General features: G+C 35.4%; 10 protein-coding genes, 1 long non-coding RNA gene and 1 other non-coding gene across 13 annotated transcripts; 7 read left to right on the forward strand and 5 right to left on the reverse strand.

Moving 5' to 3' along the window:
- Positions 1–6777: 6777 nt before the first annotated feature.
- On the reverse strand, positions 6778–9126 carry LOC145041307 (C5orf35). The gene is made up of 4 exons (XM_078989317.1): positions 8992–9126; positions 8325–8419; positions 7943–8223; positions 6778–7841 (listed from the first exon to the last, which is right to left on the reverse strand). Exons 1-4 carry the CDS (start codon positions 9019–9021, stop codon positions 7024–7026), a joined length of 1224 nt encoding a protein of 407 aa, XP_078845443.1. The 5' UTR covers positions 9022–9126; the 3' UTR covers positions 6778–7023.
- Positions 9127–33784: 24658 nt separating this feature from the next.
- LOC145038323 (uncharacterized) lies at positions 33785–35948 on the forward strand. Its single transcript, XM_078986720.1, has 8 exons — positions 33785–33993; positions 34098–34320; positions 34739–34859; positions 34954–35024; positions 35102–35181; positions 35262–35365; positions 35481–35539; positions 35639–35948. Exons 1-8 carry the CDS (start codon positions 33911–33913, stop codon positions 35750–35752), a joined length of 855 nt encoding a protein of 284 aa, XP_078842846.1. The 5' UTR covers positions 33785–33910; the 3' UTR covers positions 35753–35948.
- A 15089-nt stretch (positions 35949–51037) lies between these two features.
- Positions 51038–53404, forward strand: LOC145038324 (uncharacterized). The gene is made up of 10 exons (XM_078986721.1): positions 51038–51138; positions 51242–51335; positions 51408–51535; positions 51675–51759; positions 51851–51986; positions 52142–52350; positions 52432–52552; positions 52684–52866; positions 52955–53023; positions 53096–53404. The coding sequence occupies exons 2-10, from the start codon at positions 51274–51276 to the stop codon at positions 53318–53320; spliced, it is 1218 nt and encodes a 405-aa protein (XP_078842847.1). The 5' UTR covers positions 51038–51138; positions 51242–51273; the 3' UTR covers positions 53321–53404.
- A 3260-nt stretch (positions 53405–56664) lies between these two features.
- Positions 56665–63551, forward strand: LOC145039319 (uncharacterized). The gene is made up of 12 exons (XM_078987389.1): positions 56665–56689; positions 56922–57083; positions 57173–57418; positions 57567–57716; positions 57893–58024; positions 58101–58358; positions 58462–58897; positions 58990–59918; positions 60035–60064; positions 60167–61252; positions 61414–62924; positions 63426–63551. The coding sequence occupies exons 1-12, from the start codon at positions 56665–56667 to the stop codon at positions 63549–63551; spliced, it is 5091 nt and encodes a 1696-aa protein (XP_078843515.1).
- A 3300-nt stretch (positions 63552–66851) lies between these two features.
- LOC145038325 (uncharacterized) lies at positions 66852–67475 on the reverse strand. Its single transcript, XR_013679318.1, has 2 exons — positions 67208–67475; positions 66852–67144 (listed from the first exon to the last, which is right to left on the reverse strand). It is a non-coding gene; the product is annotated as an uncharacterized LOC145038325 (long non-coding RNA).
- A 1385-nt stretch (positions 67476–68860) lies between these two features.
- On the forward strand, positions 68861–70681 carry LOC145041313 (uncharacterized). The gene has a single exon (XM_078989326.1). The coding sequence runs from the start codon at positions 68897–68899 to the stop codon at positions 70532–70534; it is 1638 nt and encodes a 545-aa protein (XP_078845452.1). The 5' UTR covers positions 68861–68896; the 3' UTR covers positions 70535–70681.
- Positions 70682–74255: 3574 nt separating this feature from the next.
- Positions 74256–76793, reverse strand: LOC145041315 (beta-glucuronosyltransferase GlcAT14A-like). Its single transcript, XM_078989328.1, has 4 exons — positions 75900–76793; positions 75350–75425; positions 75141–75256; positions 74256–75063 (listed from the first exon to the last, which is right to left on the reverse strand). The coding sequence occupies exons 1-4, from the start codon at positions 76393–76395 to the stop codon at positions 74549–74551; spliced, it is 1203 nt and encodes a 400-aa protein (XP_078845454.1). The 5' UTR covers positions 76396–76793; the 3' UTR covers positions 74256–74548.
- A 1347-nt stretch (positions 76794–78140) lies between these two features.
- On the forward strand, positions 78141–81885 carry ABCG7 (ABC-2 type transporter family protein). 2 transcript variants are annotated; one of them, XM_078989323.1, is made up of 11 exons: positions 78141–78517; positions 79001–79191; positions 79302–79585; positions 79692–79893; positions 79983–80259; positions 80354–80485; positions 80563–80783; positions 80856–81068; positions 81152–81236; positions 81304–81586; positions 81694–81885. In XM_078989323.1, exons 1-11 carry the CDS (start codon positions 78275–78277, stop codon positions 81705–81707), a joined length of 2145 nt encoding a protein of 714 aa, XP_078845449.1. In that variant the 5' UTR covers positions 78141–78274; the 3' UTR covers positions 81708–81885. The 2 variants fall into 2 exon arrangements, with proteins under 2 accessions (XP_078845449.1, XP_078845448.1); XM_078989322.1 differs by having other exon boundaries at positions 81304–81885.
- A 388-nt stretch (positions 81886–82273) lies between these two features.
- Positions 82274–82359, forward strand: TRNAY-GUA (transfer RNA tyrosine (anticodon GUA)). Its single transcript is given in 2 exon segments — positions 82274–82310; positions 82324–82359. It is a non-coding gene; the product is annotated as a tRNA-Tyr (tRNA).
- Positions 82360–109946: 27587 nt separating this feature from the next.
- On the forward strand, positions 109947–112986 carry LOC145041312 (uncharacterized). Its single transcript, XM_078989325.1, has 9 exons — positions 109947–110423; positions 110653–110840; positions 110917–111095; positions 111183–111467; positions 111567–111625; positions 111708–111744; positions 111823–111894; positions 111978–112302; positions 112387–112986. The coding sequence occupies exons 1-9, from the start codon at positions 110309–110311 to the stop codon at positions 112792–112794; spliced, it is 1668 nt and encodes a 555-aa protein (XP_078845451.1). The 5' UTR covers positions 109947–110308; the 3' UTR covers positions 112795–112986.
- Positions 112987–126158: 13172 nt separating this feature from the next.
- Positions 126159–127069, reverse strand: LOC145041319 (uncharacterized). The gene has a single exon (XM_078989334.1). It carries the CDS (start codon positions 126905–126907, stop codon positions 126401–126403), a length of 507 nt encoding a protein of 168 aa, XP_078845460.1. The 5' UTR covers positions 126908–127069; the 3' UTR covers positions 126159–126400.
- A 6900-nt stretch (positions 127070–133969) lies between these two features.
- LOC145041308 (vacuolar-sorting protein BRO1-like) lies at positions 133970–137642 on the reverse strand. The gene is made up of 7 exons (XM_078989318.1): positions 136790–137642; positions 135651–136604; positions 135461–135550; positions 135307–135375; positions 135031–135220; positions 134849–134952; positions 133970–134771 (listed from the first exon to the last, which is right to left on the reverse strand). The coding sequence occupies exons 1-7, from the start codon at positions 137465–137467 to the stop codon at positions 134205–134207; spliced, it is 2652 nt and encodes an 883-aa protein (XP_078845444.1). The 5' UTR covers positions 137468–137642; the 3' UTR covers positions 133970–134204.
- Between the last annotated feature and the right edge of the window lie 6537 nt (positions 137643–144179).

A 144179-nucleotide genomic window follows, 5' to 3' on the forward strand; every position in this document is an offset into this window, starting at 1 on the left:
CAATTCCCTTTAGCTTTACCTAAATGTTTCTTAATTCCATTCATGATGGTTCGATTAGATACTTCTCTCTGTCCGTTTGCCTGTGGGTGTGCTACTAAAGTGAACCGCTGGCTTATTCCTTTACTGGCGCACCATTCTCTAAAGGGGTTCTTAGCAAACTGTAAGCCGTTATCGCTGATGAGCACTTTAGGTGTTCCAAATCTCGTCATAATGTTTTTCCATACAAACTTTATCATGTGCCTCCCGGATATGCAGGCTAGAGGTTCCGCCTCGATCCACTTCGTGAAGTAATCCACTACTACTACCATGTATTTTAGCCTTCTGGGTGCTTCTAGGAATGGTCCCACGATGTCTATACCCCATTGGTAGAATGGACATGGGTTGGATATGTTGTGTAGTGTCACTGGCGGGTTCGCTTGTAGTGGGCGTACAACTGGCACTCCTCGCATTTCCTGGTCAACCCCAATGCATCCTAATGCATCGTGGGCCAGTATATTCCCATTCGGAGCACTTTGCATGTTAAAGCTCGTGCTCCTTCATGTGCACCTGCCCGGCCTGCGTGCGCCTCCTGTAGCATTTCCATTCCTTTGGCCTGGTCTACGCACTTCAGCCATGGCGCCGTGAACCCTCTTCGGTATACTTCCCCATTTACCAGTACGTATGAGAGCTCCTTTATACGTATTTTCCTGGCTTTGCCGTGATCATCTGGCAGCATCCCTCTTTGCAAATACTCCATAAAAGGTGTCATCCATGTGGGCCCAGTGGATGTTAGGGCATTTACCTACCGCTCGTCTATACTCCTTTCCTTAAGCACCTCTATTAAAACCTTCTTCGATAAATTATCAAAACATGTAGATGCTAGCTTACTTAGGGCGTCTGCCCTTCTATTCTCGCTTCGGGGTATTTGCTTGATCGTGAACTGTATAAAATATTGGATTACCCGTCTCACTATTTTTACATACTTCTCCATTCTTTGATCTCTTGTCTTGAAACTTCCATTGATTTGGTTCGCAGCTAGCCTTGAATCTGTTAAGGCCGTTACAACCTTCGCACCCATTTGTTTCGCTAAGCACAGTCCTGCTAGCAAGGCCTCATACTCGGCCTCGTTGTTTGAAGTATGGTAATCAAAACGAAGGGCATAAATCACTTATTCCCCCTCTGGGCTGTTCAGGATTAGACCCGCCCCTGAGCCTTCTCTACTGGACGCCCCGTCAGTATACAACGTCCAAACATTGGTACGTGACTCCCGTGATTTGCTTGTCGAAAACTAAGTCGACCAAACATTGGTACGTGGCTCCCGTGTTTTTTAAACCGAAAGACATCTTGGTGTAACAAAAGGTGCCATGATCTGTATAGAAAGTCATCTTCTCTTCGTCTTCCTTACTCATCAAAATCTGATGATACCCCTTATATGCGTCCAAGAAACACTTTAGCTTGAACCCTTGCAGCGACTCCACTTTCTGATCGATCTCCGGGAGAGGATAGCAATCCTTGGGGCATGCTTTGTTTAGGTCGGAAAAGTCAATACACATATGCCAAGACTCGTCTTGCTTGCGTACCATAATTGGATTAACAATCTAGGTTGGTAAAATTGCTTCCCTTACTATCCCGACCTCCGTCAATTTAACTACCTCTGCATTAATCGTCGTGTTACGGTCCCCTCCCTGGACCCTCTTTTTCTGCTTGACTTCTTTTACCCCTGGTTTGATCATGAGTTTATGATTGATGACCTTCCTATCTACCCCACCATATCCATAGGGGTCCATGCAAACACATGTTTGTATCGCTTAAGGAGGTCCACCATTGCTTTTCTTACGTGGCCTGGAAGATTATGGCCGATACTGACTAGCTAACCGGGATATCTTTCATTAATTACTTCTTTGCCTTTTGCAGGGTCATGTCACAGCTTCTTCGTCTCCTTGGTTATCTCTGTTGGTTTCATGACTGTAAGGCATTGTAATTCTTTGTGTGGAGTGGAAAGTATTGTACACGGACCAACCGAGGTGTCGAACGTCATGATTTCATGCATGGTCGATGGGACCGCTCCCAACTGTAGGATGGTTGTTCTCCCCAAGATGATGTTGTGCTCCGCAGGGTGTCGGATGACAATGAAGTCGATCACGATCGTTTTCTTTTGTAGCTTGTCATGGCTAGTTATCATCAAGGGGAAATGAATTGTTCATAACGGCCATAGGCTGTGACCGATGAATCCGACCAGCCTCCCCGCCGTAGGTCTTAAACTGTGTTTCCAGCAATCCGGGAGGAGTCGGAAAAAATGCTCATTAATTATTTCTGTCGAACTCCCTGTGTCGATATAGAATCTTTGTATGATCACATCCTTAATGGAGACCTGGATTACTAGCGGATTATTGCCTCTCCATCCCTCCGGTCTAGGGTCTTGCGCAGAGAACGTGAGTGTTCTTGTTGGGCATGGGAATCCATTGGTTAGCCACTTGCTCATCCCCACTCCGTTTGTTGCGTACCATGAATATCTCCTTTGGTTGGACCCCATCTCGCGACGTGTTCTTTGTGTATTCGACCTCGAATTTGGCGTGTAGGTTTCGTGCTATTTCCACCAGGCCTCCCTTGAGCAGTTTTTCTTCCATTTCCTTCTTGAGCACCGAACAACTAGCAGTATCGTGTGTCTTGCTTTTGTGATACTCACAATATCGACTCTTGGGTGACTTGGCTGGTTGTTGTTTCTTCGAAACCGTGTATACATCCGGTCGACGACCCCATATGTCGTCTCCAATGAATGGTCGAAACCGCGCCTAAGGCCTCCTTCCTAGGCCGAAATGTCTACTTCCCCCATGGAAGTCTATGTGGCCTGGGTTGTGGCGCTTGGTTGTCATAACATTTAGGTATGCCTGCTTTGTTGCCTCGCCTTCCTCCTGCCGCAAGTATCGTTCTACCCTCTCTTTTAGCTATACTCTCATTTGGGGTTTCTTACCCATAAGTTTTTGCGATAAGGGGCATGGTAAGAGTCCCCATGTGAAGGCGTCAACTATGAGTCCTTCGTCGTATCACGGCACATCTAGTGTGGCGTTGATGAACCTTGTGAAACATTCTCGTACAGTCTCACTCTCCTTCTGCTTGCAGCCTATTAGTGAGTGGGAGTCTCCCTTGTACTTACGCAACTGCATAAAGTTGTTCAAAAACAAGTATTTGAGCTGTGCAAAGTTGGAGATGCTACCTGGGCATAACGTCTTGAACCACGTGCCCGCATTGCCAAGGTTCGTCGGAAATTAGGTGCACCAAAACCTCTCGTCAAGCTTCAGGGATGTCATTGTCCACTCATATGTGTCAATATGGCTATCTGGGTCAGTGGTTCCATTGTAGGTCTTGAGTGTTGGCAGCTTAGCTGTGTTGGGTATTTCGTAATCCAGCAATTCCTTGATGAATGTGGATATGAGGCTGCGAGAGAGACAATCTTGATTTGGGATTGCTGTCGCCCCTTGCAGTTGGTATTGATGGTTTGGACCATACGACGACGACGCATGATACCCAAGACTTGGGCCATAAAAGGAGTGTTGTTGGAATGGCAGTTGGAGAGGATAGCCAGAAGAGAAAGGGTGTATTAGTGCTAACGGCGTAAGCATTGAGTTCTGTTGTATGTTGTGGCTTGGAGCAATGGTAGGTCTGGTCCATCTGCCCGTCATGGAATATATGGGCGGTGTGTGGGCTACCATCATTTGTGCAAGTGGTGGTAGCGTAAGCATTGGACCCGGTCCGCCGGACATTTGGTGTAACGGTGACACCGGTAATGGTGGTTGGACACTGAGGACCTAGCATGATGGTAGCGGTGTTGAATGAACCGATGGCGGTTGTTGCGTTGGTGGTACAAAGAATGGCAGCGATTGAAGAGAAGTGGTCAACAATGGCCCCACATAGGTTGCTGTCGGCCGGTGGGTTGTGGGTTACGAGACGACATTGGTGGTTATTGTGGAGCTTCCCTCACCCGAGGTTGCTCTGTTGGTTGTCGGAGGCAGCGGTGTTTCGTCCAACGTTAGCATGGAACGTATCGGGCTAGTCTGACGTCCACCGTGTCCCTCGCCGTCGTCGGATGCCATTGATTCTTCAGAGTTGCTTTTGGTTTGTGTTCTTCATCTCACAAACGGATGGCTCCAAACGATGCGTATGGCGAACTTGACCTATCCAAGGCTGTTGAATTAGATTCCTCGTCGCATCTGCAAAATATCAAGAGAAGAAAGCCGTCAGCAGTTCCATGGAGGGTGCTCCCGGAAGAACGCTCCGACGGTCAAGTTATAATGCTACTAGGGTTTTTTCTGTGTGTATCTTATCAATGAAATAGTGCTTACCTTTTATACCTAACGCTCTTGCCTAGTCCGTACTAAACAAGATCGCCTTTTTGGGGAGACAAGATCAGGGGCGCTAATTGGAGGATCATGCGCCTTTAACCGTTAGAGCACTCTCATTGGCCCTGATGGTAATGGCCTGATTATGTTGTTCGTCTCCTGGCCGTATCTTTTGTCTTGGAGTTGGGAGTGTCCAGTAACTGGCGCGAACCTTTTGCTGGGACGCCAGGAGTATTCCTAGCGGGTGCTGGCCTTTTGTCGAGGTGCCCTGCTCGCAGCGACGCTAGCTGGCGTTGAGCTTACTAAGCTTGGCCTGGCCGGCGCTAAGGCCTTGGCCAGGGCGTGGTTTTGCCGTGCTGGCTTAGGCACGTCATCATATAGTATTTGAATAAATGAATAAATTTATAAATAAGTTCTAAATCATCTTTGTCGCTTTGTTTACATTTAGTCAACTTTTTTATTTTTGTACATATTTGACCATTTAACTTGTTATATGTGTTCACATATTACCATTATTACCGGCTATAGCGGATGACAATGATAATATGTGAACATATTAACAAGTTAAATGGTTAAATATATATAAAAAATAAAGTTGTTTAAATGTGAACAATAAGAAAGTTTAATTACCATGATAAGTCATTTTCTTCAGATTTTGTTTTTCATATTTGTTTGTATTCTTTTTTTCAAACGTTATTTTTAAAAGATCTATAATTTCCTAAATATTAATTAATTATTAATCAATTCTAAACTTTATATTTTAATTAATAAATATGCTTTTGTTTTGTGAAATATTTTATATAGCCTCTTATATATATATATATATATATATATATATATATATATATATATGTATATATATATATATATATATTTGTTTTTAAACATATACAATATTTTTAAAGTAAATAGCATCTAACAATAAAATTAAATAAATTAAATATGTAACAATAAGTATGGAGAGTCTTTTAAAAAAATAAAAAGAAAATATTACTTAGCAAATAAAAAACAAAAAAAATCATATAATGTAAATGTTTTTAAATTATTACAACTTTTTAATACTCTTTAATTAGAAGTTTATAAACTTTTAGTTTTTTATAATACAACGTTTTAAACTGGTATTTAATGAAAGTATTTTAAAATGTTATAAAAAATATTAAATTGTAATACAAAATATGTGAAATACTTTAAAAATATTGTAAAAGAAAATTTAGAAATAACTATACGAAAGTTATAAAAAATTGCATGAATTGTAAAAAAAAAAAAAAAACAGTTAAAAACCTGTAAGAAAATTTTTAAACATTTATAAAATATTTGGTTTCAAAGTACTTATATTAAAACTATATTAAAATATAAAAATAGTTAAAAAAAAGTTATAAACAAAGTTTAAAGCATTATATTAGAAAAGTCTGTAGGAAAAAATATAATAAAAGTATTGTAAGAAATTATAAAAAATCTTAAGAAAATTGTGAAAATATTATTCAAACTTAGATAATTTTTTTTACATATTTAAACATTTAACTTGTTAAATATGTTAAAATATTACCATTACCAACTATAGGTGACAATGGTAATATTTAAACACATTTAACAAGTTAAACGATCAAATTTATATAAAAATATAAAGTTATCTAAACGTGAACAATACCAAAAAGTAATTACCTTAGCAAGTCATTTTTCTGACACAACAATTTTTTGACGAGATTATTGACTTTCGAGAATGGGGTAGCCTTTTACCATTGACAAACATGATAATATTTAATTTGGAACGTTGTAAGTGTTTGTAAAAAGATATATAGTTAAAAATGAACTAAGCCGGAAGTAAATCATATCTATTTGTCTTGGAGTATAGCTGTTGTTTTCATAATTTTGGTGATAAACAATTCTTTCTTTTTCTGTAATCTTGGTCTTTATTCAAGTTTTTTTTGTAGCGCTTTTTCACTTTTCATCCATGTTCCAAATAAAATAGCTATTTTTGGTTTCTCTGTTTTGCAACTAAAAATAAGTTATTTTATTTTTCGAAAACGGACAAAAACATTATAAAAACCTTAAATAATAACAAAATTGGCAAGGAAAATCTTTTTAGTACCAAAGTTATACTATTTGTAAGATAAAATCCCTAAGTATTTATCGAGTAACCTGTGATACCACTGAGAATTTTTTTCATAAATAAAAATATACCAGAGTTGATCTATGTTAGCTATGTACCTCTATAAATAGTAACACAACCAACTATTATGATATAAAGGTGCAAAAGTCAAACTAACCATTTTCAGATTATATTGTGAAACAATGTGAATAAATTGATATTCAACACAAAATAACAATATGAGATTTAAACAAGAGATTTCCAACTATCTCAGTAACATTTATTAGGATTAAACACAACAAAAAAACTTTTTTTTTTGTTTCATTATACCTACCACAACATTTTCAACATTGTAAAACAAGTTTCAACCACTTCAGTAAATATTTTGATAATTTAAAAAGAAAAAAAAAAAGGAAACGAATGTTTGTATTTCAAAATAAAAAACACTTTCCTTCACGTATTTCTAAACCTGACACCTTACTTATGGATTCTCACCTCCTTACTGCTGATAACCGTTGATAAGAACAGAGTGCAAGTATTTGCTTTTGGATTCTAAATAAAAGTCTCAAAATTATTAAAAAGAATTGTAAATAGGGAGTCAACTAAGGTAAGGTAAGCTTAGCTCCATCTTCTTCGGTCCTCTTCTTCATCCACAGGGGCATACCACGAAGGCCGCCTCTTGGAATTACTCAATCTATAATTCAAATAAACCTCTTCATTACAAAGTGGCCGCATGGCAACAAGTGCAAGACTTTTCATAATCGGCCCTTCCACTTCACCATTATTGTCAGAAACCCCCCCGGACTTAAACCAAAAACTCCCAAACCTTTTCATCTTCACTACCTTTCCCTCTTCACCCCCAAACACTACATTCGGTATATAAACTCTCATACCCTTTTCACTCAAAGGAAAATCATAAGGACAAACCATCACATTAGGCTCCACACCCTTTGGAGGATGGTTTGCAAAATGACCTAAAGCTAATGGATTCCTTCTCTCCAACACCTCATCACCATTAAACCCTAACTTTGACCCTTCTAAAGGTTTACTCAACATCTTCCACATCCGATCTGACCCTGATTCTGAACTAGGGTTTGACTGATAAACCCTAGATTGACCCCATGGTTCTCGGGTTTCACCACCTTGACCCCATGGTTGACCATTGATGATTGTCCCATCGTATCTAGTGATGAGATAAGGGTTTTGTGCATTGATTCTTGGGTATCCAGGGATATAACGGTAAAAAGCCGGAGAGTAGATAACACCTGGGTAGAGTGCTATTACAGAGCCAACATCTGCTTCACCATTTATGAATAAACCTCTTCCAGCTTCTTCATGAGGGATTTGAGATGGTTTTAGGTCAAGTGTGTATCCTGTAACATCTTTTAACTTTTGGGATACTTCTGTGAATGTTAACTGTTTTGTTTCGGGTACATCTGTGCTGAAAATTTCATCATTAATAAGATTCGACTAAAGAAAGGGATTATAATTATAGTATGTGGTTTTAAAGTTCAAGACTTGAATAATAAAAACTAACCAAGAAGATTGATGTTTGTTGGAGTATTTCTTCCAATTGCAAGACTGAGGCCACTAGGGCGAGGGGTAGTGGGGTTTTGTTGGGATGATGATTTAAGTGATGGATCATGAGGGTTGAAGTCAGGAAGGAGGATTTTGTCCATTGATGTACAGAAGTTTGTGATTTGAGAATGGATGTTTTCTTGGACTTGTCTTTCTTGATCTGCTAGTTCAGCTTTACTTGCCATGTTGATTATCTCCTCTATATCTGCATCTTCAGCATCTTTCCCCACACGATTGTAGCTGTAATGGTAAGTCAGTAATCATGGATCATATACAGTATCTGAACAAAAACTAAGTAGAAGTATAAGTAAAGCCATGGTTGAAGGTTAGTGTTGGTTTACCTGGTACAGAGGAAGAGGCGATTTATGTCTGCTTCAAATTGAAGGCGTCTTGGATCTTTTGCAAATGTTGGACTTTTTGCCAGTGTTGCAACGAACTAGAAATAGAAGAGAGCATAAACACAAGTCTGTAAGGCATGTAGCATATGCTATTTTGATTCTTACTATTAGTTATTACTTCCTTCAAATGTAAAATTCCTAGTCAATCAACTATGTTTGCACCATATTGATATGAGTTCATTTACCTTTTCTCTACAGGTTCAGAATTCATACAATAGTTTGAGGTCCAAAGTAACCATCATCATCAAGGTTTAGGTATTTTCTCAGTATTGATGGCGTAGTTAATATAGCACATTTTCAATATTTTGCAAACAAACTACTCCGATCGCAATCCAACCAGAACCCCAATTTACCAAAATAGAGCGGAAGGTGTAGCAAATGTAAGCGGAATTTCATGAATACAGTATAGTGTAACTGTGTAAGCTTACAAGTACCACATAGCAACAGTTTTTAGGGAAGAAATCCGAAAATATAGCGTCAAATTGACGATTCTAACTGCAAAAACCTAAATGCCCAGAACGGAAGGTTACAGCAACGTGGTTGAGGGATTGATAATCGAATGTGAAATTGTTCGTTAGCGTATGCATAATGAAATCTAGATATTGAGTACCTGTTGAAATTTCTGAAAGAGAGACGCCATGAAGTAGGAGAGTAGAGGTGGTGGTCCTCAAGTCGAAACTCTTGGTCTCTCTCAGTTTCGGCTTCCAAATTGACGTAGTTGCCTTTGAGAAGACAAAAGGAAAGGAAAGATGAGGGGTCTAGAAGTACAACTAGAAAATTGTGTACGATCAAAATAATGTAATCTAAATCTAATAGTACATTTTTTAAATAAAATAAAAAATCTTGTTGTACAGATTTTTTCTAAGGTTTAGTTCATTATCATTTTCAACTAGTTTCATTATAAAATTGATCCCTGTAAAAATTAAAAAGACCAATATACCCTTTTAATTTCCTTTTCAACAGTTTCATTATAAGATTGTAGTTAGACTCACTTCTACTTGAAGGTAACTCACCTCAATGTCGTGTTGCGTCTAAAGTGTCCTCGATGTCGGGGTCAATTCCTCTCAACTCCTACACATAAGAACCTTCCTTAATTACCACTTCATGCTTTTAAGCCTTTTTAAGGGTCGACTCAGGTCACAATCAAAGTTAAAGTCAACCCTTTGGTCAAAGTCAACACTGGGTCAAAGTCAACATCTGGTTGACTTAACTCGTCGAGTTGACCAATCAACTCGTCGAGTTCCATAATCCTTAGAACGCTAAAACTTCAACCCTACTCGTTGAGTCTTTCAAGAGCTTGCCGAGTTCTTCTTTAAACGAAGTCGGGACCTTCTACAATTGACTTGTCGAGTTCATCCTTAAACTCATTGATTCCTTCATCATGCAAGATGGCTCATCTAGTCCTCGACTCGTCGATTTCTCCTTCATGCAGTTGGGGCTTAGTCTTGAACTCGCCGAGTTCCATGATCTTCAGGTCCACAATGAACCCAACTGGCTGAGTGTTCTTCTAACTCAACATATTGTCCATTAACATAAGAGGTTTGGGGAAAACTACGACCCGACTCGCCGAGTCGTATGAACGACTCGTCGAGTCCTTCTATCTCTAAAACTATCCAGTCAAGTACAGTTGGTCTTAATGCATCCAAAACATAGATCTGACCTCCTAGGGTCCATATTACACATAAAGTTACAAACTTGACATTCATGCATGGGGTATTTGGCACAAATGGTCCTAAAAAGAGGTTTATATGATGCATGAGACTCTTATAGCAAAAAAGTTGGCACCTTTATGCCATAAGAACCCTCCAAGGTTCAAGATCTGAAGTCAACACTCTACATTACGCTCAATACCCGAAGGTGACTTAGAAATGCCCCAAAAATGACAAGATTCAAGCCCTAAAGAAGATCTAACATATGGGAAGTCGAGGTTGAAGCTTTTTACCTTAAACAAGCTGGAAATGCAACCAATACTTTGGATCTACTGCCTTTTTCTTGAACCTCCAAGCCTTTCCTTCCTTCTCCAAGCTTTAAATCACAAAAATGGCACCAAAATAGCTCAAGAACACTCACAGTTGATTAGGGTTTCGAGAATGGGTTCTGAGGGTAATGGAGGCTACTTAATGTGTTTTGTAACGACCCAATTTTCAAAAGAATTTTTTTTTTCAATTTTTTTATTAATCAAACACATTTCCATAAACCATGAAATCCCAAAACAATTGTTTTAAAATCCACATTCATTACAACTTTATTTAAAAACATCAAAGCGTCCCACAAAATGCATGTATGAGAGTGCACGACATGCCATCACGCTTTGTCCTTGTCCTTAGGATCTGATGTACCTGGAACAAATCCACAACCTGTAAGCTAATGCTCAGTGAGTTCCCCAGAGCATACCCCGCACACAATCCACATAACACATGTCATATTAGCTATAAAGCTACACATACCACATAAGCCATGCATACATAAACCTGTAAGGATGTCGTGGGCTCCCTCCAGGGTCTTACACCTTGGTGTCATTGGCTACCCCACATGGTCTTTACCAGGGTATGCCACAGGTCTACCCCACATGGTCTTACATCCAACTGCCATGGGCTCCCTTTGGGGTCTTTCATGCAATAACATTCATAATCAACCTAGCATATCATATCACAGAACTATCTAACATACTACATACACATGCATAAACCTATAAGGATGTCGTGGGCTCCCCCCAGGGTTTTACACCATCGTGCCATGGGCTACCCCACATGGTCTTTACATGGGAATGTCATGGGACACCCCATATGGTCTTATATCCAATTGCCACCCCCCGGGGTCTTTCATGCAATAACATACAATCACTAGCATACCACATATCTCTACAAACGCTAGTGTACCACATAACATAAAATGGGTCGGCCTTGGTGCCTTAGACCCATTGATATGGTGAGAAGACTCACCTTTGTACGTAGAATCCGAAGGCTGCTCTCCTAACAATCCATATACACTCGTGCTGAACAATAATAATAGTACCCAATGTTAGGATCAAACACCATCTAAGTGGGGAACCCAAATCCCCAAGTCCTTTCACAAAGGCCTAAAAGGTCTTTCTTAGCTAATGGGCCTAAAGTCCATATCCAAAGTCATTAATGGGCCTCATGGCCCAAGAAAGCCCAATCATAACATCCATGGTCCAAAACAAATAAACTGGCCCCCTAACCCTAAAATAAGATCAAGCCCAATGACTAATTGAGGCCCAAAAGCTCAAAGGACCAAAACAAATCCAAGTCCATCTGTTGTGCGTATGTTTACCGTACCACCCTGGTACGTGCAATGTATTGAGCACCTGGGCCTTACGTGTTGTGTATGCTAGATTACGCCCAACGTACTAGTTGGTTAAGCACTTTCTCCATTAAGTGTTTAATACTCGATTTTCTCACGTCCAATAGTCAAATCTAAGCTTATTAAGATGACCTAGGGCATAAATTTGACAACTTTATGCCTTTGCATGTCTCATATGTTCCCAACAACCCCCATTAAGACCTTTTTAAGGTTCCTAATCCATGCATGAGGTCACAACACCCATCAAGACTTCATTTTTATGTTATAAATGGACCAAAGGACCTCATATCTAACCTTTCCAACCTCTGGAGCTTCTCAACTCACAAGAGGAGGTCCAAAACCAACAAAATGGGACCAAACTAGAAAACCCTAACTAGATCTAATGAATAAGATGGAAATATCAAAACTTTATACCTACAGAAGCTCCTCAATGTGAACTAGGTGCAGATTCTTGAAGCCCAATGTTACTCCAAGCTTGATTGACAACTTCTCCTTCTTGAATGGACACAAAAATACCCCCAAATGCACTCTCTAAGCTCAAAAATGATATCACAAACTCTCTCTGGAGTACAAGGGTGAAATAAGGTTGTGGAGGCTGCCTAGGGTTAGGTCCAAGAGGCTTAAGGACATTTAAATAGGCCTCAAGTACAAAAATTAGGGTTTTATATGTCCGTCACGTACGCCCAGCGTACGTGCTGACCCTCCGCGATCCTTCTTGCAAAGTATGCTAAGCGTACCCATAAGTACGCCTAGCATACTTTAGTGACTTATTATGCTATATTTAAAATTCTTCAAGGGCTTCGAGGTAATACATGATTTGGAGTGTTACAACTCTCCCCCACTGGAACTAGACTTCATCCTCGAAGTCTGTAGTTGTGAATAGATTGAGATAATGCTCCCGCATCTCGTACTCCGGCTCAAATGTCTATTCGGAGCCCCTATGGTGCTGTCGTTGCACCTTTCCAAGCTTCACTTCCTTGTTCCGAAGACCCTTTGCCTCTCGATGTAGTTCAAGCTCCTGTCTACCTGAATATCATCCAGTGAAATGACTGCATACTCGTTAGTGACACACTTCCGAAGATGACACACGTAGAACATGTTGTAAATCTGGCTAAGCTCCTCCCGCATATCCAAGCGATATGCCACCTTGCCCATCGGGGCCATGATCCTGAACGGGCTTATGTACTGAGGCCCCAGCTTGCCCCTCTTCCGAAACCTGATGATCCCCTTCCAGGGCGACACCTTTAGTAACACAAAATCCCCCACCTGGAACTCAATATCTAATCGCCACCAGTCGGCATAACGTTTCTGAAAACTCTGTGCGACCTGCAGTCGATCGCGCACCTGCTGAATTAGCCCAGTAGTCTTGAGCACTACCTCAGAGCTCTCCATGACCCGGTGCCCAACCTCGTCCCAACAAATCGGGGTCCTGCACCTCCGACTATATAACATCTCGAATAAATCTCGGTCGATACTAGCATGATAACTGTTATTGTACGAAAACTCTACCAATGGGAGGTATATGTCCCAACTCCCTCCAAAATCCAACACGCATGACCGAAGCATGTCCTCCAGTGTCTGAATCGTCCTCTCGCTCTGGCCATCAGTCTGGGGGTGGTACGTCGTGCTAAAATGTAGCTGAGTGTCCAGTTCCTCATGGAACTTCTTCTATAACCTGGATGTAAACTGAACATCTCTGTCAGAGACTACCGACACTGGTACCCCGTGACTAGCCACTACCTCTCGTACATAAATGTCTGCCAACTTCTCCACAGATATATTGTAACACCCGGTTCCTGGTATATATTTTAATTAAAGTAAACTCATGTTTTGCTTTGGGACTCGACGAGTTGGAGGCCTAACTCATTGAGTAGATTCGACTTTGGATCAGTGGGATAACTGACGTACTCGACGAGTCGGGAGATCGACTCAATGAGTAGGACTGTCTGGATGAAACCCTAATATTTGGGGTTTGCACACTATTTAAACAACTTATAACACCCCAACCCAACCTCCATTGTTCCTCCCAACCCAGAGAATGCCCTAACTCGAACCCTAATCCTCTTTTGAGTGTTCTTGAGCTTTTTGGTGACATTTGTGTGCATTTGAAGTTGGAAGAGAACAAGCAAGCTTGGGAGTTCAAGTGGGAGCTAGTAGATCCATAGGTTTTGCTTCATTATCAGTTCATTCAAGGTAAAAAAATCTTGAACCTTGACCATCTATCTCTTAGATCTTGTTTTAGGGCTATTTGTAACGCCTGTGTTTCTGGGCTTGCCATTTTTAGCAATGTAATAGTCTAGGTTAACCTTTGTAACCCGTTTTGAAATAATATAAGTGTATTATTTGAGTATTATGTGTTTTGTGCTTAATTGCTTAATTATGTGGTTTGATTAATTAAGAATAAAAATAAGCGTCAAAATTTAAGTGTAAAATAAACTCAATATATTTAGATAATGTTGTAGTAGTTGAAACAAGGTTTCCGAAGATATAAAAATGCCGAAATCCGAGTTATAACGAGGAAGTTATGACCTGTCGAAGTTTCGCGACAGAACCGGTAACGCTGAATGACGTAAAAAGTGAAATTTACGTTAGAGCGATAGTTAGCCTTAGTGATCTAAACGAGAATCGAAGATCTCGTTGTTAGTATCAAAGCGATAAAAAGTTAGGCGAGAACGGACGTCAAACGAAGAAGTTATGAATTTGTAACGAAATTTTCTGTCCCGGCCTATTAAAAATAAATAATAAAAATAAAGTCAAAATTAGCAGACGGAGTCTAAACGAAAGTTGTAGAGCGTAGTCTCACCTTCGCGTGGATATAAAGAACGTAGAAAACGGAGTTCGTATGAGGAAGATATGAATTTTCGAAGTTTCTTAAATAATTAATAATTAAATTTAATTATTAAACCTCGGTATTATCCGGAGGCGAGTCACCGGACTCATCCGGAGTACGCCCCGTGTACAGCGAAGAGTGTCGACACTCACACTCAAGGACTTCGGATGACGCATGCAGTGACGTTTCGGAGGCAGTACTCCCCGCGTACTGCGAGGCATCAGCCTCTTATAAATAGGATGCGAGGGCAACCGGCTTCTTTGCTATTTTTCTCCATTCTCTCTCCCGTTTTGCCTCGATTTGCGTGCCATAAGTACCCCGAAGCCCCGGTATCATTCCCGAGCCCCGAAGCAAGTCCCAAGATCCCGAAGATCCCGAGAAATGCGGTTTCCGAGCCGAAGCTCTGCCCGTGAGAAGTTCGACTTTTGTAGAGATCTTCCAGATCTGCTGAAGATTTCTACTTCTACAAGCCGTAGTGTTGTCCGATCATCTTCTAATCAAGTGAGTGTGTAGTTACTTTCTTCTAAACGCATAATTATGAAGTATTTTATATGAAATACGTGTTATGTGTATAATTTTGTTGTTATGTGCGTGAATGTATATTCACTCTCTCCTATCTCATAGATCTAATTTACTTTCTATGAAATATGTGTTATGTGGGTGTGCCTCATCTGTTATGTGGAATATGTATTGAATGAAAATGATATACAGGTTTTAAACTATGTATATAAATATATATTTTATCTACTAATATGTCGGGTAGAACATGGGTAGATAGTTGGTGTGTAATAAACAGATGAGAGGCCTCGATGTTGTTGTTGTTGACCTAGTTATTCAACGGAGTATGGATAACGACCACAGACTCCTTCTAGACAGTCTCGTGGAACGCTAGTAGGTTCATAACCTGTAGGTGTTGTGAACGATGTGTTCATCGGTGTACTCTATCCCCCTCATGGTTGCCTTTAGGATGTCTATTGTTGAGGAAACCCCTTAACAGTAATGTCCGTCCCGATGAAAATCCTAGATTAGGTCCCTTGAGATAGATGTTGTTTTAGGGACGTAAAGTAAGGATAACGGGAATGGGTAATCGGGATAGTGATTGGTTGGTGAAATTAAATATAATTTATTTAATGTGGGTTGAAAACCCTATATGCTCACCAGGCTCCCAAGCCTGACCCACTCAGTTTTATTTGTATTACAGGAAGTGGCGTAAGGGCGTAAGATGGATGAATCATCGAGTTGTTTTGTTTACAAGTATGTATATGTATATATTTGTTTAATGACTTGTAATGTTATCGTTTATGCTTTATTGGTCTGTATCGGAACATGACACCCCGAGTTTTGATTATATAATGAAAATACATTTCTTTTATGAAATGCTTTGGTAAACATTATTTTATCATGTTTTGTTTTGGGAACAAATTCCGCAACACTTTTAAATCAAAAGGATTTACTCTGAAATTATTTTAAAAAGCATAAATGAAATCGGTCTTTTCTGGCCGTGATTTTGGGGATGTCACAGTTGGTATCAGAACATTAGTTTAAGCGAACCAGGAATTTGTAGGATTTCTAAACTTAAACTTAGAATGCTAAGTGGAGATTGCGAGGTGTGTGTCTGTTAAATTTTAGACACAAGCACTAGTTTATTCTAGGAAAGTTGCCTAAAATGCTTTTATGTGCTAAATGTTATATGTTGCCATATATGATATTATTTGTTCGGATCTACGGTTTGTTGCCAACCAGATCTGAAGGTTTATGTGTTTGGGATTTTAAGCGTATGTCTACGATATTAGAACTAGCATGTAATTGTTTCGGAGTGATAAGGATGATTTGAAATCTATCATGAACGAAGATCTAAATTTCACCTTATTCGGTGTGTAGATCAAAAATGGTGAGAACAAGGAGTGGCGTTGGAAACGTGGATGAAAATAGGAATCAACCGCCAGTGATTGAGCAAATACCTGTTGTAGCAGCAGCACCAGAACCAATAACAATGGCTGGGGTGCAAGCCATGATTCGGGATATGTTAGCCGAACAAAGGTAGGAGATGCGACAGATGTTGCATAATAATAGGGACGAACCTATCATACCTATTGAGGAACCTGAATTGATTACCGAACAATCGGAAGAAGGGAACAATAGTTGCATTATGAGTCAAGTTGGGACTCAAGGAGAACGAAGAAACGATCCGAAAAGGAGAAACAACAAGGATGGACGAATGTACAAGAACTTCTTGGGTGCCAAGCCGTCAAGTCTTTCTGGGAGCCCAAAGCCTGTTGAGATAATGGATTGGATCTCCGAAATGGAGATGGTATTTGAAAGTTGCGACTGTAGCAACAAATAGAAGACCGTCTTTGCAGTCAGACAACTGAAGACTGGAGTATTAAGTTGGTGGAAGTTGTTGGCAGATACTATGCCACGAGGAGAAGCTTTGAAAATGTCATGGGAGGAGTTCTTGGAACAGTTAAGGGTGCAATATTGTTCAGAAATAGATCTAATTGATCTGAACAATGAGTTCCAAAACTTGAAGAAGGGGAGGATGAGCATAGATGACTATGCTACTGCATTTACTGAGAAAATGAGGTTATTTCCGTACCTAGTGCCAACGGAACTCTCCAAGATTGAGAGGTTTGCTAATGGACTGCCTGCCGACTTTGGTCCGACAGTCAAGATGGCAACTACTCTGAAAACGGTTGTTCAGTGCAGCTAAGAATATAGAGGCCCAGCAGAAGGAAAAGGGTCTGGAAAGGATAGAAGTTGGTGAAAAGAGGAAGTTTGATGGAACTTCAGGGTCCAATAAGAAAAACAAGTTCTCGAAGTCTGGTTCAAAGGGAAGTGGAGGCGAAGCGAAATGGTGCGACAAATGTAAGAAGAAGCATCAGGGAAAATGTGAGGTAGTGGCCACATGCTACAAGTGTGGAAAGCCAGGTCACTATGCAAATGAATTTACCCTCACTAAGAAAGTTTGTTATGGTTGTGGTGAGGAGGGACACATGTCGAGGGACTGCCCGAAGAAGAAGGAGGCAGCTAGACCCAACATTCCGCCAAACCCAAAGGCGAGGGCATTCCAGATGACACTGGAAGCTGCTAAAGATGAAGTTGATGTCGCTTCAGGTACCTTTCTCGTTAACAATTTGTCTGCCCAAAATTTATTTGATTCTGGAGCCAACTACTCCTTTATATCGCATGAATTTGGTAGAAAACTAGCATTGCCTGTTGATAGACTAGATAATACTTTATTAGTCGAAGTTGCTAGTGGCAAGTTTGTACCTGTTAGCCATCGTATGAAAAACATCTTAATCGACCTTAATGGGAATAAGTTTCACGAAGAATTATTGCCTATCGAACTTAACGGTTTCGACATTGTTTTGGGAATGGATTGGCTTAGTGCCAATGATACCGAGATATTGTGCAAGAAGAAGATAGTTAAAGTGAACCCGCCTGGGAAGGAATCGTTTATGGTGTATGGGGACAAACGCCGAGTGAATTTGGGACTCATTTCCCTACTGAAATCCAGAAAGTGTTTGACCAAGGGATGTACATCATATTTAGCATTCGTGATTAATGCTAAGAAGGAAAAGAAGGTGATGCAGAGTATTCCAGTGGTGTGTGATTATCCAGAAGTATTTCCCGAAGATCTTCCTGGGTTACCACCTGATAGACAAGTGGAGTTCAGAATTGACTTGTTACCAGGAACAACGCCAATAGCAAAGGCACCTTATCGATTAGCACCGACGGAGATGAAGGAGCTGATGATGCAACTTCAGGAGTTATTGGACAAAGGTTTCATTAGACATAGTTCATCACCCTGGGGAGCTCCGGTGTTATTCGTGAAGAAGAAATATGGAAGTATGAGAATGTGCGTTGATTACCGAGAGTTGAATAAGGCAACAATAAAGAATAGATATCCGTTGCCAAGGATTGATGACCTATTCGATCAACTACAAGGTTCGAGCTATTTCTCGAAGATCGACCTAAGGTCAGGATATCATCAGCTGAAAGCAAGAGAGCGAGATATAGGGAAGACTGCGTTCAGAACTAGATATGGACACTACGAGTTCTTGGTTATGTCGTTTGGACTAACCAATGCTCCGGCAACATTCATGGATTTAATGAATAGGGTTTTTAATCCGTTCCTTGATAAATATGTGATAGTGTTCATAGATGACATTCTGATTTACTCGAAAAGCCAGGAGGAGCATGGCAGACACTTGCGAGAAGTGTTAGAAGTCTTGAAGAAGGAGAAGTTGTATGCTAAGTTCTCCAAATGTGATTTTTGGATTCGTTAACTCCAATTCTTGGGTCACGTGGTCAACCAAGAAGGTATAATGGTTGATCCAGCGAAGATCGAAGTTGTGATGAAATGGGAACAACCGAAAAGTCCCACGGAGATCCGAAGCTTTTTAGGATTAGTCGGATATTACCGAAGGTTTATCCAAGGCTTTTCTTCGATTGCTACTCCATTGACAACTTTGACCCACAAAGGAGCTACTTATGCTTGGAGTGATAAGCGTAAGGAAGTATTCGAGAAGCTAAAGAAGAAGCTATGCGAGGCACCGATACTTTCTCTACCCGATGGAGCCGAAGACTTTGCTGTTTATAGCGATGTATCTGGAGTTGGATTGGGTTGTGTTTTGACCCAAAGAAAAAAGGTGATAGCATATGCATCTCGACAACTAAAAAAGCATGAAAAGAACTACCCGACTCATGATTTGGAGTTGGCAGCGGTAGTTTTCGCTCTAAAAATATGGAGGCATTACCTCTATGGCACAAAGTGCAAACTTTTCATTGATCATAAGAGTCTCCAATATCTCTTCAATCAGAAAGAGTTAAATATGAGGCAACGACACTGGCTAGAGTTACTCAAGGACTACGACTGTGAGATACTTTACCATCCCGGTAAAGCTAATGTTGTTGTTGATGCTCTCAATCGGAAAGTCAATCTTGAAAGGAAAAGGCCAAGAGCATTGAGAATTGAAGTTGTCTCGACTATTTTAGAAAGTATAAAGAAAGCTCAAAGCGAAGCTTCTGAGAAGAATGACCGGAAGGAGGAACTTTTGGGCAAAACGTTGGTGTTTGGTACAAACGGTCATGGACTGAAGGTATTCCAAGATCGTATTTGGGTACATAAGTCAGGGGGAATTAGGGATCTTCTGATGGAAGAAGCTCACAAAACCATGTACTCGATTCATCCCGGTAGGACTAAAACGTATAGGGACCTAAAACCCTACTACTGGTGGCCGACGATGAAGCTTGATGTTGCAAAGTATGTGGCTGAGTGTGTGACTTGTGCAAGAGTCAAGACACAACATCAGAAACTGTACGGGAGTTTAGAACCATTGCCTGTGCCTATGGGTAAGTGGGAAGACATTGCTATTGATTTTGTCACTAAACTGCCCAGAACAAAGAATGGTCACGACATGATTTGGGTGGTCGTTGATCGATTCACTAAGAGTGCGCATTTCATAGCAGCCAGGGAGAAATGGTCTATGGAAAAGCTTGCGAATTGTTATGTGAAGGAAATTGTGAGACTTCACGTTGTTCCACTAACAATTGTGTCAGATCGTGATAGTCGTTTCACCTCAAGGTTTTGGGAAAGTCTACAAGAGGAAATGGGTATCAAGTTATGTTTAAGTACAGCTTACCATCCGCAGACTGATGGTCAGAGTGAAAGAACGATACAAACACTTGAAGATATTCTAAGAGCATGTACCTTGGAATTCCTAGGTAATTGGGATGAACATTTACCATTGGTAGAATTTTCCTATAACAATAGTTTTCACTCGAGCATTAAGATGGCACCTTACCAAGCTTTGTATGGACAAAAGTGTCGTACGCCATCTTGTTGGCTTGAGGCTGGGGAAAAGCAGTTTATGGGACCGGAGATGGTTCATCAAACTGCTGAAAAGTTGAAAATAATTAGGGAAAAAATGTTAGCAGCTCAGGATCGTCAAAAGAGATATGCTGAAAAAAAGCGAAGACTGATGACTTTTGAAGTTGGGGATTCGGTTTTGCTTAAAGTCTCACCGTGGAAGGATCTTATAAGATTTGGAAAGAGGGGAAAATTAAGTCCAAGGTTTATTGGACCGTTTAAAGTTCTTCAGAGGATTGGGAACCAAGCTTACAAGCTCGAACTACCAGAAGAACTGAATGAAATTCATAACACCTTTCATGTGTGTTATTTACGGAAGTTCACGGGGGAAGTTCCCGACATGATTCCACTTTCGGAGTTGAGAATCGATGAGAACAAAAGGTTGATTGAAGAACCAGAGGCAATTGTTGACCGAAAGACTAAGAAGTTGCGACGCATGATGGTCGAGTTAGTGATTGTCCGATGGAAACACACGAATGGGCCGAATCTCACCTGGGAGACGGAGAGTGACATGATGGGTCGCTATCCGCATTTATTTGTTGATGTGTGATTCCGGGGACGAAATCATTCTAAGGAGGAGAGAATTGTAATGCCTGTGTTTTTGGGCTTGCCATTTTTAGCAATGTAATAGTCTAGGTTAACCTTTGTAACCCATTTTGAAATAATATAAGTGTATTATTTGAGTATTATGTGTTTTGTGCTTAATTGCTTAATTATGTGGTTTGATTAATTAAGAATAAAAATAAGCGTCAAAATTTAAGTGCAAAATAAACTCGGTATCTTTAGATAACGTTGTAGTAGTTGAAACAAGGTTTCCGAAGATATAAAGAATGCCGAAATCCGAGTTATAACGAGGAAGTTATGACATGTCGAAGTTTCGCGACAGAACCGACAACGCTGAATGACGTAAAAAGTGAAATTTACGTTAGAGCGATAGTTAGCCTTAGTGATCTAAACAAGAATCGAAGATATCGTTGTTAGTATCAAAGCGATAAAAAGTTAGGCGAGAACGGACGCCAAACGAAAAAGTTATGAATTTATAACGAAATTTTCTGTCCCGGCCTATTAAAAATAAATAATAAAAATAAAGTCAAAATAAGCCGACGGAGTCTAAACGAAAGTTGTAGAGCGTAGTCTCACCTTCGCGTGGATATAAAGAACGTCGAAAACGGAGTTCGTATGAAGAAGATATTAATTTTCGAAGTTTCTTAAATAATTAATAATTAAATTTAATTATTAAACCTCGGTATTATCCGGAGGCGAGTCACCGGACTCATTCGGAGTACGCCCCGCGTACAACGGAGAGTGTCGAGACTTGCACTCGAGGACTTCGGATGACGCATGCAGTGACGTTTCGGAGGCAGTACGCCCCGCGTACTGCTGTACGCTCCACGTACTGCGAGGCATCAGCCTCCTATAAATAGGATGCTCACCAGGCTCCCAAGCCTGACCCACTCAGTTTTATTTGTATTACAGGAAGTGGCGTAAGGGCGTAAGATGGATGAATCATCGAGTTGTTTTGTTTACAAGTATGTATATGTATATATTTGTTTAATGACTTGTAATGTTATCGTTTATGCTTTATTGGTCTGTATCGGAACATGACACCCCGAGTTTTGATTATATAATGAAAATACATTTCTTTTATGAAATGCTTTGGTAAACATTATTTTATCATGTTTTGTTTTGGGAACAAATTCCGCAACACTTTTAAATCAAAAGGATTTACTCTGAAATTATTTTAAAAAAGCATAAATGAAATCGGTCTTTTCTGGCCGTGATTTTGGGGATGTCACACTATTTTCTTCCCTTTTCATGAGTTGGTGAAGTTATAATCGGATTTTGTGAGTGTGTTTGGAGCTACACTTCAGATCTAGAACCACTGAGGGTTCCCATGCCATAGAGGTGCCAACTTTATGTCCATGGGAGACCCATGCTTCTTATATACCTCTTTTTATGGTTTATTGAGACGTCAATATTGGAACTTTACGTATAAAATGGACCTTAGGAGGTAAAATCTATGGTTTTGATGCATTAAGACCCATTATAATCGATTGTATAGTTTGGGACAAAGTGGGACTCGGTGAGTTGTTCATGGGACTCGGCGAGTCGGGACATATTTTCCATAAAATCCTTCTGTTGATGGACCATATGCTAAGACCGAAGGTCCCTCAGTTGTTTAGGCTCATTAAGGACCTGTAAATCATAGAACCCGATGAGTGTATGAGCTAACTCAGCGAGTTCAAGGCAATGTCCCAACCACTTGAAGACGGACTCAACGAGTTCAGGGGGAACTTGGCAAACCATAGACTGAACTCATTCATATGGATAAAGATGAACTCGACGAGTCGGTTGAAGAAGGTCCAATGTGTTGTTGAAGGCGAACTCGTCGAGCTCTTGCTAGAATCGACGACTAGGGACACGGTGGTAGCTTTTGTAGACGTGGGGACTCGACAAGTTGGCGAATCAACTCGACGAGTCTAGTCAACCAGATGTTGACTTTGACCATAATTTTGACTTTGACTTGGACTTGAGTTGACCCTTGTAAGGGTTATGAGCATGAGATGGTAATTTAAAAAGGACGTTGTGTAGGGATTGAGGAGTCGATAAGAGCTCATTTCCATACCGAGGACAGTACAGACACGACACGACATTGAGGTGAGTTACCTTCCAGTAGAAGTGAGTCTAAGGCACCAAGGTCGACCCACTAGTAGTTGATTATAGTTGAGATGATTGTCTCTATGACAATCTTCTGGTTTGCTACTATCTGATGTGTTTTATGTACCAATATGATATGCTATATGTGATAGTGGTGGTAGGAGGGGAATAGTCCCATGATTCGGTCGTTAGGACCAAAAGGTAGGTCAGACACCCATATATGTCTGACAACATGATTATGATATGTTATTATGTGATAGTGGTAGGGGTGAAATAGTCTCTGTGATCGGGTAAAATAGACCGGAGGGTAGGCAGGCACCCCAGAACGGCCTGACACAGGTAGGTCAGTGTAACATCCCGTTTGCTAAATAAATAAATAGATAAAATTGTATTAATAAGTAGTGGCCCTATATGCAGAATAATTTAGCAAGGCGTTGTTTTTGGGGTGTTAAAATGTAATTCTCGGATTAATTTGTGAAGAATATTGATGGTTGAGGGTTGTTTAGTAAATTGCGCATTTAATTTGAGAAGGATTTTAGAAGTGGGGGTGTGCTTTGTAATCATTAGGATTTATTATGATAGGGATTTCGGAAGGCAGAGTGTATATGGTAAATTATGGAATATGATTGAAGAGATTCTTGGGGGTGGGGGGCTAAAGGTTAAATTCTGGAGTTGAGTTTGAAAATATTTCAAAAAAGGGGGGCTGGTAGTGATAAATTTGAATGGGGGTTTGGATGGGCATGGGACTTGAACCCGGTGAACTCACTCTCCCGTTATTTGGGAGTCATGGAACCCTAAGCCAAATACGATGCAACAGTCGACACCACCATGCAAACCTTCTTCATCCGCCGTCATCCAACCGAGAATCGACCGCCATGGTTGCTACCGGTGACGCCCACTGCCGACGAAACCGCAAACCCGAAACCCAACTTCGTATGTTGTCGGAAAATCGCCAAAATTGATAGAGGAAGCTGAGAATGATGAAGTTCAGGTGGAAACGACCAGATGAACCTCGGTAAGGTAAAGTCGTGATTTATCTCTCTTGCCTTTTTGTCCTTTTCGATGCTTTGACGTCGGATAAGCCAACTGTGGTTGCTACCGCCCGATCGACTGTCGTTCTGCCGTAACCCGCTGCCACCAACCACTATCAGAGGTGGTTGTGGGTGTGCTTATGGGTGTGTGTTAGAGTGTAAATACTGCTTTCGGTTTTTATGATGTTGTTTGTGAGTTGTGTGGCCGGAAAACCCGCCACCACCATAAGGTGGTGGCTGCCACTGTGCTCTGCCGCCCAGTTCCACCACCAGCCACTGTAGGAGGTGGTTGTGTGTGTGCATTATGTGTGAATGGTTATATGCTATTATTGTGTCAAGATTTCAAGCCATCACCATTGATAATGGTGGTCGCCGCTGTGAGCCGCCATCGGTCACCACTGCCCGAGGTGGTAGTGGGTGGTGCCCGGCCTGGTAGGACCCTAATAGACCTAAAAAGCTCAATGTTGGACTTGGTTGGCTCGTGTTTGGGTTAGAAACTTTAATTTAGGTTAAAAAAACCCTAATTATGAATTTATTGGATTGGGCTTATTTATACCCACTTTTGGGCCGTTGGGATTGGATTGTGTTTTAAGCCCAAATCACCCCATATCATTTACTTAGTGGAATAATGGACTTAATGGGTTATGTGAGAACACTTAACCCTAATCATGATTTCATGTGAAAACCCTAATTTGTTGGGTTTGGAGTTGGGCCTTGATATTTTGGGCTATTGATGGACCATCTAGGAGCAAGTATAAGGACTAGAGTATTGGAATGGGCTACAGGATAAAGCCCATTGGATATGTTTGGGCCCAATTTGGAAAATTAGGCCATTAATGGGCCATAGCTGGGCCTTGAAGATTATGAGGTATTGGACTATTGGATGGCCAAGTGTTTGGACCAAATAAATGGTTGGTCCTTTTATGTAAGACCTTGTGAAGGATTTGGGCCCAATTCAGAAGATTGGGCCATAGTTGGGCTTTACTTGATTATCAGACTATTGGGCCTTGGGCTTGAATCAAGATAAGTTAGGGGTAATGTAGTTTTTTACCCAAGCAAGGACTTTTGGATATGTATTTGGGATCCAATTATTAATTGGGTTTATTTGGATGTTAATAGCTTGATGATCGATCAACCAGCAGCCCAGATTTATTCGCGGGACTTCAGCAATGCGATGTGAGTCCTCTTCCAGTAGGAATGGGTCTAAGAACACAATGCCGATCCGTTTAGATGTTAATAATACCGGGCGGGGCCCGGTGCAATGGTTTAGCTTACATATTATATGTTATGTGTTTCGAACTTCGGTACGATGCAGGGCGGGGCCCGATGCAATGGTTTAACTTACACGTTATATGTTATGTGTTCCGGACTTCGGTCTGATGTCGGGCGGGGACCGATGTAGTGGATTAGCTTACATGTTATATGTTATTTTTTTCTGGACTTCGGTCCGATGTCGGGGCAATCCCGAGAAGTAGTTATGTATGCTTGATGTCTCTATGATTCATGCATGTTTATGTTATGTGTTATATATTTTGGGCTTTGGTCTGATGTGGGGCAAGCCCGATGCAGTATATGTGATTATGTTATATGCTTATGTTTATGTTATGTTCAGTCTATACCGGACTTCGGTTCGATGTCGGGCGGGGCCCGATGTAGTGGGCGGGGCCTAAGTTATACCGTACTTTGGTCCGATGCTGGGCGGGGCCTAAGTATATCGGACTTCGGTCTGATGTTGGGCGGGGCCCGATGCAGTGGGCTAGGCCCAATACGTGATTATGTGTATGGTATGTGGTAGCTTGGGGAGACTCACTAAGCTTCGTGCTTGCAGTTTTTAGTTTTGGTTTCAAGTACTAAGTTTTCAAAAGAGGAGCTCGGGAAGATTGCAGTGCACACACCATTTGTTTAGCTTGGGATGTTTATACTCTGATATGTTTAATCGATGTTATGATACTTTTAAGATACATTGTTTATGATGTTTATATGATTGTTTGATGACTATGGTTTTTGTATTGAATTAAAAAGAAATTTTTAGACTGTATTTTTGGGATGTTTCAGGTCAGCACCCGAAAATGGCTTGACATAGGTAGGTCAACACCCCAAAATGGCTTGACATGGGTAGGACGGGCACCCCAGAATTGCCCGATAGTAAGTATGATTGTATGGTATGTGGTATGATGTGGGAACTCACTAAGCTTTGTGATTTTGGTTTTCTGTTTTTGGTTTCAAGTACCTCTTCATCTAAGGGGAAGGAGCCGGCAGGGTAGCAGCGCATCGTACACACATGCTTTCGTATTTGAGAACCATGGGCTTGTACTATGACATTATACTATTTGACATTATGGTTTTTGAGATATGTAAGTATGGTTTTGTGGTTTGATGTGACATCAGTATTGTTTTCCTCAATCAATTTTACAAGTAACGCAATTAAAAACAAAAAATTTTGGTCTCGATTTTTGGGATGTTACAAGTTGGTATTAGAGCATTGGTTTGAGGGATTTGGCCACACCTTCGGGGGTGCCTGGACTCAAATCGAGGGCTTGAAAGATTTTTACAAGAAAACAGTTTTCTAAAATATAAAATAAAGAGTTTTGGGAAGAACAAGGTGTGTGATGCCTGCGAGCGGCCGAGCTCAAGTAAGTTTTCCCCAAGATACCCATAAATGATATATTATGTTATATGATATGATTATGAGAATTGCATGCTAGACTAGGGATAAGGATCTAGGGATGATGCATTGTATGCATGTTATGTGATTATGAGAACTGCATGCTAAATTAAGGCTAAGGATCTAGGAAGGATGCCTTATATGTTGTTGTATGAGTTTATTGAGCTATATGCTAGGGCTGGTTAGCCAGCAGTATGATAGACTGATTAGGTTATGTTTGGTAATGGTTAGTCAATGCACGAATGCTGCTTGCTTTGTGCTTATAGGGGTTCCAGATAGCTTTAACAAACTAGTAACTGAATATGTAATAGTATTCGCGAGTTGGTTAGGGGAAGATGGTAGGGACTCCTTGTGCAGCTGGTGGCGGAGAGTGCCCTAGGATAATCCTAGGATGAAATTAGTTTAGAAAGCAGTAATAGTAGAAGGGACTTGGTGAAGTCGAGACAATCTTTGAGGAAAGTACGAATAGATGTGGAAGGTAGTATGAACCTATACTACTGGAACCAGAGGATTCGTACTCGAATCAAGGAGGGGTAAGATAGAACCAAGAAACATGGATAGTGTGTGAGACCTCTTGAGAGTATGTATGACCCTGACGTTTATGTGTTTATTTCAGTATGACGATTACGCGGCATGGAGCGGGAGGTTCATGGTCTGGATCAGGATCAGGCTCGGGTGCGGGATCCGAGCAGGTTGATGATGGGCTACGCGAGTTCATCACGTCTGAGATCATGAGAGGTACCCTTAAGGTGACCCGATCATTTTTGGGTTAATCAAGGAGGGGATTGTTGAGTTGATGGAGGATCACCTCCGGACATTCAGGAGTGACTTGGCATCCAGCCAGTCGGGTACGTGCACACTGTCCTTCAAGGACTTCAGGGGGAGTAGTGCACCAGACTTACGGGGCGAATGAGCACATTGCCCCATAGCAAAAATTGGGGCAGCAGCAGTAGGAGCAGACAAAACATATTTTCCTTTTAGATTACTCTCAACAGTCCTTAGCATGCCTTGAAGCTTGCTTAGAGTGACCTCCTCCTTGTTCGTGTGGTAGGTCATACGAAACTGGTTGTAACAAGGAGGCAAGGAGTGTAGAATGATATCTATGGTGAACTCCTCATCAAAGTTGACATTCAACTTTAGCAAACAGTCTACATACCTTTGCATTTTCTGCAAGTGGGACGTGATGGACTCTCCATCCTTCATTTTGGTAGTGATCATCGCAACAATGATATCGTACCTTTCCTGCCTGGCGCGTTGAGGGTAATTATCCATCAAATCTTTGTGCATCTCGTACGGATAGTATTCCCCGTAGGAATTTTGGAGTTCAACAGTAATTATTACGAGCATGATGCAATGAACCTTCATAACATCTTGCTCATGAGCCTCGTAGGCAACAATCTCTTCGGGAGTAGCAATGTTGGTGTTAATCTCCTTTAGCTCCTTGTCGAGAACATATTCTTTGTCCTCGTAACGGGTGACCATGCGAATGTTGTAGATCCAATTATTAAAGTTGGTCACGTCAAAGATCACCTTCCCACACAAGTTCATGAGTGAGAATGACCCAGAAGGGGTTGGGCCAGAAGCGTTGTTGTTTGGAGTAGACATCCGAAAAAGAAAAAAAACAAAGTCTAGATTAGATAAGAATCCCCAATTAAACACCCAAATGAAAATTTAGGTCTAGGACCCAACACAATTATTTACAATTCAGAAGAGGGATGTTGTAATCTAGTTGCAAATAATTTGAAGGTAGGTAAATGATGATTTACCAATTTCCACCATGAAAAACGAAAAAGACAATTAAGTTTTAAATGAATTGAAATTCCTGGATTCTTTTGAGATTCATTGAAATTTTCAATGGCATGTATCAATCTTAATATGCTCTTCAAGTTTGTGACTGGGATACCGAGGATCACAAACAAGATGTGAATAATCATGCAAATGTACTCGGTACTCTCAATGTCATTTGCCACATAATCAATGTGTCAGTTATCCACACATGCTCCATTGATCTATGATAAACATCGAGTTACCCCTTTTGCCACCTTTTTTAGTCCCAAATTAGTGTGCCGGTAAACCACACACGCTCCATTAACGACTTGGCAGGGTGCACAGTGTAATTTCATGAAATAACATCATTTCACATTTTTCCTAAAGTAACTAAGATTGGGAATTTGTAAAAATATTTAGTTACTTTATAGATCATTATACTTATTAATGAGGAATTGGTTGCCATATCCTACCCGTTCGGCTAACGACCCTCCACTAATCAAAAGTGCGGTGGGTACGAACTGGATACCCAATGGTGGTCATTTTATAAGTTGCTTCCTTAAACAACCCTTATAAACTAGCTTCATGAATGAGACCTACTAACGGTGAGACTAAATTTATCTTATACATATATATAATAATTAATCTTATAATATTATAATAGTATAATGGTCGCATTTTAAACTTGTAAAATTCTAGGATTTGGAATTTAAATATTTCAAAATTAAAACTCTTAATTAAAATTTTAAATCCCAAAACCCGAGGGCAAGTTTTGAAACTTTTCAAAACATCTTTTAGATCAAATTTGAAAAATAGTTAAATAATCATATTATTAATCTTTATCACATAAATTGACCGAATCTATTTTCTTTACAAGATAATTCAAATCAAAATACAAATAATTAATCTTTATCATATAAAACAAGTAGTTATCTTATTTATGACAATTATCTTTCAATTGTATTAGGTAACCAATACCATATTGGAAAAATCAAATTTTATCAGTCAAATTTTATTAGCCATCTGACGACCCGACTCGCCGAGTCACTGACTGGAATCGTTGAGTTGCCTTGAATCGTCAAGTTCATTAGGTGACTCAACGAGTTCATCATGCAGATGGACAAATTTTTGACTTTTTAGCTTTGAAAAAATTAGCAATGCATCAAATACAATAAAAAAATGATCTAGGCACTGATACCACTGTTGGATTATGAGCAAATCATCAATCATATGGTGCACATGCAAACCCTAAAGTTTTGGATCTAGGTTTTTCTATGTGTACATGCAATAATCATCCAAATCTTGTAAACCCTAATTCTAGCATACCAAAATCAAAAATACATCTAATAAACAAGCCAGAGTATCACCTTTGATTGTAGCTTGATGATCTTAAGCTTTTGAGAACCTAGCACGTCAAATGCGATGCCTCTAATGAATCACAAACACCAAGACAATTGGATAATCTTAGAGAGAGAGGGAGGAGGCTAAAAATTTGGCTAGCAATCCTTCTAGGGTTCAAGTGGCCGAAAATTAGATGCCCAAGGGGTCTTTATATAGGTGAGGAATTAGGGTTTTAGTCAAAGACCTAATCTGGTTGCTTAGGCTCTAAGCAACCTATAAGAATCTTCCAGAACCTTAGCCCTTGGACGAAATCCTTATGGACTCCTATATGATTTTTCCAACCCTTTCCAAAGGGTTCCTCAGCCCATTATGCAATTATCTTATAATCACAACTTCAGTTCCCTTGATTTAATTAATCTTTTTTTGACCAAAAATATAATTCTAAATTAATTATTGACCAATATTAATTAAAAACATGATTTCTTATTATTAATAAACTATAGTAACCTCTTTCTCCATTGTTCATCCAGTCAAGTTGCTTTGGTGAAGGCAACCCAAAAGGACCATGCTACCATCGAGTCAAGTACATACCAAATATAGTTATGTGCTTAGACACCTAATCCGACATTATTTGCTTAGATCTTGTTAGTCTACAGTTTGTGTGTATTTTTGGTCCTATAGTTTTGGTCTAATGGAGTATGAGCTACTCCAAGTCCTTGAAATGTAGTTTCATGTAGTTTTGAGCTCTTAGATTCATAAAAATGAGAGCTTGTACACTCTCAATAATCCTTGCAAAAGTTTTGGGACTTTGGGTGACTTTTGGACCAATGGTTTTAGTTTTTACCCTCTTGTATGCATGCAAATGGATAAAGTCAGAGACTTTATCCATTAAGATGTCCCTTTTTATCTGGATCTGAAGTTTGGTGCTTTTGCTTAATGAAATAAGAACTTACTGAAAAACTAGGGATTTAGCTTGGGTATATTGGTCATACATGGAGGTACGCTATGTATACCAGTGATCGAACTCATGATCTAGAAAAGCACCCTCTACACTGGATGTAGAGGGGAGTACACAAGGCGTACTCAGCCTAAAAGGAATCGTTGATTTTTTTACTTGACTTTGACCAAGTTTGACTTAGGGATATTTTAGGTATTTTGAGCAGTAGTTTGAGACTAGTTTGTTGTTTGTTGAATAAGTGACCTGTAGCGTTAACAGTTAGAGTTGTGATCTGTTCAGATATCTTTTTCAGACTGTGATGTGAGTTTTCCTCACTGTACTTGTGGGTCGAAGACATCAATGCCGACCTACTGGATTATGTATCATGATATATTGGATTGATGTTATGCTGGTTGTATGATAGATTGGTACATATGTATGATTACATGTGTTCACTGAGTATGTGTTAGACTGGTAGATCTGTATGATTACCTGTATTTGATGGTTATTATTTGTTATTGTATATGTCGACATGTTATGGTTGTGTTGGGTTGAGGCGATACTGCTTTGTGATGAAGGCCAATATACACTGGTCGGTTCAGATAGGCTAAAGGCCCAAGAGGCAGTCCAGTCAACTGAAGGCCTGGAGAGCAGTCCATATAGGTTGTAGGCCCTATGAGACAGTCCAGTCAGGCCGTAGGCTCGCATTTGCATGTTGTTATCTGTTTAGTTGTGTGTGGTATTTTGGGAGAACTCAATAAGCTTTGGCTTACAGTTTAAGTTTTATGTTCCAGGTACTTCAGATGATCGAGGCAAGACGAAAGCTTGATCATACACATCATTAGTTTTTATGAGATTGATTTTAGGATACTCTGATTTGTGATTTTGACTTTTGGAAACTAAGTTTTGGAAACATTTATGGTTTGTGGTTTGGTTTTGAAAAATAAAAATTTTATCTTGATTTTGGGATGTTACACAATCTAAACCTTACCAACATACCCCCAACCATAATGTACCCACACATCCCTAATAATATTTAAAATAACTTTAAAAAAAATCAATATTTTCTTTCCCAAAAACAACTATAACCCTATTTAAAATAACAAAAATTGGAAGAGAAATTGTTGGAAATGTCCCAATATTTTCGGAAAAGTTTCAATTTAGTCTTATTCTTTTTTGAACATAAAAGTTCAGATTATTTGATTTTACACGATAATACGTCATTTCCTATTAAAAGAATAAAATATATATATTTTTTAATTTGAGCCAAAATGAAATAATCGAGACTTTTATGTTTAAACTTTTTTTATTTTGAAACCAAAGTGAAATTCTTCCAAAAACATTGAAACTTTTCTTACAATTTCCCAAATTAAAAAATAAAAAGTCACACAAAATACACAACCAAAGATATTTTCTATTTTTTTAAATCATAAAATACAAACTCAAAAGTTCTACCCAAATCCGTTTTTTTTTTTTTTTTTTTTTAAATTCTACATTATTTTTCGAATTCTTTTTCCAAATGCAACTTAAGTTTTTTTTTTCGTGGTATAAAGTGTGAAGTCTAAAAGATGTTGGGTTAGAAGTGAATCACGAAAGAGTTTGAGGGTTGGAGCTGTCAAGTTAAACATTATTTTGACGAAACATGCGTTATGAGATAAGGACAATACACTATTAACCCAAAAGATATTCGAGCTCAGTTAACATAACTCGATACGTAGCTCTCATATTATAGGATTTTCTAGTGATTTCCTCTTTCTTTGTTATTGAATTAAGATCAATCTCCTAATTGTGTAATATCTGAGTTCTTGTAGCCTTGATAAGAGTGTGAAAAAGCTCATGGTTAATGTTTCTTGTCAAGTTGTTATTGTAAGAGCTTCAGTTTGATTGCATGTTTAGTACTTAATCAGTCGAGTTTTTGGTTGATTTATTATTATTATTATTATTATTATTATTATTATTATTATTATTATTTTGAAAATATTTGGTTTAGAAATAGGGAATTTGTTTCTCACATCTTAAATATTGTTTAGAGCTGTTGTATGATTTTTGGATGCTCGGGTGCAAACCGACATCAACACAATTGGATATAAATTATATTGGTTCTTTACACGGTGTCAACTCTAGTGTTGTGTTACTTAATATCACTAAGTATCAACAACTTGTTGGGAAATTATTTTATTTTGACTATAACTCATCAAAACATTTATTTTTCCTTTTTAAGCTAATTTATGCATAGTCAAAGAGTTTCTTATGTATGATTAGCTTTGAGTAAATGCTCTCCTGGAAAGGGAGTCAACATTAACATGTATGCGTCTTGAAGTCATCAAGCCTATGTTGAGGCTGATAGGGTAAATGTGTTAATGCTATAACATCTATAGCTTGGTAGTTGGTACTCCTTGTTTATAGAAAGTTCGATGATTAATTGGGAAAGTAAGAAGCAAAACAATATATCTAGATCCTTCAATGAATATGAATATAGGTCTATGACTTCTCTTGTGATATTTCATGGGTTCTAAAGCTTTTAAAAGATTTAACATTTGAAAAAGTTGCTTCCTGTTATTATTATGGGTGATTAGGAAATCCAATTAGTTTTGAATCCTATTCTCCATGAACAAACACACCACATGAAAATAGACATGTATTTGGGTTGTGAAAAGGTTGCTTCATGGAATTGTTAAAATTGTAAAAGTTGATTCGTTGTAAAATTGGTTTGTTAAAGGAAAAGGCGAACATTTTCATGAAATCATTGAGTTTAAGTCAACACAATGTTTTGTGTGAAGGGTTGTTTACGTTAATCCTTTCTCAATTTGCTTTTGAAAAACAAGTTTTTGTTTTTTTTTTTAATGTATAAAGTGGTAAGTCTAAAAGACGAGGGATTAGAAGTGAATCAGGAAAGAGTTTAAGGACTGAAGCTGTCAAGTGGAGCAGTATTTAGAAGAAATACGTGCTACTGTACGGGGAAAAGGACAATACGCTATTGAACTGGAGGATATTCGCGCTCATTTCACATAACTGCTCTCACATTTTAGGGTTTTCTCGCTGATTTCCCCTTTTCGTTGTTCTTGCATTCTGGTAGTGTAATCGGAGTTCTTGTCGGTGTATCCATGGCAATCCGAGCTCCAAGTAGGAGGTACCGAGCTCTTTGCACCTATCCGTTTAGCCTCGGACGTAGCTTTTGGTTAAAGGCGTAAGTTTCTTGTCAAAGTTACTGTTCTTGTAGGAGTTTGAGTTTGATTGTTTGTTAAGTTCTTAACCAGTCGAGTTTTTGGTTGATTTTGTCGAATGCAACAGTAAACTGGGAGGAATGCAACATCGAGTGAAGAGACAGAGACCCACAATCTCGAAGTCGAAGGAAGCGGATGGATCTCAAAACCCTAACCCTACACATGGTCAGACTGATGAACAATCCAAGGTTTTGAATGGTGCTGCAGAAGGAACTACTTCGCGTTCCATATATGTACACGTTGTTGGTGCAGAAATCGTTGACGAAACAGAGGGTGATACAAATCTTTCAGTAAGATCTCAACCCTTTTTTTTTTGCTTTCGTTTCCCTAGGTTTTTGTTTCCATGTTGTATAGTAGTACTGAATACTTTCAGATCTGAAGCTTTAAAGCTAAGATTAATGGAAACCAGCATATACAACGTTTTAAGGAAATATGTTGCTAAGAATTGATCAGTTGGAATGTAGATAATCATTACATGAAACCAAGAATAATATCATTTGTACATTAACTGGTCCAATCATAAGCTTGAAATTTTTGGTTCATGGCTGCTTAATTGTTTGAAAGTGAAACTATAACAGTACAAATTAGGTTAAATACTCAATGGAGTCTTGTAGTTGAATTTATTTTAACAAGTGAAATAGAAATAGGGATGGATGATGGTAATTGCTATTTAATACTCATCAACTTAATTTATTACTTTTGATGCAGGGATATGATGATGTTGATGAAAGTATTCACAACGTGACGACAATCAGTCTAGAATATCAGCTTGTGAAAAACGTACTGATACTTCTAAAAACCAACCTTTTACATTCCGCACTAAATGCACGTAAGCAACATCATCATCATCATCATCATCATCTAATATCTATTTCATCATTCAATGCATCCATTCATGGATTTTGTGAATGTGTGTGAAATAGGTATTTTAGGTGAAGCAGGTCAAGAGCATGTGTTGAGGGTTATCACCGGATCTTCAAAATCTAAAAAGGCGGTATGTATGGATTCTAAAATTATATTAAATGATATTATTATTTTAATTAATATTATGTGGGGGATGGATTGTTATAGATTGTTGAGTACTTAGAGACAGAAAACATTGCATGGAGCGAAGAGAATGACAAAACAATCCTGCGGATTAAAATTAATGGGTAGGTTTCCGTGAAAACTAAACCCGACCCATATGATATGACCCACGACCCGTTTATATGTATTTTGTTTGTTTGTGCAGTGACAAAAAGTTTGAGGTGATGAGAATCAGTCTACGTGGACTGCATGTGGAACATGCAATGGAGGTTCTGCAACCTTTCGTGTCATTAGCTGCATTTGGTGGAGGTAATAATAATAATAATAATAATAATAATAATAATAATAATAATATCTATTTCATCATACATACATAAACATAATTAAATATTTTAATCAATGGATTTATTATGATGTTGAACAGTTCTGGGGGAATTGAAAGTTGTGACTGGATCTGAGAGGAGTTCAAGCATTCAACAGACGGTATGTTATGTATGAATTATTTATGAAATTATATTAAAGGATATTATTATTTTAATTAATTATTATGCTGTGTGGGATGAATATTGAATATGATTGTAGGTTATTGAGTATTTGGAGAGAGGGAATATGGAATGGAAAGAAGAAAACAAAGCAACTTTGGTAATCAAGTTTCCCCCCAATGACATGCTGACTCGCATCTTCCAAATGATTTGAAGATTGTGTTCAAAAATCAATTTGTGTATATGAATATGATGCGTTTTTTGAAACTCACAAAATCTTTTCTTTGTATATTCTACCATGCATTTTGTGCATATTTCTGAAGCTGCTATGCTATGCTATGGTTTAGGTTTCTTACTTTAATACTTTTGTCTTCATTTTCTTTGTATATCGAGTATGTTAAGAGTTTTGGTACTTGTGGTTTGCATCTTTATAAAGGTTACTGTTAATGTGACTTTGTTATTAACTATAATAACTTTTTTTTAGCAAATCTGAATGAATTGCAATTAGTGATTTGTTTGGCTGTTTCTATTTGGTTTGGGTTTGGAGATTCTTTCAAAAGAATTGGAATTGGTTTCTATTTGTCAAAGATTTGGAAAGTAGCTTACGTAATATGACCAAAATATTATTTTATTAATTTTTGTAACTTATTATTATTTTTAACAAATGATGATACTTCCATTCGATTAACGTTTTCATTTATTAAACTTGTAAAATCTCAAATTTATGTTTTTTTCTTAAGTTTGCACATAATATATAGAATAAAAAGATAATCTTACAAAATGAAAATATATAATTGTACTTATAAAAGCAATTAATAAATATCTTGCTTTGAGGCCATGTCTAGAGGCATATAGTTAGGAGTTGGGTGCATATTTAAAGAGTTAAAGAAATAATCATAGGTATTCATCTTTGTGCGTACTTGTCCAACCGCAAACAAAGGTGTGGGAGTAAGGGTTTAGTGATGGTGGTAGTTTTTTTTTTTTTTTTTTTTCAAAAGCAATATTAATCATATTTAAAAAAACAAATTGAAAAACAAAAACCGATAGAAAATACAAAACCATGTTTTTAAATTTTATAAAACGGAAAATGAAAACTCAAAAGTTTTAACCAAACATGTTTTCTAAATTTTCTAATGAAATCTGAAAATGAAAACTCTACTCATTAATTTTTTTTTTTCCAAAAAAAACTGAAAACAATTTTTCGAAATCATATACAACATAAGATTTTGATTTTTTTTTGTTTTTAGGGTATAAAGTGAGAAGTGTAAAATATGTTGGGTTAAAGTGAATTAGGAAAGCCTTTGAGGACTGACTTTTGTCAAGTGGAACAATATTTTGAAGACAATAAATTAAATTGTGTCCTATATCTTTTATGTCTATAAATATTCCTACTCACTAACATTGTGACATGTGCCATTATTCCACCATTCAATTTAATTTTATTTGATATATTCATAATATAATTTTAATGAAATAGTTAAGTAAATATGGAACGATGACACATATCATGATTTTAACGAGTAGAAATATTTGTAAGCATAAAAGGTAGGAAACAATTTTATTTTTGAAAAAATGATACAAATAGTCCTCATTGTTTCAGATCCATCACACTTGGTCCTTTTTTCCCGCTACCATCTATGGACATTTTATCCTTATTTTGAAATTTTTTTTTTACCAATTTTGTCATTTGTGATTTTATTTATTTATGTTATTTAGAGTAAATCTATTGTTCAACAGCACCACCTGAAATTAAAATGAAAACCCCAAATCCAGATAATTGAAGAACATAAACGGAAATATTAGGTGTGACAAATGATGGTTGATCGATGGTGGGAGGAAAACAACCACAAAGGTGGAGGGGAAATAATGTCTAAGAATTTGAGAGAGAGAGAGAGAGAGAGAGAGAGCAAAAAACAACATTGGCTTAGGGTTTTCTATCTAGCTTATTCACAATTTTAACTTGGACTTGGTAGAAAATTATAATTGTTTTAGGAGAAAGAACTAATATAATACATTTTGAAATCTTGAGGACAATTGACATCATTTTATTATTATTATTATTTTTAAATTTACTAAATCTTCATAAATATACAAACCATATGGTTATGGACCAAAACTGTAATTTACTCTAGCAATTCATAATTTTGTTTCAAGTAAAAATATTTGAATCATGTAATATCAATGAGGTTTTTATTGTTATTAATAAAATAAACATTAATTAATTAATTTCTTTTAACAACAAACTAAATTTATTAACCAAACTAACAAGGGGTAGTCTGCAAAAAGAAATAACTGGATCAAATCAGATGAGAGTTTTTAAGCCAATGAGACCAACCAAGAGTGAATTTATATGTTTACATGGGGTGTCCATGGACATCCTTTAGTTTCAAAAACTTCTATTTTAAGATTTGACTGATTAAGAGCTTTCGATCCATATAAGGCACGCATCGAAGGACCTTGCCGCGTCCATTATATGGTGTGCATCACGTTTTGTTTGAGATTAAGTCAATAAAACATAATTAAGGGAACAAAACCCAAATGTAAAAAAGATTGGTTAAATATTAGCAGGTTATTGAATTTGACTTTTATATTAACTACTTGCACCACTACTAAAATGATGCATTTTATTTGGTCATATATACGTAAAAAGATTTGTTTAATATTAGCAAATTATTATATTTAACTTTTAGATTAAGTACTTGCACCACTACTAAAATGATGAATTTTATTTGACCATATATGTAAAAAAGATTTGTTAACTATTAGCAAGTTATTATATTTAAGTTTTAAATTAACTACTTGCACCGCTATTAAAATGATGCATTTTATTTAGTCTCACACTCTTACTTACTTACTTACATACACACAGGCGCACAAACACACACACACACACACATATATATATATATATATATATATATATATATATATATATATATATATATATATATAATGAAGTTCAACAACAAACTCAAATTAGGAGAACAAACTAACGAATTCAATAAAAATCTTCAAATTCAATTTATTTTCCGATTGACACCTCATTCGCACTTTCTATCTCCTCTCACATTATCATTAAGTCACCTTTCTCAATCAATTGATGAAACTCAAAAGTTTAATAATGTTTTTGTGAAACAAATATGAAAAAAAAAACAATGCATCAATGAAATGCATAACATTTTTTAAAAAAGTTTACTTGAAAGAAAAACAAAAAGCGAAGTTTGTTATATGTAAATGTAGTTGGGATGGATTCTCAATGGCTCCAATGTCTGTCATTGGTGGCTATTCAATGGCCAATTGGAAAAAAAAACATCAATTTCGTGAGTAAATCCTCTCTCTGTATTGATATAATTTTTTGTTTTTGTATTGTATTTTCAAGAATTTGTTTGATATAGCGATTTTACTCTGTATTCCTATAATCATAAGTAATGCTCCATTTTGATTTCTGTATCAATCATGTCTTGTTACTTGTATGTTAAAAAATCTTTCATGGTGAACATGTCTTTGTAATGATCACAGTGGGTAAGGAACTAATTTTACATGAAAGTTTCCTTAAATATAATTTTATTGCACGCAAACTATTTGTTAAATTGCTCAATTTCTTTATTTGAATCAAATATTGGTACATATTGATATAACTAATTAACAAGTTTCTTAATGTCAAATGCATAATGCTCTCGACTGAACAATAAAGATATAAACATTTTTTCAATTAAACATGCATTAGATTGATGCATATGTTTTTTATTTTTTTTCCAGCATTATATTATTTTTTTTACTCAACTTTAAACATACATAACTTCTTCATATGATCTCGGAACGAAGACATTTATTTCTAGATTCTAGTACTTTGTGTGAGTTTCTTTTTAAGCTTAAAAAACATCTTAATATGTTAAGAATTGAGTGACTTATACAACTCTAAATAGGGGTTGGATTTTTACTTTTTGTTTCAACATATTATAACTTTTTACTTAATTTTGAACATACACAACTTCCTCATATAATGTCAGAACAAGCTAATTTTTTTTTCTAGATTGTAGTACTATGTGTGGGTTTCATTTTAAGCTAAAAAAACATCTTAATATATTAGGAATTAACTGGCTTATACAACTCTAAACAAGGGCTGTTGAGTTTTTTACTTTTTGTTTAAGCATTTTATTATTTTTTTCACTAAACTTTGAACTTACATAAATTCCTCATATAACGTCAGAACAAGATAATTTTTTCTTTCTAGATTGTAGTACTCTGTGTGGACTTCATTTTGAGCTCAAAAAATATCTTAATCTGTTAAGACTTCACCTACTTATATAATTTTGAATATACACTCTTGATATGTGTTCTTTTCTTTTCTTTTTATTTGCATTTGATAAAAACACACACACACACACACATTGGATTATCCTTTTCTGTCCCATTTGATCGAGCCCATATAAACAATTGAAATTTGATGTTATTTATGACCTTGTTAAATTTGATAAAATTCCAAAAATGCCCTTCCTTTCATGCCGTGGGAAAAATTCCCATCAATTTCTTACAATTTGTCCCTATCTTTCCAGCCTCGTAATTACGCCACATAAACTCCGATTTCGACAAACTTTATATCGTTGGAAACCCTGTTAAGAGTACTACAAGTTACATATTAGTGTTTCATCTGAATGTTTGCGGATACAGAGTTATTCAGCCGTGAACATGGAGGTCTGAACGTTTCAACATTTTCATGTGTTTGAACAAGCAACTTCAAACAACCATATTTCATTCGTTACATATCCGTTTTTGTGATTCTTTTTCCCGTGCACTCCTCGTTTTATAGATTATAACTTTACTTTATAAAGTTATATCTAATCAACTACGAATATTGACTTATTATTCTCCAAAGTTGACATTTTTTTGGCATAATCGGTGGAGTTTACAACAACCTATTTCTCATGGATTATCATAGATTTGCTTCAAAGATGGTGTTTTTAGAGTTGATGCAAGCTTACTCTAAAAGTTAATATTTCAATTGATTTATTCGTTTTCATTTTTCTTTTTAACTACATGCACATTTCTTATATTTTCCGAGAGAAATCATACGAGCACTTCAAATTTGATGTGAAGCCAAATATTTTTAATATAAACTCATTATGTGTTATCTTTTCTATTAAATATTTTTATTTTAATATTAATTTTGAAATATAAAGAATATTTTCCTTGATTTGAAATAAAAATTATTATTATTATTTTTAAATTAGTATATATTCATAATATACTTATTCTTATACATATGCATATACTTATTCTTATGCATATGCATGTACTTATTCAAATGCATATGAATATATTTATTCATATACATATACATGTGCTTATTCTTATGTATATAGAGAAATTAAAAAATATCTTTCACATATGTTTTTTTTAAATGTGCATATACACAATTTTTTTGAATATGCATTAAAAAGTCATCTTGTTACGAAAAATTCATTTTTAACATATTAATTTCGAAATATAAGGAATATTTTCACTAATTTGAAAAAAATTATTTATTTATTTTGTATTTTTTTTAAAATTAACTAAAATTATTCTTATATTTTGAAATTAATATTTAAAAAGGTTTTTTTTCAAAAAAATATATTTTAAATGCATATTCATATTTTTTTGTTCATATGTTTTTTTTTAAAAAACATGTGCATATCTACATTAATATATTTTTTTAATTATTATTATTATTATTATTTGTGATTCTCTTAAATATGCATATTACATGGACATGTGGAATTTCGTATTTAAATTCTTTGTAGATAAAAAGTTAATTAGTTCTCTCTCTCTCTCTCTCTCACACACACACACATTTTTATGTACATATTTTTTAGAAAACAAATGAAATGAATCATTAGATGGTTCAAAAAAAAAATCCCTCAAAAAAACACCTTCATTATTCATTTTTAAGTTAATTAAGAAAAAAATTCATTTTTATGATAATTTTAGTGAATATTAATAAAATTATCGTAAAAATGAATTATCAAAATGTTTTTTCGGAAACTTTTTTATGAACCATGATATTTTTTATTCATCTAGTGATTTATATGTCTTGTTCGCCAAAAATATACCGAAAAAAATTCTTACCTTGCTACAATTTTTTTTCCTACCTGATATATATATATATATATATATATATATATATATATATATATATATATATATATATATATATAGTATATATATATATATATATATATATATATATATATATATATATTCAAATGTTTGTAGCATCTACGTGTGCTCGTACATACAAATCTGGACCAACAGATGGAATAAAATCAATGGTCATAATCTGAGGATGTAAGATATTAGAATAAGGTAACATATACCATATAATCACACAAATTTCAACATAAGGGTATTTTGGTCAATTAACCTATATTAAAAAAGAAAAATTTTGGATTTTTTGGGATAATAATTCTCTTAATTTAATAAATCTAGATTTTTTAAATTAATTCAATTTTAATTCTAAAGTAATTCTTTAAAATAAACCGAATTTATTTTGACAGATTATCAACCATAAACTAGTAAGGATATTTCTGATTTTATTCTTACAGAATATAATTCCAATTCAGATATTTGTGATAATTAACCATATTTAAGAATTTTAAATATTCTTCATATATTCAACCTTAAATACAAATTTATACGTATTCTTACAAACTAATAGCCTTATACATTTTTAATATAGTTACATAGATTCTAATAGAATATCAACAAAAATGAGTAAATTTATTAAGAAATAGAATTCTTCAATATACAATCATTGAACAAATTCACTTTATCTTCTTCAATGGTCCAAATAATCCACTTGATTCCAACTATTCTTACGAAAATGTGATGTATTATCGTAAGAATGTAATTCTTCGCAAATATACTTGATGTTGAATTCGATTCCAAGTCTTTCTCTTGTATGATTATTATTAGATTCCTTCTTCAAGTCATTCTGAAAGGATAACATGCATTACTCATTAGTATTACCAATTAAGCAAATATATTTGTTATTAACAAACATTTTTTAAGACATTCTGACAGAATGCATTTATACAAATAAATTCTGACAGAATACAATACAAAATATTCTATAAGAATGCATATACTTTATTCTAGCAAGATGTTACTTAGAGTCTAATAACTATAAATCTTCATACCCAATTAAATTATGATATGTGTTATATTAGTATATTAAAATATTATTAAATGAATGTTATACATGTCATCATTTAATTAGGTAGGAAGATTTGTAGTAACAAAAAATAGGAGAATATTTAATTTCTCAAATCAGATAGTCACTTAACCAGTTTGTTAGAGCTAAGGGTAAATTGGTAATTTTACATTGATGTTAGTAATTATTTTCAGAGTTTATTGGCCTATATTGAATGTTTTTTTCCAAGAAAAATGATATATGCATGGGGAAGTTTGTATGAACATGTTGTTGAATAAGAAATACCTTTACCTTTTTGTAGGACATTAACACATTTTATATTTTCAGAAAATGATTGCAGTGAAGGCTCGAGAAGCGTAAAAAACTTATGATAGTTTAGAAGTTGGTTGAAGTCCATGGAAGGTGCAGACTTGTGCTGCTTTAATAGGTGGTGAGAAGAGTTTTTTCCATAATTATGAAGGTTTTGCTAATTTATGAATAATAATAATAATAATAATAATAATAATAATAATAATAATAATTCTTTTTGCATATTTCTTTTTTGTCCCTTAATTTTGTTTTATTTATTAGAAAAATGTTTTTATTAAGGCTAAATGCAAGAAATGGCAAATTACTGTTAATGATTTCTTAATTATAGCATCTACAATAGATTTAAAGGAATACGATGTAAAGGATATTATTTTCATATTTCCCTCTTAGTTCTTTTTATTCAGAAATGGTCTGCGTATTAGAACTTAGCAATGTATTTTTTTAATCATTTTGGGAAACAACAACATATTTTTTTAGATAACTCAAAGTAGGATGCCCTAATGTGAACATTTCAAAGGTACAATGCTATGTTTATTTTCAAAAAAGTTACTAAAAAGGGAAAGTGTGTAAAATTTTCCAAGCACAAAAAATCACGTAAATTTATTCACGGACTAAAAATCACATAACAATGGGATTCGGTAATAATCAATAAATTATATTGCTATTTAGGGGTAAATAGATCTAATACAATGCTATTGAGAGTAAAACCAAAAAATATATGTTAACATAAATGATCCATGTTCAATTTTATGAAAGAAAGATGCCATGGTTTGAACCTAGCCCCTAAACAAATCTTTTGGTAAAACTATGAGTTATCTTTGTTATCGTCCCAAAATGGTTGTGTCTTATTTATATCATATAAGAAGGTTTGTATTTCAAATATATTTTCTTGACAATGATGGTTGTAATACCCATCAAAGTGGTGAAATTTTAAATGGTTTTAAAACATCCTTAAACTAAAAACAAAAGTCTTTACTCATCAAAAAAAAAAAAAAAGTTTGAAACAAAGTAAAAAGCTATTTGATGCAATTACAACTAAAAGTTGGTAAATAGCATGGATTTAACACACTCCTCCACTCTGTAAATCAAATGGCGGAAAAAAAGAATACGATGAAAAAGGAAAATATATGAAGGTTTCGAACAGATATATAAAAAAACATGAATGGAATTCAAAGTAATTAAGTAATTAAGTAAGACGGTAATAAAAACAAAGAGGAAGAAGATGAAAGGAAATAGTTAACCTAATTGCTTCTACTCACACGAATACAGTGAAGATAAACGATCGATTTCCATATCCCAATCGATCAAGATAAACGATCGATTTCCATATCCCAATTGATCAAACTATCATCATCGATCATCAATCTATATGAAACCTAAAATCCCCAAACGATCGAGTTTCATTGTTGCTGAACTCCTTGATCTCACGTTCTTCATAGAAAAAACTCCACTGAAGATGCTTTGATTTTGAATCGTTTATCCTCCATCAATTCGTTCCCTGGAGTACACCGTAATCGCCGACTTCATCTCGGCCTCCACTGTGGATTGAAGACATGAACAAAGAAGATGATCCCTTGTCGATCAAAATTTAGGTATCATCTGTTTCTATTGTTGACTCCTAACCTTTGTTTGGCCTTTATGAATTGTTTCTGCTTAATCGTTAATTTGATCCTGTTTAGTCACTATATGTTTTCAAAAAGAGTTAAATCCTTGTGTTGATTGTAGGTATAAAAATAAAAACTTGTGTTATTGAAAAATATAGATATTTGTTTGCACTCAACACATTCGATGAAATGCCTCAATGAGAAATATCACATGTTAACTTCACTTTGACTTCATGAATGATGATTTAATTCTAATTTAGGATTCTGAAGAATTTTTTTGGTTATATATTGAGAAACGCATGAGATATTTTTATTTGTGGAAGACTGTAGCCTTTTGAGCATAGAATATAATGTCGGAAACTAGCCGTCTTCCACAGATAATTTTCATAATACAATTTAAATGGATTACATGCTCCTCAGAGGTACATGCTTTAATTTTATTTACTTCTTCTATTGTCATCTTTTGCTCTTATGATATACATGCTACAACAAAAGATCCTCCTGCTTTGTGGTAATTAGTAATATCTATTTGATGTTAGAATTACTAGTAGAAGAGATTAAGAACTTGTTAGAAAGATGGTTTTTGTTTGGACTTGGTGATGAACAAACTTCCTATTAGTAAATAGTTATTATAGAACTAAAATTGTTAAATGTTTGTGAGCTCCTTTTTCAAATATTTAATAATCTTTTTTTTGTCAAACAATATTGGCAGGAAGAAGTTGAAAGAGGCAAGAGAACAATTTATTTGATGGACGCTTCCTTGTTAGAAACATGCAATGCTATTTGACTATATGTTTTGTCTCTCAATTCCTACTCATTCCTTTTAATATAATATTAGTATTAATATTAATATAAATATTCAACAGTGAATTCACACATCCCATATGGATAAAGTATTTAATATTAATATTAATATAAATATTCAACAGTGAATACACATTCTGTTGTACACTTAGTAGGAAATATTGATGGAGATGCAGATGAGTGTGCAGTTTGTGTGGGAACAGGAAAATGTCGTCTTCATTGATTTATATATATTTTTAATTTAACTCTACCTATATTTTTTAAATGTTGTGATGAAAGAAAATCTATAAACAAAGTTTTAATTTTCAAGTAGAATAATTTTTTTTATTTGTATAATCACTCCAAGTTATCAGAGTAAATAGAAACGTTCGTTATGAGTTCGTTTTATCTCATATGTTGTGTCATCATCCTCCTCCTTTATGACAGATTCCAAGTAAACATTATTTGTGTCTTTTTATATTAATTGTTAAAACATTTGATTTTGTATAAATTTTGACGATATTGTAACAAAAATGAAACTTGTGTTTTGAACATTTTGTTTGGAGCTGGTTTCTATGAATATTGGCTGGTGAGGAAATATATTATTTCTGAAGACGGAGAAGTTGATGTTCGAGTTGCAGTCACATTTATTACCCTGGTAGGTTACTATATTCATTAATTAAACTCATATTTCCACAAGTGGTTCATGATTTAATGAATTCTATGTTTTACTTGCATATATCTGAGGCTTGTGCTATCTTTTTTAGAGCACGAAAGACACCCATTTGGTAATGGCTGCAGTGGGGTCTTGTTTGGGTGTATACTACATGATCACGAAGATTGTAAGGAAATTGCCATGTAGGATCTATGCAACCCTCAAAGAGCTCAACCTTGGTGTGATGGAGAAGGAATGAAATGTATCATTCCATTGGAATGGACGATTTCTGAATGAATGTAATTCCTTCCATTTTCTGGAATTTTTGAAAAGGAACAATTTTGTTAGCCCTAAAGTTGCTTATGAAACAACAACTGGTTTGCAGTTACAGTTAGATAAATTTTAATAAATTCAACTATATATATGAGAAACTAATATCTTGCTCTTTGATAAAACTATTGCAAAAAAAAAAAAATCAGATTTTTTAAGAACATTGTTAATACGAGTAAATTTCTATTACCAAAATATAAATGGAAGAACATTGTTAATAAGTGTATGAACTAATTTTTTTAGTTGTAAACCATGATCGTACTTATAGTTGTAAACCAAATACCAATTTTTTATTTATGCTCCAGAAACAACACCATATTTTTAAATTTTAACCCAAAACATGTAACTATATCATATTTTTAAATTTTAGGGTAAATGGCACAAAAAATACTCTTTTTACACGGAAATTTGATTTTGACACCGTGTTTTTTTTGTGTCAATTTTGACACTGTGTTTTTTTTGTGTCAATTTTAACACTGTGTTTTTTTTTGTGCTAATTTTGACACTGTATTTTCCAATTTATTACAATTCTGACCACTTGACCGGTTAACCAGGTTGCATGCTGACGTGGCATGATGACGTGACATGCAGACATGATATGCTGACGTGTCATAATTGAATTTTTTTTCTCACAAAAAACACTAATTTTTTATTTTTTTTTTTCGATTTTGACACTAAGTTTAATTTTTCTTTCAACTTTGACACTATGTTTTTTTGTTCCAAATCGAATATCATTTTTTCCAATTTTGTTCAATATTGACAATTTTCTATTTGCAACCATATAAATATTTTTTAAATACATTTAAACCGTATAAATATGTTTTTTTTCCATTTAAAAACATAGTTTGTATAAATACATTTTTTTTACACTCAAATCATATTTTTATGTATAAATATGTAATAGTTATATAAAAATTGTATTTTATATTAAATATGCAACTTTAAAATGTGTTTGGAGGTTTAGAGACGTGTAGTCGATCAAAACTCGGATATCAAGTTTGCAACCCATCAAATGTTTACATCTTATTAGAAGCCTATGGTTAGTTTGATTCTTATGAAATAACTAATGTTTTGAATGTAAGAAAAAAAACACATTGTAATTAAATAAAAATATGGTTTTTAAATGAAAAAAATATATTTATACGGTTTAAAATGTAATAAAAAAAAATATTTATACGGTTTCAAATGGAAAATAGACAAAACTGAACAAAATTTGATAAATGATGCTCGATTGGAACAAAAAAAACATAGTGTCAAAATTGAAATAAAAAATTAAACTTAGTGTGAAAATTAAAAAAAAATGAAAACTTAGTGTTTTTTGTGGAAAAAAAAATCAATTTTGACACGTCAGCATGTCATGTCAGCATGCAACGTCATCAAAGCTGACACGTCATCATGCCACGTCAGCATGTAACCTGGTTAACCGATCAAGTGGTCAGAATTGTAACACATTGGAAAACACAGTGTCAAAATTGCTACAAAAAAACACGGTGTCAAAATCGAATTTATGTGTAAAAAAAGTGTTTTTTTGTATCATTTACCCTAAAATTTACCCCAAAACATGTAACTATCTTTACAGAAGTTTATTTGCAAATCTATTATTAGTATTACATTTTTTTAATTTCAATGTTGTTATACTTTGTTAACCGTGTGTAGCACACGGGTTGACCTAGTGTTTAAATAAAATTTTGAAAAGAATTGAATCAAATATCCCTAAATTAATGGGATTAAACCGATGAAGGATATCAATGACAAGTAAATATGAGTAAGATTGTGTAGTAATCTTCTCTACTAATAAAACAGTACTAGAAACGCCACCTGGCATTCCCTTAGCCACTCACCCTTGCATTTTCCCGCTCAAAAATTATAAGTGAAGTTCCCACTTCGCCATTCTATTCTCAAAAATAAAACTGTACACATCAGGAAACATAAATCGTCAATCAGTAAATATATAAATCAGGAAATTTCAAATTTAATTCGGTGGAATATTGAAGATCAAATCAATCCCAATAAATCAGGTAATCAATTTAAATTCCATTTTATATCAATCCCAAAAAATCAGGAAATCAGTTTAGGAAGAGATGATATATTTCAATACAATTTCAGAAGTCAATACGATTTTAAGGGTCACGTATTCATCATCAGGTCAGCAAAACTACATTGCTCTTTACCTTTTAGATGTTCTATTTCATCTACATTCTTAATCGATTTCATCACTTTTCCCTATATTTTTTTACCTGTTATGTATAAGAGTTTGATACATTGGTATTTCTTTATGTATATTCTGGTACATATAGTCACGATCTGTGTATGTCGATTTTTGGTTTTCTTAATATGTGTATCTTATATAACTGTATGTGATACATTAGAGTCATAGGACCATTCAATTTCTTCTACACCTATTTGCTTCCTCCAATGATTTGGTCCATCTAAATACTTAATCGTAATTAGGGTATTTGGATGGTTAGACCAATAATTCTTCCATAATGATTTTTCTTACATGACACGTTTTCTGAAAACTTGAAAATACTTTTATCAGTTGGTGGTTTCTTTTAACATCATATTCATATAAACTACAAACCTGTTGAAAAAGTAACTCAAATTATCAATTCATGTGATTTATCAAACCCGTTTAAATAATAAACAAAAAAATTACAAATTTCATTTTAAACTTCCTGTTACACTATATCCTATGTTTAGGAATCTACTCTCAAAGTACAATACTATATTTTGGAATTGATCATCTTTTAGTTTATTTTTCTAAATATATGTTTTATTGTCTATATGTACGTATATGTTTATATCTGTTTTTGAAAAGTATGTTTGCAAGTGATACAATTAAATATATAAATCAATCAGTGCTTTACGATTTCCCTGTTTATATCCTAATTTTTTTGTTAAATATACAGGTTTTTTCTGTTTAGTTTTCGATTTTTAGTTTTTTTCTCATTATATACCCTTAAGGGTATATCAGTAAATATATAATTTTCTCATTGTTTTCTTGGTAACATCTACACTTAAATGATAAACAAAAGAATTGATTATTTCGTCTGATTTATCAAACCGTTTATATAATAAACAAAAAAGTATCAATTTCTTTTTGAAGTTCCTGTTACACTATATCCCATTTTTAGTAATTTATTCTCAAAGAACAATGCTATAATCTGTAATTTATCATCTTTTAGTTTAATTTTCTAAATATATGTGTGGTTGTCTATGTGTGTGTATCTCTTTAAAAATTCTGCAATTTCATCATTTTATGACCCACATTTGCGAAGTTGAGTATTTATTTCCAAAAATGCTAAACTCCAGGGACAATATTTGAAAATTTCTGTTTTCTTCCCCAATTCGCATTCTACTGTGAAATACTTCGCATCTTCATTCTTACACCCTTCGCATCCCTTCGCATTTTAACCTAATTAATCAAATGCGAACCACAAAATTTTCATTCCAGATGCGAACACAGTTTAGTTCTTGAACTCTAAACTTGCGAAATCAAAAATTCATATGTTGAACCCATATGCGAATATTAACCCAATTGACTTCAAATTGATTCACAGATGCAAACACTCGATTGTTTTACTTTCGCAAAATGAGCATCAACAATTCCACAATCGAGTTTTTAAATTCTTGCAAACAACAATTTCACAGTCCTTGACTTCGCGTTTTTCTTCACGAATCATCCCTCAATCATCAATCCAATTGCGAATCAAAACTCATATGTTCTTGCTTTATCGATTCATCGACTACACTCATACAAATGCGAACAATACTCAATTTCAAAATCGATTGAAACTTATAGCAAAGCTAAATCCAACTTCGCATTCAAAGCACACAAGTGTTATTGATTGCATTCATGAAATACTAACAAGATAATATATTATAATACAAATATATATATTTTAGGTGGTGAAATCGTAACAGCCTAACAATTTGGTATGCAACTTTATTAAATCAATAAAAAAAGTTATGCAAATTGGAAAAATAAATAAAAATATATCTTTTGTTGTTTTAATTAAGGAAATAAATATTTTATATGAATACTCACCTGGAAAAACGCATATTATAATTGTCTAATTTAATCGTAACAACCTACCAATGTACTTTCTTCTTGACTGTTTGATTGTTTTTTTCTGTGTGCTGATTATAAATGTCTAATTTAATGTAAATTTTTTTTTTAACTTGCAAGGTACAATGGAACATATTACTCCTATAAAGGAAATTGACTTAATCAAGGACGATTTCACAATTAAAGTTCGGATCATACGTCTTTGGACTCAAAAGTCAAGATTTGATGCGAACGACACATACTCGATAGAAATGATTTTGATGGATGAGGAGGTATAAGATGGATGTATTCAATTATTATTTTTATAAAAAATTATTCATACTCATAAGCAATTATATTATTCATACTCATAAGCAATTATATTTAAATATTTATTATTTCATTTATTTTAGGGAAGGAAAATTCATGCATCATGTGTGAAGAAATGGTTTCCTAAATTCAAGCGCTATTTAAAAGAGGATAGTTCAATTTACATCAAGAAACCTAACGTCGCACCAAATACTTCAAAATTTAAGTTTGCTCATCCGGAATCAAAACTAAATTTTTTATCACGATACAATTGTAAAAGATTGTGAAAACTTTTCTGGATCTGCACATGGCTTTCATTTTGTTGACTTCAATACTATCGTTTCTAACAACATCCTGGAGTCAAACTCTTTTGGTTGGTTTATTTAATATTAACTTTTGCTATATAACATCCTAAATTCTTTCTTCGTATTACAATTTGATATTTTATATTAAATTATATTTCCTTGCTTTTGTAGATATTATTGGACACATTTTTGAGTATGGGCATATGGATACCTCAGAACAAGATAAATCAAAACACAAGATGCTCTTGCATCTTCAAGATATAGAGTATTCACCATTATTACAAACAAGTAATATAGCTTCATTTATATTATTTACAATATTTGTTTATTATTTCAGGGATACTAAGCTTAAGATAACTTTGTGGGGTCATAATGCATACTACATGCATGATTTTCTTGCTAACAATAACAGCCTTGCTCCAGTTGTTGTTATTGTTCAATTTGCCAGGGTGAAGTTTATTAATGGTTTGTAACTATTTTTAACAAGCATAATCTAATATATATATATATATATATATATATATATATATATATATATATATATATATATATATATATATATATATATATATATATTATTCAATAATCAAATTTATTTTGGCAGGTCGTCCTTTTTCATCCACCTACTTTGATGTTAGTAGGGTTTTCATAAACAATGATATCGATGAAATTACAATCTACAAAAACAAGTATTTTCATTTAGAATTTCCTATGTATTATCAGATTTATTTATTTCATACTATAATAAATTTAAATCATTTCTTTGTTGTAAATGAACAGATTGGTCTCTGAAAATGGACAACAACTGTCATCAAGTGGAATTAAAATGATTGCATCAAAACAAGACACAGAACATGATGACTTTCTGAAAAATCATTTGTTTTCTAACATTGAAGACTTGTTTGAACCTTTGGAGGTACTTTACATTATTTTTAAAATTGTTAGTTTAATGCACTTATGTTTTTAAATTTTAAATGTTTTTTCATATTTAGAGTATATTGTTATAACTAAACTAAAATACACTTTCGCAAAATAACATTTATTAACAATGAGCATTATTTTAATATCCAGGAAAAGACAGTCATTATTGTTGGTACTGTTAAGGGAATACGTCAAAATATACGTTGGTATTACCTTGCTTGTAGCAATTGCAAAAAGTCAGCAAAAGAAAAAGAGTCTTCAACTGATAAGGTTGATGGTTCTCATGAAGTGGCCGAAATCGTTACTTATGAATGTGCTAATCTTAAATGCAAAAATATCAAAATTTCGGTTATTCCAAGGTATTAGATATTAATTTTATATAATAATAATATATGTTTATCATAATTGTCTAATATAATATAATTTTATACTTTATTTAGATTTAAAATCCCACTTCGGGTTCAAGACAACACAGGAACATTGACTTTAACTTTATTTGACCAAGAAGCAAAGAAGTTGTTCAAATACACAGCTAAAGAGTTGTATGATAAAAACAAGAAGGTATTATTTTATATTTTAACTTGGCATCAGTTTGGATTTTTTTCAAAAGGTGTTTACAATTGTGTTGGCCTAAAACTTGGCATTATATATTTTACATACAAATTTTCTAATGATATTTATTTACATTTTAGCTTGGCAACAATTTGGAATTGTATCCAATGGAGTTGAAAGTTGTGTTGGACAGAAAGTTGGCAATTAAGATTGATATCACACGTTACAATGTCGATAATAAAAGTAATCTTTATGGGATATCAAGATTAACCGAGAATGCAGACATAATTGATGAATTGGAAAAAAATAATCTTACTCCACAGGTTTTTTTCAACAATTATATTTTGTTTTTTAACACATTGACCCAACAATATCTGACTCAATATCATTTGTTTTCATCTTGTGATGCAGCCTGCTAATTCTGATTCATTCTTGATTGGTTCTTCAGATGTTGGTTCTCATGACACCAAAGTTCTCAAGGTTTTAGTTTTTAAAATATATTTCTCAAATATTTTGTTTTAATTTATAACAACTAACTAAATATTTTTTTAGGATTCTTTTTCACAGACCGGTGAAAATTTAACTCCATGTGCTAGGGACAAGTCAACTGCAACAAGTCCTATAAAATTCATTTCTACACCAATTGAGTTGAAAAGAAACCTTGCTACATGCATAGATATTGATGAAATGGAGAATTTGTCTACTTCTAAATATCCTAGACTGTCACCACCAGATGAACAACCAACTCCTCTTTTGGTACCCAAGAAAGAAAAGTAAATGCATTTTACTTCGACAAACAATCTTACTTCGTGTTTAATTTTGATTTCGCATCATAGACTCCTAAGCCGTTTACGTTTTTATCTTTCTTGGTTTTGAATGTTTTTTTTTTGGGATTTCATGGTTGTCATTTTTGTTTCTTGAAAGTACATTTGGACCATTGGGTTTTTTTGTAGTCCTATAATTTGGTTTGCCATGTTATTTTGTTTTTCCTACAACTTATTTTAAACTACATTGCTTTATTCCCACAAAATCTTGAAGAATTACATTCATATGTGTAATTATGCAGTTACTTATATGTTTCATTTTACATATCAATTTATTTGACATACCACTTTATTTTACCTAAATGTACTTCTGTATTTACACTATCTCTGTAATTAAATAACTTATTTACCCCTAATCAACTTAAACACATAATAACACGTGAACTGCATTTGACTCCAATATTGAACAAATCACATTTCACAGTCCTTCTTGACTTCGCATTTTTCTTCACGAATCGTCCCTCAATCAATAAACCAATTAACCCAATTGCTAATCCAAAATCAAAACTTATCTGTTTTCATATACGAACCCAACTGATTGGCTTTTCAAAATCAAATTCGCAACTCCAAATCGTTCGATTATTCGCCCCAATTCCAAAATCAAATAACAGATCCTTCGTATGATTCATTTAATAACCAAGGCTTCTTTTACTTCAAAATGACCGTATTGCCCCTAACTTGATAAGTATTTCATATATCGCAATTAACAATTAAGACAAATCAATCAATCAATCAATTTGTATAAGAAAAATGCGAAATTCTTAGCTTTCTTCCCCAATTCGCATTCTACTGTAAAATTCACATTCTTCATTCACCCTCTTTCTTCGCATGTTCCAGTCATTTTTTTTTTAGTTCATTCGCATTTGATTTGTTTGTCTCACCAAATACGAAATGAATATTAACCATAATCACCTTCGTATCTTTAACCCCAATCCATACAACCTCATATGCGAAACCCAATTTTGATTTGTATTACCAAATGCGAACATTTTTGCTTTTACACGTGAACTGCATTTGACTACAATATTGAACAAATCACATTTCACTGTCAAGAATGACTTCGCATTTTTCTTCACGAATCGTCTCTCAATAAATAACCCAATTAACCCAATTGCTAATCGAAAATCAAAACTTATCTGTTTTCATATGCGAACCCAACTGATTGGCTTTTCAAAATCAAATTCGCAACTCCAAATCGTTCGATTATTCGCCCCAATTCCAAAATCAAATAACAGATCCTTCGTATGATTAATTTAATAACCAAGGCTTCTTTTACTTCAAAATGACCGTATTGCCCCTAACTTGATAAGTATTTCATATATCGCAATTAACAATTAAGACAAATCAATCAATCAATCAATTTGTATAAGAAAAATGCGAAATTCTTAGCTTTCTTCCCCAATTCACATTCTTCATTCACCCTCTTTCTTCGCATGTTCCAGTCATTTTTTTTAGTTCATTCACATTTGAGTTGCTTGTCTCACCAAATACGAAATGAATATTAACCATAATCACCTTCGTATCTTTAACCCCAATCCATACAACCTCCTATGCGAAACCCAATTTTGATTTGTATTACCAAATGCTAACATTTTTGCTTTTACACGTGAACTGCATTTGACTCCAATATTGAACAAATCACATTTCACAGTCCTTATTGACTTCGCATTTTTCTTCACGAATCGTCCCTCAATCAATAAACCAATTAACCCAATTGCTAATCCAAAATCAAAACTTCTGTTTTATATGCGAACCCAATTGATTGGCTTTTCAAAATCAAATTCGCAACTCCAAATGGTTCGATTATTCGCCCCAATTCCAAAATCAAATAACAGATCCTTCGTATGATTCATTTAATAACCAAGGCTTATTTTACTTCAAAATGACGATATTGCCCCTAAATTGATAAGTATTTCATATATCGCAATTAACAATTAAGACAAATCAATCAATCAATCAATTTGTATAATAAAAATGCAAAATTCTTAGCTTTCTTCCCCAATTCGCATTCTACTGTAAAATTCACATTCTTCATTCACCCTCTTTCTTCCCCAATTCACATGTTCCAGTCATTTTTTTTTTTTTACTTCATTCGCATTTGAGTTGTTTGTCTCACCAAATACGAAATGAATATTAACCATAATCACCTTCGAATCTTTAACCCCAATCCATACAACCTCATATGCGAAACCCAATTTTGACTTGTATTACCAAATGCGAACATTTTTGCTTTTACACGTGAACTGCATTTGACTCCAATAATGAATATTAACCATAATCACCTTCGCATCTTTATGTTGATTATTTTAAACATGGAACATTTATGTCTATTATTTATAATAACTATTATTTTTGTCACGATAAATATGTTATTTTTAATAAATAATCAATAACCAATTGTAAACAAAATTTATATCTTTCATTCTTTAAAATTAATTCATACATTTTTGTAATGGTTGCAACATATTTGCTTATCTTCTGTAAATAACCTATATTCAACCAACTATTTCCTAATATTCTATACTCCTTTTTTAGATGAAATTTGAATATTAAACTAATTTTTAGTTGTAATCTTTTAAATTCCAAAAAATCAGGAAGCAAATTATATCTAATAAAGATCCAACAACAATAAAATCATATAATCGTAATCTTTTTCCAATATTCAAGCATATAACTTTAACTCAAAACGTGAAATCCAAAATTTTGAAACACCTCATTCGTCTTCTTAATGTTCAATTGTTTCTGCGATTTTTTTTCATTAAGCTTACATCAAACTGCTTCGTTAAAGTTGTAATCCTCATTCCAGTTCTACCTGCAAGATTTCCATATCCATATGTCAGGTTAGTATTATCAGTTTAGATCACTTTGTTTTATCTATGAATTTATGGTTGAAATTTACAACAATAATCAATATGCTGGAATAGATGTTTTTCTAATTGTAAAAATATAATCTTGAATAGATACATAAGATCAATAAGCAATTTATAATCATCACGATTATCGTGTATCACACAATTTTACCTTCATTGATTCCATGGAGATCTAGGGTTTTAACCCCTGATATCATCCGAACCCACGATTGGTTGAAATTGGGGAAACAGTAGATTTAAATCTAATAAACCCTAGGTTGGAAATGAGGATGATGAGTCATGATGCTAACATTTTAATAAACAAATTAATAAAGGTAACTTTTTAAATACATTTACTTTATTATCATTATTTATTTAATTCTAACTAACTTCAATTGTATTATATAAACATATTATGTACATAATTTCACATTTCATTTCCTAACCTATGTCTTCTTATGCAGAAAACAACAGTAACATGTACCACATGCAGGCCAAAGAGAAAAGAAAACAAAGAAAAATATATTTGGAAAATAAAAGATCGAAGAAAATAAAAACAATACCAAACGTTCCAAGTATATCATTACAGCATCTCTTCAAAAAAACCATTAACTATAACCGTATTAGTATTTTATATTCCATCTTTTACTATTATATAGTTGAATACATATATTTACAAGTTTTATAAGTTATTTCTATTTGCAGATCAATCAACCAACATTGTTCGTCAAACTCAAAATGTCAATTCATTTACAACACCTGCAAAGCATAACACAACCATACAATACTGTCCTTCCTTTACAGATGTTAGAACTCCATTTTCTAACATTACAAATGTTATAAATCCGTTATCTAACATTACGAATGGTAATTATTTTTGGTTTTTAAAATATACTATTATCCATTATGTAAATATTTATTTATTTAGTTAACTATTTTATTTTTATTTTATTCAGATAACATTGGTTTCGATAAATATATCACTTCCAAGTTAGCAAAGAAAAGACAGTACCATGTACTTTCAAATGATATGACATCAAAAAATGCATCTACAGTAACAACTTCTTCATCATCAATCAAGTTAAATCCAGGATGTCATAAATTAAAAACGAAGACAAGACATTTATCCCCTATCCCATTGATTGATTTGACAGAAGATGTAGAAAATATACATCAAGTGAACAATGAAAATCGTATAGTTGGTATCTCAAATGGTAATGAAAAAATAAAATCCATTTTACATTTCAGATACTATGTTCTATATAATTATAAAATTCATTGATATTTTATTCAACGCTTTTATTTTACAGAATATTTGGATCATGGTGATAACTTTTATTCTTTATGCAGGAACAAACAATAATATGTACTACTTGCAAGCAAGAGAGAACAGAAGACATAGAAAATTATATTTGGATAATAAGAGATCGAAGAAAAGGAATACAAAATACACTGTTCAAAATCCGTCTACACCACATGTCTTGAAAAACACGGATAACTGTAATTTTTTTTTTTTTTTTTTTTTTTTTTAAATTTTACACTTCATTAACCTATATAAAAAATACATACATTCTCATCATTTTATATTATTCCCCTGTAGTAATATAAAATTTGAAATTGTAATTTTTAATTTATAATATATGTCTTCAATTTTTATAACATGTTGTTTTTTATAGATCAATCAAAAAACGTTGTTCAACAAAATGAAAATGTCTTTTTCTATAGATCACGTGGAAACCAAAGTACACCCCTACAATCTTCTCCTTCATGTATAAATGTTAGAACTCCATTATCTAACATTTCAAACGGTAATAATATTTGTTTTTGAAATTTACTTTTAACCACTTTCTAATATATTTATATATATTTACTACTTTTTTCCAGCTAATATTAGTTTCAATAACTATGTTACTTCAACGTTACAAAATAAAATACATTACTCTGGACTTCGTAATGGCATGACTTCAAGAAATGCATCTACAATAACTGCTTCTTCATCATCAATCAAGTTAAATCCAGGATGTCATAAATTAAAAAGGAAGTTGGAACATTTATCTCCTATTCCATTGATTGACTTGACAACAGATCTAGAAGATGTACATGAAGTCAATAATGAAAACCTAATAGTAGGTATTTCCAAAGGTAATACATATATATACCCATTTTTTATCTTACACCTGAAATATCATATTGTATATACTTATAAAATTAAATATTTTACTAAAACAATTTTATTTTCTTACAGAATATTTGGATCATGGTGATCAAATTGTTGTATGTCAAACATGTCATGCAAAATTATGGACAAATGAATCCATAAGAGGAAAAAAAAAAGGGAACACAAATTATTCATTATGTTGTGGTTATGGCAAGGTTCAACTACCAGATTTAAAGAACGCACCACCAACTTATGAAAGAATGTTCCGAGCAACGGATTCTAAAAGCAAAAACTTCATGAAAAACATTCGACGTTACAATTCAATGTTTTCTTTTACGTCAATGGGTGGTAAAATTGATTATTCAATCAATAGAGGAAATGCTCCATATATTTTCAGACTTGGTGGTCAAAATTATCATACTATTGGAAGCCTTTTACCACCAAATGGATCGCAACCAAAATTCTCTCAGTTATACATTTATGATACTGAGAACGAAATTTCAAATAGACAAACATGCTTTGGGTATATTTTCAAACTTCTTATTCATACTTAAGTTTAATCTTTTTTTATTTTTATTTTTTTACTAATATTATGTATATTTTCAATTTTTATAGTGGGGAAAAGCATCAATCTACATCAATCGATAATGATATTATTCAAGATTTGAAGGTGATGTTAGATTCAAATAATGTCTTGGTTAGCTCTTATAGGATGGTAAGAGATACTTTTAAAAAAAATCCTGAAGTTGATATGAAGTTAAGAATTATCGGGAAAAGGGATCGAGATGGAAGGACATATAACCTACCAACTGCTTCTGAGGTTGCCGCTTTAATTGTAGGTGACAATTTTGATTCGGTTGAAAATAGAGATATTGTTGTTCAGACAAAATCAGGATTTCTACAGCGTATCAGTGAATTGCATCCTTCTTACCTTCCTCTCCAATATCCGCTACTATTTCCATATGGGGATGATGGTTACAACGTTGATATTCTTCATAGAGGTGTTGAATCTACAACCAACAACAAGCGCTCGAAATGTACAATGAGAGAATTTTTCGCTTTCAGAATTCAAGACAGAGATCATTCGTTCTCACTGATTCTTAATTCAAAAAGGTTGTTTCAACAATTTTTGGTAGATGCGTATACGATGATTGAAAGTGAAAGAATGTATTTCATACGTAGCCAACAACATGTTCTTAGATGCGAGTCTTACGAGAATTTAAGTAAACAAAAAGCTCAAGGAACTACAAATATCTCCAACATCGGCCAACGTGTGATATTACCTTCATCTTTCACAGGTGGTGCGCGTTATATGCTGCAAAACTATTTGGATGCCATGTCGCTATGTAAATGGTTTGGATATCCTGATTTCTTCATAACCTTTACGTGTAATCCCAAATGGCCAGAGGTTAAAAGGTTCCTTAAGGATACTTCACTTCAACCAGAAGACAGACCTGATATACTATGTAGGTTGTTCAAGATCAAGCTTGATGCATTTATTAAAGACCTAAGGGAGAATCACATTTTCGGCATAGTTCAAGCAGGTATTTGAAATTATGTTTCTTCATAATTGATAAAAGTTATAATTTTTATTACATATTTTTTATATTTTTCCTTACGGTATAATCATTTTTTATTTTTTTTCCAAAATATTTTGCAGTTGTTTATACAATTGAATTTCAAAAAAGAGGTTTGCCGCATAGTCATATATGTTTATTTATGCATTCTGACTACAAGTTACCCACTGTTGAATTGATCGATACGATAATTTCCACTGAGATACCAAACATAGATGAAGATCCAGAGTTGTATAAACTTGTGCAAGAGTTCATGATTCATGGTCCATGTGGAGCTGAAAACATCAATTGTCCATGCATGGTCGACAACAAGTGTTCGAAAAACTTTCCAAAACAATTCTGTAATCATAACTTTGTTGATCAGAATGGTTTTCCATTATATAGGAGAAGAAATGATGGTCATTTTGTTGAAAAATCGGGTGTGAAATTGGATAATAGAAATGTTGTCCCATACAACAAATATCTATTGAAAAGATATCAGGCACATATTAATGTTGAATGGTGCAATCAGGGTTCTTCTATAAAGTATTTATTCAAATACATAAACAAGGGACCTGATAGAGCTACATTTGCCGTTGTACGAAGCAATAATGAAGCTGATAGTAATGATGTAGTCGATGAAATAAATGAGTATTACGACTGTAGATATTTATCTGCATGTGAAGCATCATGGAGAATTTTTAAATATGATGTTCATTACAGATATCCTTCTGTGGTTAGACTTCCTTTTCATCTTCCTGGTCAACAACAAATCGTATATGGGGAAGACGATGATATTCACGATGTTCTCGACAAACCCTCCGTTGCTTCTTCAATGTTCACAGCTTGGATGGAGTGTAATGCAGTTAATGGTGATGCACGGAAACTTACGTATGTTGAATTTCCTACAAAGTTTGTTTGGAATCGTGGTGATAGGATTTGGAAGCCAAGGGAAGTAGGAAAGTGCATTGGTAGAATTCATTCGGTTTCACCTAAACTAGGGGAAGCTTATTTCCTAAGGATTTTGTTAAATAAGGTGAAAGGTCCGAAATCATTTGAAGAAATTCGCACAGTAAATGGTGAAGAATATTCTTCTTTTAGAGATGCTTGTTATGCTCTTGGGCTCTTGGATGATGACAATGAATACATCGATGCAATCAAAGAAGCAAGTCATTCTGGATCTGGTTTTTACCTACGATTCTTATTTGCTACATTGTTGATGTGTAACAGTATGTCTAAACCGGAGGTTGTTTGGGAAAACACATGGGAATATTTGGCAGATGGAATTCTTTATAACCAACGACATAGATTCAAGTCTCCAGGTATTAAAGATTATTATTATTATTATTATTATTATTATTATTATTATTATTATTATTATTATTATTATTATTTAAGTAGTCATTTATTTATTTTTAAACATACATTAAATAATACTTTTAATTATAAATAAATATTGTTAATAATATTTCTAATTACTTAGCTCTTTGTCCTCCAGACTTATCACTCAATGAAGATCAGCTTAAGAACTTAACTTTGTTCGAGATAGAACAAGTTTTACTTCGGAATAACTCGAGTCTAAAAAATTATAAAAACATGCCTATCCCGGATCTTGATTCTGTTTCTTCTTCAAACAATCGACTTATCACCGAGGAGCTAGAATATGACATTACCGCTATGAAGACCGAGTTTGATCGTATGTTTCTTGCATTGACAAATGAGCAGCGTCACATTTTCCTTGATATCATGAGTGCAGTTAAAGAAAATAAAGGAGGTGTCTTCTTTGTTTATGGTTATGGTGGAACTGGTAAAACTTTTTTATGGAAGACAATATCTGCTGCTATTAGAAAAGATGGTCATATTGTTCTAAATGTTGCTTCAAGTGAGATTGCTTCATTATTATTGCCCGGAGGTAGAACAGCACACTCCCGATTTATAATTCCATTTGAACTAACAGAGGATTCTGTTTGTAGAATAAATCCAGATAGTGACCTTGCAAGCTTATTGAGAAAAACCTCATTGATAATTTGGGATGAAGCTCCTATGGTCCACAAGCACGCATTTGAAGCTTTAGATCGAAGTTTGAAAGATGTATTCAAGTCTGAAAATTCTAGCAACTCAGATATTCCGTTTGGAGGGAAAGTTATTGTTTTTGGAGGAGATTTTAGACAGATCTTACCTGTTATTCCAGGTGGAAGTAGACAAAACATTGTTAATGCTTCGTTAAGTTCTTCATATTTATGGCAACATTGCAAGATCCATAAATTAACAAAAAACATGAGACTAAGTGTTGGAAGGGATCAATCTGATATAGAAAAAATCGGAGATTTTGCAAATTGGTTGTTGGATATAGGAGAAGGCAAACTTGGTGGTATCAATGATGGAGAAACGGTTATTGATATTCCAGATGATATTCTCATTAATGATGCACATGATCCTATAGGTTCATTAATCGAGTTTGTATATCCTTCGATTTTGGAAAAGTACAACAATACAAGCTATTTTCAAGAAAGAGCAATACTTGCTCCAAAGAACGAAGTGGTTCAAGAAATAAACGATCGTTTGCTATTGAAATTTCCAGGAGATGAGGTTGAATACTTAAGTTCAGATAGTATATGCCAATCTGAATTTCTCCATGATCAATTTGATGCAAATTTATATTCACCTGATGTTTTAAATGGTCTGAAAGTATCAGGTTTACCAAACCATAAGTTAGTTTTAAAAATCGGTGTTCCAGTTATGTTGCTGAGAAATATTGATCAGAAAAACGGCTTGTGTAATGGAACAAGACTCCAGGTGATTTCATTGGGCAAACGTGTTATTGAGGCACGTATCATATCTGGAACTAATATTGGAAACCACACTTTTATTCCAAGAATGTCTCTAACACCATCAGAAAAGAAAATTCCATTCAAATTTCGAAGAAGACAGTTTCCATTGGCTGTATGTTTTGCAATGACCATTAATAAGAGTCAGGGACAGTCATTATCCAAGGTTGGTTTGTTTCTCAAACATCCCGTGCTTTCACATGGCCAATTGTATGTTGCTTTATCTAGAGTCCAAAGTAGGGACGGATTAAAATTGTTAATTTTAGATAAGGATGGTAGTCTCACAAATAAAACTTCCAATGTCGTTTATAAGGAAGTTTTTGGGAATTTATAAACAATGTTTTTCTACCATCTTTTATTTACTTTTCTACCATCTTTTATTTACTTTTCTTGTATCGTATTTCATCTATCATATTAATTAATTAATTTTTACAACTTTATTGTATTTGACTTATTCATATTAATGCTAATATCACTATTCTTCATTTTTTCTAAACTTTCATATCTTTTTTTTGTTACAAATTAAAAACTATAATTATATTTCAATTTATCACCCGTGGATTTCCACGGGTTTAAACCTAGTTTTAGTATAAATAAATATGAGTAAGAGAAATTAATAGGATTATATTTACCTAATTTAAAGTGAGTCATTTAAATGTTTGTACAGGTCAAATGCAAAAAATCAGGAAGATTTCAAGGGATGCACATCACGAATTTAAAGGCCAAGGGTATAGTAAGCATGGGCATTTTCGGAAGTTCATTTATAAATATTGGGCGGGAAAAGAATCTTTGATAGCATAATAGGGAGTCGTAGATTTGAAAGCCGTTTGGCATGCAGATATGTTGTTTATGGAAAGAACGCAATAAAAGGGTTTTTAAGCAAGCTAAAACATCCCCAACGATACAATCAACGGTGTATCTCTGGTTAAAGTGTAGGGGTTCACGACGGAGTCTTATAAGGTGATTGCAGATAACATACAATCAACCATAATTGCTTCGATGGTGGTATAATTCCGGAGGTACGTCTCTGTCAATCCCTAATTTTCCGTCGTCATCCATGCATTAATTATCAACTTCCTCTTGTTCTATTTTCATCGACGTCATCATTCTACGTTCTTTTAATCGTTCTCGTGTCTTAGTTGATAGGTTATAGAGCTTTTCGTCTGATGTATCAGCGAGAATATCGTAAAAACTACTGATTTGTGGATTAGTTAATATCTATAGCGATACTGCAGTACTGATTGACGTGGATGTTTGAGATTTATAGTTTTTTCTGTTCTTTTCCATGGTGATCGGTGATAGGTACTTGATGTTGCTTGTCAGTAATCAAAATAATTGTTATCATGACGTATTTGGCATGATTGTTATTTTTTTAATGTTAGTCTATATGTACGACCTGTTAATTGATGATCCCACTCTTAACCAAATCAGATGGAATTAGGGCTTTTGGTTTATCCCATTTCATTATTCATATGTTTATATTTAGTTTTCTCATATGAACATACATTTTTATACATGTTCTTGTGGTCTTTTAGTAACTTCGATCTTAGGCATTTATACACTTGTATTATGAGTGAAAAATTGGGTTCTCAGTGTAGGATGTAGAATTATATCATGACCTCTTTGGATTCTTAATTTCACTAGCAGAATAGGAATAAAGCATGTCTTTGTTAGAAAAAGAATCATAAACTTATCAGCTAGCTAAAAGAGTTATGACATTTGCAAATTGCCTTGATACATTTACAAAAGTGGCATAAGACCATCCTTATAACTGCAGCATTATCTGATGCAGTATGGATGTTATGTCTTAATCTGTGCTCCATATATTTAGTTGGTATTCTTATCTATTAACCAAGTAAATATAATTGAATTAACTTTTACATTCTGAAGTGCAGATTATCATTTGCTATGGGAATGTGATTTGTGGACTCAAAAGAGAAGGAAGGATGGTTATCTGGCTATCAGTGAAGATGTATATATATGAATCTTATTTTCTGATCAGAATCACAAGAAAAATAGGATTGTGTGTATAAGGGATTTTGACAGGATTGTGTGAATAACAGAGAATGGAGTTTGATCACAATAATGTTAGGTGGGTTGTAGAAAAAGATAGATTAAGCAGATTGCCAGATGAGCTTCTTCATAAGATCATGTCTTGTTTTGACATGAAATTTGTTGTTGAAACGTGTTTGCTGTCATCAAGATGGAAGCTTCTGTGGACATCAATGCCCTTTGTTAACTTCTCAAGCTGTAATTTTGGGTCTTTACTTAGGTTTGCTGAATTCATGACTCATGTTTTGTTTCATCGTGATCATCAAAGAGAAGTGTCTTTGTTAAAGCTACATTTCCAAGGAGCAGCTAACGATTTTTTTGTGAGAAAGATTGCAGATTATGTATGCTCTCACAATGTCCAACAACTAACTATCTGGCTCACACACCACCTTCCAAATAACCCTCCTTTCCTGTTTACCTCTAATTCACTCAAACATTTCACACTGACTAGCATTGTGATTGGAGCTTGCAATATTACACCCAAAACACCTTGGGATTTTCCAGCTTTAACAACTTTGCATCTTAGTGGCATCGTATTGAGTGGTGATCTTTTCTCCAAGTGTGTAAACTTAAAGCACCTCACTTTAGAATCTTTTGTTATTAATGTGGATGTGGAGGAATTTGACATCATTACCCCTCGACTTTCTAATCTCATTCTTATCGGTGGGAAATGTTCAAGAGTCATCATCAATCTGATTGCACCTCAACTTGAGAATCTCACAATATACCATTGCTTCATCAAACTCTTGAATGCTCCATCAATTCTTTCATCTTTGTGTTATACGGGTTTTCCGCATCCGCAATTGTTCAAAGATTGTTTCCATTCTCTAAATGAAGTGAATATATGTTGGTTAAAAATGCCATATAAGGAGGAAGATGCTCTCAAAACTATTCACATGCTTCAGAAGCTCCATAGTGCCAGATATGTTACACTTGATGCTTACATTGTTGAGGTATCATGATATTATACAATCTATATATGCATATGCATCTTTAATGTATATATTTCTTTTTGTTTTTGTGCATGCAGTGTATTTCATCATTTCCAGATTTATTATTGCACCATTCTTCACCTTTTACCAACTTGATTTGCTTGACTATAGACTTCAGCATGCGTATGGATGTAAAAATGTCTATTGAAGCTAGAAACTTCTTGATTGAGAAGTCTCCAAGTGCTACTTTAATCATGAAATGACCCGAAGAACTTTTATCAGAAAGGTATTAATTTTCATAATATTTTTGCAACTTATACAATTGTTTCAAGTTGTTAATGCTCAGAATTAAAACTTTAACGCGGTGTATGTATCATTGACTTTTCAGGGCTGCTAATTATTGGCCAACATGAAGATGTTTGACCCCATTGGATTCATGCAAATTTTTGTGAAAAAGTCAGAGTTATACCATCTTTGGAATTATTATTGAATCTTACTTATTTTGAGTTCTGTTATTGAAACTTTTGATTACTACATATACCTTGTTCAACATTTTGGAAGATACAACCTCAAAGATGATAGTCCTATATCTTATTTCAAGTGAGAAACCAGTTGATATTGGATGTTGAATACAAGCTAGAAGTCAATTGTTTCATATGATTTCTTATCATCTTGTGGTGAGTCTTGAATACTAAGGTGTCATCATCTTCTTCTGCAAAACTTGATCTGGTGCCCAAATTTATGGCAATAAAAACATTTATGGCCATCTTCCTCGTCTGAATCATCTTGAGAATCCTCTTTATTTTGTTCATGTTTTGGATGAAGAGATTCTTCCAAATATGTTTTCATCAACGGCCTGATAAATCAGGAACATGGCTTTCTTATCTTGTTTCTTTGATTCCTTTAATTCATTTGTTTGTTTCTTCTTTAATTCCTTCTTTTATGATTCCCCATGAGTCTTGTGATCCAAAGACTTGAATCTGAATACTCGAATGGAGTTACTTCCTTCCATTTAGTTTGGGAAATTGGGTTTGTGATGGCAATCGACATGAAGAGAAGTTGGCTCTGATACCAATATGTTGGACAATATGAGAGTTTTACACAGAAAATAACTAACAAATCTTGTATTATAATAATCACCACACGTTTACATACAGAGTTTATACATATTTATAGACAACTAATTAACTGACACAACCCTTCTTGGAAGTCGGTTAATACTTAACATAACTGCCATCTAACTGTCAACAGGTATAACTGCCAACTAACGATGTACAGGACCTAAATCTAATATGATGACTTTCTTCACTATATCAACAGATGTATACGCTGCTAGTCCTCGATTCTGTGGGGGATGTTTACTCCGTGTTCAGGCCATCCAACAAATTGACACATCACACCCCTATAATTTTGCACATTATAACCATTAAAGCTTATCTAAGCTTTGCTAAGAAGAAGAAATTACCTTCAATCCAAGATGTAGAAGCCTTGATTCTTAATCATCTTGGAAATCCTTGGATAGAGCTTCAATCTCCAAGTCTTGAGCTCTCAAATTCACCCCTAGATGATATGTGAAGAACTGTGCGGGTGAAATGAGAGGCTAAAGACCCGGCATTGCACATGTTATAGGGACTTTTCTGGACCACAAGAATGGGACACGGCTGTGTTCCATGGTGATACGGCCCATGTTCCACCCAAAAGTGATTAAATGGCAATGTGTTTTTTTTTTTTTTTTTTTTGCCGATTATATGAATTTGTTTTGCGATTTCTTTGAATTCATATTCAAGTGATAATCTTTTTTCACCCGTTCACTAATAATGTATATTATAACATTCCTCATTATAGTTTTCATCATAATACATCACGTGATGCATATCGACAACATTCTTCACATTTTGTCCCACTTTTACACGGTGTAAGGGCCTTGGTATTTCTATTAGTACAAATACGTACCATTCATTACATTAATATATGCCAACATCCTAAACTGAAATTTTAGAATGTTACACTTTTCATCGTATAATAAGTAAAAAAGGGTTTCAAGTTTTACAAGTTAGAGAAAATTTAAACAATTATTCAATTTGGGAAAAATTCAAAATGAGAAAAGATGGTGGCATGGTGGTTTTTATGATCGGAAATGGATGGTGGCGGTGAGCTTCTCAAATGGAGAGAGGTGAGAGACAAGTGGTTGATGGTGAGTATATCGATGATTCGGAATCTAAATACTTATATAAAATAAACAAAACAGAAAAACAAAAGATAAAAATAAAATAAGGGTAACATAGTCATTTGAGATCAGATAGAAACCAAACCGAACACATACTATAAGTACTCTGCAAGTGTCTTTTTTTAGTTGGGCCCTAAATAATCACACCTAAAATATAAATATCATATATACCAATGATTTATTTGAAGAATCGGTGTGGGGCTCAATAAAATAATAGAAAAAGAACAATGTCAGCGTTTGGATTGACGATAACATATTCTGAGTACCTCGTAAATCTTGTGTGTCTGAATATCGTCATTGGTTAAACCAAACATGATATTTATGAGTGTTATTCTTAGAGGGTGTTTGACATTTCTTTTTAATCATCTTTTTGATTTTTAACTTTTTCAAAAAGTTAAAAATTACTAAAAGTTGTTTGGCAAATTAAAAAGATCTTTTAAAACCAACTTTATTCAAGAAGAAAAAATTGACTGGAGAAAAGATAGGAATACCTATCTTTTTGTGATTTTTAGCTTTTATCACTTAAAAATCATAAAAGACAAGCCAATCACATTTTAAACACCATCTTTTAGATAAAGTTCTTTTACAAATTTTTTTTTACAAAAAGAACTTTTATGTTCAAAAAGCAATCCCAAACACACCCTTAATCTTCAAGGTCTTCAATGAGGAGATAGAAAAGATAGTTGACGGGATGAAGAAGAGAGAAACAGAGGAGAGAGTCCTCTACCAAATTGAAATGGTGTTACAGTTTAATAATGATTTTTTTTTAATAATAAATTATTTTATGTAACAAAAAATTATTTTTAATAATGATATTTTAAAGTTTATTTAGGATATATATTAAATATTAACTAGGATTATTATTTATTCGTATAATTTCCTCTAAAAATCATGTCTTATTTTCTTTGACATTTCACGTAATATGAGATGAGAGATGCAGTAGTAGTGTTAACGGGACCAACAAAAATGGCGTTCTCGCAAATTCTCAAGCGTTCAGCAGCAACAACACCTGAGATATTCCGCTCTTCACTTCATTCATCGTCATCATCCCCATCAATCACTGTTACAATCAGCTCAAACGAAACAATCAAGGAATCTCTAACTTCAAATCAGACTAGACTTCCCCCTTCATCGCTACATCTTTATCTCAGAAGTTTTTGCAACAAAACCATCGAAAACCCAGATGCATTCAATCACCAAATCATCACTGACGCGGAGAAGCTCTGCAAAATCATCTCAACTCATCGTGATACTTCACGACTAGAGTCTTTGTTGAACTCCACTCAAATTGAACTCTCTCCCGCTCTTGTTGTCGAGGTTCTGAAAAAACTGAGTAATGCCGGAGTTTTCGCACTTTTTTTCTTCAGATGGGCAGAGAAACAAAACGGGTTCAAACATACTTCAGATAGCTACGACGCCTTAATCGAAGCTCTAGGAAAGATCAAACAGTTCAAGGTTATATGGAGCTTGGTTAATGACATGAAAATTAAAGGGGTACTGGGCAAATCAACATTTGCTTTGATTTCGAGGAGGTACGCCAGAGCAAAGAAAGTGAAAGAATCCATAGAGGCATTCGAGAGGATGGAGAAGTTCGGATTGAAGCCTGAACTCCATGATTACAACAGGTTTCTCGATACTCTATGCAAGTCAAGACAAGTTGAGAGTGCACAGCAAGTGTTTGATAAAATGAAAAAGACAAAATTCAAACCAGATATAAAGTCGTACACCATTCTCTTAGAAGGTTGGGGTCAAGACATGAATCTACTGAAACTAGATGAAGTTTACAGAGAAATGAAAGGCGATGGATTCGAACCAGATGCTGTTGCTTATGGAATCATCATAAACGCTTATTGCAAAGCAAAAAAGTATGATCAAGCAATCAACAAGTTTGATGAGATGAAATCAAAGAATATAAATCCAACCCCACATATATATTGCACTTTAATCAACGGGTTAGGCTCCGAAAAGAGATTAAACGAATCTTTAATGTTCTTCGAGCTATCAAAGTCTTGTGGGCACTTACCAGAAGCTCCAACTTACAATGCAATGGTGGGGTCTTACTGTTGGTCAATGCAAATGGATGATGCTTTCATGGTGATTGAAGATATGAGGAGATATGGTATTGGGCCAAATTCGCGTACTTTTGACATAATTCTTCATCATCTTGTGAAAGATCGAAGAACGAAAGAGGCTTATAGTGTTTTCAAACGGATGAAAGATGAGTTTGGATGTGAGCCAAGTGTGAGTACTTATGAGATCATGGTGAGGATGTTTTGTAATGAAGGTAGGGTTGATATGGCGATAGGTGTTTGGGAAGAGATGAAGGATGAAGGAGTTTTACCAGGTATGCATATGTTTTCTACTTTGATTGACAGTTTGTGTCGAGAGAAAAAGTTGCAGGATTGTTGTAAGTATTTGGAAGAGATGATGGATATGGGGATAAGGCCACCTGGACTGATGTTTAATAGATTGAAAAAAGCTCTTGTTGATGAAGGGAAGGAGGATGTTGTGATGATGTTGACTCGTAGGCTTGAGAAATTGAGAACACTTTTGGTGGTTAGTTGAGAGGTTTGTTTGATAATTTAGGGGACAATATCAAGTGTAAGATTTGAAGTTTTAGGTTATATATTGGCATTTTACTTGCTTCCCAACCTTACTAATTATTTTTGTATCTTTCTTCTTAGTGGCTGCCTTTTTCATTCTTTTCTTACATGTCATGTTAGTTTTTTCTCTTTTTTTTTTTCTCTTTCCTTCCCAAACTTCCCAAATCACATGGAAATGATCATCTTTCCTTTCCCACATTCACCACACCCAATTTTAATAAATTGGTTTTAAAAAATTAAAAAATATATAAAACACTAAATTTGAATAACATTTCAATGGATTTGCTTATCAGATCCCTTCAAAACATATTCACTTATTTGGATTCGCTTACAACATCATATAGTTGTCCACTTTGAGAACGGATTCACAAGTGGGCGAAAGATGCTCAGGAAATGGTCGCGGAATGGGAAGGGTACCACACCATATGGGATGGCGTTCCTGCCATTCATATGGTTGACACATCCTCCTTCATGTTGCTACTTCTTCCATACTGTCCACACTTATTATGGTTGGCCTCTCTGACACTCTTCATTGTTTTTGAGGCAAAAGGTTGTTATAACTAGTGGAGACCACATTTGGATATCAATTCTTATTTCAAAGGGAAATGATACGTACACAATATTTTTTTTCCATATATAACAATTTATGTTTTATAGGATTGTACAATATAACATTTTAAAACATAAATTGTTGTGTTTGAATAAAAGTTGTTGTATACGAATCAACCCCCCATTCCAAAGAGTTGTCACATTCAACACGACATGTGCTCTAAGCCTCTACTCAATATGTACCATAATGCCATTCCTAGCCTCAAAATTGGTTTAAGCCTTTAAATATAGTCCCTTAATGTTTGTGTTAAAATATAAAACAACAAACATGAAAATGTGTACTTAAAAATGTATAATGAACCTGTTACAAACAACGAAAATTAGATCTGTCAATTCGTGTATTCGTGTCATTTTCACATGTTAGCAACGAATTTGACACGACACGAATTCACGAAGAGAAATAAGATTTATCTCTCTTTTCAATATGTATTCATGTCGTGTCGTGTCACACAAATTTGTGTCTCAAATTGCCAGGTCTAACGAAATTACCTTTAGGCCTCTGGCCTCCTTGAAATATTCAAATTTCTACATAATGGAGGATCAAAGATTTGAATTCAAATGTTGCCCCCTTTGCCTTCATCTTGAGGTGGCTGTCAGTTATGAACAAAAATGGTGGTTGGAAGTGCACCCGAGGGAACAAGATTATACGAGTTATTGAACAACTCCAAAACAAAGTTTGTAACAAGAAAGATAAAAATTTGATTTATATAACAATAAAATATGAATTGGTTCAATAATACAATATTTCTTCCAACCACCAATATGTCAAATGCAAATACTAAAAGTTTAAGGGAGAAGATTGAACACAAGTATTTATAATGGTTGATACTATACAAAGAGCTTACTCCACTTCGGCGGAGATACTGTGTCTAGCTTCACTCACCGATGATTGATTCACTAAAATCAAATGAGACTTTTAGGGAAATATCAAAAACCATTGTACAAGATTTTCACAATCTAGTTTCTTACGTAGTGTTTGTTTTTTAAGAGGCAAAATGTCTTCAATCTTTTTTACATATATGTGGAATAAAATATGGACCAAAAGTTTTTTTTTTTCATATCTTTAGTCTTCATAAAAATGTTATTCTTTAAAGTCTTCATAAAAAAGACCGATAGTGTTGCTGGCGGTGAAGGTGGTGGATGAGGTAGGGACAAAGGTGGTGGGGGCGGAGGTTAGAGGTGGTAATGTTGGTGGAGGTTATGATGGCAGAGATGGTAGTGGTGGCGGTGGTGGTGGCAACAGTGGAGGGGCGGCGGCGGCGATGGTTGTGGAAAAAGAAATATCAAGTAGGGTTGAAACTTAAAAAACGTCTACTAAAATCAAAAATTATTTTTTTCTTTTTTGGAAAAAGAGGTCAAAAAAATTTTTTTTTATGTCTTTTGTCTTTTGAAAAACAACCACTCTATTCCTTAAATGTCTTTTCGCCCACAAACATTAAATGTCAAAAAAAAAAAAAACTTTTAGCCAAAAAAACAAACACTTGGTCTCTTTGCAAGAAGAGATGGATTACCCACTTAAATGCTTTCAAACACTTACACAACATAGTGATCTTGACTAAAGTCACACCATCAAAGAAATTGTTGGATTGAGTTTGATTTTTTTTTGACTAAGTGGAGATGGTGATCCATAAAGTTTTGGATTGAGTTTGATTTTTTTTTTGGCTTGAATAAACACTTGTTACAATGATTTGTGGATAGAATTTCGGAACATGTTTTTAAGCAAAAATGATCACGATTTAGCCTTATTTAATACCGAAAGAACTGAATGGTATAACTAGAAAATGTAATGGGTGCTAATATATGTACCCCTCTTCACTGACATAAAATGTTAAATCATAGGGTACACACATTCACCCATTCACACAGGAGGGTACACGAAGCAGTCGGAGGTACGTATAAAATTAATCAATGTAACTTGATGGTTGACCGTTCCTTTTTAGACGCTTGACCACACAATCTGGTTTCACACTGCGGTAAGATGTTAAATCCAACCTTTTCAAATTCTCCATTTTCACTAAAATTAGTGATTTTCAACTTTTTAAGATCAAATTCAAATAAGTTATTAGATACTTTAAACAAACATTTTATAAAGTTCTTACCATTTATAAAAATCTCAATTGATGCCTTCGCAACACTTATAACGAAAATGTTATTTTTCCAAAATGCATAACAAAGTATAAATAACAACTTTGACATTGATACTTTTTTAAAATAAAAATATCTTCATTATGATATTATAAAAACTCTAATTTTTATAATATTTAATCTACTTAATTATTTCAATAAATATGAGTATCATAAGTCGTTAGAAATGAATATGTTCAATAAATGCCACATGAACTAGGAATAAAATATGTCAAATGAATTGGAATATGAATGAATTATTATATTTTATGCATTTGATTGATGTGAATTGAAAACTATTTTTTTAATTTGTGTGTGTGTTAAATGTCAAATCATGGGGAGGGGGGATAAACAAAGGATAGGAGGTGGCGGATTACTTGTTCCCATACACGTATCCGTAGGCTTAGGCGTGTGGATGTGGTATGAGTGTGAGTGTTGGTGTAGGGGTGAGGTATGCAGGTTGGGATGAGTGTGTGGACTATGGATGGTTTAGATAAGGGTGGGGTGTGGGAAAAATGATAAAAATTTGTTTTTATTTAATAAATCAGGACTACAATAAAGAAAATGTGAGAGGATTTGTTTTTTATTTTTTAACCATAAGAAATGTAATCTAAATTTTTTGCCGTTAGCTAAAGAATAACAATTCCTTCAATGGAATTTAAATAATTCCGATTTCTTTTATTTTGTCAATCAAGCGTAATTTTTACCGGAATTTATATTGCTTTTCCTCTAAATTCCTTCGAAATTAGTAAATGTCTGAAAGAGTCAACTAGTAAAGATTACTCCATAGAAGAGACCTCAAATTCAAACATTGTGGTTCGAAAAATCAAAGAAGAGTTTATAGGTTTCAACACTTTCTACGTTACATGAACTTTTTATCTTTATTTCTTGTTTTGACTTGTAAATGAAACCCACAAGAAATGTCAACCGGTGAATACAAAGTGAGGACATGTTTTAAAACTCTAAATGAATAAAATTATGTTTGTAATATTACAACCATAGACACCAAAAACAAACTAGAGATAAAAGAGCAAGATTACAACACTGCAAACAGGTTTACAATTTGGGAGGATTCATCTTTATTGTTCACTTTCATGTCATCCTCACCACTTTACAACAAAACTTGCACCCACCCACCCCCAATCAAAAGAACCTCTGTAAACAACAAACAAAGCTTGAATCTTGAGCACAGAGGATGAAGAACAACAATAACTATCCCCCAAATCTTCTCCTTCCTTGATAATCATACGCATTGATTTAACTGTAATCTCGAATCCTCCATCAGATTCTTCAACGACTCTTGAAACTTGTTCACTTGATTCCCTGGTCTCAAAACATTAACATCATCCCACTGTGAACACGGGTCCACAAACCAGCTCTTCCTAGCGGTGCACCACGCCCCGGGTGCCGCCCTCCCACCGCCACGTTTCAAGATCTTCCTATCAACCATGTCAAGAACCGCATCGTTTTTCCCAAACTGTCTTGCAAAAGCCGCACCACTTTCCACCATTTCATTGTAATGCGACTTGTTAAGAAACAATGGCTCCATTTTAGGAGGATTGTCCCACACCATGTACCTTAAATCCGCATTGATTGTTGTGTTTTTGTAATCAGGTGAGTTGCAGACCACCGTATGAAAGTAGACCTCTTGAGCCAAAACCACATTGTTAACATACATCAAGAGAGTCCGAGGGAGATTATCCCAAGCGAATATACAATATTCAAGAAACGAACGGCTCAAAATCACCCATGGAGATCCTGAAATAACAACATACTTTCATTGATTTGTTTATTATAATATAATTTCATTTTTGAAATTCAAAATGGACACTTGCCTGTGAAAACTCTGAAAGCATTAGGTAATGGGCGTTTTTCAGTGGCACGAAAGATTTGTGTTCTTCTTGCTAAGTAAAGGCCTGGATCGACTATGATTGGTCGGATTCTTTGATCCCTAAATTCAATATATAAAGTTGAGATTGATTTAAGTTTCTGGATTAAAAAAGTATAGAAAAATGGGGTTTGAATTTGAAAGAAACATGTTTACTCTTTCCATCCAAGCTCACTGGTATGATCAATGAAATTGGCATCTCGGCTGATGGTGGAGAATGCATGAGACAAATCTGATCAAGAATATACAAACAAGGAAACACCATAAGTATATTAATGTGGATGTATGTGTTCACAGATATATGGGCGTTTGTGAATTGTGCGTTTATATGTAATATGTGTGTATATAATCTAAATTTATTCCATAAAGAATAGAAACCCATGTAAGGAAGATGCATATGGAAATAATAATGGTCCGATATGTTCTTATTGTCTTTAGATTCTTTTCTCAAAAACTTATATGTCAAAATCATAATGGGCAACTTTAATTTACCAAATTTGTACAAACAGAACAATCATCCAACATTATGTGCTTGGATGTGTGTTTTCATTTTTCAATGTGATTATTGAGGCTTAAGGAATCAGAATCATAGGATAGCTAGGCCTCATGTTGTCAAATTGATCAATATGCTACTAAAACAACCCTAAATTGATCGAAGCAAAGAGAAACTTGTAGAATTGATATCAGAAGTTGTATTAGGGAATACCGTCTTGAGTTAGCAAAGGATAATCCAGTGCACTGAGGGTTATAAACCAGTCCCAATCACGATCAACCTTCAAAAAAATTGCAGCAGCACGCAAAATGGCAGCAATGTTACTGGCACCCATGTATGTTGTTGGATCAGGCTTTCCGATCACGTCAACATTCCCAAAAGCCCTAATCGCAGGCACCGATTTCACCAACACACTCAACTTCCTCCGCTCATCGTCGGAACCCTCCGTTCCAATGTGCAACAGATACCTGTTCCTCGGATGGTACACCGCAAGCAACAGCCGGAAAATCCTATCGGCGTCACCGCGGGTGCCTGAGATGTAGTAAGCGAACGCCGGCGGGTAGCCGCGCCCACGGTGGACGGTGGAGAAGGGTTTGTGTGAAGTGAAGGCGTATGAAGAACTATAACCGCAGATCGAGGAGATAAACAGTAGTAGGGAGATGAATGCGGCGAAGAACAGTGTAAAAAGCCATTTCTTCTCAGCTCCCATTACTGTGTATCAATTGGTTCAGATTTTGATCTTGTAACCTTCGGAGCATATGGATTGAAATTGAAATGACGGGGGGGGGGGGGGGGAATTCAAGGGTTTCAATTTCACTAAGAAATCATGAAATTGACGACTGGGATTCACTAAGTAGTTGGGTTTTACTAATTTTAGCAAAGGTTTTCCTTGTGAAATTGAATTTGCGTATGAAAAGGATCAAGGATAAGTTAGGGTTTGTTTGAATAGATTGAAAAAGTTTTTGGGTAGGTGTAAATACACACAAGAATTGGATTTTGGTATTAAATGGTGAAGAAATTTGGATCTGATCTATGTGATTATGTTGGAAATCTTGTAAAAACCTGTTCTACACAACTCTGACTCTCAAGTCTCAGCTGTATTGAAATACTCATGTGGGCATCATCAACACCCCTCAAGATTTTAAAATACCAAAAAGGGCAATTGCAAATAATTAGTACATCAAAGGTCCCTAAGGAATTTACTTCTTGATTTGGAAATAGAAACTAGCCAATCTTGCTAATTTTAACCTTTTGGGTCGATTTATAGGCATAGCTTGTTTTGTTTTTTCACTTCTTTATGGTCATTCCTTCGTGCTTTAACTTTTTAAGTGGCCCTCAACTGTTTTTTCACATTTTCGTGATTACGAGGATACATTCGTATGTTGAATTAGGGTTACGATAGTCAATACAAATAGTTCATGTCGAGTCTCGGCCAATACATGACACAATGTATGAAAATAGATTGTGAATTTCTTATCTAAGATAAAGGGATCATGTAAAAGTACATGTAGCACAAAATGCTAAAATATGTTTACAATATACCTATGACATTTGTTTTGTTTTTTTTTTCTTTAAATGTATGATCCCCCTTAGGACTTAACGGTTAAGTAAAGTGGTATCATTTGTTATAAAACATGGTTATGATATTAGTTTAGTTGTTTGAGAATAACTTCTATTGGGATTTATATGATTCCTCTTTATATCTATTTAGGGCATACCAATATCTAAACCTAGATTAGTGTCACATTGTTCGTAGTTATAGTTGAGAAAGATTTTTTTTCGTGTACCAACAATGACCTTGTACACATCTCAAACAATATGTATCTTTTGCATTGTACATGTATCAACATAATATGTATCTTTTAGATGTAGAAACTTCGATGTTACGATCTTATGTGACAACCTTTCATATAAAATATCATTGTCATATAAAATGTCATACAATGTTGCACAATAAATTTGTCATCTCCATAAGATGCATGCATTTCACATGGATTTTAAGTGTTTCTCAATTAGTACTTAACCTTTCATTACAACATATAATACATTTACAACCTATTAATGATATATTAATGATAGATGTGGATCTCGCAATAAATAGATCAAAATGTTCATTGGTACCGGTTCGATCTAATATGACATGTTTGAATTGTAACGTAGTAGCATCTTTCTTGTGCAACTTTCAGATTGGGAAATTTTGATTCTATACTCCAATACCAAATCAAGATCCTTTTTAAGATAAACGAATAAACTTTTTTCAAAAGTTTTACTTGTCGGTTTTGAATGTGCAAACCAAACCCAAAATCGGATTTTTAGACCTAAAACCGACGGTTTATGTTTTATTTCGGTTTCAATTTTATCGGTTTTTTTGTTTTTTGGAATTTGTTCTTATTAAAAAAAAAAAAAAAAAAAAAACCCATAAAAAGAAATGCAAAAGAAGATACTTGATCAGACGACGGCGTTTCGCTGTCCTACATGTGGAATCATGTCATCGTCTTGGAGAAAAGAGACTTCTACTCGGTAGAGAACCAGACAAGCAGAAGAAGATAACATCTTTTTGGTGGCGGGAAATTAATTACTGAAGAAAAATGCTTAGAATCTCCGGCACAGGCGGTGGAGTTGGTCAGATAATCGCCGCCGTTGCCGCGACTTTATTGCTCCGTCTGTTCTCAGGCCCCGGCCCCGTGCAGTTGCTGGAAAATGAGACCGAAGAGGAGGGAGGTGAGGGAATAATTTCCGATTCCGAAGCTTCGGTATCCGATAAAGTTTATCCTGTGACTATCCGGTGGACAAACATCACATGTTCTCTCTCCGATAAAGCTTCAAAATCGGTCAGTTAGTCTTTTTATTCACTGCATGTTGGAAGCGTTCCTCAGGAATCCCTGTAACTGATGTAAATTATGTTTATTACATGCGATTAGCATAAATCGTTACACAATGAGGCCTTTTCCCCAACACTTGTTTTGCAAAATAGCGGATGAGGCATGAGGTTGCTCTGCGAGCTTATGTCATGAAACTTTGATTTTCTATGTAAAATTTTGCTAATTAGTTGCGATTGTGGGGGCAGTATGTGCAGCTTATGGTTACCTCTAATCGAAATTAGGTCATTATGTTTTATTAAACCCAAGAGATCCTTTGTGTACCTGACTTTAAGCAATCGTTTATTTTCCGATGAGGAATATGGTTCGAGTAATCTGTGATTGCCTACTTTTACCATGTAAAACAGCAATTTGGGAGGTCAAGTTCTGATCTCCCCCATTGACGGTTTTGTTGTGCTGCCCTCTTCACTCTTCAGCTCCATGTTAATTTTACAGGTGCGGTTCTTGCTTAAGAATGTCTGTGGAGAGGCAAAACCTGGAAGGCTGCTTGCAATAATGGGTCCATCAGGATCGGGGAAGACAACCCTCCTCAATGTACTTGCAGGTCAAACAGTTGCATCACCTCGATTACACTTATCAGGCCTCTTGGAGGTTAATGGACAACCAATGTCAAACAAGTCCTTCAGGTAAGTTAAGCTCCTCATTTGTTTCTGAAAGTTGTAGCTTCTTATTGAGACTTGTACTTGATGAAAATTGCATAACAACTGGTTACAATTTCACTTCACTTTCATCACAGATTTGCTTATGTGAGACAAGAGGACCTTTTCTTCTCACAGTTGACAGTTAGAGAGACACTGTCACTTGCAGCTGAACTCCAGTTGAAGGGGACATATTCAAAGGAAGACAGAGATGAATATATAAACAATCTGTTGTTCAAACTAGGGTTGGTGAGTTGTGCTGATACTCGAGTTGGAGATGCAAAAGTTCGTGGAGTAAGTGGAGGTGAGAAGAAACGGTTAGCAATGGCTTGTGAACTCATTGCTAGTCCATCTGTAATATTTGCTGATGAACCAACAACCGGTATATGCATTATATTCCATCTGTAATATATCATGTCTTTTTAACAAATTTTTATATTAAGGTGTGGTTTATAAGAGGTCATCATATAAATTGGCTATGGTTTCAGGACTTGATGCATTTCAAGCAGAGAAAGTGATGGAAACTCTTAGACAACTAGCACAAGATGGACACACTGTAATATGCTCCATACATCAACCAAGAGGTTCAGTGTATGCAAAATTTGATGACATTGTGCTGTTGACAGAGGGTGAACTTGTTTATGCTGGACCTGCAGCCGATGAACCACTCACTTACTTCTCAAAATTCGGGTTCTTAAATCTTAATTAAACTCAAAACTCAAATCCTTTACTTTATTTGGTGTTTGATTACAAAAATTGATCCTTGGTTTGTTTAACAGGTATCTTTGCCCAGACCATGTTAATCCTGCTGAGTTTCTAGCCGATTTAATATCAATCGACTACAGTTCATCAGACAGTGTTAACTCCTCCAGAAAAAGAATCGATAGTCTTGTGGACTCATTTTCTCAACAGATTTCATCAACCTTTTACACAGCAACTCTCACCAAAACCCTAATTGTCAAAGATAAAACCAACTTCAAAAGGAAACCCACACCCAAAGGGATAAATGGTTGGTGGAGACAATTTTCATTGCTCCTTAAACGCGCATGGATGCAGGTCCCTCACACTCATTATAATACTAGAAAAAATATAACCATATAAATCATATTAGTTAATTCATAATAACTTACATTGGTGGAAAAACATTCAGGCTTCACGTGATGGCCCCACAAATATAGTCCGAACAAGAATGTCAGTTGCATCGGCTTTAATTTTTGGTTCGGTTTTTTGGAGAATGGGAAGGTCTCAGACATCAATACAAGATAGAATGGGATTGCTTCAGGTATATACACTTTCTTCAATTTATAAAAAAAAAAAAAAAAAGGATCTGTTTATATTTTTAATTTTTGGTTCACTTAGGTTGCTGCTATAAATACTGCAATGGCTGCACTTACAAAAACTGTTGGTGTTTTCCCAAAAGAACGTGCAATAGTAGATAGAGAGCGTGCAAAAGGTTCTTATCTCTTGGGACCTTATTTATTATCCAAATTAATAGCTGAGGTCCCTATTGGAGCTGCATTTCCTTTATTATTTGGCACTGTTCTTTACCCCATGGCACGCCTTCATCCATCTCTATCTAGGTAACGTTATTACTAAACTTTAAAAAAGTTTATAAAATTAATTTGTAAAAAAAAGAGTTTGAAATTTTTCAGATTCGGGAAGTTTAGTGGGATTGTGACTGTGGAATCATTTGCTGCATCTGCCATGGGTTTGACTGTGGGTTCCATGGCTCCAACCACTGAAGCCGCTTTGGCTCTGGGCCCATCTCTCATGACAGTGTTCATTGTATTTGGTGGCTATTATGTGAATGCCGATAATACCCCTATCATTTTTCGATGGATTCCTCGTGTTTCTCTCATTAGATGGTTTGACTACATTCTTACATCACTTTATTATAAAACAAAATTGTTACTATTAGTATTTTCTAAAGATTCTTTGATTGTTTCAGGGCGTTTCAAGGTCTTTGCATTAATGAGTTTAGAGGGCTTGAGTTTGATCATGAAAAATCATTTGATGTACAAACTGGAGAACAGGTGAGTGAATTTGAATTTGAATGTGAATGAAATGACATGTAAATTGAGCTGGACTTGTTTGGTATAGGCACTGGAGAAGCTTTCATTTGGGGGTAGGACAATATCTGAGACAATGATGGCTCAGAGTCGAATAGTGTTGTTTTGGTACTTCACCACTTACCTTTTGCTAGAGAAAAACAAACCTAAATACCAACGCCTCGAACCACCACCACCACCAGCAGTGGCGGTTGAGGAGGAGGAGGAGCAGAGCGAGGCGCGGTTAGAGGTGGTGGAGAGTGATGAGTCACAGTCACAGTCACCGTCACCGGGGCAATCTTTTGAGATACTTGAGACACCAACAGCTGACCAAGGTGCCACCCAACTTAATCTGTTTGAGCTAGATGGTTTTTGATTGTGGTTTGCTTTGGTTTGGTTGGGGTATATTGGACTATTTTGGTTTTGATTGATAATTATACAGGTGGTTCCATCTAGAGGATGCATGGTGGAAAAATAAATAAAAAAAAGCAACATCAGCATGCACCTCCGTAGCAGCCTAGAATAACAATTATTTATAGATGGATGTAAAAAAGAAAAAAAGATATTGTAACTTGTAATGGTTGCTTTTTTGGCACTACTTCTTTCAACTAAATTACTCATGGATTCCGAGTTTTGTTTTGCTTTGTGGTTGCGTTTGTTATAAGGGTGGTTTGGACAAGCTTTTGTAAAACTAACTATAATGATAGAGAAAGAATGTGGGTATTCATGTCTGTCACAAACGAGCTTGGTTACGTTGTCAATGAGGGTATCCACAATGAAGGTTTAATGGGGATTCAATATAATCAAATTGAATATAATATAGAAGAGAAAATATGTTTAAATAATTTCAAGTGTTTAAAGTAAAATAGTTATAAATATGAAAATTTTGTAGATTTTGTGGTCAAAACATCAAATTATAAAACTAATAGTTTTTTTTTTTTTTTTATTACGGCATGTTATAAACGTATGTTCCAAATATTGTATCATAGATTTATAATATCGAGGCTAAGTAAAAACATATCCCGACCTTAGCTCAGTTGGTAGAGCGGAGGACTGTAGTGTGTTCATAGCTATCCTTAGGTCGCTGGTTCGAATCCGGCAGGTCGGACTTTTTTAGTTTTGAAACATTACAAGTGACATTTAAACATTTAAACAAAAAAAAAAAAAAACATTTGAAAGTGTATATTCCGTTGGCTACTTAATTACTTCTATATATATAAATGAATGCACGTAACATTGAATAGGGGTGTCAATTTATAACAAGATACCACAAAAATACACGAAATCGGGACGAAATCAAAATTCGAATTCGTTTTTGTGTCGTGTTCGTGTCAAGTTTAAAAAACACGGTGTCGTGTCGTGTTCGTGTTTACAAATTCACACGAAATTGACACGATTGAGCAAGTATTTGTTGTGTTATATATGATTAAATATGAATTAAATAAAATAATAGTTATGTAATATTATCTTTGTCGTGTCGTGTTGTCGTTTTTTAATTGGTTCGTTTTTGTGTTAGTGAAAAAAAAACACGACATCGTGTCGTGTCGTGTTCGTGTTACATAAAACATTATCGTGTCAGACAAAAACACGACACAACGGCCCGATTTGACAGGCCTAACATTGAAAACAAAATGCAAACTTATCATGCAAATTAGTAAAAAAATATATTATTAATGTTTTCTGCAAAAAATTGTCTGATGTTACCTATTTCTTCCTAGTATGTAATTATTATATGGTTATTGATGATCTTTCTACTATGTTTTCTTTGAGAAATTAATTCTACATTTCTTCTTACATATTCATCTTAAATAATGATACGCGTCACTAATGATACATGTCACTAATGATCAATGTTGTAAATATCCCGATTAGGTCTCAATTAATCTCTGATTAATCCCTAGGCGCTACTCGACTGATTAGAAAGCGCCTAGCGATTAATCCATGCATATAAAAAACTGAAACGGTAGATCCCGATGAAATTTTAACACTTTGAAGAAGTTATATCTCAATAGAATTTATTTGAAGTATGATTAGTGTTGTATTTATCATATTAACCTATTTTGTTATGATATTAGTGGTATTTATGAAATTTTTATATGATATTAGTCCTATTTAATTTTTTAAAATCTAACAAATTAGCAATTAATGGTCCCCGATTAATCTCCGTCTAGCCGATTAATCCCTTAACCTCAGTCCACCGACTAGCTAACGTCGAACGATTTTTACAACCTTGTTAATGATACATGTCACCATTAAAAGATACATAAAAAAAATTATTTGAGAATATCTAATTTCTCCTGTTTTTTTTTTTTTTTTTTTTTGGTCAACATAAGATCGGTGTAGATATGTAAGTGTGTGTTTGTTCGTTTATTTATTTACGAGTCTTTAATGCAACCAAAAATAAAATAAACCTCCCCTTTTTGGTGCAATCAATATTTGTTTGACTCTATTATAAATTATCATTATTCTATCTTTTCACAAAGGACGAAAGATGAAAGCATGAATCAGACTTATTATATATATATATATATATATATATATATATATATATATATATATATATATATATATATATATATATATATATATATATATATATATATATATATATATATATATATATATAGGGAAAAGGGAATATATCCTTAAGGGTATATATGCTTAGGTACCCAAACTCACCATATTATGTTTTTTTGTATCATATAATACATTCTAATTGTTCAAGGTTCTTATAATTTAACTTCAAACTTGATTTACTTCCAAGGTTATTATAAATTACACATAAATCTTCCTCTTACGTAATTTTCATTTTCAACTAAAATATATATAGCCTAAAAAGTGTTCGACAAAAAGATGTGATATAAGAGAAAGATATTAGCGAAATTTTGAAAATCTTGAAAGTTAATCAAGTTAGGAGTTGAAGTTTAAACACATTATAATAAATATATTAAACAAAACGACGTATTATGGTGTGTTTAGGTACCTAAGCTTATATACCCTTAAGGGTATATTCACTTTTCCCATATATATATATATATATATATATATATATATATATATATATATATATATATATATATATATATATATATATATATATATATATATATATATATATATATATATATATATATGGAAAAGTGAATATACTCTTAAGGGTATATAAGCTTAGGTACCCAAACTCACCATATTACGTTGTTTTGTATCATTTATATACATTGTAATATCTAATGTTCTTATAATTCAACTTCTAACTTGATTTACTTCAAAGATATTTATAAATTTCACATTTATCTCCCTCTTACATAATTTTCATTTTCAACTATAATATATATAACTTAGTAGGTGTTCGTAAAAAAGATGTGATGTAAGAGGAAGATAATATTAAAATTTTGAAAATCTTGAAAGTAAATGAAGTTAATGATTGAAGTTTAAGAATATTATAATGAATATATCAAACAAAACGACGTATTATGGTGAGTTTGGGTACCTAAGCTTATATACCTTTAAGAGTATATTCACTTTTCCCATATATATATATATATATATATATATATATATATATATATATATATATATATATATATATATATATATATATATATATATATATATATATATATATCATGAAAAATGTTTATGAGGACGATACATCTAATAATTTTTACTTTTTAATAATTATTACCTTTTAATGTTTACTATAACTTTAGACTAGTCTCACATGACCTTTTGTTAGAAATCCGGGTTAACAGATTTTGGAATCCATTAAAAATTATAAAACATTATCAAATTAAAGTATTTCGATAGTATAAATCGAAAGTTCAACTGAATAAATTTAGTGGTTTTCGAACAAAGAGAATCGTGAAGTTATGTTCTTGAAATGTATCAGAATTAGAAGCAAAAACGGGCATAATACCTTGTCTAAAATCTGACTTCAAAACTATCATAAAACCGTCCCAAAATAGTTTTACAACCATCAATTAACCGACACTAAACTGTCACAAAAACATGTTTCAAGATAAGGGTCAAATCGGGTCAATTTCCTCAATTTCGACCCCATCCAAGGGATATTTCCCTTGGACCTTGTCAGGGGTTGCCATCCCTTGGACCCCGCTATCAGGGGCATTGCCCCTGATCCCCTGTAGGTTAAGAGGTTTCGTCCCTAAATGACAGTGTACTTTGAATCTTAAATAAATTCAAACAAATGTACACTCCACACCACCTTTATTTGTTCAATGTTTTTTAGGATTGTATTTGGTCAACAAATTAATTCATTACTCTTAAATAATATTGATAATATAAATCACGAACATCATTAAACAAAAATCCAAAACCAAAACCAAATGTTTTTTTATCTACACAAGAAGATGACGGAATTTATTAAACGAAAATCCAAAACCAAACATTTTTTTTTATCTCAGACGTTGATAGGATACAAAAGTAACCTTAAATACTTTAATTAGCTAAGGTTAATGGGTTGAAAAGAAATTTTCGATCGATTATTTGCAAAGAAAGTGATTAGTGGATAAATTGTTAATCACTTTAGGTTTCAGGTTTGATTCAAAAATAAGTATAATAGTTTATTAAATTTGAGTTTGTAAAAATTACAAAGACATAAGCATTTCTAGATAAAATCTATTAGCCTCATGACCCCATAATATGTTTTCTTTTGATGGCAACACATTGTAATAGTATGTCACTGTAACGTCCCAAAATTCATAAGTAAAATTTTTCATTTTTAAGTCAATCAAAACCATCAAATATCCATATCAACCCAACAAAAGTATGTCAATGTAAAAATAGTTATTAGAGTATAATCCTAAAAATCATAAAAATATTGAAGATAGTTGGATGTGTTGCGATCATGCCGGACCCTTCCCTTTTGATTCGGAAGTACCTGAAACATAAACTTGAACCGTAAATACAAATCTTAGCGAGTTCCCCAAAATACCTCACACAATAAACATATGAGTATAACAACACGTGGCTGTGTCGGGTATGTATCAACCCCATATAACAACAAGTAGTTGTGTAGGGTTCGTATCAACCCTCGGGTTCGTATTGACCCGCAGTCCATAATGACTTCAAGCCCAAAATGGCTCCATGCATAATTCATACAATCATATCATTAATAATCACATAATCACATACATCCTACACATACAAATAAATGGGCCGACATTGGTGCTTTCGACCCGCTAGTGTGATGAGAAGACTCACCTCAACTGAAGATATCTGAAACACACACTCGATTTGTTGCTACTATGGCTTCTCAAATTGATCATAACCCAAAATAAATTCTAATTAAAACTTGGGATTTTAACCCCATAAACGAAGGTCCAATTCATCCTTTAACTTACTAAATGCAAAAGACCATTTTTCCTTTTCCATACTTGACCTAACTAGACAATGCCCAAAGCTCATAATGGCTTAAGGCCCAAGGATGGCCCAAATGGTTTTCTAAGAGTACGCTCGACGTACCCCTTACTACGTCCATCGTATAGCTTAATCTCGAAAGGGTAACAAGGCCACATCCCATTAAGCTCAGCGCACTTAGTAGTACGCCCCATGTAATCCCCTGAAGTCCAAACTCTCGTTTAATGTCCTAATGCTTTAAGACTTAACGTCCAAGCTTCGGATCTAACCCTAATAAATATCTAAAATCATAAAGTTGCAACCTTTATGCTTTTGCATGGCAACAAGGAGACCAAAACCAAAACCCTAACTAATATAACCATTTAAAACTCCATAACTCTTGCATGGATGAAAACGAAAGACCAAACTTGAATTTTTATGATACTAAACACTCTAAAATGCTTAAAAGGACAGCTCAAATTGTAACATCTCAATGTTAAGGTACTTCTAAATTCATCCCTATAATTTTATTTTATGGCATTTTGGTCCCTAAGTCCCAAGAGAAAGTGCCTTGAAGCCTTAGTGGCATTTTCGTAATTGTGGCATGAAAAGTACGCCATGCTTACATGTGTGTACGCTGAGCGTACACTTATGTACGTAGGGCTTACACTTATATACGCGGGGCATACTAGCTAAATAAGGAAACCCTAATTTTTAGGGTGTGGGTGGTATTTAAGCCACATTAAGCCTCATTTCTCTTCTCATTTCCAGCCTCCATTAGTATACTTGTGTTCTCCCGCAAACCCTAGCCCCATTTGAGCTATTGGAAGGGTTAATGTGAGTTTTTGTGTGTTCTAAAGGAAGAGGAAGGTGGTAGTGAATCTTGAAGCAAGCTTGGATCTGGAAGTTTTGCATCCTTCTCCGTCATTAGAAGGTATAAAGTTCATACATTGATGACTTCTTTCCTAGATCTCATTTATGGGTGTTCTTATGTTACTTTTTGGTCCCAAAAGCCTCATCTTGTGCAACGTTTGTTCTTTTCGATTTGAGTTATCTTTTCAGACCCTAGGAAGGGTCCTAAGCTGTAAAAATGAGGTCCCATTTGTTAGTTTTGCTTCATGTATATTGTAGAAGGTATTAATGAATTAAGACATTGTGTTAAGCACTTTTTGGACTTGTAAAGTCATAAAGTTTGAAACTTTATGACTCTAGAGTGTATTTGGACCTTAGATCTGAATTATGGACTTAAGTGCTTGAGCCATTAAGCACTTAATGGAATTTGGAGGCTGCGAGGGTACGCCCCACGTACTTGGTCAACCAACCCGATGGTGGTCAACCGTGAGTCTTCGCGTACGCCATGCGTACCTCCAAAGTATGCCCCGCGTACTCACTCTGGGTCAGCCTTGTTGAGTTGACTCAGTTGACTTAGTGGGTTTGACCAGTTGACTTTGATTTTGACTTTGACCAAGTTTGACCTTGAGGGTATTTTGTGATTTTTGATGGAATTGGTCACTTGGTGGAAATAGGTATCGGTTAGAGAGCTGAGATTCAGAGTCAGACCTCATCAGTTTTGTTCAGTTTGTGAGGTTAGTGTTCCTCACTTTACTTTGGGGTCGAAGGCACCAACGTCGGCCCCTTTGGATTGTTATCCTGGTTTATCGCATGATTGTATAATGTAGTGATCTGTTAGATCTGTATCCTGGTATACATGATGATGCTATGCTTAGTGATTTGTTAGATCTGTATGATTTTTTGTATATGCTAGCTAGGATTGATATGGTATATGTTGATATGTGATGGTGTGTTGAGTTGAGGCGGTCTTGTTGTGTGCTGAAGGCCAAGAGACCCAGGGCGTCCCGGATAGACTGCAGGTCGAGTGGCGCACCAGTCAGGCCGAAGGCCCGGAGGACGTTCCAGATAGGTTGAAGGTCGGTGAGGCGTACCAGTCCTGCTAAAGATCTTGTGAGCGTGCCATATAGACTGTAGGCTGATGGGTTGTTGCCAATGTGAGAGGAACTAATTTCCAGGTGTTGTTCTTTTCAATAGAGTCAACTTCGGCCTTCATAGCTTTATGCCAATCCTTGTTCACTTTGGCTTCATTAAAACTCTTAGGATCATCATCAAATGTCAACGTTAAATTATTCACATTTAACTCGTAGTCATTTAATCTTCTTGGCAAGGATGAAGTTCAAGTGGACCGTCGAAGTAGGACAGAACTTGCATTGATATTATGATCATTAATAGATCGTGATGGGTTGTTGTCAATGTGAGAGGTGTCATTGGTTTCGCCTGATCGATGGTTTGTTTGGTTTCTGAGCAGTTGGGCTTGAACCGCCATTAAATTGGGCTCCTTCACTAGTTCGATCAATACTCCACAAGACCATAAATGTAACCAGTCCATTTCCAACTTGAGTTTCAGGTACATTACTCCACTTCCATGTCTTATTTTCATCACAAACTACATAGGCACTTACAATAATTTATTTTCCCACGGATTGTATAACTGAAATCCTCACGAATTGGGTTCCTTTCCAAAATATACCAACAGATGTGACCTATCATCAAGTTTCTCCAAATGTTTTGAGACTATTCTTTCATATGCAACACAATCAAATAATTTGAAATCTTCAAGGTTTGATTTTTCACCATAAAATTTATCAAATGGCGTAACACAATCAAATAACTGAAATCCTCACGAATTGGGTTCCTTTCCAAAATATACCAATGGATGTGACCTATCATCAAGTTTCTTCAAATGTTTTGAGACTATTCTTTCATATGCAACACAATCAAATAATTTGAAATCTTCAAGGTTTGATTTTTCACCATAAAATTTATCAAATAGCGTAACACATATTAATGATTGAGTTGGCATTCAATTTATAATGTAAGTTGCATGGTGAATCGCTTCACCCCAAAATTGGATAAGAATATATTTTGCTCTCATTACTCATCATTTCATCTCAAGTAGCGTCCAATTTCTCCGTTCAACAATTTCGTTTTATTGAGGAGCATAAGGGTTCGTCAACATACTGATTTTGAAGCAATTCCATATAGTTTTGCAGCAATATCGTCTACTGAGTCGGTGTCGTTCATCTTCATCTTCATCTTCTCGAACTCAGTGGTCAACCTTCGGAGCATGGCTTCCTTTACTCGATCAACCCCTAGACTTTGTGTTTTTATTGCATCCAACATCTCTTTTCCAGTTTTTAGATTACCGATTTGAAGGATTAAGTCTTTCGGAATCGATTTAAACAACAATCCTTTCATAATGTTGGTTTTCTTCATGTTATCTAGTCCATGATCGATCACATCCCACAGACCACGAATCCTAGGTAATGCCTCCATGTGCATCCTCCAGATGGTGTAATTTGTAGTCATAAAGGTTGGGAACTGAAACGTTAGTAAAGTCGAGTCCTTCAATGGCGGTTGCGATGATTCTCCTCCCAACGTATCCGGTTGGATTTTGTTAATCGAGAAATGTCAGCAAGTCCTTAACCTTTCTTAGGGAGAATTATCCTATTGCTATAAATTGATCAAAAAAACCCACCACACGAATAGGTTCACTATTCCGATTTGGTTTTTTGTTCAGGTTCTCCACACGAGTACTCTCTTTGATCAAAAACAGGAGGACTGTTTCTTCTGTCACAAGTTCTCCTTATGTCGTAGGCTCTCTCTTATGTCGCAAGCTTTAATACCAATTATAAGCATTGAAATTTAACAGGAAAACAGAGAGCAATATGTTGCATAATTCACATAAACTTTTATTGAAGTAAAATAACTCAAAACTCCAATCAACTGTCGATTATAGGATCCAACAAAACACACACACACACACACACACACATATATATATATATATATATATTGTTGTGGCATGTTCGCAGATGGTTGGGATGCTGAAGGATGGATATGACTTGGGTACTTGCCTGAGAACACAATCACAAAAGAATCATTAAAGGACGAACGTGTGTTCTTCCGGAACATCGCTCTGACGATCAAGTTAGTTTTTGGTGAAAGAGACAAATTTTAGGGTAATCTGATGGGTTTTATACAAACAATCCTATGTGTTGATCTATGTTTTCACTATTAGATACACAACATTATGAACACATGAAGAACCCTAGCATGCTCCTATTAATTTCGAAATTCATGAAGGGGAAAGGATTACATACCTTTTGTTGTTATGTTGTAATAACAACTTAAATCTTGAATCTTCTTGTCTTTGAAAGCAAGTACCACAAGTGTAGCACCTCTAATGGCTCACAAACACCAAGAGCAAATGGAGAGGCAAGAGAGAGGAAGAGAGAGAGAGAGAGAGAGAGAGAGAGAGAGTGAGTGAGAGAGAGAGAGAGATGGGAGAGGCTATTAATTAGCTCTAGGAACTTCTAGCATCAAGTCGCCGATTTTCCTAAGCCAAGGGGTCCTTATATAGGTGTAAGGATTAGGGTTTCAATCCTTATCCTTATCTGGTTGCTTGCCCACCAAGTAGCCCATAAGATAAGTCTAGAAGCCTTATCATGGACGAATTCTAGGGCCTTATCCCCTTGAATTTGTCCACCCTATCCTATAGGGCATCATTTTCCCTACCTTGTAACTATCACATAATTACAGTTCAGCCCCCTTAGTTAACTTCTTTTAATCACAAAATTAATTCTTAATTAATTCTTGACCAATGTTTACTAAATAAATATGATTTCTCATTTAATATATTATTCTTATAATATATTAATAAACCATAATAACCTCTTTCTCTACCATTTCTCTAGTCAAGTTGCTTTGGTGAAGGCAACCCAAAAGGACCATGCACAACCGGGTCAAGTATTTACTAAATATGGTTACGGGCTTAGACACTAATCCAACAGCCTCCCACTTGGATAAGCCTAGTAACTATAAATGCAAGTGCAATCTGATTAGCAATCGTAACTCTCAAAGATGTTGTCGAACTCTGATCTTATCAATAACCTATCCTTTAGATAATGGATCGTATGATCCTCTGTTCTAGATATCGTGTGGACAATCACATGGAACATAGTCATACTTATTGTCCACCAGTTTATTTCTCGATCTCAGATTTGGTTGACGTAGAACTTAATTAAACACATCAATTCAGTCCTGACCGGGCTCGACACATAAGTGAAACCAAATGCTCCTAGCATGTTGCAAGTGCTTAACCCTACTCAGTCCCTTCGTAAGCGGATATGCTGGGTTATCCTCTGACGATACCCTCTTTACTACGAGGAGTCCTTCTTATACTCGATGTCGAATAAAGTGATATTTTATGTCGATATGTCGAGATCTACCATGATCCCTCGGTTCTTTGGTCAAGGAAACCTCTCCTTCGTTATCACAGAAAATTTCCATGGGCTCCTTTATGGCTGGCATAACTCCAAGGTCTCCAATGAAATTCTTCATCCATATTGCCTCTTTTGAATCTTCGCTTGCTGCAATGTACTCTGATTCGCACGTTGAATCAGCTACGGTCTCTTGCTTGGAACTTTTCCAAATCACTGCTCCTCCATTAAGGGTAAAGACCCAACCCGACTGCGAACGGTAGTTATCCCTGTCGGTCTGAAAACTGGCGTCACTATACCCTCGCACCTTTATGTCATCACTCCCACCGAGGACTAGAAACCATTCCTTGGTCCTCCGAATGTACTTAAGAATATTCTTGACTACGGTCCAATTTGCTTTGCCTGGGTTCCCTTGATATCTGCTGAGCATGCTCAAAGTGAAGGCCACATCAGGGAGAGTACAAGTCATAGCATACATGATCGAGCCAACTATGGAAGCTTAAGGTACTCGTCTCATCTCTGCTATCTTGATTTTGAGTCTTACTCAACATGGCATTACTTTGGATTGGTAACTCCCCTTTCTTGGAATTCTCCATACTAAAATGTTTTAATACCTTATCCAAGTAAGTATTTTGACTAAGTCCTATTAGTCTTTTATTCCTGTTTCTCACTATCCTTATTCCCAAAATATATGCAGCTTCTCCAAGTTCCTTCATAGCGAAGCACTTCCCAAGCCAGAACTTTACTTCCTGCAGCGTCGGGATGTCATTTCCTATGAGTAGTATGTCATCGACATACAATACGAGGTAGCTTACTATACTCCTACTGTTATTCACTTACCTTAAAAAGTTCTGCAAGTTGGATTACAGCATCCCTCTTCCAATTTGTAGGATGTTGTGTTGGATCCTAGCCTTAATATCTCATTTGGGTGTTTTATTAAGGACTCAATCAACTAAACTTGAAATTTCTCCCCTTTGTAGATGTCAAAGTCTGACAACTATGGTCTTCCTAAATCTGTTGGAAAAAGGTTTTCCACATGAAGATGATATTCTACGATGGGATTGTGGAAATAAAAATTATGCTTCACTTCCTCCACCTCCTCCTATAATTCTCCCTGACCCACGTGTTCGAAGACTTGAAAAGTTCAAGGTCGCTCAAGCCTTATTGGCAATAAGCCACAAAGATGGAAAGTCTGTATGTGCTCATGTCTCGGATGTGAGGTTACAAAGGAAGTTGACTGTGGACTTGGTTCTTCAGTCACTTCCCGAATCATATGGTAAGTTCGTTAGACAGTACTATATGATGGACCATGATGTGACCCCCTTTGATTTGACTTATTTGCTTATTGCTGTTGAATCAGATCTGATTTGGTGCAATGGTGGAGCAAATTTTTCTGATAAAACAATATCCCAACTTTCTATGGGCAATGGCAACATTGGAAGTCCAGAAAGGTTTTCTCTACAGAAGAGAAAGGTTGCGTCTGAGATAGTCCCGTGTACCATTCCAAAAGAATCCATGTGTTTGTACTGCCAAAAGAAGGGGCATTGGTTACAAAGTTTCCCTCACTACCTAAGAGATCTAAGAGATGGGAGAGTCAATATGTGTGACTCTGCTTGAGGTAAAATCCACTATCTAACTCCATTGAATTCCTATTTGGAGATTCTTAATACATGATGTGATAAGATTACATTTCGATGTTTTGAAGGATCGAAGAAAAGAAAGGAAGCTTAAAGGAAGGAGCGAGCTGGGTCTGATCGCGAAGAAATGGATTACGATTGCATGGATTCAATGATCGGATTTTTGAGCTGTTTCTTAGAGTTATGGTAGATTGCTTAGGAATATGTAATAGCATAGATTTCATTTACATTGTAAGGATATATATATATATATATATATATATATATATATATATATCCGCAATATAAATAAATTTTGATTTTGTCTTATTTATATTTCCTTGAAATGGCAATTGTGAAAATTGATGTTTGTGTGTTTCTATTATAAGAAATATTAAGTGGATGTGATTCTTAGTTATGTTATTTATGTGTCGTAATTTTCTAAGTAAAGAAAGATTCTCATCGCCTAAGTTTCAATTGGACAGAAGCATGGAATCATGTGATGTATGGAAATCTTGGTACTTAGAAATTTTAAGGCTAATTCCTTGACAAAGAGTCAAGTGAAGGACTATGAGATCGAGTTCACAATGTTGTGCACTAGTCAAGTCCACCATAAATAACAACAAGATTATTCGTAATGATTTACTAAAAGTCTAGTAAATGTGATTATGCTTACAAGATTAAGTGTAATTCTGAATCATTGAAAAGTTTCAATGAATGGCAGAACGAATAAGAAGAATCAATTAGACAAAAAGATAAAAGTTTCACCAATCTAAGAAGAAGGGAATGTACTTTTGTATCATGTTTTATGATCATCTTAAGAACCATATTACAATTCATCCTCTAAGGCACCTTAGTGCACTAGTATGGCTAAGAAGAGGAGTCGGGAATTGTCAAAATGGGTTAAGTCAATAAGATGAATTGTACTTCGTTCCAATATTAAATCCTAGATGTGTAATAGAGAAAGTTTTCTTATTCTTACACATTTGAAATTTGTAAGTTGTGATGTCTTGAAAAAGACAAAGACCAACTAGAACAAATTAAGTTGAGTGTTAGTCTTGATAGAATTTCGTGCTAACTCTTGAATATTTGTTTTGTCAAGGAATGCTTCTTGACAAGAAAATCATATATGTCAAGAGGTCAGTGGGATTCTAAATGATCTTGAAAAGTTTTCAAGAACTAATCAAGAATAAACCTAATCAATAATCACTAGCACACGACTTGAGGTTCGTAACCTATCGTGTTGACATATACTTGTTTTTGTGCGATTCCAGTTTAGTCAACTATGCATGTGAGTTCTACGAGTTCTCAATGGGCTGCATATGAGCTAGGCACCTTGATCAATGGATAGTACATTGAATTGTAGGGTTGAGTTGCTCAATAACTTGGAAGCAATGGTGGGACCCTTAATGGCAAGAAATTAAGAATGAACATGTTCTGTCCATAAGAGTTTGGATTTGTCACTAACATTATCTTGTGATTATGGTTATAACAAATTCACATGGATAAGGGCACATACACAATAAAATCTAAGTGTCATAAGGTTTCTCTCCTTCATGAAAATGATTATGAGGAAACGCTTTCACTAAGAGAGATTTTGAAGATAGCATTATGTAATTTGGGTTTCTCAAATTCAACTATGATTACGACATCCCTCTTCATAGTTCGAATTGTGGGAAATGGAAAATGGGTCTGAACATTTTAGACTTATTGCTATAAGTTCTAGAATCGTTTAGACACACACATGAGTTATCTAAGAAAAGGTGTATGAGGTTGAGAAGCTTAGATAAAGTCTTATCGATGCGTCTTAATATTAGAAATATGAACTTAAGAAACTCAATAAGCATTGTTTTTTAGAAGTTCAACTGTTTTCTGAATACATATCAAAGCTAATGGGAGCATAAGTGTTATGCTGGTATAAATATAATCATCATGTTAGTGGGAGCATGATAATTATGGTAAGTTGAAAGTTAGCAATATTAATTATAGAAAACAAGTGTTTTAATTTGCAAAGTTGCAAGGGTTGAAAAGTTGTTTTGCTATAATTAAAGGAGAGAATATTGTACTTCGTTTCGAAATCTAAGAGCTTAGATCGAGAAATTTTAATCAAATTTAGTCAAATATATGAATTGCATTCTCAAAATTCGATTATGGTTACGACGTCTCTTTTCTTAATTCGAGTTTTGAGAACATGGCAAATAGAAATATTATGGCAAAAGATTGATAAAGTATCACGTCTTTATGTAATACATTATGCTTTGTGTTCCATACGCTTCGAGTATAGGATTGATCGCATATGTTGTAATAAATGACCGTTCTAAAATTTTCCAAATGCCTAGAGCATTAAGAGGGGAAAAGGACTATCAAAGGACAATCTAAGGTTCGCCAAGGATTGGTTGCTTGTAAATAGTTGGAAGTATAGTAGTGGATGGACCATACTGACATTATTATTACAAGATTTGATAATGAGTTGTCATATGGCAAATGTGGAAATGTTTCCATATTGGGAGTTGGACGTTAAGAATCTATATGTCTAGATTAGAAACTTCTATGCAGAAGTATATTCAAAGGAATGTAGCTTGAATATGAGACTTCGTATCTATGGAAATGTCTTGCAACAATCTCCAATAGAGGACTTTGTAATTTCATTGGCAATAGTCTTTGTGACTTTAGTGCAGTGACATTACGAAAGGATCATTGCATAAAATGTAAGAATATAACATATTCTATAAGTGGCAAGAATTTGATATTCTTACACTTGTGATAAGGATTGAGAGTTGTGAAATGAGTATGATTGAAAATGTATTCATTTGATCTATTTCACAAAGTAAGAACCATAGGTAAACATTGTGTGAATGCTAAGAGCATGGGGTAATTGTAGTAATAATTCAAGTAATAAGTTAATTAACCGAAACAACAAATAATGAGTAATCGATATGGTGATAGATAAAAGGTGTTTTATTTATACTCAAAGGTTTGGGACCATATAGGATTAGTATTATTCTTGTGTTTCACTTTGCATGTTTTGACTTCCCGAATAATTAATTATTTCAGAATAATCAAATTATTCGAATGTCCAAATTCGTTCATATGTTGGAAGTAGGTATGAATGAAGACTGTCATGAATTGGTTTGTAGATTGTCTAAAGTGTATTAGACATAGCATTGTCTAAAGGTTTTCTGCAATGTTCATGAGTGCTTATGAATATGATTTTGAGCATTGGATTAAACCCACGCTCACTTGGATCGCTTCATGGATTTTATCACGAGCGATTGGTGAGACGATAATATCTTGTATTCTTGAAACCGAGATGTGTGAGTTGTATCTTACGAATCGGTTACACATTAATAATATGTAAACGCACCAGTAACTTGGTGTTATAAAACATATTGTTGTGTGTGATTTGGTGAGTGAGTGCAAGCAAGCCTTGAGTCGAAGTTTATCCGTTCCTTTTACCCAAAGTGGGATAAAAGTGATATATGTGGGTCCCTCGATGATTTAGTGATGACAAACACAAGTGCTCGGCCGGGCCATGACTAATTTGATTTGTTCAATTAGTCAGTTGTCATGAATCGGAAATCGGGAAACAACACATAGACTGAGAGAATGATTTCAATCCATGTCTCACGTCTATACGATATCTAGAATGGAGGAATATATGATCCCTTATCTAAAGGACAGGTTACTGATAAGATCAGAGTTCGACAGCGTTTTTGAGAACTACGATTGCCAATCGGGTTGTACTTGCATTTATGGTTACTAGACTTATCCAAGTGGGAGACTATTGGATTAGTGTCTAAGCCCGTAACCATATTTGGTAAGTACTTGACCCGGTTGTGCATGGTCCTTTTGGGTTGCCTTCACCAAAGCAACTTGACTGGAGAAATAATAGAGAAAGAGGTTATTATGGTTTATTAATATATTATATGAAAAATATATTAAAGGAGAAATCATATTTATTTAGTTAACATTGGTCAAGAATTAATTAAGAATTAATTTTGTGATTAAAAGAAGTTAACTAAACTAGGGGGCTGAACTGTAATTATGTGATAGTTACAAAGTAGGGCAATGGATGCCCTATAGGATAGGGTGGATGAATTCAAGGGGATTAGGCCTTAGAGTTCATCCATGATAAGGTTTCTAGGGTTATCCTGTGGACTGCTTGGTGGGCAAGCAACCAGATAAGGATAAGGACTGAAACTCTAATCCCTACACCTATATAAACACCCCTTGGCATATGAAATCCATCCATGACTTGATCCCTAGGGTTCCTAGAGCCGAATTTCATACCTCTCCTCTCTCTCTCTCTTGCCTCTCCATTTGCTCTTGGTTTTTGTGAACCATTATAGGTACTACACTTGTGGTACTTGCTTTCAAAGACAAAGATTCAAGATTTAAGTTGTTATTACAATATAACAAGAGGTATGTATTTCATCTTTCTTTGTGAATTTCAAAATCCCTAGAAGCTTGTTAAGGTTCTTCACATGTTCATAATGTTGTATAACTAATAATGATAACATAGATCCAACTCTAGGGTTGCATGCACACATAGGATTGTTTGTATAAAACCTATCAATCGCGTCGTTGTCGCCGCCACTCCGAATGGTGTGTTGCTGCCAATTGCTTTGTTCGTTACATGCCACTTTGAATGGGTAGTGGTGTTCATGTTTCGCAAATCGGGTGTGTATGTTGCTGTTGTAATGTGATGGATGCGTGTGTGTGGGAGTTTCCTTTGGACGGAAGTCGAGAAGGACCACCATGGCAACCAACCATGGTGGTTGTTGTCTTTAATGCTTTTCTGCCACCACCAGCCACTGTGTGCGGGTGGGTGGGTGTGGTATATTGTGTGTATATGTTATATGGTGTGTGTATTTGTTTCCTTTTCATAATATGTTGTATGGATGTTCTTGGCCGGAGAAAAAATCAATGAAACCCATCAATACCACCGTGAGGTGGTGGCTGCCACCTTCTGTTGTAGTTTTGTCACCACTAGCCACCATCTCCAGTGGCTGTGTGCATTTATGTGCGATTGGACTAATTTTTGGAGTGCTTTTGATATTGTTTTGGCTGAAAATCATAACCACCACCATTGTCAGGTGGTGGTTGCCGCCATGAACCGTCGTTGACCACCATCGCCTAATGTGGCAGTGGGTGGTGCCCGACTTATTAAACGTTAATTAACCTAAAAACTTAACCATTGGACCGAATTGGCATGTGCTTGGGTTGGAAACCCTAAATAGGGTTTAGAAAACCCTAATCTTGGTGACATTTTTTTGGGACTTACCAGGACCCATGTTTTGGACTGTTGGATTGGAGTTATGGATTATGTCTGACCACATTGTATGATTGACCTAGTGGAGTGGTGGGCTTAATGGAATATGTCTTTAATGGGTTAAGTGTTCTTACTTAAACCTAATCGTCATTTTATGTGAAACCCTAATCGTGTTTAGGCTTCAAGTTGGGCCTTTCTTTGGGACTTTGGTGATTGGGTTATCGATGGGCCATCTAAGAACAAGTGTATGGACTAAGAAAAAATTAAATGGGCCTTAAGGCCCATGTAAGGGGTTTGGGCCTAATTGGGACTTGGTTGATTTTTTGGATTTTGGGCCTTCGGAATGTGAGTTTGGGCCTTGGTCTTGGACCAAGCTAGGTTAGGGGTAAAATGGTCTTTTTACCACAAGTATGGATTTATGGTTATGCATTAATGTTGATGGTTCGGGGACCTGTCATCCAGCAACCAAAGATTGATCTGTGGGAGTTCAGTGGTTTGAGTTGAGTCTCCCTTCGTGAATGTTATGGGTCAAAATTTGAGTTGAGTCTCCCTTCGTGAATGTTATGGCCGTTTATTGTATTTTATGATGGTTGTCTATGTGATATTATCATGGTTCATATATTGCTTGATGATTATGTTATTTGTGTGTGATATTATGTGGTAGTGGTAGGGGAGAAATAGACTCTGTAACCGGTTGAAATAGACCGGAAGGTAGGTCGGACACCCAGATATGCCTGACAATATGTTTGTGTTGTTATTATGTGGTAGTGGTAGGGGTGAAATTGTAACCTCCCAAAAATACGGTCCAAAAATTTCATTTTCAAAACATAAATAAAGCCATAATTATCAAAATTATTCCCCCAAAATCATGTATCAAATCATAGTATCATATTAAACCATGTAACAACATATTAGAGTAAAACATCCCAGGCTACACAAATGGTGTGTGCATTGCAATCATCCCGAGCTCTTCCCCTTGTTACCGAAAGTACCTAAAACCAAAACTGAAAATTGTAAGCACGAAGCTTAGTGAGTCTCCCCAAACTACCACATATCATACACATAATCACATAATAACATAACATTGGGCATTGCCTGCTACATCGGGCCCCGCCTGGCATCGGACCAAAATCCGGCATCGGGCCCCATCCGATATCGAGAAAAGCTTGGTATACATATAACATATCAACATATACACATAAGTAAACACATAACATAAACATATAAACCTTCCTCAGGCCCCGCTCGACATTGGACCGAAGTCCAGAAACATATAAACATTCCTTGGGGTTTCCCCAACATCGGACCGAAGTCTGGAAACACATAAAACAAGCACATGCAAGAATCACGAAGACATCAAGCATACAAACATTCCTTGGGCTTTCACCGGCATCAGACCCAAGTCTAATACCACATACACAACTACATCGGGCACTGCCTGGCATCTGACCTTAGTCCGAAATATGCTAACATACATAAACGGGCCGACATTGGTGCCTTAGACCCGTTCCCACTGGAGGAAAACTCACGTCAAATGTCGGGTAAAATAGCTGAAACATCTTTGCTTCTGCAACCGGCTCTACTCATGCCCTATACAAAAACAACCCCTTAGATACCATTCTATACTCAAGACCCCTTCATGGGTCCACCTTGGTCAAAGTCAAGGTTAAGGTCAAGGTCAAGGTCAAAGTCAACATCCAGTCAAAGTCAAAGTCAATAGCCCGAGTTGACTCAACTCGTCGAGTCATCCCTCTGAATTGCCGAGTTTCCATGTTCAGTAGAATTGTGATAAAACAAGCCAACTCGTCGAGTCCCTCTTAGACTCGTCGAGTTTTGCCCTTTATAGAATCGGGACAAACCGCCAACTTGCGTCCCATTCCGTTCCTACTTGACGAGTTTGGGACGTCCAACTCGTCGAGTTTAAATATAAAAGTGAATAATTTTGATTTAAATACATACCAGGAACCATGCGTTATAGAAATAAACCCTGTAACCGGTTGAAATAGACCGAAGGGTAGGTCAGGCACCCAGATATGTCTAGCAGGGTAGGTCGAGTACCCAGATATGCTTGACAGTATGTTTGTGTTGTATATAGTATGTTGAGGGTAATTCACTAAGCTTTGTGCTTACAATTTTAGTTTGTGTTTCAGGTACTACGGTTTTCAAACAAGGGAGCTCCGGATGATTACAGGACACACACCACATGTGTCCGCAATTTTCAATTTACTCTGATTTGAAACAGTACCCATACACTTACTTTGTTAAACTTGTATGTATAATGTTTGGAGCACTGTTTTTATTTGATTAAAAATGAAATTTTATGGTCTTATTTTTGGGACGCTACATCTAGGCTCATTAGCATATAACTAGGAAACAAAGTTGTAAACACCTAAAACTTTCCTTTTAATGTGTTCTTTATTGCTCAAGGAAATACTAGGAATCCTTGGATGATACTAGAAAACGTGGACAATACTCCAAGTAATGTATGATCTGGACCAGAACACACCAACTTGTCATATCCAACTCATATAAGTCACCAACAGTCTATAAAAAAGATAAGCATGTTTTCATCCACCCCTACAATTTTAACCAAACCCCAAGAGACATATAATATGATCAAAGTACTTTAAACTAATAGAATTATAAGCCTTTCCAAAACCAACTTTGCAATGCAGAAATATTTCTCTTCCTTTTTATACCAATCAACCACTTCATTGATCAATAAAGCTTTTTCATAATTTTCCTCCCTTTTATAAATATCAACTCCTCTACACTCACAATCCTCCCTACCAACCCTGCCAATCTATTAGCTAAACATTTTAACTAGATACAAATAATTTTTGTATCGGACTCCACTCCAACTAAGTAATAGCATGAAAATCCTTAAGGATAACCTTAGGAATCAACGTAATGAACAAATATTTACTCCCAAATGAAATATTCTTTGTGGGCAAACAATATCATAAATAAGTCGGGCAATTATCGACACATCTCGCTACATGACACAAAATAAACGGGTTTGGGTTGATTTTTTCAACCCGTCAATTTGCCAACCCGTCAACCCGTTTATTAAACAAGTCATATATGGGTTTCTCAAAAAATATATAAGTTGACCCGCCAACCCAGTTAGATTTTTAATAAAAAAAGTTATATATTTTTTAAATGTATTAAGTATTATACACTATAAAATTTATACTTTATACTAGGATTGGATACCCGATACTATTGACCATTTGACTCGTGGATAATCATTTGCTGATTTACATTGCAACACGTTTAGCGTTTGTCCTAAATAATCTCAGTATCTCACAAACAAAATCATTTGTCGTTTGGGAGGAAAAAAATGGGAATTGTGGCTATTAATTTAGTATTTGAATTTATCTATGTTTGTTTTAATGTTTTAGTTTGAACATGTCTCCATGAATGTTTTTAATTTTCATTTAGATGATTAAGACTTAAGTTTCTAAAATTCAAATATGTTTGCATCATCTAATTATCAATTTTATTTTTGGAATTTGAATATCTAACCCATGAACATACGAACCCAAATCTGACCCACAAACCCACAAACCCAAATCTAACCACCAACCCACCAACATATGAACTCATATAAGTAAGTGAGTTGATGGGTCATATATGAGTTTATGTTCCAAACCCGCCAACACGTGACCGTCAACCAGTGATCTGTATAATTAAATGGGACATGTTCGAGTTGACATATTTTGACCCGCCAACTCGTGATTCGTCAACCTAAACATGACACGATTGTTAGTCATAATCACAAAGTGTATATCTATAAAGCCTCTCTCAAGAATCTGACAAGAAATACTATCAATGATTTTTTTTAATTAAATCCTACTACCTTGGAGCTTCTCTCTTCCAAGCATATATATATATATATATATATATATATATATATATATATATATATATATATATATATATCACATCATTATCTATAGGTACATGTGAATGGTTCTTAGTGTAATTAATGTCTTCATAAAGATATTTGCTCATGCGAAACGTGATAGAAAACTCAAACAAAATGATCTCTATCATATACATACTTATAAAGCTAGCATTTTTTCTTAAATCTTATGCATTTGAAGCCCCCTTTTTTAATTTCCTCAAACCACATTCATTTGAACCCCCCCCCCCCCCCCCCCCTTTTTAACTAATGCAACTCAAAAGTTTTCTTAATTATGATTTAACACCCATAAGTTTTATAATTTATATTATGTTTAATTAGCATTTAGTGAAAAATTTACTATAAAAGACTAATCTTTTGGGAAGACATGCATACAAATCATATACAAATTTCAGAAAGAAAATAAACATAAAGGTTTTTTTGTTGTTGAGGTCTTATGACCACTTTTGGAGATATGATATTATATTAGAGCTTTTAATTTGTAAGTTTGTTATATTAACTCGTTTTTAAATTTTCTTCATTTTTGGATTATTGTAATACAGTCGTTGTATAGTGTGGTTTAATCGTTAATATATTGATCATATGTTATATAGGGTGATGTCGAAAATATTTAATTAAATATTTTAAATATGTTTTTCTTGTAAATGTACGGTTTCAAAAAGATAATTAATTAAAACTCATACATATGTTATACTTTCCATCTCTCTCTCTCTCTCTCTCTCTCTCTCTATATATATATATATATATATATATATATATATATATATATATATATATATATATATATATATATATATTTATATATTAATAGAGGTCAAAACAATTCAACCAAAACTCATTTAAAATCTAATATTTCAAATGCTTTTTAATAATGATTGTAAAAATTTCAACACGTGTTACTTAATTGATTAATTAATAAAAATATTAATGTTTTGAAACTCGTAACTCTTACACTTATATTATTTAATTTGTTAGTTAACTAAAATATTTTTCCTACATAAAAATAACATTTTTATGTTTATTTACTCATATTTGTTTATATAATTAGAAAACAAGGTGTACATAGAATGACTACTTCAATTTCATATAAAAATCGATACTACTAGAGAGGTATGTTGTCTTTAACCGGTGGTAGGTGATCCAAATACCATTTTTAATTATTTATATTAATGCTTATTAATATCTATTATATATTTTTGTTCACCTTAATTTTTTAGGTACAAATTAAGGATGAGGATTGTCGGCGCACCAACATAAAGTCAAACGTACATCTTGCAAAATATGTAATTAAAATCAAATATCATATTTACTAATCGATTTATTTTAAAACTCTTGATGATATTTATGTATAATAATATATTTTGTATGACTTCATTCTTATGTTCAATTTTCAATATTTGAAAGTTCATATATGAAACGTTGGATGATTTGGTGTAATATAAATAGTGGAATACAAAGTTTATTAGTTCGATATTGTTTATTAATAGTTCATTCAAAACAACTTATTTCTTACTAATGCAACTTAAAAGTTTTCTTAATTATGATTTAACAGTCAAAAGTTTTATAACTTATATTATGTTTAATTAGCATTTAGTGAAAAGTTCACTATAAAAAGGTCAATATTTTGGGAAGACATGCATACAAATCATATACAAATTTCAGAAACAAATCAAACTTGAATGTTTTTGTGTTGGATTGAGGTCTTATAACCACTTTTGGAGATATGCTATTATATTAGAGCTTTTAATTTGTAAGTTTGTTATACTAATTCGTTTTTATATTTTATTCGTTTTTGGATTTATTGTAATACAGTTGTTGTATATTATGGTTTAATCGTTAATATATTGATCATATGTTATATAGGGTGATGTTGAAAGTTTTAATTAAATATTTTAAATAGTTTTTTTTTTTTTGTAATTGTATCATTTCAAAAAGATAATTAATTAAAAGTCATACATATATTATACTTTCCATCTCTCTCACTCTCTTTCTCTCTCTTTCTCTCTCTCTCTCTCTCTCTATATATATATATATATATATATATATATATATATATATATATATATATATATATATATATATATATATATATATATTATAATAGTGGTCAAAACACTTAAATCAAAATTCATTTAAAATCTAATATTTTAAATGCTTTTTAATAATGATTGTAAAAATTTCAACATGTGTTACTTAACTGATTGATTAATAAAAATATTAATGTTTTGAAACTCCTAACTCTTAAACTTATATTATTTAATTTGTTAGTTAAATAAAATATTTTTCCGACATAAAGATAACATTTTATGTTTGGTTACTCATATTTGTTTGTGTAATTAGAAAACAAGGTGTACGTAGAATGATTACTTCAATTTCATATAGGAATCGATACCACTAGAGATGTATGTTGTCTTTAACCAGTGGTAGGAGATCCACATATCATTTTTAATTATTTATATTAATGCTTAGTAATATTTATTTTATATTTCTATTCACCTTAATTTTTTAGGTACAAATTAAGGAAGATCGGTACACCAACATAAAGTCAAACGTACGCCTTGCAAACTATGTAACTAAAATTAAATATAAAATTACTAATCGACTTATTTTAAAACTCTTGATGAAATTTATGTATAATGATATATTTTGCACGCCTTCATTTTTAATTTCAATGTTTAATATTTGAAAGTTCATATATGAAACCTTTGATCTTTTGGTGTAATATAAATAATGTAATACGAAGTTTATTAGTTCAGTATTGTTTATTAAAAGCTCATTCAAAACAATTTATTTATTATTTTATCCAAAAATATTATCGCACATAAGAAAAGTAGATCATATTAATGTTATACAAAAACTTATAATATATATTGGATATTATAAAAGTAAAAGTAATGTTTATAAGGTATGAACTATATTAGATAGTATCAAAATATAACTTGATGGATTTTTATGTTATTTGATAATTCGGATAATATCCAAAACATGACTAAAAACGTAAATTTCAACATATTTCTATTTTTTTTGCATAATTATTTTAACCACATTAATGCATTCTTGCGCAACGCGCGAGGTTATGCCTAGTATATAATAACTAAAGAGGAAATAACAATTCACTTAAACATGATAGATGTCGAACAAAGTTTTATCTCGTTTTAGTTATCCATACGCAAAATTTCTTTTTCACATAGTTATTTTATTTTAATTAGATAAAATTTTGGTTTTTGATCAACACCAATGTTTTAAAAACCGGTTTGAACCGGCCGGTCGAATCGGTTGGACTTGGAACCGGGGGAGAAAGTGGTTCAACTATCAATGGTTTTATGTCGATTTCTGAACCGGATTGAACCGGTTGGATTTTAGGAAAACCTGGTTAAATCGGTTAAAATAAACCGGTTAAACCGAATAAAAACACATAGAAAACAATTATTTGCATAATAAACTTTCTAGATTTTTTTCAAATCTATTTAATTTTCTCTAAATAAAAACATATGGTAAACGTTATAATGTTTTTTGATGTGTTTGTATTCATCTAAAACAATATTTTGTTTCGGTATTGCATTTATTTTCTTTTTGATGTATATGGATTGATGTAAAACACTAAAGCTTATGGTTATGTGTTATTTTAATATATTAGATTGATCTACAACTTATTTTTATGTATATTTTTAATGTTTGAACTACTGAACGTCAAATTCATGATTTATATATGTATGCATGTGTAGAAAATTAGGAAAAAATATGAAAATTATAGAAAGCGGTTGACCTGACGGTCGAACTGGTTAAACCGATTAAACCGGGAACCGATCACCATTCCGATTCAACTAAAAACCCGGTTTTTAAAACATTGATCAACACCGGCTCAAAATTTTTATGAAATGTCCTTTTATTGGTAGTCGACATCTTCATTTCTTTGTGTCTATCTCTAGCATCCATAAATAAACATTAATTATACATTGTTTTATTAAAATTTAAAATGATTTCAATAAAACATATACTTATATACTCCATTTATGTTTTGTCCAAGCCCGATCGAGGGTATACATTTAATCAACAGTTTTATTTATTACATTCTTAAACTTACGCTAAAATAAATTAAATAAAAATAATTTCACCCTAAAGCTCACCAATGTTAAATGTATCCTAATCATTCATATTGAACAATTAAGTAAATTTAGAAAAAGACTTTTATTAAAGACAAATTCTTTTTATAGTACAGATGCTCTTGAATTTGAATTAATTAAATTTTAGTAGCATGTTTATCTCTAAATGACACAACTCACAAGAAGGACAAATAAAACGCCTAATAAGTTTGAACTTTCAATATGCTATCAAGTATCAACCATTTTATGTTATTTTACTTTTGAAAGAAATATTTAATTGTAGGATTTTGGACAAAAATTAATGGTCCACACTTAGTTATTTACCATGATTTTCTTAATCAAACTAATATAATAATTAGTCTAACAAAAAATATTAAATAGAACTAATTTTTTAATGGTGGTGTACCAACTCCACAACCCCCAGATCCCCCACCCCATAAATTAAATCAAAAGAGTGCAATGCTAACTTATCTTTTTAATAAATTAACTTTTTTTTTGGTCTACATGTGGTGTGTGCATCCCAAATGCATATAATTTGTAGTGGTAGCGGTGTTAAGGATTTGTTGAAACCAAATAAATTTGTTGAATCAAATACTTATTCATTTATTAGGGAGAACCGAATCGTTTACTTTTAGAAATGATGTACCACTGGTACCTTCAAGATGAGATTCCTTCAAGCACGGATTGAAGTGGGTCGACTAAAATGGGGTGATTTGCGGTTTTATCTATGTTGCTCAAACAATTTTATCTTTGTGCATTGATTATTTGTACTTCTTTCTTTAAGATTTGTATCAAAATAATTTTGTACGTTTTTATATTAGTTTGTATATTTTTAATATTTGTAAATTAGTTTTGTATAATTTTGATTAGTTTATGTTTATTTTAAAATTAAAAGTGAGTGTACTGAGTGGGTTAGAAAAGATAGAGTTTTTATGTGTTGTGGGTTGAAAATTTTGAAAAAAATAAAAGAGAGAAAAACTTACGTGAAACTAATTGAGAGAGAATGATTCTCCCTCCCTTATGTTATTGGTTATAGCTTTTATGGTGTTGTTTATCGTTCTATTTTAGTTAGGTTGGTTTGGTATCCTGATGTGTTGGTGCTTACATGGGTAGGAAATAAAATATAGATTTTTCATAGATTGTGAAAGATCACCTTTTGTATTGCTAGTTCTCCTTATGTCTAGTCTAGATTATGAATTTTGTGTAATCACAATTTGTATTGATAATTCTCTCTTATTTTTGGATTATCAATAAATTCATCTTGGGATAATCCATGATAAACAATCAAAGTTCTAGACACACACAAAATAAGGATATTTTTTTATGGATAGTTTAATGCTTGTTAGTAGAAGTGTTCATTTGGATGGATCAATTTAATCCGATCCGATCATGTGAATCCAAATTAATTTCGGTTTTCAAAACGTAGATCTATATAGTCCAAAATAAATTCAAATCTGATCCGATCCAACCAAATTATAATTCGGTTGGATCGGTTTTTTACAATTCGGTTTTCAAGAATCAAGACATTTCAACAAATATATAACTTTAGTATTAACTTATTCTATAGTATAAACTAAAAAAATATTGTTTATTTAGTTGTGAACTAAAACTTATAAATAACTATCAAGAAAAATATATTATAGTTTACTACTTTATAAACAATTTTTTTTATAAGAAGTACATATTATAATATTATAATAGATGAAAATTTTTAATATATTAAAAGAATAATTTAGTAAGTTTATAATTTATTAAAGATATATATTAAAAAGAACAAAATAATAAATTGTAATTCGGTTTTTTTGGACTATTCGGTTTTTATTTTATAAACTAAAACCAATCCGAAATCCAAAATAATAATTCGGTTTTGCTAAAAACCAATCCAAAAATCCGAATATCCGAACCAAATAGTCCAATCCAAATTGTCCAATTGGACAATTCGGTTTTATCCAAATAGTGAACAGTCCTACTTGTTAGATTTTTCTTATTTCCAAATAGGTGAAATATGAGTACATATACTCGTGTATCCGAAAACTAAATAAAGATGATGAAAATTATTGATTATGTAGTTGAAAACAGTTTCTGGAAGAGTTACTCAGACAACTATAGTTGTCACAACTATGAGATGTGTTTTAGTAGACCCAAAATTCATATATTTGTTCAACCGTCGGGGTTGCATGTGTGCTCTGCCCCTTGGACGCAACATAGGCACGTAACCCCCTTGTCCTTGAATTTTATTGCCTTCAGGATCAAACCAGATTTAGATATACAAGTTTGCAACATGGAACATGTATTTGATTAGGTTTAGATATACAAGTGTGCAATATGAAACATTAAACTTGTATTTGATAATAATTTACATACATATTTGACATTCACGTGAATTCCAATTGCAATAATTGATTTGTTGTACATCGTTGGTTTTTAATCCAGAGTCCTTTTATAAATTATTGTTTTTATAAAAAAAAGATCTATAAATTAGATCATACACATTTAGATTTTAAGTAAAATTTATATAATATCCTTACAAATATCTATATTTAGCTTATATACAAGGCTATAAACGAACCAAACATTCAATGAACCGTTCGTGAATTGTTTAGCAGGAAGTTCGTTTATGTGTGTTTATTTAATAAATGAACGAATATGAAAAAATATTCTCGTTCGTTTAGTTATACGAACGAACATGAACAATGGTCTCGTTCGTTCTTCTACTTTTGTGAACGTTCGTTTAAGTTTATTAATGTTAAATTATTATTTATTACATTATTATATTATATGTTCGTTTATGTTCATATATGTTTATTTACTTTTATTTGTTTATGTTCGTTTAATATGTTCCTGAACATAGACATACGAAGATGAATAAGATAATTTATTAAACGAATAAACATGAACAATAAAACTTATTTATTTATCTGTTCGTGTTCGTTCATTTGTTCGGTTAACTTAAACACACAAAGATAAACAAACCCTTATTTGTGTTTCTTATATAATTAAATCATTTTCTTAAAAAAAATTTTAAAAAAAAAAAAAAAAATCATATTTTAATTGGGATACAAATGAGATTACCTCGTTCTAGTTAATTAGTTACAACCGTTTAATAGAAATTTCAATAAACGGTAAAATAGGGTTTTCAGCAACACCTGTATCTCTCTCTACCTGCCTTCACTGATACTCACCCGCCTTTTCACCTTCACCGCCATTCCTATCAATCAAACCCCATGTGTCACCCACACCCCACACCCCACGCCTCTCTCTCTCTAGATCTCTCTTTTACGTCGACTGTATATATATGTCTGTATAGGTTAGCTTACAAGATTTCAACAGACAGGAACGTGACCCTAGAGTTCGTCATGTGCTACTAGCTAATTTTCTACTCTAAAATCAATACATGCCCAACTGACATCAATTCATGATTCATCACCCTGTCATGTCTTATATGGAGTGAGATTTTCCTTTGTCGCAATCGTCAACAGGAACTGAAGAATGGAGAAGAATCCCCTTTTCTCATTCTGCTTCTCCATATTCATCACTTTCAGCTTCGTAAGCTGCGCTTCACTTCTCCCTTCAGACCAAAATGATCAAATCAACTCCATCTTAGGTACTACATTTCTGTAATCGATTACTTGATGTTGATGTTTTTGTTTTATGTATACATTTAATTCGTCATGGTTACTGAATTAACGACCTTTGCCGACATTTCAAATAGCGTTTAGGTTTTGCTTTTTTCTTCAATCACCATCGATTTGATTAGGATTTCACTTACATCATTCAACCATATATTGAAAGATTAATAATACATTTGGGGACAATACGATTGATAATTGTAGGGGAAGATGGGGAAGATGGCCATTGGAGAAATGGGATCTTGAGTTCATCAGCTCAAGCTCCTTATCCTTCCAGTGGATCATCTAGTGCACTTGTATTAGCGGGTTCAAGAACAAAAAGACCTGATATTCTTAACCGATTCAGAAAGTATCGTGGTGGATGGGACATTACCAATAAGCATTACTGGGCTGTAAGTTCTCTGACTTTGTAATCAACAACTATAATCATAATCAAATAAGTTATCTTGATATTGAAATTGTCTACAGTCAGTTGGATTTACAGGGTCTGCTGCTTTGATTCTTGGTATGATATGGTTTGTGTTCTTTGGTGTCGCCATGATCACACATCACTTCTGTGGATGGAGGATTGAAATCAAAGGCAAAGAATCTAGACTTTCTCAAACGCTATGCTTGATTTTGCTCATCATCTTCACATGTGCTGCAGCGTAAGTTTGACTTTTGAACTCAGAGAAAGCATGAATAATATTTATGATTTCGTTAAATAGATCATTAAAATCTTGTTTCTTGTTCAGAACTGGATGCGTTCTTCTTTCAGTTGGGCAAGATGAGTTTCATGGTGAAGCAGTGGACACGTTGAATTATGTTGTGAACCAATCAGATTACACCGTTCAGACACTTGTAAATGTCACTGGGTATTTGTCGCTAGCTAAAACTGTCAATGTGGCACAGTTTTACCTTCCTTCAGATGTGAAAGACAGTATTGACAAACTGAATGTAGACTTGAATTCTGCTTCAGATACATTGGGTAGCAAAACACATCAAAATTCAAGAAAAATAAGAACTGTTTTCGATGCTGTGTAAGATCCAAAACTACAACATTTTGAACTTTCTTTTTAGTTCAATCAAAGTCCAAGATTCTGAAAAGATTTTTTTTTTTTTTTTTTTGCTTGTTTCAGGCGATCTTCCATGATTACTGTTGCGATTGTAATGCTTATTGTTTCCATTTTAGGCCTTTGTAAGTTTTGATAAGAAGCTCATCGGTTCACTCTGTGTATTTTGCCATAATTTTATATAAATCTTCTTGTTTTTTGTTGCAGGCTTGTCAATTCTTGGTCACAAAAACGCAATCCACTTGTAAGCTCTTCTTTCTTGTTACTTCTTCTCTGGAGGGTATGATCGTAATTTTGTTAATAAATGTTCTTCGTGCAACAGATTCATTATCGGTGGATGGTTGCTTGTTGTGGTTGCTTTCATCCTATGTGGAGTTTTCGTAATCCTCAACAAGTAAGATAATTGTTGAACTTACATGATATGTCATGTCATTGTTACATAAAAAAAAAAATTATTGAATGATATTATTTTTGAAGTGCAATTTCGGATACATGTATGGCTATGGAACAATGGGTGGATCATTCAGATGCCGAAACTGCCCTCAGCAACATCCTTCCATGCGTTGACCAAGGAACAACGAACCAAACTTTATATAAAAGCAAACAAGTGATCAGCGATCTCGGAAACATCGTCAATGGATTCATAGGTTCATATGCAAACTCATACGGCGTACTTCCGGCGAACTCCAATTACTACAACCAATCGGGCCCACTGATGCCCTACGTTTGCTCTCCATACGACTCACAGCTCCAACAACGAAACTGTTCTTCACAAGAAGTCTCAATGTCAAATGCGTCTCTGGTACGATTACGCATTACGAATTACGAATTAGAAAATTAGGGATTCGATTAGTTTCAATAATCGATTTTGAATTTTGATCTGTAGGTGTGGTGGAATTACACATGTACAGTATCGGACTCTGGAATATGCATGAGCACCGGAAGATTGACTCCTGATATGTATCAGCAATTAGTGGGGGCAGTGAACATAAGTTACGCCCTCCAACACTACACGCCGCCGCTGCTCAGCTTCCAGGACTGTAATTTTGTTCGGGAGACATTTACGACGATCACCTCCGAGCACTGTCCGGCGTTAAAGCGGCATCTGCAGATGGTGACTGCAGGTTTAGGGCTTGTATCTGTAGGGGTGATGCTGAGTCTTGCACTTTGGATAATATACGCAAACCGCCCCCAAAGGGAGGAAGTGTTTGCTAAGATTACGTCCAAAATTAAAGGCAAATGCAATGGAAAGCTTTGTCGTGGTGACGCAAGAAGTCAAATCACTGAAGTTTGATACGTGAGAACTTTAGATTTAGTAGGAATAGTGTTGATATCATCGGGGTTTTTGTTGTTGTAATCTAAATCTAATTTCGGCCAAGATGAAGTTGAGCATGATTTGGATTCGGGATATCAATAATTTCTTGACAGGGTCAAAAATGGTATTAACATCATAACATGAGGGTTTAATAAGATAATTATTCGGTTTCGTTTTGGCCCAAGTATTTCGGATTGATAAAACCTCAAGCCCGGCCCACACAATTGAAGGGTCCGATTTTTATGGGTTTTCACTTTTCAGGGGGAAAAAATGGAAGTATGAAAGAGAACAAAATGGAAGTAGACTAATATGTTTGGTTAGGTTTTCAAAGTGGAATATCTAATTATGAAAAAAATAAAACACATTGTTTTAATAGAAAAAATAATAATGTTATAATTGGTTGAGTTTTTCAAAGTAAAATGTATTTATAGGAAAAAATAAAAGTATAATGTCTTCTTAAGAAAAAAATAGAGTATAATGATATAATTGATAATCAAAATCAAACAAGTTTGAATTTAAAAGATTGGTCTTGATAAGGGAAATAAAAGTACAATGTTTTAATATGTCAGGTTTTAGAAGTATAATGATATATGTGGTTAGATTTTCAAGGTACGAGGTCCTAATAGGAAGAAAAAAATAAAAAGTAAATTGTCTTAATATGACAAAAATATAGGCAACACAAGTTTCAGAATATGTTCCCTAGTCTTGCAGCCTTGGAAGTGGATGTTTATTATTTTGCAGATAGATGGCAAGATAACGATTGGAAATGGAGTTGAAGATTAGAGATATGTTGAGGGCCACAATGGTCTCAACTCGAGGATTTGACGAATATTTTGGTTCAAATTCATCTTACTACTGATCCGGATAAATGGGTTTGGGAGTTTCACAATAATGTTATGTTCGTTTTTAGAGACATTCGGTTGGCTATTGATGATCTGGTATTTCCTTCGTCTCCTTTAAAATTAGTTTGGAATAAGTTTCTTCCTTTAAAAGTTAATATTTTCCGCTGGAGAGCCACGTTAAATAGGTTGCCTACCAAAGATAATCTCATCAATAGGGGTATTGATATTTCGTGTCTCTTGTGCCCGATTTGTCATGGCTCGAGTCAAGAGATTCTCCATGTTCTTTAGATTGTGAAGTGGCATCTGGGGTTTTTTTGAAGTTGAGTCGTTGGCGCAATGTTGACTTCGTGGGTCTCCTTTTGGCTCGTGATCTTCCTGGTTTTTTGGAATCCTTACATGTGTCGATTACTTGCAAAAATAAGTGTGTGTTCGATAGTGTTAAACCTAGACTGGATACGTTGTTTGATGATATTGTTTCATTTTCATTTACTTGGATAGCTTATATAATATGTTTCATCCTAATTGGAACAATTCGCTTAGAAGCCCTTTACTTATTCTCTGATGTAATTGTAACGTCTTTGCTTTAGCTCATTGCTAGTAGTCAGTCGTTCTAATATATATATATATATATATATATATATATATATATATATATATATATATATATATATATATATATATATATATATATATATATACACACACACACACTATCAACATACATTGTTTAATAAGAAATAATATAAATACAATATCTTAATGGGAAAAATGAAAATACAATGCTATAGTTGGCATCAAGAACCAAACAAGTCAATATATTTTTTTTAAATATTATGTCTTAATGAAACATCCCAATTTTCAAGACAAAAAATTTTATTTTTAATTATATAACTCATAAAACAGTTTACAAAAAAAAAAAAAAAAAAAAAAAAAAAAAAAAAATCATCGATATCATATCAATCCATAAACAATAATCACAAGTCTCAAAAATCATATCATCAATAGTAATAATGCCAGAGTACAATCTCATGGATCTCAAAATGCGGAATCATGTGTGTGCGATGCGTTGCTACCGTAACGGCTCCTTCCCCTTCGGCGAAGAGGTACCTGAAACCGTAAGCACAAAGCTTAGTGAGTTCCCCCATCATACCACATACCACATAATGCCTATTCCTCGGTATCTTTCAACCGGTAACCGGGAACTAACCTCCCCTTCGGTATCTTTCAACCGGTAACCAGGAACTATTTCACCCCTACCATTATCACATAACAATGAACATATTGCCAGGCATGCATGGGTACTATCTACCCCTTCGGTATCTTTCAACCGGTAACGAGAGACTATTTCACCCCTACCACTACTAACATATATACCACAACATCCTAGCATATAAATATAACAAATATCAACATACCATAAAACTATCACAAAGACAATCATCTTTACTACAATCTCTTAATAATGGGCCGACCTTGGTGCCTTAGACCCATTTCTACCGAAAGGTAACTCACCTCGATGTTGTAAAGTCTCTGAACTGTCCATGCTGCCGGAATCAACCACTCTCAGGTCCTACACACAACAATCTTTCTTAATTGTCATTTCCTGATCAGCTCAGGTCAAAGTCAAAGTCAAGGTCAACAACCTGGTCAAAGTCAATGCCAAGTCAAAGTTAACATCCAGTTAACTCAACTCGCCGAGTTGGCCCCACAACTCGCCGAGTCTCGGAATCATGAAAACCCAATGACTTTGGCCCTACTCGTCGAGCCTTATAAGAGCTCTCTGAGTTCTCCTTTAAACCAAGTTGGGACCTTCTACAACTGACTCGCCGAGTTCATCCTCGAATTCGTCGAGTTCATCTTCATCCAAGTTAAGGTGTTTCGTCCATGAATCGTCGAGTTCATCCTCGAACTCGTCGAGTCCATCTTGAACTCGCCGAGTTATATGATTTCCAGGTCCAGTTTCACATCTATCTTGTTGAGTCCTCTTCTAGACTTAACTAAATCGATCAAAGCAGAAAACGGTTGGGGAGCCAAACCCCGACTCATCGAGTCCCATGAATGACTCGTCGAGTCCCCCAAATTCCATGTCCATACAGTTGATTTCAATCGGGTTTAATACATCCAAAACATAGATCTAGCCTCCTAGGATCCATAATACACATAAAGTTACAAACTTGACGTTCATGCATGGGGTATTTGGCTCAAATGGCCCTAAAATGGAGTCTACAATATGCATGGGGCTCTTACGGCAATAAAGTTGGCACCTTTATGCCATAGGAATCCTCAATGGTTCCAGATATGAAGTCATACCCATTTATAACCACAAAATCCTGAATATAGGACTTATAAGGCTTAGAAAAGGTAGAAATGAACCCTAACTAAAGATTCAAAAGATAGATGGTCAAGGTTGAAGCTTTTTACCTTAAATGAACTGGAAATGAAGCAAAACCTATGGATCTACTTGCTTCTTCTAGAACCCCCAAGCTTTTACTTCCTTCTCCAAGCTTAAAACAACCAAAAACACACAAAAATGGCTCAAGAACACTCCAAATGCTTTAGGGTTTTGAGTTAGGGCTTTTCTGGACTGGTATGTGTAACACCCAAAGTTTTAAAAGCCAAGAAAGGAATGAAATCCCAAATTTTAAGGGTCGACTCGGCGAGTCCAAGGAGTGACTCGGCGAGTCCGAGCGGGATCCGGGTCAAGGTGTAAGTGGCCAACTCGGCGAGTCTACCAAGTGGACTCGGCGAGTCTGGTCTGTGCGAGGAAAACCCTAAATCCAGAACTTTGAGCGCTATTTAAGCTTCTTATTCTCTCCATCAGGGTTCCTTAGAGCCTCCCTTGTTCAAAAAACGAAGCCTAAGCCTCCATTGTTGTGCATTCAAGCTTCCAAACCATTTTTGGGTGATTTGAAGGAAGAAGAAGGAGGGGAAAGCAGTGAAGCTTCAAGGATTTGCTTCAGATCTAGAGTTTGTGGAACCTTTCTGAAGTATTGAAGGTATTAAGTCATTTCCTTCCCTTAGATCTTTTTTGGTTGTGAGTTTTGGGCTTTTTAAGCCATGATTAGCCACCCTTATGGCTTAGAAGCCGGATCTGGAGTTGCTACTTCAGATCCAAGTGTGTTATGGTCTGGAGAAGCATAAAGTATCAGCCATTAAGTCGATTTTGAAGCCCCATGGCCTTAAACCCTAGTTTATGACATATTTTGCCTAGATCTCCTTCTCTACACGTAAAGTTTGCAACTTTACGTGTGGAATAGGCTTGGGAAGGGTAGATCTACAGTTTGGAGTCCACGCATGACTCAAAAGTCCTCTGCATGTAAGGAGAACTGAAGGGACTCGGCGAGTCCTTTAAGTAGACTCGGCGAGTAGCATGAAGTTGTGGAGAAACTCGACGAGTGGGATGAACAAATCGTCAAGTCATATGAAGATTGCTTTGTACTCGGCGAGTCTTTTCTTGGACTCGGCGAGTCAGGTCGCAAAACCCCAAACCCTTCGAGTTGAGACTCGAATCAGTGAGTCGGGTGGAGACTCAGTGAGTTGGACAGGTCAGGACTCAGAAATCAGTAGACTCGGCGAGTCGAGTCGCGAATGGAGGGAATCGGATCATTTTGAACTCGGTGAGTAGGGTTGACCTGGAAGGTTGACTTTGACCAGGACTTTGACTTTGGACCAGGGTTGACTTGGTTGTCTTTTGGGGGTCAGATAGACTCAGTGTTGCATTGATATTGGTAGTTCGGGGAGCAAGGAGAGCAGGAGTTTCGTGAGTTGTTGGGCAGCAGCTAGTGAGATCATCAGCAAGTTCAACCAGTGCAGGTGAGTTTCCCTTTGTGTGAATGGGTCTAAGGCCACAATGCTGGCCCATGTAGTTATGAGTAGAAGACCCAGGGGTTAGCCCTAGGCACAGTGTTCTAGTATTATTTTCAGGACGAGGTCCAGTAATAGCGGGCGCGTGCCCAAGGAATTGTTTATATGATAGTTTATACTTGTTGTCTATGTGATACATGTATGTGCCTGGTAGGGAGGTGAGTGTGGGCGAGGTCCCGTATCTCACCAATAGCAGAGTGTGGATGGGGTTCCATATCTCATTAGTAGCAGAATAGGGGCGAGGCCCAAATTAGAACAGGAGCGAGAGTGGGCTAAACCCGTACCTCACTACCATTAGGAGCGTGGGCGGGGTCCGATGACTCATCAGTAGCAAGACATGGGCGAGGCCCAGGATAGGCGAGGCCTTAGGACAGAACCAGTTGCATGTGTTAGTTATGTGTTGTGAAATGTTTATGTGTTATTAATTGTTGGTGGGCGAGGCCCTGTGACAGGCGAGGCCTAAGTAAAACAGATCTATATCCGAGCGGGGATCGAAGCCAGGCGGGGCCTGGAGCGGCGGGGTCGTTGTAGCGGGCGAGGCCCGAGGTAGGGGGCATGGCCCAGTATGTGCAGTATGTGATTATGCATGGTATGTGGTAGGGTGGGGAACTCACTAAGCTTCGTGCTTACAGTTTTCAGTTTTGGTTTCAGGAACTTCCGGTAGCGGAGGGAAGAGCTCGGGGTGATCGCATGGCACACACCATAGATTAGACAGCCTGGGAATGTTTACTCTGATAATGAACATGTGTTTTGAAAACTTATACTCATATTATGTTTTGGAATGATGACTTTAATTTAAGTAATGATTTATTAAAAGAAATTTTTTTTGTCTTAAATTTTGGGTCGTTACAAGTTGGTATCAGAGCCTTGGTTTGAGGGATTCGAACATGCTCTCGGGTGTGTCTGAACTCAAACTGAGGAATTGGTAAGGAAGTTTTCAAAATGGAAAGACAGTTTTGTAAAAAGAGTTTTGAGAAAGAAAGTGGTTTTAGAAAAGTAAAAAGAATTCAGAAAGAAAAGAACTTTGAAAAGAGAAAAGAGGTGTGGTGCATGCAATCAACCGAGCTCAAGTAAGTACCCCCAAAATACCCATACAAGTTTATGGTTTGGTTATCAGTTAATAGAACAGCATGCTAGATTAGGACTAAGGATCTAGGGAGGATGCCTTATGTGTCTGTTATATGTGCATTTGATCTGCATGATAGTGCTGAATAGTCAGTAGTAGGATAGCCTGATTAGGTTATGCCTGAGCTTATGAGTTGTGTTGCATGCTAGTTCAGATTCTTGCTATGTGGATATGATTGCTTGAGTATGTTATGGTTAGATTTTCCCTTGTCTGAATGTTGCTTGCTTTGTGCATTGTGGGATTCTAAGTGATGAGAGTTAGCCATTAGGTGGATACGTCACGTCACATGTGATCAGGGTTGAATAATCTCAGAGTGTTGGATTTGGTCCTATTGCGCGACTCTTGTTTGAGTCCAACCGTTGTAGGAACGAGTCTTTTACTTAAAGGATTATCTGAGCCTCGTCACATGTGATGGTATCCAGGTGATGGCTAATTGGCATTGCGAGGAGGCCTTTAGCAGTCGAGGATTGGTTTGAGTTGAGTCAAAGGTTTCCCTAGGGTAAGCCTAGGATGAGGTAGTGCTGGGAGCAGTAGTAGTAGAAAAGGGACCTGGTGGAGTCAAAGAAGTTCCTGAGGAAAGTACGGATAGATGTGGAAGGTAGTATGGACCCGTACTACTGAAAGCAGAGGATCCATACTTGATTCGGGAAAGGTCGAGACAAGACCGGGAACCTAGTAGTGAGTATGTTTGGTCTCGCGGTAGTGAGGAGTATTCTGATAATGGTTATGTTATATGTTTCAGTATGTTGACATTGCAAGAGGGACCAGCGGGCGGATCAGGCACCGGAGAGGGATTGGGCTCGGGTTTAGGGGCCGAGCAGCTCGAGGAGCGGATGAGAGAGTTGATATCAGCCGAGGTGACGCGCAATATTCTAGCTCAGACTCCTGTGATCTTTGGCACGGTCAAGGAGGGTATATTGGAGATTTTGGATGAGAGGCTGGGAGCCTTCCGTACTGAGATGATGGCCTTGCTGGGAGCATGTACCTTGACATTTCGGGAGTTCAGGGCTTGCGGAGCACCAGATTATCATGGGGCTAGGGACCCCATCGCTAGCAGCAGATGGTTGGCTGATGTTGCCAACGCATTCCGTACGAGCCGGTGTCCTGAGGAGGACAAGGTCAGACTCGCTTCCTGTCTTCTGAAGGACGGAGCGAGGGATTGGTGGGAAAAGATTGATCATGCTTTGGGTGATGACGCCGCTTTGGACGTGATGACTTGGAGTGATTTCTCAGCTAGGTTCAGAGCGGAGTTTTCGCCAATTATTGAGGTGCAACAGTTGGCTCGGGAGTTTCAGAATTTGACGCAGACTACTGAGACTGTGGCGGAGATCACCGCCAAGTTCAGGGAGAGAAAACCCTTTTTGTGTCGCAGTATGTCGTGGATGAGGAGATGAAGAAAGCACGATAACACGAGATGTTGAAGGATGACATCAAGGAGTTCGTGAGCAGGTCCGGTTGTAAGACGCTGGAAGATATGATTTCTCGGGCCAGGGAGAGGGAAATTGATTTGGAGCAGATCCGGAAGAGGAAGCCGGATGAGGTTCAGGTAGCCGCTAGTTCGGGCAAAAGGCCCAAGGGATCGGAGTCGAGATCGAGGGATTATCAGGACCGCAGTCGATGCAGAAGGTGTGGCAGGATGCACGGGGGCGCGTGCAGGAGTGGTAGTGGTGGTGAGTCTGGCTGTTTCGGGTGTAATCGGACTGGTCATTTTAGCAGAGATTGTACTGCTACCATCACTCAGGGATCAGACTTGATATGTTTTCACTGCAATCACCGGGGCCACAAGAAGGCCCAGTGCCCCAGTTTGTTTCCAGCAGGACGGGTGATGGCACCTGCCTCTGCAACTTTGAGGATCATAGACGGCCGTCAGGGCCGTGCGGAGGTGCCTGCAGTTGGAGGTAGGGCTTTTCAGATGGCTACTTTGGAGACGCGAACAGCGCCGGACGTTGCAGGTATGCGACTTCCGTTTTCAGTTCTTTTATTTTGTGCATGATTATATTGTTATGGTTCTGCATCATTATCTGTATGAGTATTTTATTTTTGAGCGGATTGACTATGATCGAGTTATATGCCATCTGCATACCTTGGATATTGGTTAGCAATTAAGGGATGGGTTGTATCGAAGAAGGTCACTTAGAGTGCAGTATTTGTAGCATGCCTTGGAGAGACTCGGTATGTCTCGCTAGTTCGGAGCCGTATAAGTTTTAGAATGGTCAGGTTAGACCCTTAGCTATGGTAAGCTTGGGATTCCTCAACGGATTGATTATGGTAGCAAGGATTGGGATTTCTCTTCATTGAGCATCAAGGTGTAAGCAGGATCAAAGTGGAGGAGAATCCTCCGAGTGTATAAGGTTAAGGGCACACAAATCCAGATCGGGTATATGATTCTGAGAAGGAAAGGAGGTAGTTCAGCGTTTGACAGATCAAGTAGTTCAGGGTTGGGAGTTTAAGAATTTCCCATCAGTGCGTGCGTGTAAAGGGTAATGGTGGGTATGTGGTTCGGATTCAGGTTAAAGGGTCGCATGTAGGACTCGTGTGAGTCGGAATGGAGATCTTGAGGTCAAATAGCAGGGGATGTTTTCGTGTTAGCATTTAGTGGTGGAAAGTGATATAAGACTACGGGGCGGTCGTAACATTCACTAGCAGTCAGTGGTGGAAGTGTTTTCAGACTACGGGGCAGCCGTAGCATTTTGTAGTAGCTTTGTTGGCGGAGTCGGGGCGAGGCCCTTATCTCCTAGCATTAAAATAGGGATCGGGAATGGGGAATGGATGAGAATGGTATGGAGTTGCTTGTATAGCCATTGAGAGATGAGACCTTGAAAGAGGTCGCTCTAGGATATAGTCGGGTGAGACCCGTGGGCGAGGCCCGTATGAGAATAGCAGTATAGGTGAGACTTGAGAGCAGGGTTGCTCAGTAGTATGGTTGGGTAGGACCCGTGGGCGAGGCCCGTGAGTTTTAGCAGCACAGGTGGGACCTGGTAAGGATCTTAGTGTCTAGATAGGGGGTCGGGGATCCCAGAAAATCGTAGTGCCAGCCTGGTAGAATAGATTGAGAAGTATAGGTGGCGGGAGTTTCTTCGAATGTCGCTGGGAGCGACTAGTGGATTGTGCTGGGTCAGCAATCGGTGAAAGTCGGTAATCCAGATAAGGAATAGCAGAATCTCTAGTCAGTAGTGGTGCGGGGATGCAGAGTATGGTGGAATTCAGTTAGTCGGTCGAGGGTTGCTCGGCACCAAATGGTAGTAGAAAGAACGCCAAGTGGATACTGGCAATGATGACCCCTACTGAGTAGCGGGAGTAATAGAGTGGGTGAATACAAGGTCTTCAACGTGGCAGAGGAGACAGATGGTTATGGAGCGTTGCCTTGGGAAGGCAAGGAAATCGCGTAAGGAAAGAAGGGGTGAACCCCTATGTTGCAGTACCCGGAGAGTACCAGAAAGATTGTCGGTTGAGTAAGTCGTGTTTCCAGGATGTTCAGGGTCAGGATGCATCCGAAATTAGTATATGTAATGATTGGTGTTGGTTTGAATGACTGAGCGGAAGGCCAGCGAAGTTAGGCAGCTAGTGTTAGAACGAGTGTTGGAGTATTGGAGGCAGGTCGTAGGCGGTGGATCATAGAAAACTTCGAGGACGAAGTTTAGTTTAAGTGGGGGAGAGTTGTAACATCCAAAGTTTTAAAAGCCAAGAAAGGAATGAAATCCCAAATTTTAAGGGTCGACTCGGCGAGTCCGAGCGGGATCCGGGTCAAGGTGTAAGTGGCCAACTCGGCGAGTCGGCCAAGTGGACTCGGCGAGTCTGGTCTGTGCGAGGAAAACCCTAAATCCAGAACTTTGAGTGCTATTTAAGCTTCTTATTCTCTCCATCAGGGTTCCTTAGAGCCTCCCTTGTTCAGAAAACGAAGCCTAAGCCTCCATTGTTGTGCATTCAAGCTTCCAAACCATTTTTGGGTGATTTGAAGGAAGAAGGAGGGGAAAGCAGTGAAGCTTCAAGGATTTGCTTCAGATCTGGAGTTTGTGGAACCTTTCTGAAGTATTGAAGGTATTAAGTCATTTCCTTCCCTTAGATCTATTTTGGTTGTGAGTTTTGGGCTTTTTAAGCCATGATTAGCCACCCTTATGGGTTAGAAGCCGGATCTGGAGTTGCTACTTCAGATCCAAGTGTGTTATGGTCTAGAGAAGCATAAAGTATCAGCCATTAAGTCGATTTTGAAGCCCCTTGGCCTTAAACCCTAGTTTATGGCATATTTTGCCTAGATCTCCTTCTCTACACGTAAAGTTTGCAACTTTACGTGTGGAATAGGCTTGGGAAGGGTAGATCTACAGTTTGGAGTCCATGCATGACTCAAAAGTCCTCTGCATGTAAGGAGAACTGAAGGGACTCGGCGAGTCCTTTGAGTAGACTCGGCGAGTAGCATGAAGTTGTGGAGAAACTCGACGAGTGGGATGAACAAATCGTCGAGTCATATGAAGATTGCTTTGTACTCGGCGAGTCTTTTCTTGGACTCGGCAAGTCAGGTCGCGAAACCCCAAACCATTCGAGTTGAGACTCGAATCAGTGAGTCGGGTGGAGACTCAGTGAGTTGGACAGGTCAGGACTCAGAAATCAGTAGACTCGGCGAGTCATGGACTGACTCGGCGAGTCGAGTCGCGAATGGAGGGAATCGGATCATTTTGAACTCGGCGAGTCAGTAGGGTGACTCAGCGAGTAGGGTTGACCTGGAAGGTTGACTTTGACCAGGACTTTGACTTTGGACCAGGGTTGACTTGGTTGTCTTTTGGGGGTCAGATAGACTCAGTGTTGCATTGATATTGGTAGTTCGGGGAGCAAGGAGAGCAGGAGTTCCGTGAGTTGTTGGGCAGCAGCTAGTGAGATCATCAGCAAGTTCAACCAGTGCAGGTGAGTTTCCCTTTGTGTGAATGGGTCTAAGGCCACAATGCCGGCCCATGTAGTTATGAGTAGAAGACCCGGGGGTTAGCCCTAGGCACAGTATGCTAGTATTATTTTCAGGACGAGGTCCAGTAATAGCGGGCGGGTGCCCAAGGAATTGTTTATATGATAGTTTATACTTGTTGTCTGTGTGATACATGTATGTGCCTGGTAGGGAGGTGAGTGTGGGCGAGGTCCCGTATCTCACCAATAGCAGAGTGTGGATGGGGTTCCATATCTCATTAGTAGCAGAATAGGGGCGAGGCCCAAATTAGATAGTAGAGAGAGTGGGCTAGGCCCGTACCTCACTACCATTAGGAGCGTGGGCGGGGTCCCATGACTCATCAGTAGCAGGACATGGGCGAGGCCCAGGATAGGCGAGGCCTTAGGACAGAACCAGTTGCATGTGTTAGTTATGTGTTGTGAAATGTTTATGTATTATTAATTGTTGGTGGGTGAGGCCCTGTGACAGGCGAGGCCTAAGTAAAACAGATATGTATCCGAGTGGGGCTCGAAGCCAGGCGGGACCTGGAGCGGCGGGGCCGTTGTAGCGGGTGAGGCCCGAGGTAGGGGGCGAGGCCCAAGATGGTGGGTGTGGCCCAGTATGTGCAGTATGTGGTTATGCATGATATATGGTAGGGTGGGGAACTCACTAAACTTCATGCATACGGTTTTCAGTTTTGGTTTCAGGTACTTCCGGTAGCGGAGGGAAGAGCTCGGGGTGATCGTGTGGCACACACCATAGATTAGACAGCCTGGGAATGTTTACTCTGATAATGAACATGTGTTTTGAAAACTTATACTCATATTATGTTTTGGAATGATGACTTTACTTTAAGTAATGATTTATTAAAAGAAATTTTTTTGGTCTTAAGTCGTTACAGTATGGACGATGGAGGCTGGGTTGGGACAAGATAAGGTGTTTAAATAGGGTGCAAACCCTAAATGTTATGGTTTCTTCCAAACAGTCCTACTCGTCGAGTCAGGCTCTCCGACTCGTCGAGTAGGTTAATTAAAACCCGAGTCCAGGAGTCTAGTCTACTCGACGAGTTGGGCCTCCAACTCGCCGAGTCCCAGTGTAAAAACATACAATTAATTGAATTTAAATACGTACCGGGAACCGGGTGTTACACTTAATATGTTAGATCACAATGTGCAATGTCTTAATAAGTTCACAGTTCAATGTATTAAAAGAAAAAAGTTGAAATTATAATGCTTTATTTGGTAACCAAAAACAAAAGTTAAAAGTTCAATGGTAAATAGAAAAAAGTTTGAAAGTATAGTGCTATAATTGATAACCAAAATCAAACAGGTTTATATTTTCTAAGTACGATCTCTTAATAGGAAAAAAAAATACATTTTTAGTAGGTTAGATTGTGAAAGTATAATGCCATAATTGGTTATATTTCTCAACTCTAATTTCTTGATATGTAGAATACTAAAAGTACATTGCCTTAATACGTTCGACATTCAAAGTATAACTTGAAGTGTGTTGTATCATTGGTTAGCTTTGTGAAGTAGAATGTCTTATTACGTTCGATTTTGAAAATATAATTTTATAATTGGTTAAATTTTAAAATTACAATGCCTTAATAGGTAAAATGCATTTATAGGGAAATAATTGAAATTACAATGATATAATTGGTAGCCAATATCATATAAGTTGGTTTTTAAAGTACAAGTGTGGATAGCAAAAAGAAAAACTAAAATTACAATGTATTCATAGGTTGGATTTTGAAATCAAAATGCTATGATTGGTTATATATTAAAAGTACAATGTCTTTATAGGAAAATAAATGTGAGTATAATGCTAAAATAAGCAACAAATTTCAAAGAATTCTAGATTTCTAGAGTATATTGTTTGATATTGAAACTGTAACATCCTGATGATAAGGTATCTCTGATTTTAACCCTAAGTATGAAGATTATTTGCATTTTAGCCTTTTTGTATGAGAAGTATTGAAAAATGACCCATAATGGATCTTTGGTTTCAGTTTATTGTTTCAAGTATTTCAGAAGATCGTGAGAAAGCGAATGCATGATCGTACATATTTTCCTGTTTTTATGACAACGGATCTTTGGATACTTTGATTTTGATTATACTTTTAAAACAATGTTTTTGTAAACACCTTATGGTTAATGGGTTGTGTTTGAAAATTTTAAATTTCTTTGATTTTTGGGGACGTAACGAAAACTTTCATGCTATAAACTTAATTCTAATGGTTATATTCAAAATACAAAGTCTTATTAGAAAAAAGATTGGGAATACAAGTTCTTAATAGCAAACAAAACTAATAATAAAATGCTATAAATGGCAACAAAGATCAAACAGTTTAATATAGTTTAATATTTATAAAGTGCAATAACATTTTCTTGAATGGATAAATATTATTACATTTGAAAGAAGCTAGTAAATCAAAAATCTTCATACAAGAATTACATTCGAGAACGTAATCATCGCTGTTAAATTTACCGTTTATAGCATGGATTCAAGTTGTTTGAATTATTTAGCATAAAACTTCAAGATGTATTGAGGTAAGAAAAAATAGAATGTATATGTCAAAGATATTCATATGCACATAAAATACTAAAAGATTTGTCTAACACTCTAACTCATAACACATTAATACATCAACTTTATATGCAATAATATGCATTTAAATGATATGGCATACTTTTCTTTCTCCAGATTGGTCAGGCATACTCTTCTTTCTCCAGATTGGTCATAATTTAAACCTATTTTCTAATTTGTTTAAGACTAAAAAGCTAAAAAAAATATTACTACTTGCAATTTACTATTCTACCCTTTGATTACAAACTCGCTCGCTTATCTTGAACAAACCGGCTCCTCCGTAATTGTATCCAGAAACGGCTTTCTTGATCTACAAACCGCCAGCCGATAACTAAACTCCGGCACCTCCACAACCAATCTCGGCTCGTCCACCACCACCTCCTCCTTCACTCCACCTCCAACCGTAGTCATGTCCGGAGATATCCTCCCCGAAATCCGCTTACTCGCACTATTACCCGCCATCCAAAAAGCGGCCATATCCGCCGGAGTAACCATGGAATTCACCCTCCTCATCGGAAACAAAATATAAATATTCCCAGCCTCCAAATCTTCATCAGCGGAAAGCGGCGAAAAACGACGATTGATGTTCAACGATCGGGAGTTGACTAAGAAGAAGTTTGGACACTCAAGCATGATCTCCGCAGCCTTGATCGAATCACGAAACTGCCGGATCTCGCCGGCCGGAAATATAACTCTTGCTGCCTTGTTGCTTTTCATTATAGGGGAGATCATGAGGCTGCATGCTGATGCGTAGTTTCCCATTTCTTTAGCTTTCTTTTTGGGTGTTGTCGATCGCAAGTTTATGAAAGATCAGTACACAGGATCCGGTGTATTTATGTTGAATGATCAAGTAAGATTCGATGTATTAGTGCTGATGCGATCGATTAGAGATATAAATATGTGTGTATACAGAATTGCGCGTGATGGAGTAACTGCATAGGAAAATGGAAGGAAGGTGCGGATTGATTATTTGACATGAGGGAGTTTGAGTTATGGTCTACATTTGGTGCGTGTGGGGCTAATTCTGGAATAAATTAATTGGTCAAAGTTTAGGGGAAAGTGAAGGGTTGGCATGTATATGTGTGTGTGTCTGTGAATTGTGAAATGGTCAATCACTCGATCTATAAAAATCTTGCTTAATAAGCGTTTTCGTTCATTTAAGATCTAAGATGTTTTTAACTTTTTATTTTGTAAAATATAAATTGGTATGTATATACGAATCATTTTTAAAAGAGACCTTATAGAAGAACTGAAAAGGAATGTGTTATTAAGAAGGTATGCAATAAATGTTTACTAAATATATAATAAAGTTTGTAAGAAAAACATGAAAGTGTCAAGAGTCATTCTATTACTATATGGAAATGACGAAATCCTGCCAAAATTGATGAAAAGTCTTTCTTGACTTGATGCAATAAAATTGCATTCCACATCCTATTGGACCAAAGCAAGTTTCGGAAAACTTGCGAAAATAATGATGATAAATTATGTCATGTGTTAATCTGTTATCTTTTGATTAAAATAAATTATAAAATTACGTCTAAAACAAGTTTTATTATATTAAAAGTTAAATATATTATATCTGATTCAAATAAAAATAACTTGTTTGTATAATATAAATTATATAAATAATGTATATATTTATATTCATATACTTATATTTGGTTATCCAAATTATGTATTTTCTTATGTTTTAACGTTGATAAATAAGTTATTTAGAAATTAATTAATCATAGCAATACTTAAAAAATACATAATCAAAATTCAATTTATTTTTGTTCACATGTAACCCGCACACAGTATTTAGATGATATGATTATAAAATATATTTATTTAAATTAATTAACTATAATAATTAAAATAAAAATAACAGTAAATTAAAAAAGATGCCATGCATAATGATAATTGAAATGATATGATTTTAATATACGCATATTTTACCATATACTTCAAACAATTACGACTATTTATATCAACGCATTAGCCATTGTGGTTTTAACATGTGTTTAACTTATCATATATCTAAAATAATTACAATGTATTACTTAGTATAAAAATTATTATTATACACATACATTTAAATAACATATATTTGTTAATATTTTAATTATATGGCTGTATCTATGCATCGTGACATAAATTATGCAAATAGTGTTTGGAATTCATTAAAACCCCATGAATTAATGTCACATTAATAAAGTATGCATACAGTTCATGAATAGGCGAGTCGAGGAGACAACCAAAAGTGGGCTGTGTGCATTCACATATAATGCTTCAAATAGCACTTCATTGCCGGCATTGCACGATGCTTGCTTCCTGCTAGAGAAGACAAAAAGAGAGTTGCAACTTGCGTACTCATATTTACTAATCTGTATAGACAATATCATTACAAAATCTTTCCTTATATATTATGCATCCATCATCATTAGTTCATTATAAAACTATTTAACTTCTAGTTTACTTTATTAAAATAAACTACAAAATGGAATCTGAGGAGATGAGCTATATATAGTAAACAGGCAAGTAAAGGAGTTTTACAATCACCATGCATCTTTGTGATTTCGTTGCAAATTTAATTAACCAATTCATTTATACAATAATGCAAAACTAGATATGAAACTCGTGTATTACATTAATTTATCAAAAAAATGTTGAGTATAAAGTTATAAACATCAAGTATTTTTTTTAAGTAATATTTTTACATAAATATTACGGATATAATGAATAAAGCAAGTTTTTCAATATATATTAATAAATAAAAGCTTATGAAAACAATTTTCGTTGTTTATAGTTATATTCCATAACATTTTTGTTTTCATGAAGAAGTTAATGTATAAGTGAAAATTATGATGTGTAAATATTAAATTATGGAAGAATTCATTATTGCCTAATTTGTGGTTGTAGAGAGTTTTTCTTTATGGTTATTGAAATTTAATTTAATGATTTTCTATAACATAAATAAACCCAAATAAATTGTGGAATTTACTTTTAAATTTAAGAAAACCGAAAGCACAAGAAAATGTCAAGTAGAAACAAAATAGTAGAAAGAACCTTTCTAATTTCTAAATATTATATGATGTAATTTGCTATAAAATAACCATTAAATTTTGATCAATTTAATTTGTTTATTCTTTCATATGTTTTTAGTTTGTGGTTTTTTATCTATCATTTATAATGAATGTTTATATGAAAACTCAAAATATAATGATTAAAGTAAAGTTTTCAAAATTTTAAAAGGATATATTGTGCCGTTTAGATTTTAATACACTTTTGACTTGGTAGCATGGCCCGTTTCACACATAGAAGACGGGTAGAAGATACGGAAAGACCGACTCATCAAGGAAAGCGATTGCGGATTTGAATATCACTAGCTTGTTTTAACTAAAAAAATATTGTTTTACTTGTTTATTGGAACGTATTTTTTTTTATAATTCGTAGCAACATAATTTATATGCTTTTGCAATTACAGTAATATTGCGTGACGTGACATTAATTTTATTTGTTTTTTTCAATGATTACAGTAATATTTAAAGTTTTTTATCTTCATTCATTTTAATTATATATATTTTTTTTATGTAGGTTGATATCTTTAGCATTCGGTAGCAAACAAGACAACGCTGAGTGGGATTTTTCATTTTAGAAAAGTTGGTGTGAATGTGAACGGCGTTTCTTCTAGAGCGTATGGATGTTTTTTGACTATACTTGTCAAAGTAAAGTAGTCAACCAAAGTGCTATCAAATAACCCGTAATAAATGTAGAATTTTGATCGATAAGTTTGATAATACCATTTTTATAAATTAGAATATAATTATAGTAGCTTTATACAATTATAAATCGTAGTCAGATTATATATTTTTATTAGTATACAAAACACACTCTGGTTAAATGTAAATCGGTCTATGATATCAATAATTTGAGTCTTTTCAAACATTTTTACCTATTTTAAGTTAAGAGAAATTAAATTACCTCCTACTTTTTATGCCTACAATTATTCCTACCTATTAAAATTATGATAAATCACCATTCAATTTAATTGTAATTGATATATTCCTAATATAACCTTAATGAGTTAGTTAAAAAAATATGAAATGATGATAATTGTCATAATTTTATTGGATAGTAACATTTGTAGGCATAAAAGTAGGAACCAATTTAATTTCTCTTTTAACTTAAAAGCTTTAAAAAGTTAATGGGCTCACCTACCATTTTCCTTAACTACAAGGTCAACTTTTTTATTATTTTATAAGTAGTAAGTAGTTATATTTCAGTCAGTTGACGAAGAAAAAGTAGTGATTTGGAATTAATATATATATATATATATATATATATATATATATATATATATATATATATATTAAAGAAATGAATAGTAAATTTGCTATTTCTTTTGGCAACTTTGCTTCTTATTCTTTAATCATTTTAACACTTTTGGTCCTTACAATTAATAATTTTACATTTTTTAGGAAACTTTTAATATTTAAAGTTTGATCACAAAACTTTAATGGTTTTACAACTTTGATCCCTTTTCAAAAAAATTGTTAATTCCTACCTCTTTAATTCATTAATCATTTTGACACTTCTGATTCTTGCAGTCAAAACTTTTATATTTTTTCATAAAAACATGAAAAAAAAACAATCTATGGCAAAATCCAGGCTTTTCATCCTTACACTTTTTACGTCTGTTATATTTATTGATTCGAAAACAACATTGAAAGCTTCTAGCCCTCGTGTAGCGGGGGTAACCTTTCTAGTTGTAATTAAACAAAAATGAAGAGTTTAAATGATGAAAATAAATGACCATTTTACTCTTATGATTATAATGGATCGTAAGTGAAAAATGATTGTTTGTTCTTTCTATCAAAAAAAAATCTATTAATTATATAGGGGCAAAGCGCTTTCAATATTTTTCTTATAATTAGGCCATCGTGCTTTAAATATTTTACTCAAATGATTTTATTTGGATAAAATTGCTATAATTGGGAATATTTTTGGAAGTACCAAGTTGTAATAGGAAAATCAAAAGTAGGATGCTATACTATATAGTCCACACACTACATCGTTATTTCTTGCATTGCATTTACTCCAAGGAAAAAACAAACCAAATTGTAAGATATGAAAAGATAAATGGACAAATTGGTGTCTTTATTAGAAGTTTAAAACATGGTTTCTGTGTTCTGTATTCATAATTATATGGAGAAAAAAACAATTCAAAAGTACCTTTTGATTGGATCTTCATTAATCTCCTTTGCTTCACCTACTCCTTGGCTCTTTTTATTCGCTCAAATCATACAAATTCCTTAGGGAAACAGAAACGTGAGTCGCTTTTGTGTGGTTTGATGCAAAAAATAGCAACACATTTTCATTCATTTGTTTATTGTACCATACTTCACTTTTACAATGTAAAGTATAATGACCTAATAATGACATAATTAAAAGTATAATGTATGTTATGTAGGTTACTAGGTTAGGTAGAAGACCATTCTAATCGTTACTCAAAAGGTCCATATCCAATATGTACGAGCAATTATCCTTCAAGAACTACAACTAGCAAAGATGTGCAAACTTGTATTCCATAATAAAAGAGTTAATCTAATTGATATACAAACGTATCATCAAGCCTCACTCAGCAATCAGAAACAAAAAGTAATGTATCATGTATGTTAATGTTACCATAACATCTTATGAAATGCATGTATGTATGTTTCGGTTTAACCTTCAAAACCATCTTCTTCTTCTTCTTCTGGTGGCCACCACCTGGGACGAGGTAAAGTCAAGCCCCTCCGCATTGCAGTCTCCAGAAGGTCATCATCCCCATCAGCCTCAGCACCACATTTTCTCTGCTGCTCCACCAGTATCTTCCAAGCACGATTCAGAATATCTGTAAATACGTCTTCATGCTTTTCTATATTATTTTTCTCTTTCCCTTTCATTGAAAATGGCAATTGTCGCTTTCCTTTGCAATCCAAGTTTAAGCTCGTTTTGCTTTCTGTCTCTTGTTCTCTCACCGGCATTTCTACAAACACTTTAGGTACGGTCTCCTTCAGCGTCTTAAGAGCTTCTGCAACACAACTACCAGCATTAGTTTCCCCAACGGCATATTGCGTTTCAATCTCTTCGGTATTAGTATTATTCTCATCAGCCATCACTGTATTGTTATCTTCGACTTCGAGAACCCTAACCCTAACCCTGTTTTCCAAAAACTCTAGATTATCCGAGTCGGTGGTTAGATCAATCATCCGCTCACAACTATCATCCATCACCATCGTCTCGCTGTTTCCAACTCCACCACTTCCCGTTTCCAGATCAACAACTGTAGTCACCTGACCGTCGTTGCTGGAGTTCTGAGATGAAAGGTGATGTTCTGGAGGAGTTTGGTAATCATCAGAGCTTTCCTGCATAGATACCATTACTATTCCAGTGGCTTGTTCCGACGCCTCTTCCGGTGATGAAGACAACTGCATGTCGCCTGAAAACACCTCTGATTCGCGTGTGAAATGGCAAGACTGTATCTCCTCCTCCTGCGAGTCCGTGCTAGGTATGATAAGCGCAGCAATTTGGTCCGCCTCGCCGGCGTTCTCCATTGCCAATTAGCTTCCTTCCTATATGTTTAATGCTTTGCGTGGGTGAGAAACTCCAAATAGTTTCGTTCCTTGTTTTCAATATTACAATTCCCGCGATTCTCTCTGCTTTTCCCGCCAGCAGAGGTTATAAAACTAAACATTTTCATCCTAGGCCCCTTTATTTCTGAACATTTCACATCCCTGGTTAACTATTAAAGTTTTTTTCATTTTAGTCATTTGGTGCATTTACTTGGTAAATCGGCTTTATGGTTAGACAAATGTGATTGTACGATTATTTATATTTAACTGAAAAAAAAAGAGTAAATTATAAAAGGTGAAACTTAAATGAATCGCCAATTGGACACATGTGTGAGGTCCGTTCTATTCACACACACGTCACATCATTAAGGATTTTTATAACAACACACTCATTATAAAAATAAAATATATAATTGTCTAATTGGTGTATGTTATTGAAACATACCACCATTTGTTATGTTAGAATAGATTAGATAATACGAGTTATGACTAATTTTTGAAACTATTAAAATTTATAAATGATCAATTGATGGATGAAACATAATTTGTTATTTTTGTTGGATCTTAGGATCCCAGTGTAACTTTACAATCAAAGATCCACATTCGAAAAAAATCATAGATAATCTTGATTTTAACAACCTAGATATACCATTTCAAATGAAAATACCGTCAAAGCCCTTTTAAAATCAATATCATTCTAGAGTACCAAATACAATCTAATTGTGTTCTCATACAGCTCGTTTTCCGGGTGTAACGAAAACAAAACATGACATACATCAAAAAAAGGGAAGAATAACAAAAACTTAGATATATCAACAATTAAAAAACCATGGGTATATGTTGTTTCATGCAATAGGCGATGTTTCTGTTTTCAAGCTCAATGAACGAATATTGAGGCTGGATTTAAGTGAAAAGTACAGACTTTTATGTCTATAAGTTAGATTATTAAACAAAAATGTGAGATTAAATTTCTAGAATTTATACTTTTAAGATTATACGTGTCATTAAACTTCACACTGCAGACCAAATTAGAAAAACGAGATCAGATCCTTATACGATCTTATGATGATCCTACAAATCTTAGATCCTAGGCAACCCTGAATAGTATAATAACATCAGGCAAAAAAGGAGGCTTTCTTTTCACAAGAGTATTAGCAAAAACGGCAACACTATAACACAACATAACGTAATAAGAATGATATTGGAATATCAGATCATTATTAACATATAAAACTAAGCACAACAATAGCATTTAATTCATGATGCCTATAATTTTGTACACACCAACTCAATCGTCTACTTAGTATGCAACTTCTTTACATATAAATTTGTAAAGCAACTGCAATATGAAGCTAAGTAAATCGAGTCAACCAATATTATTTTAAGCAAATACCACAAAAAACATTCACAATTAAAATAAATAAAAAAAAAAAAAAAAAAAAAAAAAAAAAAACAAAACAAAATCATTGTTTATAGTAGCCACTTTGATTAGGAGGGTAAGGATTAGAAACCGTATAAGGTGGCCTTGGAAACGACCCCGGTTGCTGCTGGGCCTGCTGTGCATTGTAATACGGGCCCCGCCAACCAGGGTAAGCAGGTTGACCGTATTCGTAGCCGCCAGCTGGTGGCTGTTGGCCGCCCTGCTGAGGTGGCGGATACGGCGATCCACCATGATAAGGCGGTGGCGGCTGCTGTTGCGGAACACCATAGGGAGGCTGTTGTTGCGGTGGTGGAGGGTGGTGCTGAGCCTGAGCATATACTGCTGGTGGTGCTTGTGGCGGTTGCTGCTGGTGGTGGTGGTAATAAGGTGGCTGAGGGCCAGATTCTGGCTGGGAGGAGGGCCTTTGTGGTGGTGCAGCCGAAGGGTAATTGTAATTATTATTGTTACTATTATTATTAACTGAATTTTTTCCATCTTGAAAACTGAGACCTGACATTTGCCTTTGTACATCTTCAATCATTTCCCTGCATTGTATGCTTCGTGTCATCACAAAGTCACTGCACTGCTGTTTTACACTTGTGATTGCATCCTGTTTCAAAAATTAATACTATTATTATTCATGTCCAGGAAATGATTTTTGTAAATAAATAAATAATAAATTCAAACCTGAAGGGTAACATAAAACTTTAGCCCTTCATTAATATTCTCTTTGATTTCTCGATACTTGGCTACCGCAGCTTCAATATGCTTATAGCATTTCTCACAAGCAGCTGTAAAACATAAAACATAATATTATTTTTATTAATAATAAATCCATGAATTATTAGAGAATAGATCAAATAGATTACCTTTGTAATCCTCGATGTTGAAGGTGCCTGCAAATTGACGATTTTGACCCTGAATATGTATCAGTAACTGTTCCTGAGCTTGAAGGTTTTGAGATATTTCTTCACATATCTGATTGTATTTTGCTATCTCCTTTCTAAAAAGATCTTCATATGAACCCGTGGATGTCATCAACTTCGGGAGTATATCATCCTAAATCCAATCGATACAAAATTCCAAAATAAAACATTATATACACCAACTCCAGTAAAGATTAAAAAAAACATTATTAAACACACCTTTCTCTTCATATCTTTCAACATGTCTTCCAAACCTGCCCTTTGAGCACCTAGTGTCTCCAATTGCCTCTGCAAATCAAAAACTATATAAATAAAAAATAAAAAATAAAAAAAAACATGGTAAGTGTATAACTAACGATATAAGTAGTATTACCAAGCTCTGTTTCAGGGTCCCCACTACAGCATCTTCATTGGCATCCAATGACATGATTGGTTTAGCCAAAGTTGGAAGGGCTGATTCAATCTAGCAAATAAACAGAATAAGTATCAATCTTAAAAATAAAATAAAAAATAAAATAAAAAAAAAAAATTAAAAACTAAAATTTTTTTTCAAGAAAACATACAGGACGACGATCTAGAATAGACATGAGAGCCATATTCTCTCTGACTGAGCGTTCAATTTTAACATCACTTTCTGCAGCCTGCTTTAGATTTCCTGCAAATCTATTCAAGCGATCCTGTAAGTTTTTGGTCAAAGTAGCAGATTGAGGCCTAGTCCACCGAGTCCCAAATTGGGTTCTAAACTGTCCATCTTCTACTGCTTCTTTTTGAAGAAGCTCTTCTGTTTGCACAAGTAACTCATGGTTAACCCTTTTCAAATCACGAAGCTGTTGAAGCTCTCCTTCTAAGCCAGCTGGACCTCCACTGATTTGAACTGCTTCAACATCTTCCCAAAGAGCAGTTGGTAAAACAGAGTGTCCTTCCAATGCAAGAATCGAATCAGGCAAGTTCATTTCTTTCAGACTCACACGTGCAAGCTCACTCCCTTGTTGTAATTTTTCAGCTTGAGTTCTAATGATGTCATCCACCATTTCTGTGTACCTTGAGAGTGCCTTTGCACTGCTGTCAGGGACAAGACTTGCAAACATCTTGTCCTTGCTGGCGTCCAACACCTCGTTCATGTTTAAAGGTTTCACCATTGCGAATGCTGGGAGAGGTTGTAAAGAACTGGCTTGTGGGACCCGCATTAGGTAGACTCTGTCGTTTTCTTTCATGGCTCTTTCTAGGTTACGATTCAGATTGGTTTCTAGCTTGTTGATTGCATCGAGTATTTGTTGTGCTGCACCCTTTGGAGATGATTTTTTGGCATCTGTTAAAGCACCGATGCCACTTTTTATACGTGCGATTTCTTCTGCAATTTCTTCTTTTTCATGGAGCTCTAAACTGTATCTATAACAAGCTTCTGCATAAAACAATGCTGCCTTGAGCTGAACATGGGACAGCCATGTCTTGTCAAAGTGTTGGGTAAGAGGTGCAACATTAAGTGCAGCTAGGGCTTCTTCATAAAAGAGACCCACCTATATTTGAACAAATTGCACTTTTGTAAGATGGATTAAGCTTCTAAGTAAGGTTCATAAGGGTTGTGTCAGCCATTTGCATGATGCAACTACTTAATTCTGACGCGGTAGCTTATATTGCACAAGATCAACACACCTATAAAGAATTTAAACAAGAAATTAAACGAAAAATGATCAACACCTACCTGTCTGGAAATCTTGGAACAAACCCCAGGAGTGCTCCCTTTAGCAATGGTATTCTCAAACACACATTCCTGCGCTTGAGCCAGCATCAACCTTTCCAACATCCCTGCACACTCCACTGAAACATCCACAGTCGTCGAACTCCCAATAGACGCCTTCGTAGCCGCATTATCCCTCAAAAACGCAAAAGCACCCGCCGCAGCAATAAACGAGTGTGAAGCCTGCCGTCTCCCTTCCACCGTCGACCTATCAAAAGTCAGCCCAATCTGACTATGCACCGCACCCAAATTAAACAGAATCGCTGCCTTCTCCAAGTGAATGTTCTGTTGCGAAGCCTTGTTCTTATTCTTGAAAGCGTCGTGCCACGTGAACGTCACGGAGTTGACATGGTCCTTGTCGGAGGAGATCGGAAACCTCGATTCGACAGCGGTTAGGGCTTTAAAGTAGTTCTGAAGAAGATCGCGGCGGGCGGGGAGGGAGTCAGCAGCTGAGGAACGCTCGATGTTGTTGCGCATCTCCTTTAGGGTTTCGAGGTCATCTTCGAGGTTTTGAGCCTCGCGCTCGGAGTAATTGAAGACTATGTAGTTGCGAAGAGGACGATAAAGATCGACCGCGACGGTTTTCTTCTCGTAGATTGCGAGCATGATGTTTGTCGCCGATGACGACGCCGGAGCAGCCATAATCGATGACGGATCGGATGATAACGCTGATTACCAGGTCAATTGGATGCTTGATTTCACGCAGATAACACTGCAACTGTGTGGGTTCTGAATTCTGATCTAGTCGTCTTCGATTTTTCTTAGTTGGAAAGGAAACTCTAGAATCTAACGCGGTTTAATTAATGATTTACAACTTATGAAACCACTAAAATAACATTTTACCTTTGGGCGAACAGGAATGGTAGCATCTTTCATTTTTATTTTTATTTTAAATGAAAGAAGTGACTGGAAATAAGAAAAAAAAAAAAAATTGTATTTTCGAATTTTATTAAGGGAAAAAACTAAAAAGTTAGAGGAAAATAAATGATATTTTGTCATAACTTTTCTTCCGTTTTGGAATGATTTAAAAAGATAAAAATAAAATAATTAATTTTTCTTCAACTTCTTTTCAACCCAAAAACATAAAAAATAAATTTCATTTCTATTTATTTCTTTTCTTTTCTCTCTTTGTTTTTTTTCTCTTCCCTTCTTTTTTTTGCTTAAAATCGGAAACCAAACAGCGATAGTGTTCAACGATTGTATCGCCTCGTAGCACCCTAACTTTGGCGACCCACTCCTTATGTTAGAGAGTAAGAAGTTTTTCCTCCCAATTCATTCAACTTATTATTACATCAGTTTTTTCATCTTCTCTCTCATCATTTTCACCCAACAACACATGAAAATCTTATATTTTTCAACTCGTTTGTTACATCATTCTTTTTTATTTAATTAAAATGTTAAAAGATAAAATAAAATAAAACATAATATTTTTTCATTTAAAATAATTTTTTGCTAATTTGAAACAAAAAAATCTAAAATAATATTAAAAATAACAATCAATTAAAAATCCACTCTACAAATAAAATTATATTAATTAAATGAACTATAGAGTATTCATTTTCATAAAATTATAAAAAATTATATTAAATCAAAAAAAAAAAAAGATAAATAAAAATCCACTCGCGGGTTTACAAAGTCGCTTAAACAATTAAATGTTCTAACCCGCTAGAAACACTACTACTCGGAACCACACGTCGACGGTACCACCAGGGGAGAAATACGGTCGTTATAACTAGGGGACCGAAATCAATACTTATAAAAAATAAAAATCTTTGATGGTTTTTTCGGATTTTGACTAGGATTGACTTGTTTTTCTTTTAAAAAGTTAACAAGTGTGGGTTGTTTTTTCATATAAACTAGGGAATGATCCCCGGCTTGCGGTGTTTTGGAGGGTATTCCATTGTAAAGTTTGTTGTTGATTAAGATTGTTAGTTACTGTTACTATGTAGAACAGTTTGGTATATGAGTAATCGATGAAGCCATAAAGATTTGTTTGGGGAGTATTTTAGAAGCATAAAATTCAAACTCCACATGGAGTATTTGTAAAAGAAATCCAATCTACTCACACATTGACTTTTACTCTAATAATCATGAAGAAGTTATAAGTACATTTCTATTACAATTAAAAATCAAAGTATGTTGCTATTACCAGAATTCTGGGTAAAATACATTGTTGTTTATTTAATGAAAAATAACCTCTTTTTGGAGATTTCTATCGACCCACTCTTTCAATATGTCTAGTAACAACTTTGTCCATGGGGGATTCTTTGACTTGAATCCAGAAGATTCTTGGAATATATATATATATATATATATATATATATATATATATATATATATATATATATATATATATATATATATATATATATATATATATAGCTTCAAATCTACGATATTAAATTCTGTAAATAAAAGAAAATAGTTTACAACTTATTTTATAGATTTTTTTATAATTGGTGAATAGTAGAATCTCATATTCTTCTGACTCTTCAAGATCATTTCCAATTCCATTTAAATATATTGCAATTCAAAAACAATGGTAAATTAAAGTAAATATTATCAATTAATAAAAATACAAAATAAGACCCATAGATTTTTTACGGTGTAGCATGTACTAGATATATTGCAATTCAAAAACAATGGTAAATTAAAGTAAATATTATCAATTAATAAAAATACAAGATAAGACCTATAGATTTTTTACGGTGTAGCATGTACTAGATATCATTATTCACACTCTACCACACACATCATTTATTGTTGACAATTTCAGATATCATCATCTTATTTCATATAGTGAAAGAAAGAAAGAGGAAAAAAGAAAATAAACATTGTAAAAGCTCGGAAAATACATATAGTGTAGATTACTCTTAAGAGGAAAATATCTAAAACTATTAGAGGGAAAGGTGAAGAGCGGCAGCCAGTGGTCGGCATAACGCACATCGGAGAAGCGAGAGTCCAAAGAGATTTGGACATTTGTAACACCCAAAGTCTGGAAGGCCAAGAAAGGAAAGAAAACCCTAATTTTAAAGGGCGACTCGGCGAGTCCGAGTGGGATCCGGGTCGAGGAGTAAGTGACCGACTCGGCGAGTCGGCCAAGGGGACTCGGCGAGTCTGGTCTGTGTGAGGAAAACCCTAAATTCGGGACTTTGAGCCTATATAAACGTCTCATTCTCTCCCCTAGGGCTCCTTTACTGCCTCTTTCACTCAGAACATCGAACCCTAAGCCCCATTGTTGCTCATTCAAGCTTCCAAGCCATTTTTGGGTTTTTGGGTGATTTGAAGGAAGAAGAAGAAGGTGAATCATTGAAGCTTCAAGGATTAGCCTTAAAGCTAAAGATTAGGGAAACTTTCTGAGTTATTGAAGGTAATAAGTCGTTTCCCTCCTTTAGATCTATTATGGTTGTGAGTTTTTGGGGTTTTCTAGCCATGATTAGCTACCCCTTTTGAGTTAGAAGCCAGATCTGAAGTTGCTACTTCAGATCTAAGCATATTATGGTCTTAAGAAGCATAAAGAATCTGCCCTTTAGTTGATTATGGAGCCTCTTTGCCTTAAACCCTAGTTTATGGTGTATTTTGCTTAGATCTCCTTCTCTACACGTAAAGTTTGCAAATTTACGTGAGGAATAGGCTTAGGAAGGGTAGATCTACAGTTTGGAGTCCATGCATGACTCAAAAGTCCTCTGCATGTAAGGAGATCTAAATGGACTCGACGAGTCCTTTGAGTGGACTCGGTGAGTAGCATGAAGAGTAGGAGCAACTCGACGAGTGGGATGAACAGTTCGTTGAGTCGGATGAAGATTGCCTTGTACTTGGTGAGTCTGTTCTTGGACTCGGTGAGTCAGGTCACGAAACCCCAAACCCTTCGAGTTGAGACTCGAATCAGTGAGTCGAGTGGAGACTCGGTGAGTTGGACAGGTCAGGACTCAGAAATCAGTAGACTCGACAAGTCGAGACGCGAAAGGAGGGACTCTGAATATATGAACTCGACGAGTCAGTAAGTTGACTCGGCGAGTAGGGTTGACCTGGGAGGTTGACCTTGACCAGGACTTTGACTTTGAACAACATTGACTTGGTTGTCTCTCGGGGGTCAGTTAGACTCAGTGTTGCTTTGATATTGGTAGTTCGGGGAGCAAGGGGAGCAGGAGTTCAGAGAGTTGTCGGGCAGCAGCTAGTAAGATCATCATTAAGTCCAGCCAGTGGAGGTGAGTTTCCCTTTGTGTGAATGGGTCTAAGGCCACAATGCCGGCCCATGTAGTTATGAGTAGAAGGCCCGGGGGTTAGCCCTAGGCACGGTATGCTAGTATGATATTCAGGACGAGGTCCATTAATAGCGGGTAGGTGCCCAAGGATTTGTTTATATGATAGTTTATACTTGTTGTCTGTGTGATACATGTATGTGCCTGGTAGGGAGGTGAGTGTGGGCAAGGTCCCGTATCTCACCAATAGCAGAGTGTGGATGGGGTTCCACATGTCATTAATAGCAGAACAGGGGCGAGGCCCAAGTTAGGGAAGGAGTGAGAGTGGGCTGGGCCCATATCTCACTACCAGTAGGAGCGTGGATGGGGTTCCATGACTCATCAGTAGCAGGACAAGGGCGAGGCCCAGGATAGGCGAGGCCTTAGGACAGGATCAGTCGTATGAGTTTAGCTTATGTGTTGTGATATGCTTATTCGTTATTATTTGTTGGCGGGCGAGGCCATGTGACAGGCGAGGCCTAAGTGAAACAGATCTGTATCCGAGCGGGGCTCGAAGCCAGGCAAGACCTGGAGCGGCGGGGTCGTTATAGCGGGTGAGGCCCGAGGCAGGGGGTGTGGCCCAGTATGTGCAATATGTGGTTATGCATGGTATGTGGTAGGGTAGGGAACTCACTAAGCTTCGTGCTTACGGTTTTCAATTTTGGTTTCAGGTACGTCCGGTAGCGGAGGGAAGAGCTCGGTGTGATCGCATGGCATACACCATAGATTAGACAGTCTGGGAATGTTTACTCTAATAACGAACATGTCTTTTAATAAAACATTACTTTAAGCAAAGTCATTATCAGAGCCTTGGTTTGAGGGATTCGGACATGCCCTCGGGTGTGTCTGAACTCAAACTGAGGAATTGGTATAGAAGTTTTCAAAATGAAAAGACAGTTTTGTAAAAAAGAGAGTTTTGAGAAAGAAAACAGTTTTAGAAAAGCAAAAAGAATTCAGAAAGAAAAGAACTTTGAAAAGAGAAAAGAGGTGTGGTGCATGCAATCAACCGAGCTAAAGTAAGTACCCCAAAATACCCACACAAGTCCATGTTTTGATTATCAGTTAATAGAACAGCATGCTAGATTAGGACTAAGGATCCAGGGAGGATGCCTTATGTGCCTGTTATATGTGCTTTGAGTTGCATAATAGTGTTGACTAGATAGTAGTAGGATAACCTGTTTAGGTTATGCCTGAGTTTATGAGGTTGTGTTGCATGCTAGTTCAAATTCTTGGTATGATATTATGATTACTTAAGTATGTTATGGTTAGATTTTCCCTTTGTCTGAATGTTGCTTGCTTTGTACATTGTGGGATTCTGAGTGATGGGAGTTAGCCATTAGGTAGATACGGCACGTCACATGTGATCAGGGTTGAATAATCTCAAAGTGTTGGATTTGGTCCTATTGCGCAGCTCTTGTTTGAGTCCAACCGTTGTAGGGACGAGTCTTTTACTTGAAGGATTATCTGAGCCTCATCACATGTGATGGTACCCAAGTGATGGCTATTTGGCATCACAAGGAGACCTTCAGCAGCTGAGAACTTGTTTGAGTTGAGTCAGAGGTTTCCCTAGGGTAAGCCTAGGATGAGATAGTATTGGGAGCAGTAGTAGTAGAAAAGGGACCTGGTGGAGTCGAAGCAGTTCTTGAGGAAAGTACGGATAGATGTGGAAGGTAGTATGGGCCCGTACTACTGAAAGCAGAGGATCCGTACTCGATTTGGGAAAGGCCAAGACAAGACCGAGAACCTGGTAGTGCGTATGTTTGGTCTTGCAGCAGTGAGGAGTATTCTGATAGTGGTTATGTTATATGTTTCAGCATGGTGACATTGCGGGAGAGACCAGTGGGCGGATCAGGCTCGGGTTCAGGGGTCGAGCAGCTCGAGGAGCGGATGAGGGAGTTGATATCAACTGAGGTTACGCGCAGTATTCTAGACGAGACTCCTGTGATCTTTAGCACGGTCAAGGAGGGTATACTGGAGATTTTGTATGAGAGGCTGGGAGCCTTCCGTATTGAGATGATGGCATTGATGGGAGCGCGTACCTTGACATTTCGGGAGTTCAGGGCTTGCGGGGCACCAAATTATCATGGGGCTAGGGACCCCATCGCTAGCAGCAGATGGTTGGCTGATGTTGCCAACGCGTTCCGTACGAGCCGGTGTCCTGAGGAGGACAAGGTTAGACTCGCTTCCTGTCTCCTGAAGGACAAAGTGAGGGATTGGTGGGAAGAGATTGGTCATGCTTTGGGTGATGATGCCACGTTGGACGCAATGACTTGGGGTGATTTTTCAGCCAGGTTCAGGGCGCAGTTTTCGTCAATTATTGAGGTGCAGCAGTTGGCACGGGAGTTTCAGGATTTGACGCAGACCACTGAGACTGTGGCGGAGATCACCGCCAAGTTCAGGGAGAGGGCTCTTCTCGTACCGCAGTATGTCGCGGATGAGGAGATGAAGAAGGCCCGATATCACGAGATGTTGAGGGCTGACATCAGGGAGTTCGTGAGCAGGTCCGACTGTAAGATGCTGGAAGATATGATTTCTCGGGACAGGGAGAGGGAAATTGATTTAAAGCAGATACGGAAGAGGAAACCGGGTGAGGTTCAGGTAGCCGCGAGTTCGGGAAAAAGGCCCAAGGGATCGAATTCGAGATCGAGGGATTTTCGGGACCGCAGTCGATGCGGGAAGTGTGGCAGGGCGCACGGGGGCGCGTGTAGGAGTGGTAGTGGTGGTGAGTCTGGCTGCTTCAAGTGTGGTCGGACTGGTCATTTTAGCAGGGATTGTACTGTTACCACCACTCAGGGATCATACTCGATATGTTTTCACTGCAATCAGCGGGGCCACAAGAAGGCCCGGTGCCCCAGTTTGTTTTCAGCAGGACGGGTGATGGCACCTGCCCCTGCAACCTTGAGGATCACAGACGACCGTCAGGGTCGTGCAGAGGCACCTACGATAGGAGGCAGGGCTTTTCAGATGGCTACCTTAGAGACGCGAGCAGCGCCGGACGTTGCAAGTATGCGACTTCCGTTTTCAGTTCTTTTATTTGTGCATGATTATATTGTTATGGTTCTGTATCATTATCAGTATGAGTATTTTATTTTTGAGCGGCTTGATTATGATCG

This window comes from Lactuca saligna, chromosome 4 (genome assembly GCF_052625555.1).
Source record: "Lactuca saligna cultivar CGN05327 chromosome 4, ASM5262555v1, whole genome shotgun sequence".
Taxonomy (NCBI): domain Eukaryota; kingdom Viridiplantae; phylum Streptophyta; class Magnoliopsida; order Asterales; family Asteraceae; genus Lactuca; species Lactuca saligna.

What these genes read in the sequence shown, in the direction of transcription:
- LOC145041307 (XM_078989317.1), bottom strand. Translation starts at nt 9,021, where the DNA reads ATGGCGTCTCTCTTTCAGAAATTTCAACAG. An exon ending in CGCCTCTTCCTCTGTACCAG is followed by an intron (nt 8,224 to 8,324) that starts GTAAACCAACAC and finishes TTACCATTACAG; the next exon opens with CTACAATCGTGTGGGGAAAG. An exon ending in AACAAACATCAATCTTCTTG is followed by an intron (nt 7,842 to 7,942) that starts GTTAGTTTTTAT and finishes TTTTCAGCACAG; the next exon opens with ATGTACCCGAAACAAAACAG.
- LOC145038323 (XM_078986720.1), top strand. Translation starts at nt 33,911, where the DNA reads ATGGCAATCCGAGCTCCAAGTAGGAGGTACCGAGCTCTTTGCACCTAT. An exon ending in CTTCAAAATCTAAAAAGGCG is followed by an intron (nt 35,025 to 35,101) that starts GTATGTATGGAT and finishes GGATTGTTATAG; the next exon opens with ATTGTTGAGTACTTAGAGAC. An exon ending in GTTCAAGCATTCAACAGACG is followed by an intron (nt 35,540 to 35,638) that starts GTATGTTATGTA and finishes ATATGATTGTAG; the next exon opens with GTTATTGAGTATTTGGAGAG.
- LOC145038324 (XM_078986721.1), top strand. Translation starts at nt 51,274, where the DNA reads ATGGATACCTCAGAACAAGATAAATCAAAACACAAGATGCTCTTGCAT. An exon ending in ATTACAATCTACAAAAACAA is followed by an intron (nt 51,760 to 51,850) that starts GTATTTTCATTT and finishes GTAAATGAACAG; the next exon opens with ATTGGTCTCTGAAAATGGAC. An exon ending in ATGACACCAAAGTTCTCAAG is followed by an intron (nt 53,024 to 53,095) that starts GTTTTAGTTTTT and finishes ATATTTTTTTAG; the next exon opens with GATTCTTTTTCACAGACCGG.
- LOC145039319 (XM_078987389.1), top strand. Translation starts at nt 56,665, where the DNA reads ATGTCTTCTTATGCAGAAAACAACA. An exon ending in GTTATCTAACATTACGAATG is followed by an intron (nt 57,084 to 57,172) that starts GTAATTATTTTT and finishes TATTTTATTCAG; the next exon opens with ATAACATTGGTTTCGATAAA. An exon ending in TTTCGGCATAGTTCAAGCAG is followed by an intron (nt 59,919 to 60,034) that starts GTATTTGAAATT and finishes AATATTTTGCAG; the next exon opens with TTGTTTATACAATTGAATTT.
- LOC145041313 (XM_078989326.1), top strand. Translation starts at nt 68,897, where the DNA reads ATGAGAGATGCAGTAGTAGTGTTAACGGGACCAACAAAAATGGCGTTC.
- LOC145041315 (XM_078989328.1), bottom strand. Translation starts at nt 76,395, where the DNA reads ATGGGAGCTGAGAAGAAATGGCTTTTTACACTGTTCTTCGCCGCATTC. An exon ending in TCCTTTGCTAACTCAAGACG is followed by an intron (nt 75,426 to 75,899) that starts GTATTCCCTAAT and finishes ATTCTTGATCAG; the next exon opens with ATTTGTCTCATGCATTCTCC. An exon ending in TGCTTTCAGAGTTTTCACAG is followed by an intron (nt 75,064 to 75,140) that starts GCAAGTGTCCAT and finishes TTGTTATTTCAG; the next exon opens with GATCTCCATGGGTGATTTTG.
- ABCG7 (XM_078989322.1), top strand. Translation starts at nt 78,275, where the DNA reads ATGCTTAGAATCTCCGGCACAGGCGGTGGAGTTGGTCAGATAATCGCC. An exon ending in TTAAACGCGCATGGATGCAG is followed by an intron (nt 80,260 to 80,353) that starts GTCCCTCACACT and finishes AAAAACATTCAG; the next exon opens with GCTTCACGTGATGGCCCCAC. An exon ending in ATGTACAAACTGGAGAACAG is followed by an intron (nt 81,237 to 81,303) that starts GTGAGTGAATTT and finishes TGTTTGGTATAG; the next exon opens with GCACTGGAGAAGCTTTCATT.
- LOC145041312 (XM_078989325.1), top strand. Translation starts at nt 110,309, where the DNA reads ATGGAGAAGAATCCCCTTTTCTCATTCTGCTTCTCCATATTCATCACT. An exon ending in CCAATAAGCATTACTGGGCT is followed by an intron (nt 110,841 to 110,916) that starts GTAAGTTCTCTG and finishes AATTGTCTACAG; the next exon opens with TCAGTTGGATTTACAGGGTC. An exon ending in CACAAAAACGCAATCCACTT is followed by an intron (nt 111,745 to 111,822) that starts GTAAGCTCTTCT and finishes TTCGTGCAACAG; the next exon opens with ATTCATTATCGGTGGATGGT.
- LOC145041319 (XM_078989334.1), bottom strand. Translation starts at nt 126,907, where the DNA reads ATGGGAAACTACGCATCAGCATGCAGCCTCATGATCTCCCCTATAATG.
- LOC145041308 (XM_078989318.1), bottom strand. Translation starts at nt 137,467, where the DNA reads ATGGCTGCTCCGGCGTCGTCATCGGCGACAAACATCATGCTCGCAATC. An exon ending in GTTCCAAGATTTCCAGACAG is followed by an intron (nt 136,605 to 136,789) that starts GTAGGTGTTGAT and finishes GTTCAAATATAG; the next exon opens with GTGGGTCTCTTTTATGAAGA. An exon ending in AGTTTTATGTTACCCTTCAG is followed by an intron (nt 134,772 to 134,848) that starts GTTTGAATTTAT and finishes TTTTTGAAACAG; the next exon opens with GATGCAATCACAAGTGTAAA.